This window comes from Panthera tigris, chromosome B3 (genome assembly GCF_018350195.1).
Source record: "Panthera tigris isolate Pti1 chromosome B3, P.tigris_Pti1_mat1.1, whole genome shotgun sequence".
NCBI lineage: Eukaryota > Metazoa > Chordata > Mammalia > Carnivora > Felidae > Panthera > Panthera tigris.
In genome coordinates, this window is record NC_056665.1 from 100,025,054 (window position 1) to 100,169,232 (window position 144,179).

Genomic DNA, 144,179 nt, shown 5'->3' on the forward strand with positions numbered 1-144,179 from the left:
AATGGGACTGTGCCTGCTATTTGGGGAATCAACACAATGAAGTCAGGCTGGGGAAGGTGTGTCTGAGAAGAAATTACAAAAGGGTTCTTGCCCTTGCAGTGAGCTCTTCTGCTTCAGGTTTAAAAAACTTTATCTCCATGAGACCCACTACAAATCCCTAACATAAAACTCAAAGAACAATAACACAGATGATCCTGAAATCTTGTTTTCTTGTTTGTTTGTTTTTTGAATTTGTATTCTTTGTTTCTTTTGAGGACACCTGTCTCTGGGATGTTTTGCTTGGGCTAGTATTTAAATTGGCTCCGTTTTCTACTTCAAAACAGCTAGTGGTAGGGAGAGAAGTCTAAGTTTTTTGGACCTAAAAATAGCAAAATAAATAATCCCCAGCTGGCTAATACAAAAAGCAAGCATATAACCATATTCAATCTCAGGCCTGAGGTACGTAAGATTCCCTCTGAGTTTCTTCCCTTAGCAACTTTCACCTCCATGTTTTCACATTGCTAAAGGCTAATCCTTTTCTGTGTAGCTGGAATTCTCTCCCTCATTCATTAGAGGAATATTTCATAGGCCCTGGGAGGTAAGACTGAGCACTGCCCTTGTAGTTCTAGGGCTGGGAGATAATTGGAAAATAATAAGTAGCTTGTGGGGACCCAGGGACCTCCCCTGGAGGTCATGAGTATGGGCCTTGTCTGATGGGAAGGGCTCCACTGGTCTCTCTTTCTTGCTTTAAATAGTGTTGGTTATAGTGTTTGCTTGTTGGTGTCATTTTTCTTTAGAGGACCTAAATGGAATTTGCCAGAAGGAGCTGGCTTTAAAGACTTAGTTGTGGTGAGAATGTTTCCAAATCCCTTACAGAAGTTTCTCTGAGCACCGCAATATATTTTGTTTCAGAAAAGCAGATTTAGGCACATCTGCTCAGGGTCGAAGTTCTCCGCACACCCCTCACCGTGTTGCCGAGATTCCCACGCTTCAGCAGTCTTGCCGGATGGGGGTGACTTCTCTCCTTCCCTTCAGACCTCCCCTGAGGACGTGCTCACGTGCTCATGTCTGTTTCTGGCCCTCCCCGTTCCTCATCCCCAAATGTAAGGAGCATCTTTTAAAATGGAAATTGGCCTTCCCATGGGTGTTCCATGACATCTTGTTCTTGGAAGCTTCAATATGTTAAACTCCTTTATCTTATACTTTTGTAAAACTTTTTTTGTTGCTTTCTCATCTTTGTTCCTCCACTGCTTTTCAGTAATATAAGAATTGATGCTAATTAAAGTTATAGCCGACCCTTCACACTTCTGTCTTTCCTCTAGATGATTTTCAGTAGCTTGCTTGTCTCCGTCACATTCTGGCTTCCCTGTCTGTACTTTTGAAACGGTTGGCTTAATTTAGCTTCACTTGAATAATTCAAACACATACTAAATTACTTCACAGGATCTGTCTGTTTAAGTATTTTAATCAGTTGCTTTTTCTAAAAAAAAAAAAAAAAAATCACTCTGAGGGACAAAATATTCAGGGATTAAATATTTTAAAAAAGTTTAGCGATTAAGTATTTTCACACGTATTTATTGAGCACCTACTGCTTCCTCAGGATTGGCATTTTCTCACTGCCCTTCCAACCCTCCTGCCTTCTTGCCCTCCCCCTGTACTTCTTTCCACATCCTTCAAGCCCCATCCGCTGTGGTCCCCGTCAGGCAGTTTTCTGGGGCTGCTCTGGCCCCCAGCATTCTGTGACCCGTGAGCACTTATCACCTCCATTGCTCCCTTGGCAGTTAGTCACAAATGGCCATGTGGCACATACCAGACTTCTCATGTAAATGTGCCATCTTGCATGATTATCAGAGTCTTTTCATCTCTGGGCCCTTAATATACGATTCTTCTTCTGAGTGCTCAAGATATTAGATTTATTAAACAGGTAATAGCTCCTTGCCTTCTACTTCTCCATCTTCAGCTTTGGCAACACACTTTGTTTTTCACCTCTCCAGAAACGTGTCTTCCTTTTTCTCAAAAGAATAGCCAACCATGAATCAGCTTTACCTGCCTCACTGAGGAGCACATCTGAATGTGCAGATCTCAGAACAAAATGAACTGACTGGCCTCCCGGGATTTTTGACCTCTTACTTAGAGACAGAACTCAATGAATTATGTGCCAAACAGTTATTATACACATCTCTCCCTCCCACCCCCTTTTAAAAATAGTTGCCTAACAGATTGCAAAAGACTATGCCCTGGGCTTTTATGGAGCACAGCTCTTAGCATAATTTCTTAGAATATAAATCAAGGGCAAGGTTTATAATCAAATCTCGTAGGTTTAGAAGTCATTTTTTGTTTAGAGATCAACATGGTTTGATCTCAAGCAGTTCTTGGGACTAGAGGAAACAATGTTAATTCATGTTGTTTGCCTTAAAAAAAAAAAAAACAAAACTAGAAGATCTTCATTCCACAGATTTGTCTTGACCAGTGACAATTAAAGAAAACATCTGTCCAGTTCCCTCTTTAAAGATCTTCATAGGAGGAATTCTGGGCATGTGTCGAGTCAAGTTGACACTGTAGACCTCCATCTACGGTACAGCAAGGTCTGGACAGGGCATCACACGGAACTCAGTTCCAGCTTCCCGCTAAGAGTAAGTAGAAAGTATTTGCTCTTCGTTATGTGGTTGCTTTCAACAAAATTTATGAGAAAGCAAAAGGAAGTTTCTAAACTCCCACCAGATGCCAAATACTTGGAGCACTGAAATGAGACTAACGCCCAATCAAAAAAGAAAGATAACACATTTAGGACAAGACAGCAGGGCCTCTTTTGAGAATACCTGAAACTGAAGCTTTTGCAAAATTTATGTGAAGACATAGGCTGATTATAGAAAATTATTTCTTGAGTTGGAGATTTAGGAATAAAAGTCAAACCTGAGATGACCTCAAAACAGGCTGTTTGCTGTCTATTCTGTGCTCTTGTTAAGTGGGTTTCTTTCCTGTTGAGGCTATTTTTGAAGAGCTAGCTTCCTTTTCCCCATCTTTGCTACAGATCAACTGGTCCTGTCCACCCCAGAACAAATGGTGGCTTTTCAAAATGTCCCCTTGTAGGAAAACATATATGTAGGTCTCGCTTAGTCCGTGATACTACATGCCTTTCCCTTTCTCACTGAAGCTGCCCTGAAATAGCTTTCCTGATTTTTTCAGAAAAGCCTTCTGACCGTTTTACCTACCTGTAATCACTCCTTATCTGGTACTTTCTGTATGAACGAGGGGCATTTTCAAAACAAACAAATCAAAATAGACTCCAGGCATTTTCGAGATTGTTCTGCTCTGTAGCAATGGTTCTTATCTACATTTCCCATCCCGTTGACTTCATGTTCATACATTTATAAGGCACTCTCAAATCATGAAAGCCTAATTTCTGGAGAATCAACATCTCATTCAGAATTCCTCTCTCATAGAGTCAGCCTCTATAGAAGTGCTTTCTCAAGTACAGGGACTTCTTCTATACTAATCCAGGCAGTGAGAGAAGGTATCCGTAAGTTCCTTGGCTCCTCTGCTATGACCCAGATGGTTTAATACGATTTGGGTTGACATCTTCACAACTGCTTATGAGTAATGACACTGTCATGCCTATACTGACCAGAGCCTTGAGCTTAAAGTTGATTATCTAGTTGAGCTGATATATCTGTTCTTCTCTTCTTACCCAGGCCCTCTTGTGACTAACCCCGCACATTTACAGAATAATGGTGTGGCCTGTGAGCATGAAACAGAGCAAAGCCAGCTGGACCACAAGGGGACTGAACCTCTGACCCTGGGCTCATTAGCTCCATTCTTAAACTAGGGCAGCCAAATAGCCAATTAGCGATTCACTTGGCAGCAGGGGCCAGACTCATGTGCTGATCTAGTCCAGACCCAGGAAAGTACACCAAAAGCAGTGGCAGCTTTTCAGTGGTTAAGAGCAAGACCCCCGTATTCCCATTAGGTCACAGTGATTTTTCGTGTCACGCTGAACTTTAGAACCCACCAACAATCTATCTTTTAAAAATGCAGCTTTTACTCTCCAATACAAGAGGAAAATATTTGCCACTTCCTTTTGTGTGTGTGTGTGTGTGTGTGTGTGTGTGTGTGTGTGTGTGTGTGTGTTTCAGTAATCTTGCACATTTTTTCAACTTAAATCATACTGTGTGTTCTGCAGCGAAACTTTTGGTTCAGCACTGGGTTGAGATTCATCCACGTTGTTTGTGTATTGGAACTTATTCACGGCTATTTTGATTCCATTTTACAGCTGTCTTAGAATTTATTCTACTCTGATGGACATTTGATTGTTTCTAGGGTTTTGTTATCATAAGTAGTTCTGCTATGCACTAATTCCTGTGCGTGTCTCCTGATATGTACACGCAAGACTTTCTCTCCAGGGTATGTACATACCTAGGATGGGATTGCAAGGTCATAGGATATACGTTTAATTTTATCAGGTGATGTCAAAGTATTTCTGAAGTGTTTGGTTCCGATTTATACCCAAATCAACAATAAGTATTCTAGTGGTTCCACGTCCCAGCCAATACCAACCATTGTCAGACTTTGAAAATTTTGCTAATCTGGTACATGTGAAACTACATTTTAAATGTATTTAAAAGTTGTATTTTTCTCCCATTTTCTAGAATACTAGTGAAATTGAGCAGTTTTTGTAGACTTGCCATTCAGTTTTCCTCTTTCAAGAAGTACCCATTCCAGTGTTTTGTCCGTTTTTCTTTTGGCTTCATCACTGAGCAGCCGTGTGTATTTCTGTTTTAGATGGTAACCCTCTGTCCATGATGTGTTACAAATACCTTCTCCCAATTTGATTTGCCTTTTTACATTTTATATCTTTATAGTTCTCATTTTGATACAGTTAGCTTGTACTTCTTGGTGCCTTGTTCATACACAAACTCTTTTCTCAGTGTCACATAAGTATGCTCTCTACTGTCATCTTTTAAAAGTTTTACAGTTTTTCTTTGACATTTAAGTCTGCAATTCATTTGGAATGGATTTGGACACTCTGTACACGCACGAGGTAGTGCTCCAAATTCCTTTGTTTCATAGAGATAATCAGCAGCACCATTCATGGGGAAATCCTATTTCATGCTGATCTGCAAGACTGGCTCTCAGAAAGCCAGTTTCCATACGTGTGCAAGTTTGTTCCTAGAGTCTCTGTTTGGACTCTGGTTATTTCACTCACCCCGGAGCCAACACTACACTGCGAGTCCAGTGTGATGTGACCTCTTGCCATCCAGTGAGGTTTGTCCCCTCTTCGCCTGTTGGTTGTTAGGAGTGTTTTGGCTATTGGCCCTTTGCTCTTCTGGATTAGAAGAAATGTGTTTTCCGAATGTTCCTTCGAAGAGCTAACTGAATTTATAATTAGGCAAGGCAGACAGAAATAAGGTTTAAATGGTCTGCTCAGTAAACCTGAGAGTAAATGTGTTTACCTGAATTTTATTCTGGTCATAAAAATAAAATTCACAAAATTTAGATTTGACATGAGAATTTGTGCTCATAAAAAGTGTTTTCTTTATCATTCAGTATCTACAAACCATATTAATACAGGTATGTTAAACTTGTTTGGTTGGTTGTGCTGTTTTTATCATAAATTTAATTAACATTGGACTTGGACCACTTCCCTGAGCAGTAATACAGATAATGCCTGGCCAATGAAGCCACATGAGACTATAATTAGATATCGTGAGATAATGGTCTCAAATTATTTTAAGTGCTTATATTTTTTAGCAATATGTAGGCCTGTGCCCAAATATCAAAAGGGAAACTCAACTAGGAGTTGAGCGTATGCGTACTGGTAACTGTTTAATAAAGGAATAGAGGATTTTCATGTACACATTCAGCCTGGGAAACTTTGTATTGTTTATTAAATAAAGCAGAGAAAGCCAGAGAAGAATCAGCACAGTGGGAAATAAGGTCACCAGATAAGGCTTTTTTTGCTACTCTGTTTCCTGTTCTGGGTGGCTCTGCAGTCCACTCTGAGAATTTCATTCCTTTTACTCAGATTGAAAATTTCCCATTTCCTGTCACTCTCTACCACCTCCCCCATTCTTGAGCTGCCAAACCGAAGCCGTTCAAAGAGATGAAGACGCAGTTAATTTGTTGAAGAGCCCGGGGCTTTCGGTAAACAACTTCTTCCTGGATATTACTGTGTAGAGATGACTGGACCTTTATCAGCAGATTAAGAATTGACCGAATTATTATCGTACCACGTCTCTTAGGTCTGTGCCCACACGGCACAGCTCGTCCTTGCCACTGCAGTGCCGGAGAGCCGCAAAAAGAGGGAATGGCTGCAATAGCTGCACAAACGTTTGGGGAGGTGGGTGTGACAGGATTTTTTTTTTTTTTGGAACAAAGCAGAGCACGGATGGCAGTTAGCAGCGTTATGCATGCAGGAAAGGCTTCAGTAAGGATTAGTGATGATGCTGTCACAAAGGGCTGAATTCAGAAAGCCCTGTTCTCTTAGGAATTCTCAAAGCAGTGAAGATGTTACCATGTTTTAAGTGATTATCTAAAACCAGCAGCAGACCTTGTCAAAAGTCTATAGGGTAGAAACGGTTATGAAAGGTATGGGATAGGACTGCGTCTTAGAGGATCAGAACCAATTTTGCGTTACAAAACCTAACATTTCACTGGGAAAGTACTATAATCAGTGTAGGTATAGTGTTGAGTACTTTAAACATTTGTCTTTAACTGTGTGTGGGATTTCTTCCAGATAAATTAAAGGTCAGAAACCCAGGTTGGTCTGATCCCATCACATCAGCAACTGGTAATGAATTAAAAGCACCTTAATAAGGCTTTTTTTTTTTTTTTTTTTTTTGAAGCGTGGTTGACACACGATGCTGTCTTAGCTTCAGGTGTACAACACGGTGACTTGGCAAGTCTATACATTATGCTGTGCTCACCACAGTGTAGCTGCTGTCACCATGCAGTGCTGTTTCAGTACCACCGACTGTGGTCCCTATGCCACACCCTTTATCCTTGTGTCTCACTGCATAACCGGAAGCCTGTCTCTCCTACTCTCCTTCACCCATTTTGCCCATCCCTCACCCGCCTCCCCTCTGGCAGCCATCAGTTTGTTCTCTGTATTTATGGGTCTGTTTCTGCTTGTTTATTCATTTCCTTTGTTTTTTAGAGTCCACATGTGAGTGAAATCATATGGTATTTGTCTTTCTCTGACTTCATTTAGCATTATACTCTGTAGGTCCGTCCATGCTGTCACAAAAGCCAAGATGTCATCCCTTTTTATGGCTCAGTGATACTCGTGTGTGTGTGTGTGTGTGTGTGTGTGTGTGTGTGTGTCTACTGCATGTTCTTCATCCATTCATCTATGGATGGACACTTCGGTTGCTTCCACAGCTTGGCTGTTGTAAGTAATGATGCAATAAACATAAAGGTCAAAATTGTTTTAGAATATTGTTTTTATTTTCTTTGGGTAAGTACCCAGTAGTGGGATTACTGGATCATATGGGATTTCTATTTTAAAATTTTGGAGGAACCTCCATATTGTTTTCCACAGCAGCTGCGCTAGTTTGCATTCCCACCAATAGTGTGCGAGAGTTCCTTTTTCTTCATATCCTCACCAACACTTGTTTCTTGTATTTTTGAATCTAGCCATTCTGACAGGTGTGAGGTGGTATCTCATTGTGGTTTTGATTTGTAAAGTCTTTTAACATAAAAAAAAGAACAAAAACTATGTTAAACATAAAAACGTACAATCTGCCACAAGGTTGCTTTTTTGTCTAAGAGCAGAACCGCCAAGAGACTTTCCTTCTACAAAGTTTGTGTCTCTAGTAATGTGTTAATTAATGACCATCCTTTCATAATGTGTGTGTGTGTGTGTGTGTGTGTATATATATATATTCAAATCACCACATGTCCACTTTAAATACCTTACAGCTCTGTCAGCTTTACCTTGGTAAAGCTGAAAAAACTAAGTTCATGTCTCTAGGTCCCTGACCTTTTTAGTTCAAGGTTATGTAAAAAATAATCTGTACCAAGTTAAAATTACTGATTAACTACATCATCGGCAGGTCTCTAACTTGCTGATTTAGGAGAAATGGAGTTGGAAGAGAGCTTGGTAGTTCTCCTGTCCCCAGTGCCTTCATGTTTACATGAAACTAAGCCACACAGCAGAAACCTAAAACTGTGTCTCTGGAAACCCTGGCCATTGTTGTTTTCACGGACTGATGTCATTTCTGTAGTGGGACTACTACCAATGGAGTTCCTCAAGATTTGTGAAGTGTTTAACCCTACTGGGTAGGAAGGAAATCTGGGTCCCACTTCTAGCTCTGCCTTCACACTGATTAATTATAGCTGGGAGACTGTGAACAGGTCCCTTGGCCTCTCATCTAGAAAATGAGGATGGGTTGTGTGATTCTTTAGAAGAGACTGTGTATATGGAAGTATTTAGCATGTCTCCTCACGTGTAACTGGTGTGCAAGAACTATGTTTGTTTCCTTCATACTGAATCATGCTGATGCTGTTAAGAATTCTAAGTTGTATTAATTCCTTGATTTCCAAAATAGCCATCATTATATTCAGTGAACAAATATGTGTTAACTGATCCTAGGTAGAAACGATGAGGCTCAGACCCAGTCCTTAAGGGAGTAGCTTATTATTATGGGCAATAATAATGATGATTGCTCTTAAGTTCCAAAAAGGACCAAATTTAGTGGCTGTTCACGAGTAAGAAAATTTTTGGCTGCAAGGAAACTTAGAAGTGTTTATTGAAGAGAGAACCCTGGAGCTCTTTCTAAAATTTCTAAAACCCCAGAAAGATGGGATCTCAACAGGTGGGAGACTGGAAGAAAGTCTGTGGAACGTCATGGAGATGGGTGAGTGTAAAGTGTGTCCAGAGAACGTGGGCCACCCAATTTGGGATGAAGGCTGTTGGAAGATGAGAAAAATGCGGGCTGGGATACAGACCATAGGAGACCTCTTAGCACCTGCCTGGGGACTTTGGCTGTTATACTGTAATCAACCAAGGTCATCAGGGTGGCATGTAGCCAGTGCTGTGCTGGGACTGAATTAATGTCAAAATTGCCAGTATGGCAAGTGGGGCAAAACCGAGACAGAAAAATCAGCCATCAGGAGAGAGGCTATTCTCACTTGTACAGAGGCCTTAAGACTCTAAGGGACTTGAGTATGCCTTCGTCTAAATCTACTTCAGGGCTTTTACCAAGTGACTATACAAGTTGGTGACCTGTATTTAAGATGAGAAAAGGAGATACATTATTTAAATGTTGTTTTAATGGGAAGAAGCCCTTATATTTGGAACAAGGATTGTTATGACCTGGCCTTAGAGTACAAAGAAAAGCCATGGAGAAGGTGATAGGAGCTTTGCTTCTAGAGGCCATGGCATCCTGGCAGGCCCAGGACAAAGACCTGAATTCAGGTGTCCATGATAACAGTGACAAAAGATTGCCTGAGGGAAAAACCAACCAGACTTGGCCTGATTAAATGCAACAGATAAAGGGAAAAAGTCCAGGACTGAAGTTTTGCACCTGAATGATATAATTAGCATTAACACCAGGGAGCAGATTCATACATGTGAGTTGTGGTCTTTTAGACCAGGAGTTATTTTGCCGTTTAAAACAAATTCTGCCCGAGGCAACAATGTCTGTTCATTTGTCATATTTCTGTTTATACAATCTAATATTTAAATATTATGCGGTTCATTTTTAAGTAGTAGAACAAAAAATGGGGTGGAAGAATCTATCCTAGAGATTAAGTATCAACTATCTGGTGATACTCTGGATACCAGCAAGTTGTTCTCCTAACACAAGATGTAGGCAAAGTTCTTCCCAAAGGCAAGAGTTCATTTCTACGGTTAATGCTATGGAAACAGTAAAAACACAAAGTACAAAAAGAAACATAAATAAAAGATTTTGCTTTTATTTAAAATAAAATGCATTTATACAGTCTTTAAACCATGGATTATTGGACAATACTGGTAATCCACCCCTCCCGGCCCCCTCTTGGGTTATGTGACCTAGGAATTTTGACTATAGCACCAATGCCGACTGTAACAGCGCAAAAGACAAGAACATGGCCAGTCCAGGCATTAGAGTTAAGGACATTGTGGCAAATCATGACTATAATGAAGTCATTCTTAATTTAGCAGATATGAAAACTGCACATTAATTATATTTTTAAAAGCATTTAATTAATGCAAAGATGCTACATCTAAGACATTTGCTAGTTGTGAGTTTTTTAAAAAAACTGTACAATTTATAAAATTTGTGTTTGTACATTAGTTACACAAAATGCATACTTCATAGACCTTTACTTCATATTGTAATGCAAAAGTTGCATTATTTTAGGCAGACAGTGAATATGCTGGTGAATACTAAAAGTGTTGTAATACAACAGGGTGTGAAAGTCAAAACACAAGACAATATACATACATGCTTATTCAAGGACAAAAACAAACCAAGCATAAGGGACCGATAGCATTTTCCTTCAAGGTCAAACAATAACATTATTGAATATCAGGCATCTTCCACAGGCCTGATTTATTTGGGGATGGGAGTGAGGGATGGGGAAATAATAGCTACCAGAAAGTAGGCATTTTTAAAACACATGATCAAATTAAACATACATTAAAACACATGCATTAAACATGATAAATAGACTTCATATAGTTTAAGCCCTGGATAGCTTTAAAGTAGATGGCTTGAGTTTCTTAGTTTGGCTAGCTTAAATCAGTGATGTTTTGTTCCTGACTTGCCCACTACTTTCGTTTTCAATTCCTGGCCCTAAGGAATGTGTGCCATATTCATGTCCATATATTGTATCATGATAGCAGATTAATAGTCGTGCTTGTTAGTGCACATATTAACTGGTCTGGTAAGGCAAAAAAGTTTTCATGATAAAATGATAAATTTCAAGCTTACTTTATTAAGCAGCATATAACAAACAACAGCTTTCAAAGTTAAATATTGTTATGGCCATGGAGTTTCATTACACAACATTTCTATTCACACCCAGCCACTGGTAAGTTTGTAGAACATCTCTTCATCTAAACTCTCATTTTGGTCTTTCGCACGCGTTGAGAGAAATATGTAGCCACCAATGAATTCGTGAACCACTTTGCAATCTACTTCGGTACATATGAAGGACAATCGTACTTCATCTGCAAACTCTACCGTGACCTGGAACAAAGACAAAGAACTGTCAGTCTCGGTAAAACTCCACATGGTTAGGCACAAGTGACGCTACTGTGCTATTTAATGTCTGCCCTATCACAAGACTATTTGTCGACCCTCAATTTTTTTTTAATCCTAAACTAATAATGCCTTCAGTTCCAAAAGAATACAAGTTGACTAGCCCCTCCCCGACTCCTTTTTAGTTTTCATGTTCTGAAAAGGAAGACTGAATGCAAAGGGTTTAGGTCATTATGTTCCCAAATGGTCTCTGGTGATTCAATTAATGAGAATGTCTCTCTTCAAGGCCTGAGAGAAAACCTACTTCCTGCATTTAATTTAATATTTGCTTCAGATACTTAACCTTTAGGTATCATGTTTGAGTACAGTAACAACCCCTCTTATCCATGGGGAATATATTTCAGGACCCTAAGTGGATGCCTGAAACCATGGATAGTACTGAACCCTACATACACTATGCTTTTCTTTCCTTTACAGATATACCTATGATAAAGTTTAATTTGTAAGTTAGATACTGTAAGAGATTAACAATAACAGAATTATAACAATATACTATAACCAAGTTATGGGAACATGGTCTCTCAACATACCTTATTGTACTGTACTCACCCCTGTGATAATGAGAAATGACAAAATGCCTATATGACGCGAGGAAGGTAAATGACATAGGTGCTGTGACATAGTGTTAGGCTCCTACAATATATCAGGAGGAGGATGGGTTATCTGCTTCTGGATCAAGGTTAACCACAGAAAAGTAACCTATTCTTCGATGCAGTAATAGGAAGTGCTACAATAAACCCAATGTCCCTAAAACACACAGCTTATCAGTGAAAGATTGTTTAAATGATACTTATGTACTTCAAGTCTGGGGGCAGCATGATATACAGTAGTAGCTGTGCCAGGTTTTAGAGCCCCTGAGCATCTCTGACTTTGGATCCTGATTCTGTGACTAAGTGTGTGGTCATAGCAATCATGGCCCATGGGCCTCTACATGTGAGTGTCCTCATTTGTAAAGTAGGGACAATCCAACTATCCCACACAAGGCTGTGGTGAGATTTAGAAATAGGGGACAAATACAAAAACATCTAGCATCATGACTGGCACAGAGTAGGCATTCAATAAACAGCAGCTGCTACTAGGAGTGAAAGGGATTTAGCATTACAGGAAAACAATCTTCTAAGCAGATCATTATATTCTTAGAGTTCTAATAACTGGGCTAGTTATGAACTAGGCAAGTTTAAGTGGGAAATGAATAACCAACCATGTTTTATACTTTACTTTAAGAGGTAATGGTACAAACAATCTATAGAATTTGTAAGTCTTTTAATTCTTAAGTTTTAGAAGGGCTATATATATATTTAAAAATTTTCTTTCTTGAAGTTTATTCATTTTTGAGAGCAAGGGGCAGAGAAAGAAGGGGTCACAGAATCTGAAGCAGGCTCTGAGCTGTCAGCACAGAGCCCAACGTGGGGCTTGAACTGGTGAACTGTGAGATCATGACCTAAGCCGAAGTCGGACACTTAACCGACTAAGCCACCCAGGTGCCCCAGAAGGGCTATATATTAATTCAAGTAACATTGTTATAGCTTACTATTTATTTTATTTATTTATTTTATTTATTTATTTATTTATTGAGTGAGTGAGTGTGCGCATGAGCAGGGTAGGGGCAGGAAGGGAGAGAGTGAATCCCAAGCAGACTGTGTGCTAACACTGCACAGCCCAATGCAGGACCTACGTCTCACAAACCTTGAGATCATGACCTGGGCCAAAACCATGAGTCGGATGCTTTAACTGACTGAACCACCCAGGTGCCCACCCCTAGCTTACCATTTTTATTTCCCAGTTCACATTCCACTGTTTCATGTTACTGAAACGCCATGTTTTGATTGCGTCTCCTGTGCTGGCATCCATCCTAATCAGTCTGTTATATGCAATTCCAATAAGTTCTTCTTTTTTTCCTCCTTGGAACCTATAGTATTAAAACATAATAAATGTTTAAAAACATGTTGGGGGTGGGAGGAATGTTGCTCTGTTTTTCTTTTTTTTTTTAATAGAGGGTCCAAGTGAAGCGAGGGGCAGAAAAAGAGAAGTGGGGCTCACCCGATGCAGGACTCAAACTCACAAACTGTGAGATCATGACCCGAGTCAAAGTTGAATGCTTAACCAACTGAGTCCCTGTTTTTAAGATGTGCTCTTTAACTCTCAAAAAAGTGATATTCTTATATAAGTAAAAAATAGAAATGCTATCATTTTGAGTTTTTTGGGGGGAGAGAGAGAATGCACAAGTGGGGGCAAGGGGCAGAGGGAGAGAAAATCTTAAGCAGGCTTCATGCTGAGCGTGGAGCCCGATGCCGGGCTTGATCCCATAATCCTGGGACCATGACCTGAGCCGAAATTAAGAGCTAGACACTCAACTGACTGAGCCACCCAGGCAGCCCAATCATTTTGAATTTTTAAAGTAAAAATTACAAGAATAGAAAATACATTTCAATATTCTTTACTGTAAAATTGCTTAATGGATCTCAGCACGTACTTTAAATGTTTAATTGAAATAGATTAAGTAAAAACGTACACATTAAGATTTATACATAGATGTTTAGTAGCAGAACCACTGACCTTGCAATAAAGTGTGTGATGCCAAATTCTGGTAATGACTGCCATGCTTGAATAAATCTCATCTTGGCTTCAATTAGACTCATCTGAGCTACATTCTGGTGGGCCTCCAAGATTCTTGCTGTTATCTAAACATGATTAAACATCACCTTTACCATCAGACAATATTCTTTCATTGCAGGAGCAAAACAAAAGTAACCAACTGTGCCCCACCCCACAATTACCTCTAAGAGTTGGAATTAGGAAATTTCTGAAGCCACATTTAGGAATTTTAGTTAAATAATGACTCTTCAAAATAAACCTTGATGTATTTCTTTTTGATTTCAGTTTCCATATATCCAGAAACAAAAAGTACTTTCAGGAGTAATAACTGCCACTCCCAAAACATATTCCAAGGAGACACACATATTTTGCTTTTATAAAACGATATGTTCTAATCCTGTACATGACAGGTTTTAAATTTAGCACCAAAACACAATATCAGAATGAGTACCTGCAATATAAATTCGTAGTGGACTATTTATTAGCACCTTTAATACTTGAAACCACCATAAAGATTTTTTTAATTTCTAAAGGTATCATTAGGAAAGTTAACTTTTAAATTATACTCACATTGGGATGACTACTCCCACAAAGAGTGGAAATCCATGAAGGCGATGGGGTGGGGGGGTGGGGTGGGGGAACTGTAGCTAGGGCTTTAAATATTTTATGTATTTATTTTCTTTCCTTTTCTTTTTTAAATATGGAGAACTTACCAAATCTCTTATATAGCCTGGCTGTAGATGGCAATGCGAGGAAAGAAAAAGGAAGCAGAAAGAAAAAAAAAGGCAATCAGAAAAAATGGCAATGAAGCAAAGAAAAAGTTGCGGTAACCTGCAAACCAAAATTCCAGCCAAAAACCATGCAAAAAAAATTACTTCAGGTAGAAACCAAGCAAAGTAAATGCAAGCATGAAAATGAAAACGAGAAAGCAGCGATTACTTTCCACTTTGAATACTGAGAAACACTTCCATATTATTTCAGATTGTTAAGTGTTACTAAAATTATGGGTAGAAATTTGTAGGGAAAAAAATAAAAAAGAGCAAATACCCTTTCCCTGCTCATTTACCAGTTCTTACTGGTTAGGGCAGAGCTAATGATTTTAGTAGGAGATCAAAATTAACATTCAAAAACCTTTAATGTTTTCAGATTGAGTCAGATAATATGACCCATGCACCACTTTTCAGAAATAAGTTGAAGGCATAAAATAAGTGCAGTGACCATACTGTTTCTTTATTTACACAAGAAAAGCAACCCCCCTCAATTACCATCTGTTTTTTGCATCCTTTTTCCTGGAAGGGAAAATGAAGAGATGCTATATACTACACTAGGAATGGTGGCTATACACACAGTAGTCTATTTCCATTTGTATTAACATGGATAAAATACCCAACAACTCTTTTCTTTAAAATGTAAAAATGCAGTTTGGGAGTCACAGTCATATAAAGATAGATATATATATATATATATATATATATATATATATATATATATATATATATATATAGCAAGTTTAAATAATATATAGTTTTGGGGATTTAAAGTAGATTAAATATAACAAATTCTCTGTATTGGTGGGCCCAAAGGAAAATCTTATGCCCTGATAGGAATAAAGGACCCCATGGCCTGGACCTCATCCTACTGGACTCCTGAACACCACTGTACTATATAGTTTAACTATTAAGCCCTATGTCCAATGACAAGTACAGCATGTGACACACAATAAGCAACTAAACTTCTGCCAATCAGCACTTTCTAGGTGTCAGGGCAATACATGGTCTCTACCTTCTGGGAACAACCCATAAATTTAGTCAGGGAAAGAAGGATTACAAAAGAATGTGTGTTTGATAAAATGCCAACGTGGAAGACAAGGCTGGAAGAATCCTTAACCACGGACCACACATACTGCCACCCCACCAGTTGAAGACAAACAGTCACTGTTTCTGTCCCCCAGAGAATTTTCACTTGACAATGTAGTTGAGAAATCAGGGTTGGAAAACTATCTTTTAAAAGTGAAAACAATCATTTGAGAGGCTTCTGAGAAAACAATTCAGTACCCATCTCTGACAGCTAAGCCAACATTTGGCAGTCTTCACAGTTAGACTTGAAGATCTTTTTTTCCTGGTACCTCGCAGTGAAAGAAGCTTGCTAAGATTTGAAACTGTTCCTTGCCTTTGAAGGCAAATGAATCCACTTTCAGAAACAAGGATTTTTTTTTACAAGTAATTTTTAAATGAAATAACGAAGAATAAAAAAATAAAATTAGTACTTGATTCACTTTCCCTTTTTAACTTACAATCTACATTCCACAAATCTCCCCAGGGCAGCATTTCCTCCATTCCTCACTACTCCCACATTGTAGGGACTGTGGGATAAACAATTTCCATGTAGCTTACACAACCTCTGAAACTTAAAGACAAATACTTGGTAATTAACCTTCTGAACATTTCCAGCTAAGTAATTTCAAACACGTATGATAAACATTATATTTAAAGTTAAGAATTAGTAAGTGTTCTGGGTATTTTATTGGGCCCTCCCAGTAATGTTTTAAAATTATTCTTGAACAGTAAAAATCAAACTAGATAGAAATGAAATATTTATTTTAAAGGCCTTCTTCACCCCACCTCACACTGAAGCCTTTGCCTTTTATGGCATGATGTTTGGTGTAGAGAATACTGGGGGCTATCCCAAATGAAATTCCCCTGCAAAGAACCTTTTATGTTGTACTGAAGAACCATTTTCCTAAATAGCAATCCTTTTATGGTATTAATTTCCAGGAAAGGAATTCTAAACAAAGTGAACAAAAGCAGTGAATTTCAATCAAAATTTACCAAACTCTGTCACATCACGCAAATCTTGGTTTAGGTTTTTGACTGTTAAGAAAAGACGATGTTAAAATGTAGACTATTTCTACCATTGTAAAGTTTATCTCCAAAGCTGGAAAAGTCCATTTTGACAGTGCTAAGTTGTTCTAGACTTTGCCGGGAAATGCTGGCTGTGCTTTGTACCACACACATATACGGAATAAAACTGCATGAATTAAGGAATTCAAAGCATACACACCATTTCAATTCCCTGAAAGAACACCCTGTTAACAGAGCGGTTTCCTTAGGTTGTTTAGAATAAATATGCTTCCAACTATTTTACCTTATGATCTGTCCTATTAAAATGATAAACATTTTTTAAAATGACTTAACTGACTGAAGGCCATCCACATCCCATTTTATATTCCAGCCACCTGATACGAAATTCAGACCATCATTAAAGCCACAAAGTTTTAACAGGGGAAACTAAATTTACAGTACATGTACAAAATCATGCGAGAAGAAAAGAGATGAAATGAATCAAATACCTGCTTGTTCTTGTACTTTTTTAGATAGCGAGGGGACACCAAACATTCAGGATTTATATCAGTTGTGATCTGCTCTGGTATTAACTGAGGATCTGGGTTTAAATGCTGCATCTTCAGGAAGGAAAGAATATTTTGGACTTCTAAGTTGTAAGAACTGTCTGCCATGGTCTTGCCTTTGGAGGCTAATCTGCAGGCTGCCATCCAGTGTGCATACTGTTTTTCCTGTTGAAAAGAAATACTGAAATATGAAATGTATCACATGATGGGTCCTTTAAGTATAAAATGTAAGGACGACTGGTCAACTCACTAGGGAACTGAAGAAAACTGAAGTTCACACTTTTAATTGGAAAACTTACATTGTCACAACGAAGCCAGATTTCATTCATGCCCTCTGCAACTGGAATCAGGAGTTTAATGTTAAATTTTTGGCCTGAAATGTTTACATCTGGGGTAACTTCACATCCTGTAATAAAAAAATTATTAAAATGGTCAAATTTACCTTTAAGAAATCACAAGCCACTATAGGTAGCTCTCATTTTATGGTATCTTAACATGCTGAATTTTGCTGTTTTGGAATCTTTAAACTGGGAAGCAAGGTTTTATCGCCCAATAATTGTTTGAGGTGGAGCAAAAGAGATCTAGTGTAGAAAAGGGGTATAATGCAGTTTGTGGTCCTCATAAAACTTCATTGAAGACAAGGAAAGGGTCCTGTTAAAAGGATATTACCAAAAAACACAACCCCACAAGTTTGATATTGTGCTGTTTTAATATCATTCAGTTCCTTAAATCTCAAGGTATTTGGGACTTTTAAGTTGCTAAATGTATAGGGATAACATTTTGGTAAGAATAAGCGACTGTTCAAAAGTAACCTCTCTGCCCACTGTGGGGCTTGAACTCATGGCCCTGAGATCAAGAGCTGCCTGCTCTACTGGCCAGAAGCCCCAAGAATAAAGGACTTTTATGATGCCTTTTCTGTGAAGCATTAGCTAGCAGCTTTACAGAAGCTGTGTGGTGGGCTGAACATACACTCAGTTAGATGGCGGGATAATGGCTGGCATAAACAAGTAGTAACAGTGTAACAGTGGAGAGGCACCCTGCAATCTGACCTTGTTCCACGCTTCTCTGTCACTTAATTACTGCCCATTTGTGGAACATCTCTAAGCCCAAATTTCCCAACCTTAAAACTCTACCTCACAGGAATGCCGTAAGGATAAAGAAGATAACAGACATGTCAGAGCTTTCTAAACGGTATTCCAGTTATCACCCTCAATGTGTCTTAAGACCAGCAAGTAGGCTCCTAGACTGTTAGCAGGGCCTGTGGTCACTTTGCTCTGTGTACCGGAGCAACATCTCTCTGTACAGAGAGTATAAGGAACAAGATAATAAAGCTCTCTACATCTACCACAAAGAAAGGACAAATACAAAGCACTGTATTGAAAACAACAGAATATTGTACTTTTTTTAATGTTTATGCACTCTGATAAGAGGGAGTGGGCACTGCACACGCATGCAGGGGAGGGGCAGAGAGAATCTCAAGCGGGCTCCACACTGTTAGCACAGAGACCAACTGTCGAGCCGGACGGTGGCTCGATCCCGTGAACCGTGAGATCATGACCTGAAATCCAGAGTCAGACGCTAAAACGACTGAGTCACCCAGGCTCCCCAAGAAACAGAACATTTTAGATAAATGGAAGATCCTCTTCTCCTTTCCAGAAACACCTATCATGAATTTAGTGGACTTTCTCCCTGTTTGCTTTCTTTTAAAAAATATTAGCTACAGCATTTACCTCTTTCTGTACAAGGATTACAAACTATCAGGAAGTTTGCATTTAATCTGCAAAGGTAACACAAAGAGGAGACGTTTGAAGATAGTTCTTTTGCAGATTTCATTACTCACTGAAGCAGACTTAAAAGTACACAATCCCATAATCATGTCTCTTTTAAAAGTAAAACACCAAAAAAACCTAAAAAGCTTGGCGAGGCATAGTGAGTGGTAACTCAGGTGCTACTGTAGGCGCAAAGGCACCTGTCAGGCCACACATCTCAGACAATATTCACTCCGTGCCACCTCGGGTACCTACGACCATGGCAATGTGCCACGCTTCACTGTAGCCCAATTGCTGCTCCTCTGACACGTTCTAACCGCAGTCTTCAAACTCTTTGAGTCCTGCAGCCCTGACACCTTCTCCCCATCATGTTTTCACTTCTTCCTTTTCCTGAGTCCAGCCTGGACACCATTCACCAGCTATCACATCCAACTCCCTAGACTCACCGTATTTCCATTAATACACATTAACCAAGACCTTAACCCTGGCTCCATCCAACCACCTCGCTTTTACTTGCCTATAATAGGCTGCTGAGCACTCTAAGGAGGGGAGGGGGAGAAAAACCACAAAACCAAGCAGATAGGTTTCACCAGAAATTCATGGATTCCCAAACTCTACCTGGCCCTCAACACTTGCATCCTGTGTTTTCAGACACTCTCAACAATGTTTATCTCAAATCTTCTCAGGCCTCCGATGCCGCTCACTCTCAGGGGACAACTTCACATCTTTTCTCCAAGAAAGCCATGAGAAGTAGTCACACAGCTTCCTACCACCACAGCCGATAAAGCTTGCTGCCCTCACTCCCACAGTGGGATGGCATCTCTCTGATCCCAAGTGGGCTGTTTTCTGCCATCCCAGGAACCTTGCTCCATCACAGAGATCCTCTTCCTCTCCCAGACACTACTTCTCTATTTCTAGTGTGATGTTTCCATCAGCATTTCACTTCCTTGAGTCTCTCCAATCTTGAAACAAAATGCCTTTCTCCTCCACCTTATACCTCTCTCTGCTGTTACTGCCCTCTTTCCTCCCTCCTTATTACAGGTAAGGTTCATCAAAAAACTATCTTTGTTTCCTATTTACTTCTCAATGACTGTACTTTGGCTCCCATACTCAAAAGGCCACTGAAATCCGCTCCAATCTGTTCTGCATCAAGGCCACCAACCACCTCCAATGTGGCTAAATGCTATGTCGGCTTCACAGTCTTTATCTTACTTTTCTGTAGTATTTGATGCCAGTGATTATGCTGTCCTTTTTGAAACAACTTTTATCTTAGTTCCCACCATGTCTCATTTCCATGGTCTCCGTAAGCATTTTTTGTTTCCCTTCCTCTAATCTGCCCTGTATCTCAAACACAGGTGTTCTGCAGGGTTCTGTTCTTAGCCTTTTCATATTATAGACAACCATTCTAATGGCTGCCATTTATCATTAACGCTAAAACTGATACCATAAGTATTTGCAGTGCGGATCTCCCGTGATCCAGTGGCCTACAAGTTACCTCCAACAGCTATCCCACAGGCACCTCAAATTTAAAATAACCCAAAATTAAACTCACTGTCCTTCTCCCCGAAATAAGCTCCTCTATATTCTCAACTCTATCCATCCAACTTGTACAAGCCAGAAATAAGTCCCTCCCCATGAGCCTCTCCCAAATCAATCACTCAGGATGCTTGCTGACTGGGCTTTCTCAGGATCTTCTGAATTTGAACCCTTTTCTCCATCCATATTGATCACCTTAATCTGGATCACCGTCACTGTTCTAAAATTATTCCTCTATACTGTAGCCAATATAAATAGGATGGATCCTGTTATTTTCATGTTAATACTTTCTCAGTGACACTTCATTGCTGCCAGTTTAAAAAACAATCCCTAACATTTTTATCCTCCAAAACATGCCAATTTCTTCAGCTGTTGTCCCTCATCTATGTAGAAATCAGATTCAATAGCCACTAGGAAGCATTCATCCTCTGACTTGGTTGAACTCTACATTCCAACAGCACAAAACCCCCTGTGGTTGCTGATGCTTTTCTCCAGGAATTTCTGCATACCAATCTCTGCCACAAGGTTTTTACCAATTCTCCTTCCTTCCATGGGCCTTGAGTTAGACACTGGATCTAACTCTGGCATTATTTCTGCCAGGATATTCCCCACCATCGCTGAACACTGAGACAGCACACACCCTTATCTTTGCTCCTCCTTGGACCTGTTACTTTTTAAAGTACTATTCATTGCCCAAATTGTCACTGTTTATCTCCCAAATGCTCTAAACACCCAGAGGGGTGGGTCTGTAACCTGTTCCTGCTCATGTCTCCAGGATCTAGCACAACTGGGGCACAGGAATTCAATCAGTATTGGAACTGAATTTGTTTTCAGAACTTTTCATTTTAGATCTCCAAAGGCCTTAGAGAACATCTAGTCCAAAGTCCAAAGGCATGGAGAACACTCTCATTTCTTAGAGGAAGGTACTGAGGTCCAAATGGGCTATTTTTCTAAAATCACAGGGCTTATTTAGTAGCAGAACAGGAAGTAAGCCACTTGATTTTTAGGCTAGTGATATCTTCATTAGTGTGATGTGTGGGAAAATGGAATGGAAAAGGTAGGATGACAGCACACTGTAAGCCATTTTCCATACTAGGACTTGACTTCTCAGTCATGCAGGGGGGAAGGTTAGGGATGTAACACGGTTAGAGAAAGCAGGGGCCAGAAGACAGATCTAGTCTCTAAATCAAGAGCAGATAATCTGGGCTGGTCCTGGGCAGCTGAGGACAGAAGCAAGAACAAGAGCTGCAACAGATTCTAAAAGTAACAAATAACAAAAGAGACCCAAAAGTTAACTCATGGGTCTTGGAGAGAAAGGCAGTTAGCCTAATTCAAAGTTTTAGGAAAATTACAGTATTCCAACACATGGGCAGAGCAATCTTCTACCTAGGCCAGGGGTTTCCTTTTTTTAAAACAACAGTTCAGATAACTAGTGAGCAGAACACAGAGCAGAGATTTGGACATTTCGTTGAAATATACTAAAAATATCCTAATGTACTACGTAGAAAAGAAAATGAAGACTATAGATCAGGGAAAGCACCTTTATATTTTAAGCAATAAATACAATATTTTGAGAATAATTTCTGTGAATGAGTCAGGGGCCCCCTTCTTGGGTACTTTTGTCCAAATATGGACATTTTTAGTTAGAAAGGCATATTGCTTTACATATAATGATAAATGTACATGCAAAACGTAACCCAGAGGAGAAACGGGTTGGGCCAATAGGAATGAGCTTCTTGGACAACTAGCCTGCCAAAGGAACTGCAACCAACAGGCCGTGAAACCAGAAGGCTACCCCACAGCTCCATAGCCTGGAAACACCATGCTCCTTTCTCAATTCTGCCTCTCCAACCCCATAACTTAGTTGGGAATTGAAGTCTTACATGAATGCATCTGATTGGAATAAAAATCTCACTGCAAACAAGTCCAGAAAATGTATTTTAGTTTTCTAGCCTTTGCTGTAAGAGTGTGGAACAGTGAGATGACAATCCACCAAGCATGCTGGTGCCAAGGGTGCAGGGAGTGTGGTGTGGGCACATAGGAGAGCAGTTCTCGCTGGAAGTGAGCCAAATGGTTTTAGTGAATATCCCCATAAGTGAAGTGGTGATCAACAATCTGCAACACCCTGCAGATAAATCACGGCAGGAGGCAGCAAGATGTCCTCTAGCCGTAGAAGAACCAGACCAACCTGGACAGGAAATTCTCCTTCTGCCTGAACCACTGCATCAGTCAGATAAAAGAAGTGAAGGAGCAGTGTGAAGAACCAAAGAAGTCACCCAAGTGGGGAGTGAAATGGAAAAAAAAAAGACCAAAGCCAGTAGCTCTGAGTCCTCAGCCAGGAGCAACTCAGGCCACAGCAAACAAGGTTGCCACAAGGGAGTAGAAACATGTCCAATAACATGTGCCTCAAATACCAGCCCCTTAGTGACAGCTTTGGATTTGAAGAGATAAGAGGAAACCAAAGAGATTCAGGTTGTTGACGAGGAGGAGCCTCAGAGGTGTATCCTGGGGCTACCCCAGGAGCCAAACTGAGAGCAGAGTGTCGAACGAAAATGTTCAGGAAGGTGTTGTGGGAGGGTTAAGAAGTTGGCCAAACCCCATAGGTGCCTGCTGCCCCATTGCGGAGCCAAAAAGAGACTGGGGGTCGTGAGGGGGACCAGCTTATCATCAGTGAAAGTCAGGAAGAAGAGTAGGATGCTGATGAGGAAGGGAAAAGCCAGCAAAAACGGAGAGGACTACAACACAGATGAGAATGAACAAAACCTGAATGACCTAATGCTGAGGATGAGAAAAGAGGCACCACAGATTTACTTGACGAGAAGAAAAGTGGAATCACTTCAAATGAAGACTGTACAAAGAGATTACAACGAAATATTTGTGGGAAATGGAATGCTTAAAATTGTGACAAAAACTATGTACCAAAAAAAAGAATCTAGACCTAAAAAAGTACCATAAAGGAGTAATGTATCTGCTGAGAAACACACCCCTGCCCCACCCAGCAAAGTGAAGTTTATTGACTGTTAGCCAACAGAAAGTTTCTCCATCAACACTGGTCACTCCAAGGCTTTCCTTACCTCTTAGGTTCATCTGATGAGCTGGTGTGCCACTGGATTCTTCTTTGCTCTTATAGCAAGAAATAGATGTATCTTTAAAGGTGCACCAATATTGCTTGTAACCTTTTAGAGTCAGTTTTTTTGGCCTACATGTCAAACAGAATTAAGAGGAAAACCACTTTTGAAATAACTTTATCAACAGTATGTTTCAGCAGCAAAGTTTCAAAACATTAAAAGTCTGAGGCCAAGTTTTACATATATTCAACTAAGTTCCCCTGGGCCAGCATGTTATATTCAATGTTGCTGTTATTGGATTTGTCCCCTCTCGATCAATCTACTCAGGAAGATCTCAAACAGTGAATGGGTAGAGGAGAAAGGAGGGCCAACAATCTAGTATTTCTGTCAGTGGTAGCCATCTCTAACACTAGCAGGTCACATGGAAAGGACAAGAAACAAAAGGTGAAGTAAATGTCACCAATCGGAAAGCTCCTAGGTCCTATAATCACCAGCAGATTCCTGAGTGTGTGCAAGGCTGCCTTTGGAGCCTCTCTGAACGAGGGTACTGGTCTCTCTCAGGGTGTAACTGAATGGTGCTTCAACTTGCCACCCAAGGCCAACACGAAGATGACAGTAATCATGACAGAGAGTGGGTAAGTAAAGGTGTGAAATGCGAGAAGAAAGGGGGTAGGGAGCGGCATCTGAAATCATGCCCTTATCTTAGAAACTTTCCATACGGTAAGCTGTTATATGTTTAGCTACAGTAAATGGTTTATTCCATAATGGCTTCACACCTTCTATTCCATATCACCTCCTCTCCTTTCTCCCTTTTCTGCTTTGATGCCTAGATTCTGTGGACTGTGCCCAGATTGATGAAAGTCTAGATAAGATACACAAAAACCTTATTATAAAATATGCCTTGAACAAATGAATAAAATTCAATAGAATCTGGGGCTCTGAACAAGGAAATAACTGCTGGCAATAATAGTTCATTATGTCTTGCTTTCACCCGGAGGGGATGTTTTATGCTAAAATGCCACTGTATGTTTCAGTCTACATGATGCAATCTAGGTTACATAATGTTTGCTTTTCCCCTTTAAGAAAAATGTTCATCAGATGAAACAACTCACGAGTACTGCAATTTTAATTTGGTGAAGATGGTTATTTTCTCTCATAATTCATAATGCATATGCTAAAGTAAATTCCAACATGAATGTGACTACAAAATTGATACTTGTCATTCATTAATATTTGGAATTCCTCCCCTTTTGTACTTACTTAAAAACTTTAATATAGTCAGCAAGTTCAGGAATAGAAGTGATGTCACCCTAGGGAAAGAATTAAATCATTTTTTTTCTGATTTTTCTTAAAATTTGAAACTCTAATATTTAGTATCTGTCATCAAGTATCAGTGTATTCAATAAACAAAATTACATAACATACAGATTATTAAGGTTTTAAAAGTACAATCATAATGTATGGTCATATGTACAAAGCCATTTTTTTTAAAGTTTGTTTTGTGAGAGAGAGAGAGAGAGAGAGAGAGAGAGAGAGAGAGAGAGAGAGAGGGAGGGAGGGAGGGAGGGAGGGAGGGAGGGAGGGAGAGGATCCCAAGCAGGCTCCACGCTGTCAGCGCAGACCCCAATGTGAGGCTCGATCCTACGAACCATGAGATCCTGACAGAGCTGAAACCAAAAGTCTAACCAACTGAGCCACCCAGGCACTCCACAAAGTCATTTTTAAGTGGCATACAAAGCTAATAAAAAATGTGATCAAAATGGCAGTTCATATAACCTATAAGAACATATTATTCTAATTCAGCTAAAATTGTTTACATCTGCACATGAAAATTTTATAAAATCCTAACAGCCCTTAGGTCAGTGTTTCTTCTGTAACAACTAATTCCCAAGCTTTAAAACTAAACTTAGCATTTAACATTTTTCCCAAGATCTGCTTTTCTCTTTTTGTAACATTTTAAATGTGAAGCTCACTGAATGGATGTTACCATGACTTCACTCTACCTTTTACTCTGCAGAAACGTTCTTCCACTGCTTGTGAGAGAATGTGCAGATATCTCGAGATCTATCTTCACTGTATCCTAGAGACTAGAATATTAATTTAAAAATTTTCCCTGAAAGTTTCTGATAAGTCAACACCTGTGTTCTCTAAAGCATTAAATCCACAAAAAGGTAAGAATTCAAACTAAACTAGTAGGGAAAAAGATTCACCATACCAAAATTGTTGATGTTTTCCCTCCTTCCAAAGTGATCTCCAGGTCTGAAAGAGCAGCATCAACTTCGTCTACTTCTTTGTCACTGTTGTTCAAATGATTCTCTGATGTCATGATTGACAGCTTATTGATGTGATACTGAAAAAAGAAATGATATTTTATTTAAATGTCTGTTCTAACTAGTAAAACTTTAAAATGAGATCACTATTCGCATCTATATTGAAAGCTTTTCATCACCTAACTTGAAAAGATATAGTGTCCAAGAACTAGAATAGGAAAATAAATGGCAATGCACCTAAAATCAGTGTCCTAAACATCCCAATAAATATTTATCCAGGATATATGAAAATGATTTAGTTTGGGAAGCCCTAGGACTTAGAGTTAACAGGTTGTCCACTAAGCTCCACATGAGCAGAGATTTTTTTACTCTTTTCTCCCCACTGCAGTATTCCGTGTGTCTAGAACAGGTCCTAGAACCAATGAATACTGAATGAATTAACAGAATATGCATCAGGTCTTTTGTAAAAATATATTAACATTGATTACCTTGTGTTACTATTACTACCCTGCAGAAGAAAATTAGTTGAAAGCTAAAGCCCTTCTTCCCCTGGCCCCCCAGCCTCAATTCAGTGCTGCAAACATGATCAGAGGAAGATGATGTTTATATCTCAGTTACGTAACAATGATAAGATGGATTACATTTATATGTGAACACACACACGTGCATATTTGTGTATATATACCAGAGTAGTGGTAAATACTCCTTATGCAGCGAGAAAAATCTTTGCATAAAGAAAAACTAGTAATGATTTTAAATATATTTAGGTCACTTAGAACAAATATTAATAATCTATTAGATTCTGATGCTAAACCTTACAGAGGTTTCACACAAAGGTAAGTAGAACTTTTGAATCACTTAATCTAAAAAAAAAACCTCTCTCTTTTTTTTTAAGTTTATTTATTTTGAGAGAGAGAGAACGTGCATGTGTGAGCACGAGCAGGGGAGGAGCAGAGAGAGGAAGACAGAATCTCCAGCAGGCCGCACGATGTCAACACAGAACCCGATGTGGGGCTCGAACCCACGAACTGGGGCTTGAACCATGAATCATGAGATCAAGACCTGAGCTGAAATCAAGAGGTGACATTTAACCGACTGAGCCACCTAGGTGCCCCTAATCAGTTTCCTTTCAAAGCATTAAGTAGCACTCCAAATTTCTAAAGTATTCATTCATTGAATAGGATCTATTCATGGGAACACTGAATGAACTAATCTGAGACCAACTGTCAGTGTTCCTCTGTATTTTAAGATTAGTGAATTGATAATGAATAGTCTCTGGCTATACCTTCAACTGTGCTGAAATGAGATCCCTCCAGTGATAGAAACTTCCATGTTCACAAATCATGGAGAATGTGGTAGGTTGAGGCCCTCAGGAAGTTGCCTCAAATGTCAGTAACATTAAGAATCGTCAAGAGAGTTGGTTAAAAATACATATTCTTAGGTTCACCCCACAGAGATTTTAATGTAGCAAATCTGGAGTCCAGCCCAGAATCTGCATTTTTATTAAGTGACTTAGGTGATTCTGATGCAGAAAGTCCTTTTAAGTTATACTGTAGAAACCCTGGCTATGAATGGGAATGGTCATAAAACCCCGGCTTTGCTTTCAGAGGTGCATCGGTTATCTTTTAAATGTTACAATACAGACTTGGACCTAAATACTTTAAAAACAGTGTTATTAACCTTTCTGTTTTTGATCCACTCCTCCTTACTTTGTTTCTTTTTACTATTGTAGATTTACGTTACACAGGGAACCAGAAGCCCCAAGTTCAGAGTGCAGACTGTCTAAAATAAAAAGAATAGGCATTTCTTTCCCATCTTCTCAAAGTTTCCCCCTTCTGTACTGGATGGATTCTTAGAGCCTTTGGTTCAGTTTCTGGGAAGGCTTCTAAGAACTCAGGATTTGTAGTCCAAAATTCTCTTATAGAATCTAGATTCTAGGGGCACCTCGGTGGCTTAGTCAGTTAAGTGTCCGACTTTGACTCATGTCATAATCTCACGGTTTGTAGGTTCGAGCCCCAGGCTGGGCTCTGTGCTGACAGCTTGGAGCCTGCTTCAGATTCTGTGTCTCCCTCTTGCTCTCCCCCTCCCTCTCTCAAAAATAAACATAAAAAAAAAATAATAAATCTAGATTCTCAAATGGTTCAGGAGAGCTATGCTTTGGGACATTGTGTCCACAAATTAAAATTCATGTCTTGAAGTGTTTTCTACTGCACTAAAATGGACTGTCTACTGTACACTGGGTGAGGGAAAGCTATGAAATGGTCCTATTTCTGTGAAAATACAACTGTGTGTGTCTATCTGACCCTTGGACAACATGGAGGCTAGGGGCACTGACTCTCCCAAAACCTTACTAATAATAGTCTGCTCTTGACCAGAACTTTATCAATAAGAAACAATTAACATATATTTTGTATGTTATACATGTATAGACTTATTCTTACAATAAAGTTAGAGAAAAAAATGTAAGGAAAATACATTTACTGTAATGTATTTATTTATTGAAGAAAATCTGCACATAAGTGGACCCATGCAGTTCAAGCCTGTGTTGTTCAAGGGTCAACTATATTCTCACTCAGCAAATTTTTTTCAGCACCTACTATGTGCTCATAGGTACATCTGTATCTGTTGGTTTTTTAAAAAGTGCATTATTTTTATAATAAAAAGATAAATACTATATAATAAAAGTCTGTGATTTTCCCCCACATACATTTTATATGTACTACTCTTCTGTCATTGGCAAAACCATCACTAGAAAATTATAAGCCTATATTCTAAGTGAGAAAGATGTAGGTAGAAAACTATAAACCAAGTGAGATACTTTGAACAAAATTACTCCAGAATTTAATTCACGAAATTCTTCAGATAGTCTGAATTATCCAAAAACACAATAGAAGATTCTTAACTAGCTGATTAAACAAGTCTCTACCTAAACTAATTTATCTGCCATCAAAGATTTTCCTTGTTTAAGCTTTGTTTCGACTCCCTTCTTTTATCATATAAACTAAGGAGAAATGAGCTTTTCTTCTACTGTAAATAGGACAATTTTTTAAGTCTTAACCAGAAAACCTTCCTGGATGCATACAAACATTTGGAAGACTGGGAGCATTTTTATTTGTGTTCTAAAGAGAAGAAAATAAAATCCTTTTTACAGTGAAAGCTTTTAATAAGTAAATGTCAACTTTGCTTCCTGTACTTAAAGAACACTAATTTTGTCAGGACTTCTGACAAAACCAGAATTCTACCATAATCTGAGAACATTCACCAAAGCCTCATTCAACTATGTGAACTGTAAGAATGACTAATCTGTAGTCAGCTGGATCCCAGTGTTTCTAAGAAGGCAGATCTGTGGATGCCACCCTAATGTTATTTTACTAAAGGGGGAAAGTTTCGAAAATATAAGCACTACTGTATTCTTAAAAAGTTGGTATGCAAGAACTACAGTTGAGAAAACACTGGTTTAATCTAAGGAAAACATTACCTACTTAAAAAAAAATTTTTTTTAATGTATTTTGAGAGAGAGAGGGAGCGCCGTGTGCCTGTGAGCAAGGGAAGTGCAGAGAGAGAAGGAGAGACAGAATCCCAAGGAGGCTCACACCCTCAGCGCAGAGCCTGAAGTGGAGCTGGATCTCATGAACTGTGAGATCATGACCTGAGCTGAAATCAAGAGTCAGACACTTAACCGACTGAGCCACCCAGGTGCCCCTAACTACACCTTAAGGATTATCATTCTGAAAACTAATTTATGTTTTGTTTCAGTAGTCCATTAAAATTTATCACCTTTAAAATGTATTATTTTTGCTATAGCCACTTAAAAAATATTATCAGCCCCAGCTACTTAGGAAATTATGCAAGTAATAAGCTTCATTTTAGAAATGGGATTTTCAATGTAGATCTTATTTCTAAAGCAAAATGGGGTAGTTTTAAACTAATATATATGTGGGGTGGGAGAATAGTTTTCTTCTATAGGATACAAAAAAAATAGCTGAAGTATATACCACTAAACTCTGAAAAAACAAAAAGTTAAATTCATGTATTTACTTTGCCTTCTAAGTGTATATTCATTTTCAACACAGCAAAAAGCAAACACTATCAAAATGCTACTGGAATTACAATGCAACTTTACTATTTAAAAATAATCCCCTATCCTTTCCATTGAAAAGTCCCATTTACCAATACTCTCCACTACCTGCAGGGCTGCAAACATCATCATTTCTTCTTCTGTGCATTCAATTTCTTCTAGGAGAATAGCCCATTTGGCCTGCTCATAAAGCTGATTGATTCTGATTGCATCATACTGCAGCAAAAGAGACATAATCCTTTTGTAATACATCACCTTTAACATAAAATAACTTGAAAACTGAATATTCACGTTCAACGCTTGGAAAAAAAAAGTTTTAATACACATTTTTTCCCTGGGATTTTTATTTAGTATCAAATACTCAATAATGAGAACGATACTTACAGGGTTAAGTATGTCTATATATACCCACATCTAATTTTCCATTAAAAATAACACTGAGATGTCCAAAACATTATTATCCAATATTAGAAATAGATTCTGTGTTATTTTACAGGGAAACAATCATCAGATATTCCAGAGTTCTTAAGAAAATGAATCTGATTTGAAAGACATTTAAAGGGTAAAAGTGACTGCTTTTCAGTGTTGGTACTGCAACCTGCCACACTAAAATGTTATAATCAGAGAGTAAATTATTTTAGGGAACATCTTATTCACTAGGGAAAAGCATGCTTAGACAAAGTGTCAGGTCCTTGTAAAGAGCAATTATTTTAAGAATCTGAAATAAGACAGTACATATTTGTACTTGTGGAGAAGATTTATTTATATATTGCTGAATTATCCATTTAGTTACATTAAGAAAAATTAATAGTAATGTCTTAACAATACATAGCATCCCCTTCCCCAGCAAATGTAACTATGTTCCTAAAACAACTTTGGTTTTACTAAAATGAGACATGATATGACCCAAAAGGGACTAAAATTATTTTTATAGTTCCAATATATACATTTTACAGTTACAATAAAGAATTACTTAAGCACATAATAAAAAATGAAAACTATATACATGAAAATCTAGACACTAATCTAGACATGAAAAGGATGAGAGGTAGTCAAGAGAGGTTCCTTTCCTCCCAAGGATGATAAATAAGGAAGCAAAAGATCCAAATCTCTGTGCCATATGTATTCTAGGGAAAAATACTTGAGATTTCATAGCAAATTTAACTCTTCTAGGAAAAGCAAAGTGATACAATCATTTGATACTAAAAACATATTACAAAGTTTGGCTATTAAATGAGAAGAAATGTAGGCTTAAAGAATTTTTAAGCAACATCTTTTGATTTATAATTAGAAATCTGAAAGTCATTTAAAAGGTACTATTTCAGAAAAATCTTGTTTTACAAAAAGCACAGCTGGAGAAGTGTTAAAAAAACAAAACAAAACAAAAACAACCCTAAAACTAACTTTACCAATTCTGTAGTACCAAGCTAGTGCTTTTAAAAATACAAATCAACCAAAAGTTCAATTATTTTAACAAAAAAGAAAAAGGTTTAATTATGCTTCCGACTTACTAACACAATAGAATTATTTCAAATATAGATGCCTTTGTCTAAAGCTTAGGCTTTTAATATTATTCAGACTTGCTATATATGAATGATTCTTAACCCCATCAACTGCAAAAACCAAACATCCAAATGAACAAAACAAAAAGAAAAAAAAGACGACATCCCTCTAAAACCCTCGGTACCTTTGGATTCAAATCAAAAAAGCTGTAATACTTGAATCGGAGAAGCAAGGCCTCATTTTCCTTCACATCCTGTTCCATGAGAGATCTTGAGGAATCAAGCCACCTGGACAGATTAACAAGGGCATTAGAACAAAGCAAGACAAGATTAATAAAGTATCTCTACCTCTCACTGGAGAAAGAAATTCTTCAACATATCTGCATTTTAAAACTTACCCTTGGTTGATTTTTGCTTTGTCTAGAAGAGCCTGGGGCTTGAACATTTTTGCCAAGATTTCCGGTGATGTGATTGGCTGACTGACAGCAAGTATACCAGGGTTGCCTTCTGACAAAGCACTGTCACCGAACCAAGCAGAAGTTGGTGACAAGGGGCTTCCATCATGAGAGTCGTAAGTGGGGGTCATTGTTTTACTATAAAGTCCTGGGCTTGAATATATACTTCCTAATAAATAACATGAAAAACAGGTAGTAAGTATGAAGCACAGAATCTTAGTTTTCAGTAATACATACTACGATGATTTAAAGCAAATTGTGAAACAAAAGCTTCGTTCTGGAAGGAAAGCTTAGTGCATTATTTTACCTGTCTTGAAAACATGTAAAATTAACTTTAACTCTACTTGTATAACATTAGAACATGTAATAACAAGGTCAAAAGAATATAATTAAGTTGGCAGAAAATCTGGGGGAAAAAATCAGTTCAAGAGAATTAGAAGGAAGACAAGTTAAGGATATAGCTGAAGCAGACAGACCAAGTTTTTGTTTTTAATTGTGGCAAGGCTCACCTTTCAGAGGGCCAATGTAAAGAACATCAGTGCCTATAGGAAAGGAAAGAAAGGAATTCAGAAGATAAAGGAAAGGCAACAATAGAAGACAGAAACAAAGAATGAAAAGGAAAAGGAAATGGGAAAAAGAAAACAACAGATTTTTTCCTAATATGAATCATAAACTAAAGTTAAGTATTTCAAATGAATTTAAGAGTAAAGAATCTTAGAAACTGTAACCTAACTGTAAAATAAATGTTTTTGTCCAATCAAAAGAATGAAATTGTGCTCAAGTGTCCAGGGACAAACATATCCACATTTATCACCCTTTGAAATCCGTACCTTGTTCTAAGAACTCAATGTAATTGAATAAATGCACATAAATTAAGAGAACAATTTTATGTTAATGTTTTCTTATTGAACAGCTAAACTGGTTCCAACAGATTTACAAATAAAGTATTAAAGCAAAGGGGTAGATAAAATTTTGCTAACAAAGATACATTTTATAATTAAGCCCCTGAAGGCAGGGATATTGTATCTTCTAATTCCTCAGTGTTCAGTAGGCCAGACACAAAGTAGAGGCTACATAAATAAAAACTTGAATTAAATCAACTGACAATATATCCTCTATCATCTAAATTATAAAAATTAGGAGATAAAATTAAGACTTAAAAAACAAAAAGTTCAGAATGGCATTAAGTAAAAGCATCTCCCTTGAAGTCCTAACTCTGTTCATTATATTTTGTCTTCATAATTAAAAAATGTGTAAATGAGTATCACACTGTTAATGGATGATGGAAAGAGAATGGCTGTTTCCCTTACCTAATTTAGGAATATGTTTAGGAATTTCCTTTCCACTCTAACAATCCCTCCTTACCACCTCACCCCAATACAATGATAGAAAAAATTACCTATGAAAAATTGGTGACCATGCTAGAGATTTTTGTAGTTGTCATGACCTAGTCTAGGAAAAGAACACAAAGGGAAAAAAAAAAAATCTTGCTAGCCACAGGGTATCTGATTTGTTGTCCCCAGTAAGTATTCTTCAATGTTAGTGACTAAAGCAACTTGCAGAATCTAAATGTTGTTAAACAAGCAACAAAGAAAGCTGTCAACTCTCCTTTTTAGCTTTAAAGAACAGTGGAATAGTGAGTGATATCCTTAAAAGCTAGAACTTTAAAACTACAACGGCATTTTGCGAAAGGGTTACTACTTGGGCACCCATACTTATTAAAAGGGCTGAAAACAGGGGTGCCTGGGTGGCTCAGTCGGTTGAGCGTCCGACTTCGGCTCAGGTCATGATCTCACGGTTCGTGAGCTCAAGCCCCACATCGGGCTCTGTGCTGACAGCTCAGAGCCTAGAGCCTACTTCAGATTCTGTGTCCCCCTTTCTCTCTGCCCTCCCCTGCTTGCACTCTCCCTCTATCAAAAATAAATAAACATTAAAAAACATTAAAAAAAAAGGCGGGGGGGGGGGGCTGAAAACATTACTCCAGCTCAGCTTGGCAAAGAATAATCCTGCTAGAGCATATATGTATAAGGGATAGAAAAACATTACCTTCTAGGCAAAATCTTCTCATTGTGTATTTCAAAGATCTAGCAAAATAAACCCTTTACTAGGAATGTCAGAATATTGAAAATTCATTCCTAGTATGATGGACTGTAATTACGATTCAGAATTAAAGTTAGAATTGACAATTTTCTTCATGAAGTTTCTAAAACGAAATATATTCCCCTAAGTCACACAACATTTAATGGAATCAGCCACCCAATCGATTCTCTTCCTGCTCAATTTCCTATACTTTGTATATTCTACACTTCATATTTGATCACTTCGTTGTTCCTATTCTTATTCTGTTAGGCACTCCACAGTCATAACTCATTTAGTGTTTCCAACAATCCTATTATTCTCATTTTAGAGGAGCAAATGGAGTCACAGAGAGATTAGGTAACTTGTCCAATGTCAAAAGCTATTAAGTTTCAGAGCCAAGCTATAAATCCGCCAGTCTGATTGAAGCTATACACACTGCCTCCTGGGCACCATAACTTATTTAAGCCATTTCCAATTGGTGTGCATTTATTTATTTAGAATTTTGACTTCACCACTGCTACTGCAAACAAATGCCTTGCAACAGTTGTGTTTGTACCTATTTTCTAATTCTATCAACACTGCTGGGACAGAGGGTATATGTGCATTTTACACTCCTTCTAAGTCTCAGTTCAGTGACAATCCCAACTACCCTGTAATTCCTGATTGCCCGATTTAAACACATTTGAAAAAAATAAATAAATAAAACTTACTTGAAGCAGAAAGCTATTACAGGGCAAGATGAAGCAACATATTTAGTCAGCAATAAAATGGGAGTTTGCTGAATTTTGTGGTATGATAACAAAAACAGTAAGGAGGAGACAGAGTTCAACAAGCACTACATTTTAGGGCCACTTACTATAAACATTAAAAACCTTATGTAACTTTAGAATCTGTCTCATAACTTGGTTACTATAAATTATATTCTTATACATTCTTTTTTAAAAGAGAGTACTAAAGAATTTAATACATTTTAGATAATTTCTCATCAAAATATCAATCTCATACCATACTTAGAAAACAAATTTCAGGTAAATTAAAAATAAAAATGTTGACATTACAGGAGTTAAAATATATAAATATGAAACAATTACATAAAAGCATAAAAAGGAAATGTAGAAGAATTGTTATAATACTTGTGAAGATTTTCTTAACCAAGAGTGAAAAACCCCGAACTATAAACAACAAATTTGACTACGTAAAAATGTAAAACTTTGGCATAGTAAAAAGACCACAAAGAAGATTTAAAAAATGCCAGTATAGGGAAAATATCTAAGATACCAAAAGATTAGTATATCACTAAAACAAAAATATAAATAAAATGGATAAAGTCCGTGATTTGAAACTAATAGAAAAAAATGTAATGTCTAATGTACATTATTCAACTATTATTCATACTAGTGTTTATCAGGGAAATTAAAAATGTAATTCTGAGATACTATTTATTGTCATATTAGCAAAATTCAGTAAAGATTTACAACATTTAATATAAGGCAGAAGGTAGAGAAAGGGGCATTTTCATGTACTGTTGATGGGAATGTAAAACTATTACTTTTACACTCTTTTTTGGAATATATTTGAATTTCTGGGAAACTTTTTGGAGTAGAGAAACAGTTCAGTATACATTTTCTACATGGAAAGTTTTGGCACTATTTATACTAAACTGGGGAGACCTTTTACTCCAACACAGAAAGATCACCAAAACGCTGTTTAATGGAAAAACTCCAACGGAAGAACAATACATAATACATACTAGGCTACCATTCACGTTATAAAAACAAAATGAGACATGCAAGTATATCACATAGAAAAGGTTACTGGCGAGTTGCGCTCCAACTGTCTACAACACAGTCACACAGCAATCAAGAAATGGCTACTTCTTAAGAGGGAGCAGCAAGGGAATAAGCTGAAGCAGAATTTTCACCTTCAGTTCATTTTCTGTACTATTGGAATTTTTTTATAATGAGACTGTATGAATTCTGTAATTAAAGGAAGATAAGATCCATGAGTACATTACTACCACGTGAGAAAACACAAGTTACAAATGTATAACACCCCACCCCCACCCCCTCGGGAGCTGCCCGTGGCTTTATTTATGAATCTGGTTTTTGGGTAGTCAGAGCAGGAGACTCCACTTCAGTGCAAATCCCTCTTTCAGGAGCCCTGACTCACCAGAAAAGGGTGCTCGGATTTTGATATACATGTTTGCTTTGTGTAAATGTTTACAATTTTATATTAAAGGGGAAATAAGCGTTATTTCTGAGTGTGTATTTTTTACTTTAACAGATTTTAAAACTATGATCCTTTATATATGTGTTTTGGGGGAGCTATGATAAGTTTTATGGCAACCAGTTGGTATTGTTAGCTTTCTATTGTCATCAAAGTACATAAAAATCCTATTAATCCCCTTATCCTCCTCCTGCCCTTAACTCTGGTATACACCAAAAAGAAAGCTTTACTCTCCTTCTTTTATCATTATAAAATAATAAATGTATTTTGCTAGTATGAAAAAAAAAATGTATAACACAGTCCCACTTTCATTAAAAACAAAAATGAATACATAATTCTATAATATTTGAATTTTTACACTCAGCATGCATTATTTTTATAATTAAAGAACAGTTTAAAAAAATACCTTGGGGAACTATAAAGTGAACTACATGAAGACTTCAGCCCTGTACACATGGGGCAGAGTCAGCCAAGAGGCAAGCAAAAGCCAGAGCTGTCCTGTGCAGCCCATGCGAGGATGTCTCCCAGCCTTAAAGAAGGTGCTTGGCTTGGGGAAAGCAAACCCTCACACTACTCCTTTTTAATTGGAAACATTTTAGGATTGGACCAGAAGAAAGACTGTGTTCCATCAATGAAACCCCACAGGCTTGGGCAGACACCTGTGGCTCCTCAACAAAAGATGTTCACCTGTGTCTACACATCTCAGCCTTCCTAATGAGAGCTCATTTCCCTTGTACTGTGGATCACCCAGTGCCAGAAGAAAGATTTTTGAAATATGAAAATTACTTTTCAGCCTCAAAAAGACTCTTTGAAAAAAAAGCTGAGTTGGTATAGAGGCTGTTAACTCAAAACCAGATTGAAGTGTTGGAAAATGTCTTCAGAGTAAACTGCTATCCTGGCATTGATACTGGAGAAGACTAAGCTCAAAAACTGAACCTAGAACAAGAGAATCCAGATCTGGTTCCAAAACCGGCATACAAAGCTGAAAAGGTCCCACAGACAATCACTTGTTTTCAATAGTGAAAAAAAATTTCAACACAAATCTCCTGGAATAGGAAGAAAACTAAACATGTGAAATTATCTTACAATTGCAGAACATGAAGAATCAATGGAAATATCAAGTATTAAAAATGTGATGTTTTCTGCATTTAGTCTGTTGTCATTTTTTTCTGAAAATATACTGTAAATATTACTATTATAGCATGGGACCTATTATATTTGGGCACTTTTAGTTACAATAAAGGCCTTTCCTACATATTTTAATAAATATTTTCAGAAAAAGGCAGCTATTGTTTAAGTCAGAAAATTTAATAATTTAGTTTGCTAAAAAAATAAAAATTAAAAAAAGTTAAGTTTCTTAGTGCTTAAAATGGCAAGCTCCAAATAGGAAAAATGGCATCTTGCTTAAGTGATTTTCCTAACAGTGCCAAACAAGTGAAGTATTGATTAATTTCTGTATATTTTAGGACCCAGAATTTTCCTTTCTCTAAGCTGCCTTTAAAATTTTTAAGAAAAGTTTCTAATGAGATAATTTTCTATTTCTATTTACATAGTAAATCTTAAATTAGTAATCTGTTAAGTCAGTACTACACTGTAAAGTTAATTCTTACTTGGAAAAACTCTTCCCCAGACCCGGGATCAGGCTAGCTCAGTGTGTTCCCTCCCTCATAGGAAATTAGAGATCTGCTATTTTCCTTCTTACGGCTAGGAAGTGGTGAAGCACTCAAGAACATGCCATCTGAGCATAGCTGTATGAGCAAGGCATTTAAAAACTCATAAAATTTTATAATTCTGTGTAAGAATCTGACTAAAGTCTGAGAATCAATTCACTCATGATACTTAAATCTTGGAACATTATTTTTTTTTTAAAAACTTAGCCTTGCTGAAGTATAATTTACGTGTTAATATTTTACCAAACATTCCTATTACTATTCACAATATTTATTTCAAATATTGTAAGTGGAGAGATGATATTATGTAATGCTTAGAAACATGAATGTTGGGAGCCAGCAAGTCTGGATTTGAATTCTAGCTCTGCCTCTTATTATAAACTTGGGCAAATCATGTAACTCTTGTCGGGTTCTTTCCTTTTAAGTAAAATGAGGATAATACCACCAAAATCACAGGGATCTTTGAGGATCAAATGAAAGATAAAGCATGTATTAAATAACAGTTATCATTTATCGAGTATATATATAATTATTGACCATGCTCACACTGAGATGCTCATAATTCAAAAAGTATGCAGTATTAAACCGAGCCTGAAGAGTCTATCTAATCCTTACCATACCTGCCGTAGAGAAATTCTTGTGAAGCATAGTGTCTGACATCCTGAAGATGTCATGTATTGAGATACATCGACCTGTTGCTATTTATTATAGACACAGTATGCAAGTGACCATATTTTTCAGTATTTGGTCCAATAATCAACTAAGGTGCTGACAAATCAAAAAAGCATACAAACTAGATGGAGTATACATCTGTAAATATTCATCTGTAATTTAAAATCTCTCCAGTTTACTGTATGTAACACCTCAAACAAGACAAAACAAACAAAAATGAACCCACATTACCTAGTCCCACTTACATTCACTATAAACTGAAAGCAGGGATGATGTCTACTATCAGATGCCTTCAGCAATATAAATCACCATGCATAAATCAAATTTTAGAATTAACCTTACTCTAATGAAAGACACACTACCTCCTCAATTTGTAGGCTTCTTGCCACTAGTCACAACTCTATTCCCTTCATTCCCTCCTCCACATATGACTGGATATAAATTTGATACTCTAGAATTATTTATTTTGTAACATGACTCTATAATACACTGTCTAAATTCCTCAGCCTGACATTAAATACCCTCCAGTGTGATCCTGAAGTTCCTTGGAGGTCTTTCCCCATGAATTGGCTCAGCTGGATTATTCACATCGTGTACTATTCTTTTGCCAAAGTGTTCCTTGTCAATATCATTCTGCTTGGATTGCTGTTTCTCACCATCAAAATCCTAGTCAGTGGAACTTTTTAAAAGCTGAAGTCACAAACTCAGTTTCCCAACCTATAACTAAATATACCCTATTTGGAATTGTTTTGCCTTCCGAATTCCTATAACACTATTTGCTACAACATTTATATATTACCTCCTAAAGTACAGTAACCATGTTTTTCAATTAGCCTATAAACTTATAAGAACGGTCTTATTTTTTGGTATCTCCTAAGTGCCAATCAGTACATGTATAAAGACATAAAAGTTACAAGTTACATAACCTTAGACATTCCTAACCTTATTGTGCCATTTCTTCAACCTTAAAATGAGTAATAATATAATCTGCAATGAGCTGTAGTGAGAATTGAGTTTCCTCAAATAAAATATGCTAAAGTAAATTTCCATGAGCATAATGTATAAAATGGGCATACACTAAGCACTAAATTGTTTGTTTTCATTACTGTTATCACCCCAGAATTTTTAAAAACCAAGAATAAACTGATTTAACTAATTCAGTTCATTATGGTAACTATAATGTCCAGTCTCTGCATATGCCCAGAACTGAAGAACCATGTAATTTAATTGGTCATCTAGCTACCCAAAAGACACTGCCTATGCTCCTGCTAGATGCCACATAACTGAGTTAGGTTCTGGTAACAAAAACGTGAGAGACAGTTCCATCATGCAAGGAACTCACAATTACTAGGTAAAAATATGCAATTTTTTTTTTTTTTTTTTTTGCAATACCATGCAATACCAATGCAATACCAAACACAGAAAAGTCCAGTGACTTAAGATAGAAGGATGCCTAACTGAGGTTGGGGAGGTAATGGAAGGAAATTTGTGAAAACTTCTTAAAGGAGCAAAACCTTAATAAAGGAAAAAGGTGGAAAGGCAAAGGGATCAGCATATGCAAAGCACAGAAGTTTTAAGTAACCTGGCAAAAGTAATATCTTAACTAAGTAATCGTGGTTTTCAAAGAATACAGGAAAAAAAGAGCTAAATACTACAAAACTGCTGGTTTCTGCAGTGCAAAGAACTGAGCCCACTTAAGGCACTGCCCCTTTTTGACTATTCCTGAGCAGAGAACCAGCCTTCCTTTTTATTGATGCAACTACTAACACCTGACATGATCTACACATGATAGACCCTCCCTGGTGGTGATTTCATGATTGAGAGAAAAAAATGCTGAAGGTGAGTTTTTTAAACTTGACTACTCTCCTGACCTTTGTAATCCATTTGTCAGAAAGACATAAGTATACAGACACATCTATGGTTCTCACACTGAGCCTTTGCTTAGTCAAAGTCTCACCTGATCCAGGAGTGATAAGAGGCCCCTCTAATTCAAGTGCCTCATCTTCAGACTGGTCATCTAGCTTTTTCTTTTTTTTCTTTGTTGGATCTCTGGGTTTTTTCAAGAGAGAAAGTTCTTCAGGGTGTCTGATATCTGTTAAAATAAGAAAAAAGATTATTTTACTAGCATAGTGTAAAATTTAAACACTTTATATCTGATAAATTCATCTATTAATCCATTCCAATGTAAGAATTCATAATTTGCTTCTGTGTACATATGTGTTTGTGTTGGGCCAGACATTACTGCCACGCAAAACACTAAAGTGTGGCACTTCTAAAAATAATCTACCAAAGCATTCAATTCATAGCTATGTAATAAAATAGTAACCTTGAATTGGAGAGAAAACAATCTGCTAGAGTACAGAAAGAAAATATTAGAACTCTTACTTACATATTTATTTTTTAAACATTTTAGAACCATAAAAAATTAAAATTTATATCCTAGCCATAGCAATTAGGCAAGAAAAAGAAATAAAAACATACCAATTGGAAAGAAGTAAAATTGTCACTATTTGCAGATGACATGTTAGTATATATAGAAAGCCTTAACTACTCCATCAAAAAGCTGTTGGAACTGGGGTGCCTGGGTGGCTCAGTCAGTTAAGCATCCAACTTCAGCTCAGGTCATGATCTCACGGTTTGAGTTCGAGCCCCGTGTTGGGCTCTGTGCTGACAGCTCAGAGCCTGGAGCCTGCTTTGGATTCTGTGTTTCCCTCTCTCTCTGCCCCTCCCCTGCTCACACTCTCTCTCTTCTTCAAAAATAAACAAACATTAATAATAAAAAAAAAAAAACCTGTTGGAGCTAATAAAACTGAGTGAAGTTTCAGGGTATAAAAGCCTATTGTGTTTTTATACATAAATAACAAACTGAGAAAGAGACATCAAGAAAACCAATCCCATTTAAGTAAAATACTATGGAATAAACTATACCAAGAAAGTGAAAGACCTGTACACTGAAAACGAGGAGTTGATGAAAAAAATAAAGACACAAACAAATGGAAAGATATTGTGTTTGTGGATCGGAAGAATAGGTATTATTAAAATGGCTATATTACTCAAAGCAATCTGCAGGTTTAATGCAATCCCTATAGAAAGTCTAATGATACTTTTCACAGAACTAGAACAAATAATTCCAAAATCTGTATGGAACCAAAGAAGACCTTGAACAGCCAAAACAATCGATAGAAAGAAAAACAAACCTGCAGGTGCATGCTGCTCGATTTTAAACTATACTACAGGAGTACCTGGATGGCTCAATTGGTTAAGCATCCAACGCTTGATTTCAGATCAGGTCATGACTTCATGGTTGTGAGACGGGAGCCTGACGCTGGGCTCCACACTGAGCATGGAGCCTGCTTGGGATTCTCCCTCCCTCCCTTTTTCTTTCTCTCTCTCCCCAGCCCCTCCCCGACTCATGCACATGTGGTCTCAAAAACTGTACCACAAAGCTGTAGTAATCAAAACAGTATAGTGTTAGCACAAAAACAGATATATAAATCAATGGAACAAAATAAAGAGCCCAGAACTACACACACGCGCGCGCGCGCGCACACACACACACACACACACACACATATATACGGTCAATTAATTTATGACAAAGGAACTAATAATATACAATGGGAAAGAATAGTCTCCTCAATAAATGATGCTGGGAAAACTGGTCAGCTATCTTGAAAAGAATGAAACTGGATCATATATGAAAATTAACTTAAAAGTGCTTGAAGACTTGAATGTAAGAACTAAAACCATAAAATTCCTAGAAGAAAATATATGGTAATAAGCTCTTTGGCATCAGTCTTAGAAATATTTTTTTGGACCTGACACCAAAGGCAAGAAAAACAGAAGGACAAATAAACAAATGAGACTGCATCAAACTAAAAAGCTTCTGCACAGCAAAGGAAACCAATAGAACCAGAAGGCAACTACTGAATAGGAGAAGATATTTGTACATCATATGTCCAATAAGGGGTTAATATCCAAAATAAGTAAATAACTCATACAACTCAGTAACAAAAAAAATCCAATTAGAGGATCTGAACAGACAGCTTCCCAAAGATACACAGATGGCCAAAAGGCACATGAAAAGATGCTCAACACCACTAATCATCAGGGAAATGCAACTCTAAACCACAATGAGATATCACCTTACACCTGTCAGAATGGTTATTATCAAAAAGACAAGAAATAATACGTGTTGGAGAGAATAGGGAGAAAAGGGAAACCTTATGCACTGTTTAGGAATGCAAACTGGTGCAGCCACTATGGAAAACAGTACAGAGGTCCCTTAAAAACTTAGAACTATGAAATGATCTGGCAGTTCCACTACTGGGTATCTATCCAAGGATAATGAAAACACTAATTCAAAAAGGTAGCTGTTCACTGCAGCATTATTTACCATAGCCAAGATATGGAAGCAAGCTAAATGTCCACTGATAGATAAATGGATAAAGAAGATGTGGTGTGTGTATAAACACACACACACACACACACACACACACACACACACACACACACCCCACACTCTGGAATATTACTCAACCACAAAAAAAGAATGAAATCTTGCCATTTGCAACAACATGGATGGACCTAGAGGATATTATGCTAAGTGCAATTAAGTCATAGAAAGACAAATACCACAATTTTACTTGTCTGTGGAATGTAAAAAACAAAACAAAACAAAACCAAGATGCAGTGATACAGAAAACAAACTGGTGTTTGCCAGCAGAGAGGGGAGTTAGGGGGGTGCAATGGGTGAAGGAGGATCAAGAAGTAAAAACTTCCAGTTATAAAATAAGTAAGTCATGGGGACATAATATGCAGCATGGGGAATATAGTCCATAATATTATATTAATTTTGTATGGTGACAGATAGTAAGTGCCCTGTGGTGATCATTTTGCAGTGTATACATGTGTTGATTCAGTATGTTGCATACTTGATACAAATACAATATTTTATGTCAACTATACTTCAATAAAAAAAAACCTTTCTATTACATGGTAGCCATCATTCATTCTGTATGTTGTAAGTTACACATGACACATGAAGTAAATTTAAGTACTTTCGTATCATTACCAAATCTGAAAGTTTTAATCGATTCAAACTTTTCTGCCTTGTATCAAATGGCTATAAATTTCTGTGTTTATCTTACTCATTTTCATGTGAAGAATCTGGTAAGAGAAAAAAATGGCTAAATGACAGTAACAAAAGAATTAACAGCCCATATAAATAGATATAGAATATTATGTTACATACCCTGTCCATAAATTGTTGCAAGAATTGTTAAGAAGTCAGTTTTACCTAAATTGAGCTAAAGATTCAATGGAATCTTTGCCAAAATTCCAACTTGATCTTTTATACAAGATGACAAGTTGATTGTAAAATTCGTATGGATATGAAAACAATCCTAGGATAGTCCGAGCAATTTTTAAAAGACTAAAGTTGGAGAACTTACACTACCCAATATCATATAGCTACTGCAGTTAAGACAGTGCAATTATTAGCTACATGATAACATGTATATATGAAGAGGAACCAGAAGCAGACCCACATATAAGTAGTCAATTATGTTGGACAAAGGTGCCATGGCAATTCAAGAGGAAAGGAAAATCTTTTTTCAATAAACAGTGCTGAATGAGAGATTCATACATTAAATGGATCATAAACTTTAAAAAAGTAGACAAAGATTTCTTACATAGAACACACACATTCCACAAGAAATTGTCCTTTATTAAAAAACAAATAGGGGTGCCTGGGTGGCTCAGTCGTTTGAGTGTCCGACTTCGGCTCAGGTCATGATCTTGTAGTCTGTGAATTCGCGCCTCAGGCTCTGCGCTGACAGCTCAGAGCCTGGGGCCTGCTTCAGATTCTGTCTCCCTCTCTCTCTGTTCCTCCCCTGATCACACTCTGTCTCTCTCTCAAAAATAAAATAAAAACATTAAAAAATCTGCTCTTTGAAGAATACTGTTAAAAAAAGGCAAGCTGTATGTTGAGAGAAAATATTCACAAAACATATTACATATATTTGACAAAGGAGTTGTATTTAAAATTTATACAGCTCAATAATAAGCAGACTAATGGGCCAAAGATTCGGATGAGCACTTCACCAAAGAATATATAATGGTCAAGAAGCACAGAAATACTCAACATTATCGGTCAGTGAAATGCAAGTCAAAACTGTGAGACATTATGTACCCACAGAGTAGCCAACATTAATAAGATTGATAATACCCAGTGTTGGTGAAGATGTGGGGAAGGAACTGAAACTCTCATACTCAGATGGAGGGAATGGGAAACATTTCTGAAAACTGTTTGGCAGTTTCTTATAAAGTTAAACACACAACTCAACCATTCCACTTCGAGTTACTAACTGAAGAAATTAAAAGCACATATGTTAACAGCTTTACTCATAAAAGCCAAAACTGGAAATAACCCAAATTGATAAACAAAATGTGGTATTTTCAGATCAGTGGAATACTACTCACACTTTGGAGCACAACTCGTGAGTAAAAAGGGAAAACTGATACCTACAATAACATGAATGTATCTCAAAATCATTACACTAAGTGGAAGAAGCCAACTAGAAAAGCATATATCCTACATAATTCCATACATAAAATTGCAAAAAATGACAACAAATCTGTAGTGACGGAGCAAATAAATGGTTGTTTGACTAAAGTTTGAGAGCTAATGCAAATATTCTCTATCCTGACTATGGTGTCCTCAAATTGTATACTTTAAGCGGGTACAGTTTATTGTACACCAATTATACCAAAATTAGATTAATTAAAAAATAAAGAGTGTAAAGAGGAGAGCCAAGAACAAACGAAAATGAAAAATGGAGCAGAAAGGAGGAGGACCAGTCTATGTATCTGGCAGCACTATGCTCACTGTATGTCAGGGTCTGAGTAGAACAGACGACAAAATACAAAAGGACCGCATAACCTGTGATGTTACAGACTGCTAAGTTACTGGATCAGAGTTTTATACGTGGCAGTTTGTAACTTCAGGAGCTCACAATATCCATTAGATTCAATCCAGTATTACAAAGTCAGGAAACTTTTTGTTCGTAGGGGACCCGAAACTAGGAACGGGGCAGACGGGTGTAGAGCTGGTGAGACACAATCTGAGGCACAAGCGCACAGCCCAGCTAACCGAATCCTGATCTCAGTTCTACTACTTACTAACTGTGACTGTGGACAAGCTACTCAGCCTGCTACTGTCTGAGTTTTCTCACCTGTGAAATAACAGTACCTCAGGAGGTGGTTGTGAAAATTAAATGATTGATACGGGGCCTGGCACATAACAAGTACTTCCTATTAGGTATTAATGTTTTTCTCTAATTTTCTCTATTAAAAAATATACAATTATGGTAGAAATTTGAAAATTATAAAAGTGGTTGAGTCACTTAAAACCTATTCTTGAAAAATGGAGTATGACTATGTATATAAGTGATTATTTTAATAGATGTATAAAATTCCACTGTGTAAATGCAGTATAATTTAATGATTCTTCTAATACTGAACCCATGATAAATAATGACTTTACAAATATCTGTGTACATATTTTTCCACATTTTATTACTTCAAGAATTCACTAGAGTGGAATTACCAGATCAAAGGTTATAATAATTTTAAGGCAAAAGTGGAACAAGATGGGCATATGAGTTATTTTAAACTGGGCATTCCAGGGGCGCCTGGGTGGCTCGGTCGGTTAAGCGTCCGACTTCGGCTCAGGTCATGATCTCGCGGTCTGTGAGTTCTAGCCCCGCGTCGGGCTCTGTGCTGACCGCTCAGAGCCTGGAGCCTGTTTCAGATTCTGTGTCTCCCTCTCTCTCTGCCCCTCCCCTGTTCATGCTCTGTCTCTCTCTGTCTCAAAAATAAATGTTAAAAAAAAAAAATTAAAAATAAATAAATAAATAAATAAATAAATAAATAAATAAATTGGGCATTCCAGTTTATATGCAAACTGGAAAAACAGTGTATTTCCTTGTTTTAATTGACATTTATTTATTTACTAGTCATGTTGAACATCAAGAGTTTTTAGCCATTTATATTTCCTTTGCTCACGTTTCTATTAGGAGTCTTCAAATCAAAGTGAATCTGTATGTAAACTGCATGGTAACAATCACTGCAAACCACACTGGACTTTCTTTTTTTTTGAAAGATGTATTTTATATATACCGTATCCCATGTTTAAAAAATAAGTCCAAAAAAATCTTTTAGTAACTATATGGTTTTTTGGTTACTCTGTTGGTTATTTGAATTTTACTCTTAGGAACACTCTGGTCCAAGTCATGTTTTTGTTTTATTCTGTATTAACAGGCTATTTTCTGGGGAATGTTTTTCTGAAATACAAAAACAGAATTACCAGAAAAACTGTCCTGAACAGACATGTTACCAGAGAATAGGTGAACACAACTGTTCTTTAATTATTACTAAATTTGGGGGAAGTACATTTTAAGTACTAAGCAGCAGAAACCATGTTAAAAATAAATGCTTGTTCCTTAAGTTCTCTTTATCTAGAGAGGGAGAGAGTGAGTACAAGCAGGGGAGAAACAGAGAGAGGGAGAAAATCCCAGGCAGGCTCCATGTTGTCAACTGGGGCCATGGGTGGGGCTCAAACTCAGGAGCCGTGAGAACATGACTTGAGCCAAAATCTAAGAGTCGGATGCTTAACTAACTGAACCACCTAGGTGCCCCAAACTCTTGCCACTTTCTTAGAAGCTTCCAGGCATAGCTGATTTCTTTTTAAAGTTAGAAATATTGCAGCATATTGTTTAGCTAAAGTTACCCAGTTAAAAATCAGATTCTCTTCATTCTTGTATATTCAAGGTATAAAGTTTATCAACTTATCTTCCAATGCTGTTTTTGAAGTTTAATGGATTAGCACTAATTGCTATGATTATGTAGATTCAGAAATTCTTAAGATATTTCAAGTGTATCTTTTGAGCCATAGTTATCTTACTAACAGAACTGAATCACCATTTTCTAGAGTACTTTTAAAAGAAACAAGATTTAACATGCTAAGGGACCAAATCACTTATGAGTTGCATTTTCAGTTCTCAGTATACCCTCAGCTCTAAATGCCATCACTGACATGGTGGGAGAAAACAAAGACATTAGACAATCCCAAGCTTCTAAATAATCAGTTGACTACACTACTTCAGTATCAAGTGGGGGCAGGGTGGTGATGGTAATCTATCTCTCCACCCATTGGTTCCCTCAAAGTAAATCATGTGCTGGTACAGGGTGAAAAATCTAGAAAAGTCTAGAAGAACATACAATGAGTCACACCTGAGAGATAGGACATGCTGCTGTCAAAATTCACCATAGTCAGGTTTAGTGGAAGAGGGGAATGCAAGCATGTTTAATTTGAAAAGGCATCCCAAATGTTTCTGGCATGTCCCTTCTGCTTGAGAATCACTATACTACATGAGTCATCCTTTGAGATTTTTGTTCCTAGGTCATTTCCTGTCCAGTTCACAAACCAGCTATTAATGTTATTAGAAGAATGAATCCTATTAAGTGTAACTAGCTTTCTGCTCAGTCATAAGCATATAAAAAGGTCATAAGCATATAAGAAAATCATAACCATATGTGTCCAGGACAATTGCTTGTGAAGTTAAAAATAATACTCATAATACATGCTTTGGTCATACCCCATACACTCTCAGTGACTCAGGGCTTCCAGCAGCTTGTTTTATAAAAACTCTAGTGATGGATGTTAACTAGACTTACTGAGGTGATCATTTTACAATGTATTCAAATATCATTATTTTATATATCTGAAACTAATGTTATATGTCAATTATATCTCAAAAAACATTAAAACAGGGTAGCCACTGGCTATACGTGAAGGTGGTTTTTTCATTTCGTTATAATGAAAAAGCAAAGTAAACCTACACCCTCCACATAAGATACTAATGATTTCATTTATACAGGAATTTAGGACTGATTTACTTACTGTGTCTTGTATCAAGAAAGACTAAACTGGTGAATTTTGAAATCTGAATCACATGTAAAAGTGGGCCAGGTGAAGAGCATAACTAATTAAAGTTTATACTTAACTAAAATATACCTGGAGGACTAGGAGATATTTTGTCTTGAGACTTTCTTGTTACACATCTGTATTGAGCTGGTGCATTAATTCTCACTCCTCTCCAAAATCATACCAAAAAAAAAAAAAAAAAAAAAAAAAATATATATATATATATATATATACACACACATATACACACACACATATAAAATATGTACTTATAAGGACAAAAGAATGGGAGAAAACAGCACATAAAAAAGTCAGAAAAACTTGGGGAGACATAAGCCAGATTGGGAGAGTAGTCAATGATGTAACAAAGTGAAGAAAAATAAAATTAAGGGGTTTGCAAAAGGAGATACCAATGGGAAATACGCTGACTCACAGTACCAAATATCAAGCACTGAAAACAGACATGAAAAATGAATCCGGTCCCATAATGGATTAAACTTACCTCCTAGATACATGCCCTTTAGGATTTCTTAGAAGAGAATCTAAACAGCCCTAGGGAAAAATCTTCTAGATAGTGACATTTGATAAAGCTTACTCGGTAGCTAAATATCCTACAGAGGGGTGACAAGCTAAACCTATTGGTATTTGTAGTGCCCCATTATTAAGTATATGAATGGACAATCAATGATTGATAGACATTTGATAAAGGAGTCTGTGGAGGGTTACAATTCTAGAGATAACTCCTTAAAATTTCTGTCCCTGCTTATACACAATCATACACTAATCTAGAGACTACTGAGAAGAGACTGCAAAAGGAATTAAGACTACTAATCATCTGATTTAAGGGAGATTATCTTGATTCTTTCTGTGAGTCCAATGTAATCATACGAGGCCAGCCAAACAGAAGAGGAAGGCAGTAGAGTGAAGCACAGGAAAGAGGAGACAGAAGGGAGGGCCAGACAGATGTGAAGAGTAAGGACTAGACTTGCTATTGCTGGCTCTGAAAATGGAGGAAGGAAGCCACCTGTTGTTAAGGAATTTGGGAGGACTCTAGAAGCTGAGAATGACCTCTCACAGACAACTAGGGGAAACCCTGGTCTCTACAGTCACATGGAACCAAATTCCACCATGAAGAATTCTTTCTCAGAGACTTCAGGAAGGAACACAGCCCTGCTAACACCTTACTTTCAGCTTTATAAGACTAACTAGAAGAGCCAGCTGAGCCACACTGTGCCCAGACTCTTAACCTATGGGAACCATGAGCTAATAAATTTGTGTTGTTTTAAGCTGCTAAGGTTATGGTAAAATTTGTTATGGCAGCAATGGAATGAACTCACAGAGCTTCTAACATGAAAAAGACCTAATGAAAAGAAAAACAACTTGTGAAACCAGAGATAATGCAGAAAATAGAAAAAAAAAACAAAACCTTCTTAAATACAGTTCTTAGTAAGACAATGACATCTATGACAGATGAATAGGATGTTATAAAGAACAGCTAAAGATTAAGAAAGATCTTAGGAGATGCAGTGAAAGCAGTTCAAAGAGGGAAATATATACTAATATATACCTCAAGAAATAAAAAAAGTCAAACAATCTAATCTTACAGATAAAGGAACTAGAAAAAGAAGAACAAAGCACAAGGTGAGTAGAAGGAAGGAAATAAAAATGAGAGCAGATATAAATGACATAGAGCCTAAAACAAAAGAAAACAAAACAAAAATCAATGAAACAAAGAGGTGGTTCTCTGAAAAGATAAACAAAATTGATAAACCCTTAGACTCATCAAGAAAGAGAAAGGACCCAAATAAAAGCAGAAATAAAAGAGGAGAGGTAACAACCAATACAGTAGAAATGCAAAGAATTATGAGAGAATACTAAAATTATAGGCCAACAAACAACCTAGAAGAAATAGATAATTCCCAGGAAAATACTATCTTCTAAAACTGAATCAGGAAGAAACAGAAAATCTGAACAGACTACCAGTAACAAAAAATAAAACCTACCAAAAACCTACCAAAAAATAAAAGTCAGGACCAGATGGATTTGTGAATGAATTCTATGAAATATTTAAAAAAGAGTTAATACCTATTCTACTCAGAGTATTCCAAAAATAGAAAGAGAGAAGGGTTCCAAATATGTTCTATGAAGCCACATTACACAGATACCAAAAACAAAGACACCACAAAAAAAAGAAAACTCCAGACCACTATCACTGATGAACAGATGCAAAACTCCTCAACAAAAACTACTTTCAACAATACATTAAAAGGATCATTCCCCATGATCAAGTGGGATTTATTATGGGGATGCAAGGATGGTTCAATATTCACAAATCAATCAACATGATACACCACATCAACAAAGCAAAGGATAAAAATCATATAATCATCTCAACTGATGTGGAAAAAGCATTTGACAAAATTCAACATCCATTCATGATACAACTCTCAACAAAGTGAGTGTAGAGAGAACATACCTCAACATAATAAAGGCCATCTATGAAAAACCTATAACTAATATTATACTCAGTGGCAAAAACTGACAGCTTTTCCTCTAAGATCGGAAACAAGACAAGGATGTCTACTCTCACCACTTTTATTCAACAGAGTACTAGAAGTTCTAGAAACAGCAATCAAAAATAAGAGGCATCCATACTGGGTACAGAAGAGGTTAAACTGTCACTATTTGCAGATGGCATGATACTATACACAGAAAATCATAATGACTTTGACACATAACTACTAGAGGTAATCAGTAAAACTGTAGGATACAAAATTAATACCCAGAAATCAGTAGTGTTTCTATATATATCTCAATAATGAAATAACAGAAAGAGAAATTAAAAAAACAACTCTACCTAATAACTGCACCACAAAAAATAAAATACCTAGGAATAAACTTAACCAAAGAGGTGAAAGACCTATACTCTGAAAACTATACAGTACTGATGAAAGAAACTGGAGATGACACAAACAAATGGGAAGATACTCCATGCTCACAGACTGGAAGAATTAATATTGCTAAAATGTCCATACTACCCAAAACAATCTAAAGAGTCAATGTAACCTCTATCAAAATGCCAACATCATTTTCACAAAAATAGAACAAATAGTACTAAAATTTGTATGTAACAACAGAAGACCCTAAATGGCCAAAACAATCTTGAGAAAGAAAAACAAAGCTGAAGGTATCACAATTCCAGATTTCAAGATACACTACAAAGCTGTAGTAATCAACACACTATGGTACTGGCATAAAAACAGATGCACTGATCAATGGAATAGAGGACCCAGAAATAAACCCATGCTCATATGGTCAATTAATCTGTGAAAAAGGAAGCCAAAGGGGGGGGGGGCAGCCTCTTCAATAAATGGTGCTGGGAAAACTGGATAGCTACATGTAAAAATAATAAAACTGGACTACTTTCTAACACAAAAATAAACTCAAAATGAATTAAAGACCTAAACGTGAGATCTGAAACCATAAAAATCCTAGAAGACAATGCAGGCATTCTCTGACAATTACCACAGCAACGTGAAGCAAGAGAAACAAAAGCAAAAATGAGACTACACCAAAATAAAAAGCTTTCCACAGCAAAAGAAACCATCAACAAAACAAGAAGGCAACCTACCGAAAGGGAGAAGATATTTGCAAATGATTTATCCAATGAGGAGTTAACATCCAAAATATATAAAGAACTCATATAACTCAACACCAAAAAACAATCCAATTAAAAAATGGGCAGAAAACCATTTGAATAGACCTTTTCCAAAGACATACAAATGGCCTACAGATGCATGGAAAGATGCTCAATGTCACTAATCTCCAGGGAAACACAAATCAAAACCAGAATGAGATATCACAGAACACCTGGTCAGAATGGCTAAAATAAAAAAGACAAACAACAAGTGTTAGCAAGGATATGGAGAACAAGGAACCCTCATGCACTGTTGGTGGGAATGTAAATTAGTATACTCACTGTGGAAATCAGTATGGAGTTTCCTCAAAAAATAAAAAATAGAACTACCATATGATCCAATAATTCCACTACAAGGTATTTACCCAAGAAAAATGAAAACACTAACTTTAGAAGATATATACACCCCTATGTTTATCTGCAGCATTACCTACAATAGCCAAGATACGGAAGCAACCTACATCCACTGATAGATAAACAGATAAGGAAGATGTGGTGTATGCATATATATTCCACATTATATATCTATGTACACACACACAAACAGAATATTATGCAGCCATAAAAAGGATGAGATCATCCATTTGCAACTACATTATGCTAAGTGAAATAGGTCTGAGAAAGTACAAATACCATACGATTTCACACATATGTGGAATCTAAAAAAAACAAATCAATAAACAAACAAAAATCAGAATCAGACCTAATAAATACAGAGAACAAACTGATGGTCGCCAGAGGGCAGGGGGTTGGGAGGGATGGGTAAAATATGTGAACAGCAGCAGGGGATACAATAGCATCATGTATAAACGTGATGAATCACTATGTTGTACACCTGAAGTTAACACTGTGTCAACTATACTCAAAAACTTTAAAAAAAAAAAAAAAAAAAAGAAAAGAAAGATCTTGGGTATTAACAGTGGGAGAAGGAGTCCTTTTTGTTTTAATTCTTTTTTTCTTTTTGAGGTTTAACTTACATAAAATCCACAAATCTTAAGTGTATTCATGAATACCTGAGTAACAAACATCCAGATAAAATAGAAAACATTGGAAATTTTAATTTGATAGTCACAATAAAAAATCCAATAGAAGACATGTTAAGTCAGGTAAAAGAATCAATCCAACAACAATGCCTGATCAATTACTAGTAACAGAGAGAACAGAGAAAATAAAAAAGAAGAATTAGGGCATATTACCATGAAATTTCAACATGGCAGAGAAAAGAACAGATCCTGAAATTAGTTTCCAGAAGGGGAAAAACAGTTTACAAAAGGATGAAAATAAAAATTAAGAACACCATCAGGACTATTACTACCAACACTGAAAGCCAACACACAACTTAATAACACTTCCCAATTTTGAGGAAAAATAATTTTCAAACCAACAATTCTATCAAAGGACAAAATAATGTTAACATCTCAAAAATTTACATCCCATTCACTTTTTTCTTACTGTGCAGATGATACAGTCCACCAAAATAAGTGAACAAATCAATACTGGGGAAAATGCAAGGATTAAATATGAGAGAGGAGAAGACATTGTGCCTGGACGATGGTAAAGGGAAGTCCTGGAGCCATGACTACATACTTGAGACTAGAAAACATCCACTTCAGATTGGAGCAGGAGTACTGAGCGGCTTCAGAGTTTGTCTAGGGAAAAAAAGGGGGGGGGGGGGGAGGAAGGAAGGAGTAGATGATATCATAGAGAATGTAGAATACAGAAGAATCAGCAACTGATACAGGTTGAAAACTAAGCAAATGATAAACAAGAAGGCATATGAGAGGATAAAGTACACACTTTGGTTCACCAAGTAAAAATATACACCTTGTTGAAATAATGTAAGTAGTAATTATTTAGTCAAAAATTATAATAGTTATGATAAGGGGGAAAAGAAACATTTCAGCAAAAAGAAGTGAACAGATATCTAAAGCTGATAAAATCAAGAAATAATGGTATATTATTTAGAATTATGGAATCAGGGGCACCTGGGTGGCTAAGTAGGTTAAGCATCCAACTTCAGCTCAGATCATGCTCTTGTGGTCTGTGAGATCGAGTCCCACGCTGGGCTGGCTATGTGCTGACAGCTCAGAGCCTGCAGCTAGATTCAGATTCTGTGTCTCCCTCTCTCTCTGCCCTTCCTCCACTCACATTCTGTCTGTCTCTCAAAAATAAATAAACATTAAAAAAATTAAAAAATTAAAGAATTATGGAACCAAAAGTCAGAAATGAGTAGAAAGTGGCACTAATGTGAATAGGAGCTGGGGAGAAAGAGGGCAGAAAAGTGATTTTATAAGCCATTTTTTCTTTTTCACGTTTTAAAATTAGTGTTTAACATAAAGTGTAGTATTAGTTTCAGGAACAGAATTTAGTGATTCATCAGTTACATATATACCTGGTACTCATCACAAGTGCCCTCCTTAATATCCATCACCTATTTAACCCATTCCCCACCCCCCCAACCCTGTAAGTCCTTTTTGACTTTAACTCAATATAAAAGAAGCAGGAAAATACAACCCCTTACTAGCTATTAAAGGGGAAAAAAGAAACTAACAGAAGCAGGAACAGTCTAATTTATAAAAATACTTTTCATTTGGTATCCTTTTTCTTCTATCTGAAAAACTTCCTATAACCTTTTCATGGTTCAGGTCTGCTGGTGATGTCTTTCACCTTTTGTCTACAGAAGTCTCAATTTTTGTCTTCATTTTAAAAAGATTTTGCAGTTGGGTAAAGAATCCTAGGTTTTTTCCTGCAATAATTTTCAGATGTCTTCCTATTGTCTTCTGGTTCATGTAATTTCAGAGAAGTCCGTTACTATTCTTTTATTTGTTCTTCTGTATGTTTTCTCTGTTAGCCTTTGAGGAATTTATCCTTATTCTGGTTTTCGGCAATTTAATTCTGATGTATCCTGGCATAGTTTTCTTTAGGTTTATTCTGTTCTAGGATCATTGCATTTCTTAGATCTGTGGATTTATGGTGGGTTATGGTTTAAACCATCAGTTCTTCAAATAATTTGTGTCCCTTTCCCCAACTCCCATTCTTTGTGGGACTCTAGTTTCATGTATGCAGACGGATTAATCATTCTATGAGGCCAGCATTACTCTAATACCAAAAACCAAAGGCATTATAAGTAAACTATAATAGGCTAATATCTATGCAAAAATCTTCAACAAAATATTAGCAAGTAGATTCCAACAATGCATAAAAAGAATTATACATTGTGACCCAGTGGGATTTATGCCAACCATACAAGGGTGGTTCAACATCCAAAAATCAACATAATTCATCTCATCAAAAGACTAAATTTAAAAAAAAATCACATGATTATACCAAAAGATGTAAAAAAAAAAAAAAAAAAAAAAAAAAAAAAAAAAAAAGACAAGGTCTAATACCCATTCATGATTAAAATCTCAGTAAATGAGCATAGAGGCACATTTCTCAACCTGATAAAGAATACCTACAAAAACCTTTTAGCTAAGGACACACTTAATGGTGATAAAGTTGGAAGTTTTCCCACTAAGATCAAGAGCAAGGCAATGATATCCTCTCTTACCACCGCCTTTCAATATCTTACTTGAAGTACTAGCTAATGCAGTAAGAACAGCGAATAAAAGGTATACAGACTGGGACAGAGAAGACTGTCTTTATTCACAGGTATGATCATCATTCCTATAGAAAATCTGAATGCATCAACAAAAACTCCTCAAATAATTATAGCAAGGTTGCAGGACACATAGTAAAGGTACAAAAGTAAATTGCCTTCCTATATACCAGCAATGAACAAGTGGAATTTGAAATATAAAACATGATACTATTTTCTTAAGTATTTTTAAAAATTTTTTAAATATTTACTCATTGTTGAGACAGAGACAGAGAGACAGAGAGCATGCAGCAGAGGGGCAGAGAGAGAGAGGGAGACACAGAAACCAAAGCAGGCTCCAGGCTCTGAGCTGTCAGCACAGAACCCAATGTGAGGCCTTGAACTCATGAACCGTGAGATCATGACCTGAGCCAAAGTCGGATGCTCAAGCAACTGAGCCACCCAGGTGCCCCTAAAACATGATACTATTTACATTAACATACACAAAAAGAAGTACTTGTGTATAAATCAAACAAAATATGTATAAGATCTAAATGAGGAAAACTACAAAACTGTGATGAAAGAAATCAAGAAATAAATAAACGGAGAGATGTTCCATTTTCATGGATATGAACACACAATATTGTTAAGATGTCAGCTCTTCTCAACTTGATCTACAGATTCAATGCAATCAAAATCCCAGGAAGTTATTTTATGAATACCAACAAACTAATTCTAAGGTTTATGTGGAAAGGCGAAAGACCCAGAATAGTCAACACCATATCAAGAGAGAAGAACAAAGTTGGAAGACTGATGCTACATGACCTCGAGACATACTATAAAAGTAACATAATCAAGATAGGGTGCTACTGGGGAAAAAAAAAAGCAAATAGATCAGTGGAACAGAAATATAGTGCCCAGAAATAGACCTATATAAATACAATCAACTGTTCTTTGACAAAAGAGCAAAGGCAATACAATGGAGGAAAGATAATTTTTCAATATATGATGCTAGAACAATTGGACATCCACGAGTAAAAAATAATTTAGAACCAGACCTTACACCCTTCACAAAAATTAACTCAAAATGGATCACAGTCCTAAGTGTACAATGAAAAACTGTAAAACCCCTAAGTAACATAGAAAAAAATCTAGATGACCTTTGGTTTACTGATGACTTTTTAGATATGATGACAAAGGCATGATCCATGAAAGAAATAACTGATAAGCTAGACTTCATTAAAATTAAAATTTTCTGTTCTCTGAAAGAAACTGTCAGAGAATAGAAAGACAAACCAGACAGTGGAATATCTAATAAAGTACTGTTATCCAAAATACGCCAACTCTTAAAATTCAACAATAAGAAAACAACCTGATTAAAAAATAGGCCAAAGGGGGCGCCTGGGTGGCTCAGTTGGTTGAGTGTCCGGCTTTGGCTCAGGTCATGATCTCTCAGTTCATGAGTTTGAGCCCCATGTTGTTGGGCTCTGTGCTGACAGCTCAGAGCCTGTAGCCTGCTTCGGATTCTGTGTCTCCTTCTCTCTCTCTCTGTCCCTCCCCTGCTCATGCTCTGTCTCTCCCTCAAAAAAAAAAAAAAAAAAAAAAAGGCCAAAGACCTTAACAGACACGTCACCAAAGAAGATGTACATATGGCAAATGAGCATATGAAAAGATGCTCCACATCTTATGTCATCAGGGAAATAAAAATTAAAACAATAAAATGTCACTGCACATTTATCAAAATGGCCACAATCCAGAACACTGATACCACCAAATGCTGGTAAGGATTCAGAACAATAAGAACTCTTACTCATTGCTGGCACGAATGCAAAATGGTACAGCTACTCTGGAAGACAGTTTGGTGGCTTCTTAAACAACTAAACCTATTTTTACCATGTGATCCAACAATCACACTCCTTAGGATTTACCCAAAGGAGTTGAAAACATAGGTCCATACAAAAGCCTCCACACGAATGTTTATAGCAGCTTTACTTACTAACTACAAAACTTGGAAAATATCTAAGATACTCTTCAGTAGATAAGTGGAGAAATAAAGTGTGGTACATCCAGATAATGGGATATTACTCACTGCTAAAGAGAAATAAGCTATCAAGCCATGAAAAGATACGGAGGAAACTTAAATGCATATTACTATACAAAGGAAGCAATCTGAAGAGACTACATAGTGAATGACTCCAATTGTAGGATATTCTAGAAAAGGCAAAACTATGGAATAACTGTAAAGAGATTAGTGGCTGCTAGGGGTTGGGAGAGAGGGAAGGATGAATAGACAGAGCACAGAGGATTTTTAGGGCAGTGAAACTGCTCTGCATGATACTATGATAGACAAATGGCATTATGCATTTGTCCAAACCCACAGACTGTATAATACCAAGAGTGAATCCTAGTGTAAGCCCTGAACTCTAGATGATAATGATGTGTGCAGTGTAGGCTTATCAACCGTGCCACTCTGGTGTGGGATGTTGACAGCGGGAGGTTGTACATGTGTGGGGACACAGGGTAAATGGGAACCCTCTGTACTTTCTGTTCAATTTTGCTATGAACCTAAAACTGCTCTAAAAACTTCTCTAAAAAATAAAGGTTTTTCCCTTTTTTTAAAATTTTTATTTCAGAGAGAGAGCACGCGAGCGAGGGGCAGAGGAGGAGAGAAAGAATACTAAGCAGGCTCCACACTCAACACAGAGCCCCCTACATGGGGCTTGATCCCACAACCCCAGGATCATGACCTAAGCATGTCAAGAGTCGGACACTCAACTGACTGAGCCACCCAGGTTCCCCTCCTCTAGTTTTTTAAAACACAAGAACTTTAGATGGCTAATACAGATATGAAAACATACTTAGCTTTATAAATTAAAATGAAATACTGTTATTTTTTCACTCAAAGAACCAAACACTAAAACCCAACAATATTCAAGTGTTAGTGACATTTTGGGACAATGGATTTTCATATGTTGATGGTTGGAATGTAAACTGGTACAGCAGTCTGCCCCTTATTCATGATTTTATTTTCCATGGTTTCAGTTAACTGTGGTCTGAAGCAGATGATCCTTCTGACGTATCATCAGAAGGTCAGTAGTAGCCTAACTCTATGTCACAATGCCTACATCATTTGCCGCACTTCATCTCATCATGTAGGCATTTTCTCATCACAAGAAGTGAAAATACAGGACAATAAGATATCTTGAGAGAGAAACCAATTCATAGGACATTTATTGCAGTATATCTTTATAACTGTTCTACCTTCCTATCTATTATTAATCTCTTATTGTGCCTGATTTATAAATTAAACTTTATCAAAGGTATGTATGTACAGGAAAAAGCACAGTATATATAGAGGTACTACTACCTGTGGTTTCATTCTTCTACCGGGGCACAAAATTGGGGGACTACTGTATAACCAACCACTTGAGAAACTCGTGCATACAAATACAAAACTGCAAAAAAACAAAACAAAACAAAAACACCCACAGAGCAATGGCAGTAACGTCTTGTTTATGGATATATGTACACACACAAATATGGATAAATTCATGTGCATGTGTGTGTTAATGTTTTTTTAAAAGTACTAGAGGAATACACAGTAACTTATGATACTGAGCTTTGTGAAGGGAAATTATGAGAATGTGACTCAAGAAGTTTACCTATATTATTATCACTTTTTAAAAGAAAGTTTTGCCAAATGGCAAAAATTTCAGGTATTAATTCTAAGATAACAGGAATTAGGTAATTTTTATATAATTCCTTATACTTTTCTGTATTTTATTTTTTCCAAAAAATTCCATTAAACATAAAAAAAACACTGTAATTTCAGTCATTAGATCAAAATAGTAATGTCCTAAAGCTCCCCTAAATCTATGCTACATCAGAATTATGTACCAGTGATAATGACAATAGTTCACATTTTCTCTGATCGTTGAATACCTTCTGTCATGACATAACTGGGTCAGCCAAAAATAATCCACATTTCATTTCAGAAGGCATAAAGAGAATTACTATAAGACAGTTCAAGTTGTAGACCGCTTAAGGAAGACAATACTCATAGTCATTTCCTTAAGAGCTGTGTCAGGACCTTCAGTGAAAGAAGTGACACAATCTGCCTGAATCACTAAAATCAAAGGGAGACTTACATGAAAGAAAACAATGCAAAAGCTACACTCTGAAAATAATGCCTTTTTTCTTCTCCTTCCCAAGAAATAAATTAAGTCATCAGAATGAAGTATTACATAATAATACATACCTGATACACTTCTAGTAAGTCAAGAGCCTATGTTAGACTCCTCCTGATCCATCTTACCTCAACAATTTATCTTAAAGGAATACAAAACTTTAAAGAATGAAGTGAAAAATGAACACACATATACAAACATAGATAGCTCACCCCAATCCCTATTCCATGAAATAAGCTAAGGGTCAATATCAGTCATATATATGTCACACAACTCATAATTTCAAGAAGAATTTAATACTTACTAAAAGTCTTACAGATGTCAGAAACAGCTTTGAAGACTCTATCAGAGAAATTCACTTTCACCTTCACATACTTCATGTTGGGAAGTTGTAGGCGGAGAAGTTTGTGCTGGGGGGTGAACTGAAGCTTGGCATCTGCCTGAATGCCGTACTTATCCAAGGTCCAATGTGTTTTAAGAAGCCAAGTTTTCTTCTTTTCCCACCAGAGAGCATGGTCAGACCAATCTTTTTTTACGTCTATAAAAAAACAAGCAATAAATAAAACACTTAAAAAAAATCACTAAGATTACCTTAAGAGAAATTACAAGAGGAAAACTAAATTGGGTGTTTAATACAAGCGACTAATTAAATACTAAGTGTCTTTATGTGATAGGTACAAAAGAAATACTAAATAGCTGAGAAAACACCCTCTGCCTGTGAAAGGCCATAAACAAGGTAGCTGAGGCCATATACAGGATAACTAATAATGCTTACATCAGGTGCAATATGGGACACACAGCATGAAGAGTGACACTAGAGTCACTCAGAGAACAAGGAGAACCCTGGGGACTAGACTCGGAAAAATTAATGAGGTTGAGTTGGTAGGTTCTGAGCCCAGCTTTGAGGAATGGACACTATTCTGATAGGGCAGGTGAGAAGGCTGAGGTTTGTTTATGAGGCTGCAGATGTGTGCTGAGGTGCGTAAGGAGTACTGAAGAGTAAGATGCGGAATCAAAGTGAACAAAAACGAATATCCTAGGTGAAGAAGAGCATGCGAAACAAAACCCATGAGTAAGAGAAAACAACAATAAAACCCAAGAAACTATATCCCAACCATAAAGGCTGTCCCAAATACATTCCAAGTAACGTACAAGTTACACTGACCCAACTCCCTGCACCATATTTTGATACAAGCATAACAGAAAACATTAATACCTATTGAACTATTTTACAGCCTTCTGCAATTATAGTAGATGAAATCAAATTAAGGAATAAACACAAGATCTGGCTTCCCTCAATAAAGCAGATCATAACAAAAAACCTGCAAAATAAAATCCAACCTCAGCTAGTTTTTATTTTATTTTTTTATACTTTTTTTTAACGTTTATTTATTTTTGAGACAGAGAGAGACAGAGCATGAACAGGGGAGGGGCAGAGAGAGAGGGAGACACAGAATATGAAGCAGGCTCCAGGCTCTGAGCTGTCAGCACAGAGCCCGACGCGGGGCTCGAACTCACGGACCGTGAGATCATGACCTGAACTGAAGTCGGACGCTTAACCAACTGAGCCACCCAGGCACCCCTTCAGCTAGTTTTTAAATAGCAATGAAAGTAGAGACTTTTTAGATCACTTATGCATTGAAGTAGGAACTAAAAATGGGGACAGGATATTTCAAAAAAAGAGCAGCCAAACAAAGCCTTCCAGGGGAAGAAAAAAACCTAGAAAATAACCTTCTTGCAAGTAAAAACAAAAGCTATTATTATAAAAAGCTCATTTTAATACAGATTTTAAAAAGCATTGGTCAACTTTAAAAACATGAGCTTAAAAGCATATACTAGTATCAAACTTTTTTAAAAAAGGCTTATTTATTTATTTTTAAAGAGAGAACACAAGCGGGAAAGGGGCAGAGAGAGAAAGGGAGACAGAGAATCCCAAGCAGGCTCTGTGCTGACAGCACAGACACGGGGCTCAAACCCACGAACGAATGCACAAACAGTGAGATCATGACCTGAGTCAAAATCAAGGGTCAGACACTTAACTGGGCCACCCAGGCACCCCAAATATGGAACTTTTTAAAAACACAACTTGTATACCTGAAAGCCTCATGTAGTAAAAAATAAAATTTCCACATTGAATATGTGCCTAGAAACACCTTCTCTAATGGTAAAACTGACATTACATGATTGAACTACTCATTGTGAAAGAAAACACGTCACAAGTGGAAAAAGACTTTCAATTCTCTAGGTGTTAAAAAAAAATCCATTAGTAAGTACCTTAATGGGAGAACTATAGTTATTTGCAAGATTATATTGCCATTTTGAAATTTTGGGAAATTTGGGAAAACCCAATCATGTTATTTGAAGTTTGGCTGTGGAAATATATGTAACTCCTGTCTTATAAGCACTCACTTGTATCTTAAATTATTTTCCAGCACAGGATTTGTCAATTAACTTTCAGAAACCGCAAATCTGATCCAGCTCACAGAAAATCACCAAGGTTGGGACCTTTTCATTTACTGTGAGATAAATTGTCACACGTTATAGACAGTTTACTTTTCTCTTCCTGAATAGAGAACCTAAGGCAGAAAAAGATAACCTGCAAAGAATGAACCGAGTTGAGTAAGGCTGAACTGAACTGAATTAATGATAGGTAGGCATACAATACTTTCTTCCCCATATCTCAGTCCATTCGCTATATTGTACTCTGGTGCCAATGTCAACCATTAAGGAAGCCTTATCTCCCACTGGGGAGAGAAGGGAAGAAAAAGCCGTACCCTACTAATTACAGCAATAGTCTGCAAACACAGACTTCTATCATTTGGGTTCCCCCAAAAGGCAAACCTGAGATGAGTACTTTGGGAGGAAGCACACTTGAGGGGATTAAGAACAGTAGACGGATGGAGAAAAGTCTATTAAGGGTTCATTGACTGCTGTGGATAACTGGAGTTCAGTCGTGCTAGAGACCCTCCGAGGAATTATGTAGAACATGCCTAAGAATTGTCCCCACTAAGAAAAGAGAAGCTGGGGTATCTAACCACTTTCTTGGTTAAAGACTACTCCCAGAGCCATTAAATTCCTAGTACTTTCCGGCTGTCATGCTGGCCACCATTCACTCAGGCAGAGCAAACTCACAAAGCCCCAAATATTTGTATCAGGACTTCTACAGAAAAACTTTGTAGGCCCCTGATGAGATGAAAATCTCAACTTTGCATTAAGTAGTCTTCAAACTCTAACCCCAGAAACAGGTACATCCCCTGATCTTCCTCTTTTAAGAATCTGACCCTCCCCATCTATTCCACCTCCCTTTCTCACAACAAAGGAGCAGCCCACCTGCATCCATCAAGAATAAACGTAGATAAGATCCAAAGATTATGTACTAGACATCCTATGAGTAGACTGTTCACCTATAGAAGAAAATCTTATTGACTGGTAAGAGCACTCTTTTTTTTATCCACAGAAAATGTGTTTAACAATAAAGAAAAATTACACAAAATAAAAGCAGAAACAGGACACCAAAAAACATCAGAAGTGTCAACAGTGCACATGCCAAGAGACAAAAACCGAGAAAAGCAGGCATTCTGACAGCAAAAGTAGACATGTTGGAAGATGGGATGGCTGGACCCTGGGAGACTGTGACATAATGTTCAAACAGGATTTTTGGTAGCATTCTTAAACACCAGGAACCTAATTGGCTTTAATTATAGGGTAATTGCTACTACAGAATAAGAACAAACAGCATCCATAAAATATTACTTGAACAAATATCCACTAAACAAATACAGTGTGCCAGAGGTACTTTCTAGTACTACAGACACAGTGATGCTAAGAACAAAGTCCTGGCATCTTTGAAGAAGGCCAATATAGTAGAGGGAGGCAGTGAAGAAAATAGGTAGGAGATGACATCAGAGAACTAGTCAGGAGCCTTGTAGGTTATAAAGTGGTGTAACTTTTATTATGAGGATGAGAGAAGCCACTAGGGCAGGGGCTTTCAGCCTGATATTAGAATTATCTGAGCAACTATTCAAATATACTAATGCCTGGACCCAGCCCAAAGCATTCTTGGTGTGTGTCTAGAAACTGGTTTTAAGCAGGGGAGTGTTAAGTTTCAAAATCTTTACTAATAATTTTGAAGAAATGCAGAGGTACAGGTGTGCAAATTGAGAGTGACACTGAGAGACTGGGTAAGAAATTAATGTGGGAGTGGAAATGATGAAAGTCTGAGTGCAATGGCTGGGCAGTGAGGAAACAGTATTAAGGAATACAGAGAGCTTTTCCTGAGTATTTTGTTACAGTAAGGAGCACAATAATGGATGGCAGATGGACAGAAAGGGATGGCAAGTCCAAGGAGTATTTTTAGTTTTGTTTTTAAGAAGGGAAAGCTGTTACATATCATTTAAACAGAGACTGGAATAATCCTGTGAAGCTCAAAATACATTAATAATGACCATCATTCCTTAATTTGTTCTTCAACAGTCACTGTGTCACAGTTTGACTTCAAAACTTTATTTAGAGACTTGACTGAGCTCTCTTAAATACGCAAAACAATGTTTCCTCACCTTCTAGAAAATCTTCCTTTGGTGTTGGCTTCGTATTATACTATGTATCCTACTTTGAAACTAAGATCTACACGTCAAGTCCCACAACTGGCTTGTGATATCCCCTAGGATATCACAAGAATATAGCTATTCTATTCAGAAGCAGCAAAGACAAATTTTATACACTGATCAGAATCCTGAGAAAAATGATATTATACCAATTGAGAAACATTCACCAAGGCAAGCATAAGAGCCAACTGTAAAACTGAACAAATTTCGTGTGTTTGTGTGTAAAGCAGTGTATCTTGGTGCAACAGCTCTTGAAAGTACTTAAGTTATCTAGTACATTACAGTACAGCTTGTCTCTACAGTGACAAGTTAAACCATAACATATGCAACTGTAACTGCCATAAACACTATGTGCGCAAGGGTAGATTTCACACAACACATATGTTTATATATTCCTCCAACTAAAGACTGAGTAGAAGCATAAAAACTTTATGTTGATTTTATTTATTTATTTATTTATTTATTTATTTATTTGAGAGAGAGAGAGAGAGAGAATGAACGAAAACTCAGGGGAGGGGTAGAGGGAGACAGAGAAAATCTTAAGCAGACTCTATGCCCAGCATGGACTGACTCGGGGGTTAATCCCAAGACTGTGAGATCATGACATGAGCTGAAATTAAGAGTCAGACACTTAAACTGACTGAGCCACCCAGGTGCTCCCATGCTGATGTAAAAGTAAAATGGACATCTATAAATAATTCTGAATAAATAATGAAAAGCAAATGAAAATGCTATTGATTAGTAAAATAATGGTTTATTGTTTTGTGTGGTATTAGATTTATAAAGAAACGTTTGCATAATCTAAAACTTTAGAACAACTTTCCATGTATGTAACTCCCTTCTACATCAAAATCTATGCCCTGCACCAAGTTCAAAACAAACATTTCTGATTCTTCAGAATGGCAGCCTTGGTGTTTCAAACACAGCATCAGACAACTGAATGTAACACACACACACACACACACACACACACACACACACACACACACACACACAGGAATAATCAGCCTAGTACTTGCCACGCATGGGAGGAGTTAGCAAGCATCACCATAAAGGGACTTGTTTTATCAGCATTATAAAACCATTCAAGGGGTAGATCACGCTCAACCACGTTCTAATGGTCAATTTTTCCAATGTTACAATTTTCAGTTATATTCTAGGTATAGTGTAACCACCTCCTTTTATTTGGTATATTGTGATTTTATTTATTTTTGTATGACTTAAAAAATTAAATATTTTTTAAATTGAGAAAAATTATAAGAAAACTTTTTACAACTCATAAAATTTTTACATAATTCAAACTTTCATATCAGTTACAAATATGGTACAAAGACCTTCCCCCCCCCGAACCATTCATTCATTCATTCATTCATTCATTCATCTTACCCTTTTAGAAAAGTTTATTTATTTAATGTCTACACTCAATGTATAGATGTACAGGGGCTCAAACTCATGATCCCAAGGTCAAGAGTCACATGCTCTTCAAACTGACCTGCCAGGCACCCCTATTTAACATATTCTTTTTTTTTTAATTAATTTTTAAAATTTTATTTTTAAATTTACATCCAAGTTAGTTAGCACATATGGTATACTGTGATTTAAAATTTTTTATCTAGATAGTCAGAAGCAACATACCACAAATACAAACCTTCTCAGAAAGAAAACCTAAGGGAAAATATACAAGAAAGTCACTGTTTGTTTTCCTTTTTTAGGGGACAAAACATTATTCATCAATTTTGCCTTTTTAGTAATTTTTTAGAATTCAAGAACTATTTTTAATTTCGTATACCCAATAAAGGTCTTCTATAATAAATTTTATTAGTATGTGCTGATTTTTCAAAATATTTTGCCAACACTGAATAATGTATAGAATTGTTGAATCACTATGTTGTACACCTGAAACTAATATAACAGTGCACATTAATTATACTGGAATTTAAAAATAAGTTTTTTATTTAAATTAATTAATTAATTTAAAAAAACCACACTTTGCCAGGATTCTGGAAAGAATTACTCCTGTATTCCTTATTTAATTTTTTAAAATGTTTTATTTATTTTTAAGACAGAGAGAGAGACAGAGCATGAGTGGGGATGGGGCAGAGAGAGAGAGGGAGACACAGAATCTGAAGCAGGCTTCAGGCTCTGAGCTGTCAGCACAGAACCCGATAAGGGGCTAAAACTCCTGACCTGTGAGATCATGACCTGAGTGGAAGTCGGACGCTCAACCGACTGAGCCCCCGGGCGCCCCTATTCCTTCCTTATTTAAAAGATCCAATCATGTTGTGCTCTGTTCCACATAAAAATAACACTATTTGCTAGGCATGCAAATTCATATCATTAAAATAGCAAATGGCTAAAACACTAACTGAATCAATATAAATCTTCCTCCTTGACCGTAACAGAATGCTCAAATTCATGTAGTTGAGTATCCTACAAAGACACCACATGTATATTCTAAGGAACAGAAGGCTTAGGGTTTCATTATTGGGGTGCTAAGTATACAAATATTGCTTATTCTACACCAAATGGCTTTGAGGCATTCACCAGCTCCATGAGTCACAAAAGAAAAGCAAATATTTCAAATGCTTTCTGCTACAGAAAGTATGTCCCTCTTTATGCAATGACAGCTATCTTACACTCTAGAAAATATGAACAGAGAAAGGGGATACACTATTAACACACTATTTAATCTTGTCCTAATAGGGCCACAATTCCTTCTTGACCATTTTGATATGCAATTCTAAAACGCAACTATTTACTTTCATTTTAAAAAAATTTTAGGGGCACCTAGGTGGCTCAGTCAGTTAAGTGTCTGACTCTTGATTTTGGCTCAGGTCATGCTCTCATGGTTCGTGGGTTTGAGCCCTGCATCAGGTTCCACGCTGACAGCAGGGAGCCTCCTTGGGATTTTCTTTCACTCCCTGCGCCTCTCCTGCCTCTCCTGCTCTCGTGCACTCTCTCTCTCTCTCTCAAAATAAACTATGTATAAAAAAATAATAAATGAAATAAAAAATTAAAAATTTTAATTGTTTAAAAGTAAAAAAAGCCAAATAGAAAGTTAACTGAATTAACTTATTCAAGTACTCACATTTTAAAAATAAGTAACTAATTAGTAACAGTTTGAAATAAACAGGAAACAAGATGTTACTTTTAAGTAGCTTAGATTTCTAGTTGCATATTTAAGAAATAATATTCATTCAGGAAGGAAATACAAAATTTGTTTAGCATTCTCATAACTTCCATAAACCAGAAGCAAAGTTTACATTAGATTATCTTTGCTAAGTCAACATTTTATTTTAAATTATAAGTACACAGACACTTGCTGGGCACATGCCTTATTTTTTGTAAACAGATATTTTTCTACTGCGCAAATATTATATACACTTTCTGCTATTTCCTTTTGTTTTGGGATCCTCTTAAAACCCCAAATTAGGTGGTAATAACTACTGCATGTCAAGAATTTACCGTCTTTACTGATGGCAAAAAACTCTTCGATCCTAGTAAGCTATTAACAAAGCTACTAATAAACAACTGGTTCTGACACCACTGCAAGCAAGCCATGCAAACCGACCAGGCCAGTCCACATCACAGGCCAGGGTCCTCTTGACCTCCAAAATAAGACTTTCAAACCCTTCCATTGCACCATTTACTTATAGTGCCTAATCACTCCTCTACCAAACTTAGAGGATCTTCCCTCCTTTACTTCACAACCAGACTGACTGAAACAATTACAGGCACAACTTGTTTTATTGTACTTGCTTTGCGGCAACCCAGCTTTGAGCGAATCTACTGGCACCATTTTTCCAAAAGCATTTGCTCACTCTGTGCTTCTGTTACAGTTTGGTAATTCTTGCAATATTTCAAACTTTTAATTTTTGTTATAGTGATCTGTGATCAGTGATTATGACTTGCTGAAGGCTCAGATGATAGCATTTTTTAGTAGTAAACTATTTTTAAATTAAGGTATGTATACTGTTTTTTAGACATAACGCTACTGCACACTTAACAGACTATAGTGTAAACATAACTTTATATGCACTGGGAAACCAAAAATTTCATTAGACTATATTATTGGGATATTCATTTTATTGTGGTGGTTGAGAACCGAATCCAAAGTATCTCCAAAGTATGCCTCTATTATAAATTTTATTATCATCAGGGTCTAAGACACCACTGGGCAATCCTAGGTTTCTTTCATCCACTGCTATATTTCAACCTTCACAACCTTCCTCAAATTCATGACTATCCTCCCTCCTTCTAGGTAGATAATCATGGATTCTACTTCAGAAAATACAGAAACTATCAGACTGGAACTATTTCACTTACATGCCAACCAAATCTAAAACCCTCTTGCATTTGAATCCGTACAGATCTTCTGCCTTTGTGTTATGATAAAAGAAGTGTCTAAATGTCTATTTATCTCAAACCCATCCTATTAACTATGCTCTGCTGCTCTTCCCACCTTCTAGGAACCACACTTCTTATACTGGCCCCCTAAGGTATCTCATCCATTCCCATGGCATTAAATGGCATCTATACACTTAACATTTCTAATTTTTTATCTCCAGCCCAACCTTCTGCATAGAGCACTAGCTTATACAACCTACTGCCTATCCCATATCTGCATCTGGATGTCTCGCAAGCATCTCAAACTTAGTATATCCAAAACAACCCAATTTTCTCCAATTCCTACTATCACTAAATAGCACTAACTGCCAACCCAGTTGCTCAAGCCAGAATCTAGAGGTAATGGATTCTTCTTTCCCCACCATCCCCCACATTTATCAGCAGTCCTTTCAGTTCAACTTCCCAAACTCTCCAGTTTCCACTGGCATGAACTTATTTTGTTCAGGTCACTATCACCTCTTCCACTGACCACTGGAACAGCCTCCTAACCAGTCTCCTCATTCCTTTCAGCACTTCCCACATAATATCCAAGGTGATCTACTCAACACTCATGTCATTCCCCTGCTGAAAAGACTTTAACAGCTTCCAAATGCACTCAAAATAAAATCCAAATGCCTTATCACAGTCTACAAAGCCCCACACACTATGGGTTATTTACTTCTCTGAGTTTACCTTGTGCTATTACCCTTCCTCTGCTTCAACCACACTTTCCTCCTTCTATTCCAAGAACTAATAACCTCTTTCCTGCCTCAATTGCTGTGCACATGCTATTCCACTCTGAATGTCTAAATACCTCTCATCTTTCAAATTTTAGTTTAAATTTCATGTTCCCAGAGAAGGCTTTTTCACCACCCTAAGATAAACCTTCCAATATCCTATGTCCCTCCATTATCCTCTATTTCAGTACACTGTGATACTGATGATCAAAATTTGCATTCGTTTTGTTTGTTGTTCATGGGAGGGATAAGTGTTTTCTTCCCTACTAGATTATAATCACTAAAATGAAAACAATGTCTATTTCAACCGCCATTATATTGCTAGCACCTAGAACACTGCCTGGCACACAATCCCTGATAAATGAATAAATCTTCATATTGAAAATTTTAAAGACCCTTCATTACTACCCCAAGAAAACATTAACCCCGAGGACACCACCAAGAAAAAACCCATTTTGTCTTCAACTTTAGAACGGAAACATGCTTCTATACCAACCAGAAACACAAGGGAGATTTCCTTAGACATGGGGAAACCAAACTGAACTGACTTCCTCTTCTTTCTCACATCTTCTAAAAAGAATGAATTACTTTGTCCAAGACAAACCCTACTGTATGAAATGATTATGTTCCAAAAGTTCATTTACCACAAAGAAACATTACAAACAATAGCTACATTCCAAATCAGACTGTTACACAAATAACATGTATCACAAGTTTTTTGGGGGAAATATGTAGACAATGGTTCAACTTGAGATGTTGTAAGGAAAACTGTCACCAGTGGCATCTACAGAAACTGGGTTAGAGAGGGAAGACAAGACTGCTGGTAAGCTGTGGGGGAGATAAGGGCTTCCTGCTAACCTAGGGTCCTTGGCTTCTCCCTGTCCTCTTTGCACAACTCCAGGAATTAACCTGCCTCCTTCCTCTTTTCCAGCTGTAATTTGTTGTCTTAAGCCAAGGTTTCTTACATTTACTAAGCTACTGACAGAAGAGTTTTAGTTTCTGCTTTCCTCTCTAACTGCTGAAATAAATATACAAACTCTTCTAATGTTTCTAATGAAATGCCAATAATGTATAAAGACAGGGTCTAAAAGTAAAATTAATGCTTCAGTAAGTTTTAAAATTCTCTCTATGATGTTATCCCTAATATCTACTGAAATGTAAGGACATCAGATATTAATTTCACTATTCAAACACGTATTCTTTTGTCCTCAGCTCTCCTTCCTCCTCACCTTTCAGAGGTGAGGATGCTGAGGATCCCCTCCCTTGATTTTAGGATGTTCCTTCTTGTTCTTGTCTCTTTAAGTATTCAGACCTTTAAAAGGCAAAGAGGAAGCAAAATGGATGAAAAATATTATTCTTCAGGTGCATAATCAATAAATGAATTAATAAACATTTTCCAAGTATTTACCATTTGCCACACTAAGCTAGGCCACAGGAATATAAAATTAGTAAGACCTCCCATCCTAAGGCACTTACCATCCCAAGTAAGGGACACAGACCAGTAAAATGAGCTAAAAAGGTAAAAGAACAAAATGCCACAGAAGCAACCAACTATAAGGAAACAGATGAATTGGGCTCTGAAGAAGAGGTGACATATTACCTGGAACTTAAGAGACATGGGAGTTCCAACACGTGCTAAGAGGAACTATACTACAGACCATGGAGGCTCTAAATCAGATTATTTTATGAAAGTAACTATGATGGGATTATGGAGAATGAATCAGAAAAAGGAAGAGCCTGGCAGCAAGAAATTTACTGCAATGTTCTGGAAGCAGGATCTGATTTAAGGCAGAAGCTGAAGAGAAGGAGCCAAATATGATGAACATATATAAGTTAGAATCACAGGTCTTAATGATAATGACTATAGATCAGAGAGGACAGTTGGAAAGTGGAGAGGAAATCTAGAAAGCTCCTAGCTTGAGAATTAAGTGGACAGTAACAAAAGCACTAAGATTTGTTCATTGAACATTTAATATATATGGGTAAAACTTAACACATTCTCATTTAATTCTCACACAATGCTAAGCATTAAATACTACTAAAATCCCTGTTTTAGAAATGAGAAAACCAAAGGATAGGAGTTACATAACTTGGCCAAAGATCATAAAGCTAATATATACAGAAGCAAGACTCTGAATCCAGATCAATGTGACTTCAGAAGTGGCATTCTTTCTTTTTAAGTTTTCATTTTAATCACCTGGTGCCCATCACAAGTGCCTCCTTAATCCCCATCATCCATTTTACCCATCCCTCCACCCTCTGGTAACCATCAGTTTGTTCTCTATAGTTAAGAGTCTGTTTCTTGGTTTGTTTTTCTTTTTCCCCCCTGCTCATTTGTTTTGTTTCTTAAACTTTGTTTCACTTGAGTGAAATCATATAATATTTGTCTTTCTCTAACTCACTTATTTCACTCAGCATTATACTCTTTAGCTCCATCCATGTCATTGCAAGTGACAAGATTTCACTCTTCTTTAGAGTTGAATAATATTTCACTGTATATATATATATATGCATCTTCTTTATCGAATCATCAATTGGTAGATACCTGGGCTGCTTCCATATCCTGGCTATTGTAAATAATGTTGCCATAAACTCAAGGGTGCATGTATCCCTATGAGTTAGTGTTTTTGTATTCTTCGGGTAAAGAGTGGCAATCTTAAACAACACTCCATTAACCAAGATAAGATTATTCAGAAGAGAAACAGATTTGGACCTGTTAAACTGAGGTCAAAGGACTAATGTTAAGATTGATTTACATTTCACAGTGAAATCCTGATGATTATCCTGCACATTTTGTATAGGAAATATGTATTCAGGAGTGAGAAAGAAGGTAGACTGGACATCTGCAGGAAGGTAAAAATTATTAAATACAGTGGAAACACCAGGTCTTCCCAGAGGGAGCAATGAGAAGTGAGATAGGCTTCATACGGGGAATGTATTTCCTCCCTTCCCTTCCTTAGCACCCGCTTTTCCTCTCCCAGAGCTAAGTGACCTGCACTGGTAAGAATACTATTTTGGGATAGATTTAAAAAAATCTTGAAGGCAAATGGCTACAGCAGACAGTAAAATTCTGGTGAGAGGTTCAACAAACTTTCCACGAAGTCTAACCTCACCAGACCTTACCGCAACTTGTTTAGCTTGTGCCTTTCCCCCACCAGTTATCACAGAGCTGCTATGAGGCTCATGTAAACTGGGAACTGAAAATGTCCTCAGAAATCAATCCAATCCAGGGCCCCTGGGTGGCTCAGTCGGTTAAGTGTCCAACTGTTGATTTCAGCTGAGGTCATGATCTCAGTCATGAGATCGAGTCCCATGTCAAGGCCCAGCATGAAGCATACCTAAGATTCTCTCCTTCTGCCCCATCCCCCTGGAGAGAGAGAGAGAGAGAGAGAGAGAGAGAGAGAGAGAGAGAGAGAAAAGAAAGAAAAACTCAACCTAATCTAAATTCTTCCTGTAGATAAGGAAACCAGCTCCAGTGGAATTAGTGACTTGCTTGAGCTCCCACAGTTCCTTAGTAGCAGAGATGAGATCAGAATTCAGTTATCACAGATATCTAACTGATATGTCAACCGAATAGTCAGCATGAAAAAATGGGTTCAGGGACGAAATTTATGTTGATCCAGTTCTGCCCAAAGTAAACACTGCCTCCCTGGCACAGAGAAACCTTATCACCAGAGAGACTGCCACTCTATTAGGGTCTCCAAGAGGTATGTGGAAATAGTCATTCAAACCATTCCGTTTCCTTGTTCTAATACTATCCATATGTATTGGAATACCAATTTATTGATATATAATGGACCCCATCACCCACCACACAATTACCAAGAAGCTAATCAATTCAAGATATATACTAAGAAAAATAAGAAATTACACCAGAAAATTATGAACTAGACCATGAAAATTGTAATTCAAGAGAGGGAGGGGCTGGTCATAGAGGAGGTCCTGCCTAGAATCAGCCAAAACTACACAAGTCTCTCATCAGGTCAGTCTCTAAACACCAAATGTGAATGTATATTTAAATTATGAATGTTTCAAACTGATTTAATAACAGCAAATATAAGCATACCTCATTTTATTGTGCTTCACTTTACTGCACTTCACAGATAACTGTGGTTCTTAGAGATTGTACATTTGTGGCAACCGGGTGTCAAGCAAGTCTATCTGCAATCATTTTTCCAACAGCATTTGCTCACTTCATGTCTGTCACATTTTGGTAAATTTCACAATATTTCAAACTTTCTCATTTTTACTGTATTTGTTATGGTGATCTGTGACCTCTGATGCTACCATTGTGTAATTATTTTGGGGTACCACAAACCATGCTCATATGATGGCAAACTTAATCGATAAATGTTACATGTGTTCGGACTGCTCCACGGGCCAGCTTTCCACCATCTCTTTCCCCCTCCTCAGGCCTCCCTATTCCCTGACAATAACAATACTGAAATTAGGCCAATTAACAGCCCGGTTATGGCCTCTAAACGTTCAAGTAAAAGGAAGTGTTGCACATCTCCCACTTTAAATCAAAAGCTATAACTGATTAAACTTGGAGGCTGAAAGCTAGGTCTCTTGTGCAACACAGTTAGCCAATTTGCAAATGCAAAGGAAAAAATCTTCAAAGAAAAGTGCTATTCCAGAGAAAGCAAAACAGCCTTATTGCCAGTATGAAGAAGATTTTAGTGGTCTGGATATAAGATCAAACCACCCACAACATTCCCTTAAGCCAAAGCCTAATCCAGAGCAAGGCCCTAATTCTTCTATTCTATGAAGACTGAGAGAGGTGAGAAAGCTGACAAAAGTTTGAAACTGGCAGAGGTGACTCGTGAGGTTTAAGAAGCCAACTTCAGAATATAAAAATGCAAGGTGAAACACCTAGAAGATGCAAGTTATCCAGAAGAAGATTTAGTAGCTAAGATTAATGAAGATGGCTACGCTAAACAAATTTTCAATATAAACAAAAGAGACTTATATTGGAAGATGTCTTCTGCAACTTTCATAGCTATAGCTAGAGAGAAGTCAATGCCTGGCTTCAAAGCTTCAAAGGACAAGCTTACTCTCTTGTTAGGGGCTTATGTAGCTGATGACTTTAAGTTGAAGTCAATGCTCATTGACTATTCCAAAAATCCCTAGGGCCCTTAAGATTTACGCTGAATCTACTCTGCCTATGCTCTATAAATGGAACAAAGCCTGGATGACAGCACACCTTTTTACAATATGATTTACTGAATATTTTAAGCCCAACGTTGAGACCTACTGCTCAGAAAGATTCCTTTCAACATACTACTGCTAATTGAAAATGCACCTGGTCCCCCAAGAGCTCTGATGAAGATGTACAATGAGATTAATGTTGTTTTCAAGCCTCCTAACACACCATCCATTCTGCAGCCCATAGATCAAAGTGTCATTTCATTTATCAAGTCTAATTATTTAACAAATATATTTCATAAGGCTAATGCTGCCATGGATAGTGAGTCCTTTGATGGACCTGGGCTAAGTAAGTTGAAAATCTTCCAGAGAGGATTCACCATTCTGGATGCCATTAAGAACACTCCTGATTCATGGGAAGAGATCAAAATATTAACATGAACAGGAGTTTGGAAGAAGTGGATTCCAACCCACATGGAGGACTTTGAGGAGTTCAAGACTTCAGTGGAGGAAGTAACTGTAAGTGTCGTGGAAACAGCAAGAGAGCTAGAATTAGAAGAGGAGCCTGAAGGACTAAATTGCTGCAATCTTGTAATAAAACTTGAATGGATAAAGTTGTTTCTTATGCATGAGCAAATAAAGTGGTTTCTTGAGGTGCAATCTACTCCTAAAGATGAACACAAAAGGACAACAAAGTATTTAGAATAGGACATAAGCTTAGTTGATAAAGCAGCAGGAGGGTTTGAGACCATGGACTCCCAATTTTGAAAGAAGTTCTACTGTGAATAAAATGCTATCAAACAGCATCACATGCTGCAGAGAAATCGTTCATGAAAGGAAGAGTCAATCAATGAGGCAAACTTCATTGTTGTCTTAAATTATTTCTTTAAGAAATTAACTGGGGCCACAACCACCCCACCATTTCAGCAACTATCACCCTGATCAGTCAGCAGCCATCAACATCAAGGCAAGAGCCTCTACCAGCAAAAAGACCATGACTTACCGAAAGCTCAGACAGTGGTTAGCATTTTTAGTAATAAAAGTATTTTTTTTAATTAAGGTATGCACATTGTTTTAGACATAATGTTGTTATTGCATACTTAATAGACAACAGCATAATGCAAACATAACTTGTATATGCACTGAGAAACAAAACAATTCTTCTGACTTGCTTTATTGCAATATTCACTTTATTGCAGTGGTCTGGAACCAAACCAGCAATTATCTCTGAGGTATGCCTGTAAAACTCAAAACGGTTACTGTTAGCAACTATTTAAATATTTTAAGAATGCATATACTAATATGCAAAATTAAGCTGAACTTTAAAACAAGTGAAAACCGCAAACAGGTGTCAATAGCAAATAAGCAATCTAGAAAAACTATGTAATCACTTTTGGTTTTATATTTGAGATTTATGTTATTATAAAATTAATACTCTACCATCTAAAAATAATTGGAATATCTTCCAAGTCATTTCCTCTCTTCCTGGTTTGACTCTTCAAAAGTCTAAATTAATCTTATTTTAGAGGATGACCCTCCCCTCTTTCAGAACTACTCTTTAACAACATAATTCTCAGTAGTGCATTCTACACTCCAACACAACACCATCATCTAAGACTTAAGCTTCTATAATATGATCATTAATATTCTACAAAGAAGTATATTGCTGATTTTCCATAGCTATTAAAAACAGAAACAGACTGCATAAAGTCCCAACACTAACTTAGCTGACATATTTTGTTAATCAATAAGGTACAAAAAAACCCACAAAAACCTGGCAATGAAGCATGCAAATATTTCATAACTCCATAATTGTCCCCCATTCCACTCCACTCCATCCAACAAATTAAGGGAAGACTACACCAAGATCATGCAAATAGTAATTATATTAACCTAACCTTTAAATCTTTGAAATTGGATATATCTCCTTGAATCCTATTCTGTTTCTTCCTCTCAGTTTTTCTTGGAACTTACCTCTTAAACAGCTGTTGAATTTGTCCCTTTCTCTCCTTTTACATTGCCTTAGTTGAAGTCCTCAACATTTCTTGCCTGACTACTATAATCCCATTTTTTTGCAAAACTAAGTTATCTTATAAAATGTAAATTTGGGGGGCGCCTGGGTGGCTCACTCGGTTAAATGTCCGATTTCAGCTCAGGTCATGATCTCGTGGTTCGTGAGTTCAAGCCCCGCGTCGGGCTCTGTGCTGACAGCTCAGAGCCTGAAGCCTGCTTCAGATTCTGTCTCCTACTCTCTCTGCCCCTCCCCTGCTCATGCTCCGTCTCTCTCTCTCTCAAAAATAAAATAAACATTACAAAATTTTAAAAAATTAAAAATGCAAATTTGGTAATTTTACTTCTCTACTTAACTTTCCAAGTTCCTCTCTTGCTAGTGTTTTATAGGATCTTAATAGGTTATACAAATCTTAACCATCTGTGCCCCACATCCCTCTAGCTATCCCCAGCTACAACTCCTGCTTTGGCCAAGTCTGTGGCATAACTAGGTGTTTCAGAGCTCCTTGCCTGGATACTTTTTTCTTTGCCCACTCAGAAGGTGATAAAGTCCCACAGTAGAATCAGCTCAAATATTACCATCTGAGTCTTCACTGACCCTCCTGTCAAAACAGTTAAGGTACATATTAGCACTCTGAATAAGACATTACACTTCATTATATTTTAAACAAACAACTTCAATTGAGGGTCTTTGAGCTTATTCATCTTGTATCTCAAAGACAGAACCCAGGGTATGGCACACAGAATTAAACCAATAAACATGTGTAACAGGGGTGCCTAAGTAGTTCAGTTGGCATCTGACTGTTGGTTGCAGCTTGGGTCATGGTCTCATGGTTTGTGAATTCAAGCCTACATCGGACTCCGTGCTAGCAGCATGGAGCCTGCTTGGGGTTCTCATTCTCTCCCTCTCTCTCTGCCCCTTCCCAGCTCGCTCTCTCTGTCTCTCTCTCAAGATACACTTTAAACAAACAAATAAATAAATAAATGTAATATAGAGGCAACATGTTAAAAAAACCTTAATATGGAAAATTGTTATTACTCCATGACAAAAGTTTTTGTCAAAGATTAAAAACTCTGTCAGTTTTAGGTGAAATAGGAAAATGAAAAAATAGAAAAACTGGTATTAAGTGCAGTGTAATTTAAAATATTAGAAACATTGAGAACTGCTACATTTCTTTGTAAAAATTTATCAAGAGTTGTTTAAACAGTGCCCACCTATGCCTTGGCAAATCGTTGTACTCCTTCTAAGTTTGGGTCAACTTCCAACATTCTATCCTTTGCACTTTCAATGTCATGAAATATCTCTGAGAGTTCCTTTCATAACAATTTTTTTTGCTTGTGTCACTTTGAGACATTTTCATCCTTCTTGTCATACCACATTCCTCATTTATGTCAACTTATCTGCCTTCACTAAATCCCTTTGGCTGCGTGTCTAGTCTCTCAATGGTGACAGCATCCACAGTCCATGGTGAGCTATTTCTTCTACAATTCCCCATCCATGTGTGATTCCAATTTCACTCCCAGTATTATCACTCTTTGTTTCTTTGCTGTACAATTCCCACTGTCAGTGATCCATTTTTGTAAAATATGTCGTGAGTTTATTAGTGGAAGACAAAAAGGCAACATCGCTACACACTGTGCCTATGCATGAACTGTGTAACAAATATACAGTGACCAACCATGGGCAGACTCTGCAATAAGTGACATGAGCAGTCACTGGGTCACAATGCACACCTGTTATTTACATAATGAAGAACAAGGAGTTCTTACTTCAAGCAATTATTCATTCTTAAAGTATGGTGGTAACTAAAATGGGAACCCTGTTGTTGGATGGCTGGTGCTACTGACCTAAACCCTGATAACTGAAATGTGTATACTGAAAGTATACAAAGCACTGATGGTTTCCAAAAATCTATCTGATATGTCATTTTCTTTTTAAAATGGTTTTAATCTGTTAGCAGATGCTGTAAACTGCTTCAAAGTTTACACATCATTCAAACTGCCAACATACTCCTTTTTTTTTTAAGTAGGTTTCATGCCCAACACAGGGCTTGAGCACACACCCCTGAGATCAAGACCTGAGCTGAAATCAACAGATGCTTCACCGACTGGGTCACTCAGCACCCCCAACTGCCAACATATTTCAGTTAAAGTACCCCATTCAAGGGGCATGTGAGTAGCTAAGTTGGTGAAAAGTCTGACTCTTGACTTCAGCTCAGGTCACGATCTCACAGTCTGTAAGATAGAGCCCCACATAGGGCTCTGTGCTGGCAGCGTGGAGCCTGTGTAGGATTCTTTCCTCTCTGTGCCCCTCCCCTGCTCGTACGCACTCAAATAGACTTTTTTAAAATATGAATTAAAAAATAAAGTACCCTATCCAACTTTAAATTTAAAAAATGATTATTTTTACATTAAAGCTTCAATGACTGACTAAAGCTGATGGATTGATCAATTACAGAACACACTTAGAAACTAAAAAGTCACAAATTGGTATTTCTCTGATATAGCTCAGTGACTGAAAATTTAGGAATTGGGTCATTAAAAGAAAACAGAATCAACTAAGCTTACAAATTGCCTTCTGAAGTTATTCACCAACTCAAAATAATGTCTATCAATTTCAATTTGTTACTTAATACTACAAAATATACTAACCCAAAGTAGTTGAGAAGCTTTATCAGATCACATAAACCGTGCATGCAACTACACAGTGCCCACAAATAGAGGAAAGTATGCCAATTATTCATTTCCAGTGGGTGGATAACTTTCTATCCAATCCTAAAGGCTTACTACTAATTTGGTTCAACTTGGCTTAATTCCTAGAAGACTGGACTGGGGAGTTCATGAATTATCAACATCTGACAAATTCTAAGACAGTAACATCAGGGTTGAATTTACCAGTTAGTATTTGACTCACAAATGTGCTAACTGTATGTCTTTTAAAGGTGATCAAAGGTGCTAACCATTCTACAGTTCAAAAAAGAAGTAATTTAGTGAGAATATTTTATTGGCTTTGACATTTTAAATTTATCTCAGAAAATACTAACAAATCCTCATACAGGAGTCTAGACTACTGAAATAAATATTTCTTGGAATCCAAGAGGTCTTTACTGCTTACATCTTATGTTACTGACATTCATACTTGAATGAGCTTCAAATTGGAAAAAATCTGAGGTCTCTCCCTGTTTAAAGTCTTGACTGGTATCTCACAGCTCTTAGTATATCTAACACTAAATCTTTTAAGCCTGGTTTATGAAGCACTTTAAGCACTTATTTCTTATGCCTGTCAAACCACTAGTTCCCCAGGACTGCTCTTCCCTCATCAATAGACTTCTTTCAGTTCCTCAAATGGCCACCCTCTCTCACTCCACCTCTCATGCTGGTACTTCTCATCTTCTCCCAACCTGTTCTTCCTCCAATCCATGCCCTTATGCTAACATCCTCTGCCATTCTTCTGGCTAATTCCCACTCCACCTTCAACTCTCAGCTTAAAAGTAATTGCCTCCAAAAATCCTTCCCTATATACCAGAGGTCAGGTAACCAAGTAGATACTCCCATAACTATTTCAATTATCAACACTCATCAAATTATAGCAATCACTTATTTAAAGATTGTCTTTCCCCTACGACTACAAAATGAGTGAAAATAAAGAATGAGTTAATTTTGGTCACTTCCTGTCTCTCCCATTTGTAGTACAATGTCTAGCATTCAGTAGGTTCTCATTTAAAATATTTAAGTGGGTGAGTGAAGGAATAATAGGAAAGAGTATCATCTTCTTACCGAACTTTCAGGTGTCCTCTCTATAATCTTATCTCCTACTTCTCCAAGCTATTATTCAATACACCATAAATAGTGCAGTCACAATCTGGAATGCCTTTCTTCCTTCCTAACTAACTTTTCACTCTGGCCCCCTTCAAATAAGACCAGTCATTGCTCATCGTTCTAAATCTCCATCATCTTCCTGTACTACTTTTTTGGCATTTCACAACCAGACTGTCAAAGCAATCTTCTGTTTTCATTTTGGTACTAGAAAGCTGCTCACATTTTAAGCAGAGACTATGCCCCATTACCGAATATAATGCTTGGCCCTCCATAAATGTTTGCTGCTGCTACTACTGATGAGGTCAAGTTTATGTACCTCTTCTATCCCCACAAAGTCTCCTGCTATATACTGTTATAACCTATCAAAAATAGAGTGTGAGTGTACAGAAGTATATTCATGCAGGAACGTTTATACACAAATGTCCCATCTCACTCTAAAGTCTTTCGTTCCCTGTCTGAGATCTTTAAAGCATTTATTTATTCCTTAAACCCATAAGGTAAGGTACTTAATAGTGAGATATTCCAAAGGTCCATCAGGGTCCTCAATAAAATAACAATTATTACAAACTAGTACTTACCAGGTTCCCAAGAACCGTTCTATGAACTTTTCACATATATATTCATTTAATCCTCACAAGAAACCTATAAGGAAGTATATAATTACCCCCATTTTACTTGTAAGGAAATCAAGACACAGCACTGTTAAATAACTTGGCCCAAGGTCATAAAGCTGATAGACAATGAAACCAGTATTCAAACCTAGGCAATCTGGCTTCAGGTAACGTATTCAGAAAGTTCGGAATCATTCAACAAAATTCACAAGAGCAAGAAAATAAGGTGTTTCTGGTCAAATACCACATAAATACAGTGAAAACAAAGCAGACAGACTAATTCAATCTACAATTCAAGTTTACGTTTTAGGTTTACATAGCATTTAAAATATAACTGGTGATAACATTTTATTGAGCTCTTACTAACTACCAGGGATTCTGTGAATCCTTTTAATACCATCCTTAGTTCTTATACTAACTCCAAGAAACAGGTAAGTAAACTAAGGTTAAGTAAGATTAAATAATCAGAAGTTAAATAACATGCCAAGGTCACATATAAGTAGCCATGTCTTAGACTAAGTTCTTAAACTAACAAAGTTTACCTTTAATGACAGCATTTGCCTAAACCAGAATTTAAATTTACTGTAAATACCTTCTAATTCAGCATAATTAATCTATAATTTTACATACACTGGTACATAAAATCTACTGCTTCTAAAACATTCTTGTCATATTTTCTTTATAATACTACCAACAGTGATGCAAGGTAGCAAAATAAAGTTAAAATACATTCCTGGGGCGCCTGGGTGGGCTCAGTCAGTGAGTGACCAACCTCAGCTCAGGTCATAATCTTGCGGTATGTGGGTTTAAGCCCCTCGTTAGGCACTGTGCTGACAGCTCAGAGCCTGGAGCCTGCTTCAGATTCTGTGTCTCCCTCTCTCTCTGGCCCTCCCCTGCTTGTGCTCTGTCTGTGTCTCTCTCAAAAATAAACATTAAATAAATAAATAAATAAATTCTTAATATGGTAGAGAACAAGTACTGTTTGGCTTACCTTTATAAAAGACACATTCTCATTTATAAAATATCACTATTTATCTAGTTCAGTAAAAGGGAAAAATTTACATACCACTAAAAGAGCCTGGACTACAATCATCATTATTATCATCACTGCATTTACAAAGTCTATTCTGAAACACTTCATATTCATTAACTAACTTAATCCTTTAATAATCCTATGATAAAGTTACTATTCACTCCATTTTACAGCTGAGCAGCCAGAGGCACAGACAGGTCACACAGCACAAGGTTGTACAGCTAGAATATAGTAAAGTCAGGACCACCACAGCAGCAGGCTGTCCCCACACCCCAATCTATGCTCCACAACAAAAGCATTCTATCACAGCAACAGAACTCAACACCTTGCATAAAACTGTAAATTGATAACAGCAATCATTTGCTCTTTTTCCAAGTTATTTCTAAATTCAAAGATTAGGAAATTTCACAATACATTAAAGAATATTAAGCTGGGAAGCACTTATCCAATAGACATCTTCATCTATCATCAATAAAGCTGGCACTTTGTTGGTGTTTTATTCATAAACCTGAGTGTTCCATTAAGAAAAAGATATCTAGGGGCGCCTGGGTGGCTCACTCGGTTGAGCGTCTGACTTCAGCTCAGATCCGATCTCACTGTTCGTGGGCCTTGAGCCCCACGGTTGGGCTCTGGGCTGACAACTCAGAGCCTGGAGCCTGCTTCAGGTTCTGTGTCTCCCTCTCTCTGACCCTCCCTGCTCGCACTCTGTGTTTCTCTCTCCCAAAAATAAACATTAAAAAAAAAAATTAAAAAGAAAAAGATATCTAAATCATCATTACACTTGCTTTGAAATTACCATCTTTGAAATACTTGATATAGATTTTAGTTACAGCATAATATAAAACTAAGATAGTTAAATACTTGAGAAAAGATTCACTACAGATTATAAAACAGATTTCATCTCCTCTGAGCTAGAGATGATCAGCTTCCTAATTTTGGAATTATTTAAAGTTGCCCAAGGAAACACTGAAGGTGGCTGGTCCTCATACAATTAGATAGTAGATAATCAAGTCCAAAAACATGAATCATGAAAGAAAATCCAAATGTAACGTCACATTTTAATCATTTACTACTTATCTTCTTCTCTTATACAGAATAATTCACTTAAGAGCAGAAATATTGAAACTGAGAAAAAATACAAGATAAAATTTTCAAAACATTTTTCCAGGTAACTCTAGGTAAGTCACTATGAATAAATAGTATAATATTCTCAGTGAAGGAGAGTGGACCAGGATTTGAATGAGGATCCTTTTTTTTTTTTTTAATATTTTATTTTTAATGTTTATTTATTTCTGAGACACAGACGTGAGCTGGGGAGGAGCAGAGAGAGAGGGAGACACAGAATCCAAAGCAGGCTGTATCTAGGCTCTGAGCTTCAGCAGAGAGCCTGATGTGGGGCTCGAACTCACAAACCTTGAGATCATGACCTGAGCCAAAATCAGATGCCTGAGCCACCCAGGCGCCCCTGAATAAGGATCCTTTTATCCACAACAGGATTATTTTATTTATTTATTTATTTTAAATATTTTTTTTAACGTTTTATTTATTTTTGAGACAGGGAGAGACAGAGCATGAACAGGGGAGGGTCAGAGAGAGGGAGACACAGAATCTGAAACAGGCTCCAGGCTCTGAGCTGTCAGCACAGAGCCCAACGCGGGGCTCGAACTCACGGACCGCAAGATCGTGACCTGAGCCGAAGTCGGCCACCCAACTGGCTGAGCCACCCAGGCGCCCCTCAACAGGATTATTTTAGAATGGTGTATCATCTAGTTGAAGGAGTTACCACATTTGAAAAACAATGATCAAAGAACTCTAATAAAATTACAAAGAGAAGGAAACAAATTTAAATGAAGGCTTGTTCTGTGTTTACCTATACTGTATAGATAAGGAAATTGAGACTCTGAAATCTCTGATTTAAAAAAAAAAAAAAAATCACACAGCTATTAAGTGGTGGGATTAAAGATTAGAACCCAGACTGAATTCCTCTGTAACATTCCTAGAACATTAAATTCTGAAACTTTTCTTTGATTATTCAAAGATGCTTCATGATAGTATTTGTGACTAAAACTAAGTTTTCTAGTAGATTAGTAACAAATTGGTTTCCATTGGATACCACAGGTTAGGCAGATTTCTTACATATGACAACTTTAAAAGGCTCAACCCAGGGGCGCCTGGGTGGCTCAGTCGGTTAAGCGTCCGACTTCAGCTCAGGTCACGATCTCGCAGTCGGCGACTTCGAGCCCCGCATCAGGCTCTGGGCTGATGGCTCAGAGCCTGGAGCCTGCTTCCGATTCTGTGTCTCTCTCTCTGCCCCTCCCCCGTTCATGCTGTGTCTCTCTCTGTCTCAAAAATAAATAAACGTTAAAAAAAAAAATTTAAAAAAAATAAAATAAAAGGCTCAACCCGGAGAAGAAAAAAATTGATAAAATGGACTTCATCAAAATTAAGAACTTCTGCTCCTTGAAAGATACTGTTAAGAAAAGGAAATGACTACTGGTAGACTGGGAGGAAATACTGCAAAACACAGATCTGAAAAAGGACTTGTATCTAAAATACATAAAGAACTCATAAAACTCAATAACATTTGAATTATTCAAAACTCAAAATAATATTTTGTTTTAAAACAGGCAAAGGTATGAAGACATTTCACTACAAAGATATACAGATGGCATAAACGCATGTGAAAAGCTCCCCATCATTAAGGAAATGTGATTTAAAATCATAAAGAGATACCCCTACATACTTATTAGACTGACTAAAATTAAGAAAAATATAAACAAAAGACCTGACAACACCAATGCTGGGGAAAGACTCAGAGCAATTGAACTCTCAAACTGTTTTCTTCCAGTTCTCATACAATACTGACAGGCATGCAAAATAATGTGGTCACTTTCGAAAAGATGGCAGTTTCTTATAAATTTAAGTATATGCTTAGCATACTACCCAGCAATCCCACTCCTCAGTAGTTACCCAAGAGAAATGAAAATTTATGTTCATGCTAATGTTTACAGCAGCCCTATTCATAATCTCTCCAAACTGGAAATAACACAAATGCCCTTCAGCTGGTGAATGGATAAACTTGGTAAACATCCCTACAATAAACTACACAGAAATAGAAAAAACTGCTTTTACACTCATGACACATAGATGAATCTAAATGTACTATGCTAAAAAAAATTTTTACTTAGAAAAATTTTATATTATGCTAAGTGACAGAAACCAGACTCAAAGCTACATGCTCTGTGGCTCCATTTATAGGACATTCTAGTAAAGGCAAACTATCAGGGGTTTTCAGGAGTTGGGGTTAAGGGGATGGACTGATTGTAAAGGAATACAAGGAAACTTCTTGGAGTGCCAGATAAATCCTGTATCTTGACTACAGTAGTTTTACATGACTACATAGATTTGTTAAAGCTCAGCACATTGTACTAAGAAGGATGAATGTTAAGGTAATGTAAATTGTACCTCAGTAAGATAAACATCAACAAAAAACTAATATAAATGCAATTATGCAAATAATTCATTACAAATGAATTATAATGGATATGAATTTGTAACCACAAATCCAGTGTAGAACATCATATCTCCATTTTAAAAAATCATTTAAAAATATTCCTTTAGAATATTCACTTACACAGGGCATATATACCATTTTGTAACATACCATAGCATTAGCATTATTGGTTTTTATTTCAGTAAAATAATTATTTAAATAAAAATACTGCATACATTAACTTTTTTCCAAAACCAATTTCATTAGTTTCTAAACGGGCTGAATGCTTTCATGTGCCAAGAAACAATTTTATATCATTCCTTTGTTATAACTGAATAAAAAAACATTGCTCTTATAAAAAGAATTAATTTACTACTGAAGACCTCATGGTCATAGATTTTTCAAATCTCTGTAATACCATCATCCACTTATTGGTCCATTTGACTTCAGAAATCTTAAGAAAACAGCAGTTAAATAGCTTTTATTACATTTGAAAGAGGTAGGTGTGTGTCTGGAATGATAGCTATTTTTCTCGTTTAGGGGGTGAGAACACAAAGCAGCCCCAAACTAAACTCTGAGGAGTACAATTCTCTGTTTTCAAAGCTGTAACCTATTAAATAGTCCAGATTACATTTAACTCCTTTTAAAAGCAGTTCCCTTCCTCCCCCCACTTCCCCCCCCCCCCCCGCCCCATTCTGTATATTCAGGGGCTCTCAATGCCAGAGAAAACAGCCCCTCTCATTTGTATAACACTAATAGTTTATAAACGCATTTTCGCACATATTATCTCTTTTAATTCTCACCAAGGCCTATGAGAAAGTGTTTTGTTTTTTTGTTTTTTGTTTTTTTAATTTCCATTTTGTAGACATCAAAACCCCCTTGGAAGGTCAGATTAGTTGTTCAAAAATCACACACACCAGGTTAAGTGGCAGGGGCAGAATGCTGTTTTGGTTTTTTTTTTAATTTTTTTTTTTTTAACGTTTATTTATTTTTGAGACAGAGAGAGACAGAGCATGAACGGGGGAGGGTCAGAGAGAGGGAGACACAGAACCTGAAACAGGCTCCAGGCTCTGAGCTGTCAGCACAGAGCCCGATGCGGGGCTCGAACTCACAGACCGCGAGATCATGACCTGAGCCGAAGTCGGCCGCCTAACCGACTGAGCCCCCAGAATGCTGTTTTTTATTACTCTGGTATCCATTAGCATCTGCTACAGTCTGAAGACAGCCAACATTATGGGAAAGCTATACCTAACAATGTGTAATAATATTAGCAACACTTGATAGCCACAATGTATATTAAAGGAGAGTGAGTAAAGAACAGTTTAGTGACTACTAAACGTGGAATGAAATCCTGGATGGAAAAAACCAAAGGCCATTACTGGAACAAGAGGCAAATTTGAATAGAGATGCATATTAGACAATATGACTGAATCAATGTTTAATTCCCTGAATTCGATAACTGTAACATAATACGTAGAGAAAGTCCTTGTTCTTAGGTGATACATATTTTAAATATTCAGGAATGAAGGGTTCTGACATCTGCAACTTACTGAAAGTGATTCAAAAAAATGTATGTGTGTATAGAGAAATCAAATGGCAAGATGCTAACCGGTGACCTAGGTGAAGATTATACCGTACTCAGTTATTACTACTGAATTTATAAGATTGAAATTTCAAAAGGTGTTGAAGATAAAAAGTAAAACATTAATATTCTCTAAGTTTTCTTAAATAGCTATTAGTCATCTCCAATGAGATCTTTTGTTAAGAAACTGAATTTAAAATACACATTATTTTTAGTGCCTCTGTAAGTTAACTCTAGTTGAATCAAACAGTATTGGTTCATTTAAAAAACAACAGGGTACAAAACATGGCAGCAAACAACACATAATATTTCTGAGGAACAGCTCATCCTTTTTTAATGCTATGGCAATTTTTAGTAAAATTTACATACTGTCCTTAATTTTAAGAAGCCTAACATCTGCTAAAAACAGATAAAACCCAATGTCCAATTCTTATGGATCATTAACAGTATTCCAAAAAGAGCAGACATGCTGTCAGATAGTACATACTTAGCCAAAATTCAATCCATTTCAATATGTATGATTTTACCATTGAGTGTTTCTCCCATCCCATTCCAAAAGATTTTTTTAACAATTTTTTGTAATCTTAATATATTTCACAATAAATGCAGTGAAGTTGCACCATGTACATTATTTTATTTCCATGAATTCAACCGTAAGCCCTCAGGGAAAAACACTGTGGATTTCAATAGCATAGACACCATTTCACTAATAAACATGCCTTCCCCAAGGAGCACTAAGCACAAGTATGAGAATGGAGCTGTCCAGTTAACACATGCCTTTCTCCCTGTGTGCATCTTGCCAAGCTTCACTCCTAGTATTTAAAGGATTCTTGTGCAACAGATCCCACAATGTAAGCCAACTCTTCGCCTGGTGCTCAACTAAAGAAATTTATTTTTAAAGTTTCTGAAGGAAAAACTAGCTACTTTGTACTTCTAGGAGACAATAAACGTATGACATAATTCACAACCACTTTAAGAGATTTTCAAAGGTTATTTTAAATAAAATCTATTTTTTTGTCACATGCACTAACTTCACAACTTAACTCCATCTGAACATGCAACTCCAACATAAATGTACACTATTATTCACACCAAGAACATAACACACTTCAGTGCAAGGAGGACTTCTTTCTAAAGGCTACATTCAGAAACATTCCTTAAACTTTCTAGGTCAACTCCATATATTTCTTTTTAGTTATTCCTGAGTCCACCAATTTGTACTTTCTTTCTCTAGATTTTTAACCTGATCTAACCGCACTTCTACATTCTTCCTACTCATAGACTCACAGCAAAAAGAAACTCAGAAATCACAATCTAGGGGTGTCTGGGTGGCTCAGTCGGTTAAGCATCGGACTCTTGATCTTGACCTCAGCTCAGGTCATGCTCTTTCAGTTCGTGAGTTCGAGCCCCGTGAACTCACAAACTTGTAGACAGAAATTCAGAAAAGAAAAAAAAAAAAGTTCAGAAAAGACATTTATAAAGTGATGCTGAAACACAGTGAAACAAAGCAGCTCTTTGGCATTTAGAATCCTCAATACTAAGTTCTGAGTACTACTGAGTAGAACAGTTTTAGTATTTCTTGATCTGCAGAGGAACATAAGGGAATCCCATAAAATTGGGCCTCTTCCTTACAAAACTTAGTTTTGAATACAATTAGCTTATCATTTTATTCTGATGTCTTATTTTTATAATTCTTATCCCTGATGTTCTTTATATTAACTCTACTTTTTTGTTTTGTAAGTTGTATTTACTTAAGTAATGTCTACACCCAACATGGGGCTCAAATTCACAACCTTGAGATCAACAATCACATGCTCTTCTGACTGAGCCAGTCAGGGACCCCTTATTAACTCTTGACTTTAAAATAAAAAACACTCTACAGGTTTGAAAACTATTTTTAACAAAAAGTACAATAAATTTTTAAAATTCTATTTGAAGCTTTCAACCTGGATTTTTAAAAAATAATAAGGTAAAAATAACAATTTTTCATTTTCAGAATAAGGTATAAACATTGAGGGGACCACTGTGGAGATTATGTCTCTAAATCAGCCTAAACTAAGTCATAGATAGAAAAAGTTTTCTGTGACATCAGGATATAATTCTCTAAAGCCCGCTTCTTCATAGCATACACTCTTTATTTTCTTTTAAAAGGTCAGTGCAGAATAAGTTTTACACTAAGATTTAAAGAAGCTTTTCAGATCTTTGAATCAAAGTCAGACATCAAAAAATCATAGTTTAATGACCTTAAGTGCGAAAGTTCTTTATAAAATTCCAACCATGTCGGGGCACCTGGGTGGCTCCGTCGGTTAAGCAGCGACTCTTGGTTTTAGTTCAGGTCATGATCTCGGGGTTCATGTGTTCAAGCCCCATGTCAGGCTCTACAGTGACAATGTGGGGCCTGTTTGGGATTCTCTCTGCCTCTCCCCCAGTCTCTCTCAAAATAAATAAACTTAAATAAATAAGTAAATAAAATAATGTTGCCGATACTACTAAGGAATCATTATTTAGTTTTTTTAGCTTGCTTAATTGAAGTACCTAAGTTTGGGCTGAACACTATACCTTCACAATAAGGCTGACCTTGTTGTGTCATGATCTGTTTCTGATCACAGACCTCTTTGAGAATCTAATGAAAGTTAAAAAGCCTCTTCTAGGGGTGCCTGAGTGGCTCAGTTCGTTAAGCATCTGACTTCCGCTCAGGTCATGATCTTGCGGTCCGTGAGTTCAAGCCCCGCATCGGGCTCTGTGCTGACAGCTCAGAGCCTGGAGCCTGCTTCAAATTCTGTGTCTCCCTCTCTGTCTGCCCCTCACCTGCTCGTGCTTTGTCTCTCTCTCTCTTCCAAAAATAAATAAACATTAAAAAAATATAAAAAAAATAAAAAGCCTCTTCTCAAAATACTCCATGTGCACATACATACAAATTTTTATTATTTTTTTAAAAAATATTTATTTATTTAAATAATCTCTACACCCAGCATGGGGCTTGAACCCACGACCCCAAGATCAAGAGTCACACGCTCTTCAGACTGAACCAGACAGGAGCCCCACATACAGAATTTTAATACAATTTTGAAGGGAGGAGTCATCATACAATGTATCAATCCATAGAAATAATTGTTATCACTGGTTACACAGGAAGAAATCCTTAAAACTTAATCCTTCTGGTATTCATACAGATTCTGATGAGAGTAAGAAGAACACCAGACAGGCATCTGGGATCTGAAGACGTTGGTGAAAGCTGCAATACGTTCTGTTCTATGGTACCATAACTTCCAAAGCCATAGAAGTCGGATTCTGGTAAATGTCCATCTCTGCTCAGCAATGCCAAGACTCATGACCCTGTGCCATATCCACCTCTTATCATCTAGATTCTGCAAGCTGCTTTCATCTACTGTAGCTGCTGACAAGTCCACCCAGTCCACCCTTTAAAACCTTCAGGGACACAATGTTTCAAAAGGCAAGCCACAGCAGTTTTAAGCAACTCTGAAGAAAGTTCCTTTTTAATTTGACTAACCTGGTTTGCAAATTTTAGATCCTGCCCTACTGAATTTCTCCTCTTCTCAGTACCAGTAGGTAACAAAATAGTTTACCATTCAAAGAATCTAATCCTAAAACCAGGAGCAAAAAATCATTTAGCTCTACTTTTACCAAACAGGTAAGTCAGAATAATGATGAAAAGCACTTTCTATTTGGAAGTCAAAATGTAACAGATCAGTACTGGTTCAGTTCAAGAAAAATGAAAGGTTTCCACGGACACAGCATTTCCTACTTTGCTGGGCTTCTTTCACTGCGTAAAAAATTAAAAAGTATCAACATGAAAAGATTCAGATTATAGTCAATATTAACATCAGTTCTGTCTGCAAATAGTTTATTCTGTATATTTCTATTTACGTCTGTGATTCTGCAATAAACAGTTCTAATCAATGCAATATAAATATAGAAGTCATTATTTATTCATCAGAAAAAGACTGGCTTTCAAGAACTGTAAGCTGTCTCAGTCACCTTCAACAGCTCCTTTTTCATAATAAGAAACATCTCTTATTGAAACCAGTGTATTAATAAGGTCCACTGATCATATATAAGCAATCTGATACAAATGCTTGTTTCCTTTGAAAACAAAGGAAACACTAATAATTATATTTGTTATTTTCTTCCTTAAATTATCCCACACTAGTGCTGGACAAAAAAGATTCACAAGTATTTTACAAACAGTGATTGGTGCAGTCAATCAGATAGGAAAATGTTAACCAACAGTTAATTGGATTAACACTAGGGCAAAAATCTCACTTTCAAAGGACTACCCAGGGGGGCTCGCTTTCCTGGGCTCTGTCTCAGCCCAACAATGCACAGTCCTAAGGAAGAGTCTACCTGGTAAGGAGCTTCTTTTGGGTCCTTCAGTAATTAAACTTCCTGCAGATATACAAAGAACGTCCACTTAAATGAATTTTGGCCTTATTTTGCAAATTCCATTGGGGCACTATTTCCCTAAATTTACAGGGTAGGTATACAACAATCCCTGAGTTAAGAAATATGTTTCCTGATAAATAACCACTTCTCTAATTTTCCAGAGTGGCTTGAAGAATAAATGCTGTGTTTAAATAAAGACCCCCCCCCCCCCCCAGAAAGGCAGTGCCACAGCTCACCTTATCAGAACTGCAAGACATACAAAAGGCATGTTAAACTCAGGAAGTCGGACCTCTGAGCATTTCTCTTGTGATAAAATCATCTATACAAACATTTCAGTTGATTTTTAAAACTGAAAATTCCATCAGAAGCAAAATATGCACAGCAGAATTTTCTTACAGTCCATATTGTTGGATACCCTATTATTTCAACCTTGTCAGTTGTAAATCAATGTGGTATATACATTTGTACCCAAGCAAATACTGAGTCCCGAATTAGTTTAATTATGCCTGTTTTTTAAGCACAAAATTCTTTTATGAGCTTGTTAATATACAACTGGACACTCGAAATAGCTTATTTAAAGCAGGACTACAGATAGTCAAACACTGCCCCACCCCTCGTAAGAGTGGATGACTGGAACATTTTAATACACTCCATCACGTAGCAGCACAGCTATAAGAATACTGGCACCAGAAGTTACACATTTTCCAGTACAGTTCATACTTCAAAGAATTTCTGCATCATCCTCAATACCAGATGTCGCCAACATTCAGGTACACTGAAGGCAAGTTATTGATAACCATAACTTGATAACCCTGTTAACGTCCCCCTTTCAACATAAACTTGCGCACTTCTCTCATTTCTTTCAACGTGAAGTCGCTGAATGCAAAGAAATAGAGTGTTTTCGCAATTTTAACTGTTTACGCAATTAAGTTTATTAATTGGAAGGCTGGAATCACTACATTATGAAATTTTCAAACAGTAACGACGTAAAACAAGATACAAAGGTGAAAAAGTCTGTTTCCTTAAACACCGAAAGACCTTTGAGGTTTGCAAAGTATTTGCGGGATTCCAAGCAGGATTTCCAAAATCCACCCCTCCCCCAGCCTCCTCCCCCTCCCCGCAGCCTCAGTCTGGAGGTCGTTATCCTGACGCGGCTGGGATGCTACTCACCGAGTTTTTCCACCAACTTGAGCATCACCCCTCCAATGTGCACTTCCCCGGTCACTCTTAGGGTGACATCGCGGTTCAGGTCCGTCACATGGACGCTCAGTTCCCACGTCCCATCGGCGTAGCAGCCATCTGGCATCCTTATCCCGTCCAGAGCCATGGCTCCTTCCTGCGAGCACGGAGGAAATGGCTCTCGTAAGCGTCACTCCCCCAAAGGAAGGCAAGTCCCACCGAATTCGCAGGGTCCGCCGCGGAGCGGGAGAAGGCGGAGGCCCCGAGGGTTTCCGCACGGCCTCGGGAGCGCGGCGGCGGGGCGGGAGCGCGGGCGGGATAGTGCGCCCCGCGCCCTTCCCGGCGGCCGCCCGCGCTCCCGCTCGGCGGCGGCCCTCGGCCGGACTCGGCGCCGCCCGCCCGCCCCGCGCGGCCCCAGCCTAGCGGCCCTCGCCTAGCGGACCGCGGCGGGCTTCACCTGCCGTACTGCCGGCCGCGCCGCGGCGCGGGGCGACGCCGCCCGCCGGCCCCACGTCCCTCCTCCCCGCCCGCTCTCCCCCTCGGGTCCCCGCCGGGGTCCCGGCCCCTCTCACCGCGCGCTCCTCGCGCTCCCGGCCCGGGGCTCGCGCGGCAACAGGCGCGGGGGGCGGCGGCTCGAGGGGGCGGCGGCGCCCGGACCCCCTCCTCAGCCGGCGAAGCGCTGCCTCCCGGCTGGAGCGACTAATGGAGTCCTGTCGTCGCGGCCCCTAGCCTCCCTCCCAGCGCTCCACCCCTCTCTCCCCGCCCCCTCAGTCGGACGGCTCGGGCTGGGCGCGCCTGCTCCCTCCTCCTCCGCCCGGACGAGCAGTCGCGAGCGGGCCGGACCGCCTCGCCCCCTCCCCCACTGTCCCCCGCGGCCGCGCCGCGGGCTAGGGGCCGCGCGGACTCCCGGGCTGGGGCGGGGTGAGGGCGGGGCGGCGCGCGCGGTGGTGGGGGGAGCCGAGCGGGGGAGGCGGGGGGCGCCCGCGGCGCAGCAATCTCAGCCCCGCCGTGCCGCTGCCCTTTTATGGAAATGAAGGACCGGGAGTAGGGATTGAATCCAACATCCGGGCTCTCGGCGGCGGGACCTGAGGAGGGGGAGCGAGGGGAGCGCGGGCGGCCTCCCGCGGGGGCGCGGTGGGCGGCAGGGCGCTGCGTTCCGCGCTCGGGCCTCGGGCTTGGCCGGGGCCCGTGGCGGTGGGTGTCTGCGCGTCCAGCGGGAGAAGTGGGCTTGTCCGTGAGAAACGGCCACAGGAAATTCCCAGGGCAAGGTCGTGTGGAGGGAACAAAGTCCCCCGCCCCCTCCCCACGCCTGGAGCCGGTCCCGAAGTCTCGGGGCGGGAAGAGGTGCCACCCTCCGGGAGCTGGAGAGGGGTTTGGGAAGTGAAAACTTTAGGAAGTAAATGGCCCAGCTAGCTGCATGAACATCCCACAAAAGAATGAGAAAACCCGGAGGGAGGCGAACCACAAAAACTGCTTTGCAAGCAATGTCCGGCACAATCAGCAACTCCTACTGGACTCCCGAGAGTTTGCGCTGTTAACCCGTTCGCAAGCTCCAGCCAGAAGCGAGTCAAATACCCTTACGATGGTCATTGGGGGGCGGGGGGGATGCAGTACTTTCAGAAACTTTCCCCAGCTGCTCCAGCTTTTTGTATTTCTGTATCTTTATACGCAGCTTAGAAGTAACAGTCTAAGTCTTTTAGATGGCTAAACATCTTCTACCCCACCCTCGGCCACACCTTGAAAGAATTTTAATGGCTCAGGAACGGTGCCAGCAGGTTCAGGGAAGAACTAGAGAACTTTACCTGTTGAGACTGACTAGTGATAGAAAAAGGTCCCCTCCTGCGTCCTACTCTACTTCCAGTTCCCCAATTTACTATTGCATTCAATTCAGAAACATCCATTCAGGAACCTGCCTTGTTGGCAAACGCGTGCCTTGAAAAATTCAGGTCAGGAAGACACAGCTGAGGTATCTCAGGGCCCATAAAAGACCCCAGTTTTTAATTACTTTGAAGAAGAACCTACTAGGCAAATAACCCTTTTGTTCATCAACGCAATTGGGAAACGAGGTTAGAGGCTTCAAGAAGAGGGTGGGACCCGTGAAAGCGAGAAAGGAAAGCAACGAAATTCAGATGCCAGAGGTTTGGCATAAAAAATAGGGAAAACCACTACAGTATTTTCAGCTAGTCATCATGGAGAAATTGATGCCTCAAGTCGGTAGTCTCTCCACTCTCCCAATTATTTCTACTCATGGAGGGAGGTTCCAGACAATTCTCTTGGAAAGCAATATGAATGTCCAGAGAGGAGGGAATATTTGGGTAAATTATGGTGTTGAAAATATACAGGAAAACGTTAATAAAATAGGGAATTACTTGTTAGGGTGAAAGAAACCTGTACATGTGGCTGTAACATCACACGCTTATCTATTCTCAAATATTCAGAGAAAAAAGACTGGAAGGAAATACAGCAGGATGTTAAGAAGCTGTCTGGGTGTTGAGATCAGGGGAGATTTTTTTCTTCGTCATTTTCTAAGACCCCAAAGCTTTGCATTCAGAACTTTTCTATCACTACCTTAAATTTCATCCAGCATCTCAATTTCTCTGTGCATGCCATTACATTCACAATGATGGAATAAGTACTGGACTCACAGCAGGATTGTCAGGGGTTTCCTTTTGTGTTTTTTAATGTCCCCAAATAAAACATGAGTTCTTTGAGAGCAGGGACTTCAAATTCTTTGCATTGCCCACAAATTTAGCTTGAAAACGAAGGAAATGGAAAACATGCTGGCATCAAATCAATACAAACATCAAAGGAAGTGTAGGCGGTGGAGAAATCTCATTATCAGAGAAATCCTGGCTTTTACATTTTAGGTGTTTGTTTATTTCCACACCTTATCTTAAAAATATTTGGGGAAAGGTATAAGGATGCAAGAACTATGAGATAGCATGCATTATGAATGGCACAAAATGAGGGAGAGGGAGGGAGCAGGTGGAAAATGGAAGGATAGAGATTTATAATGGAGCCAGGAATGAGACTAAGAATTGTACCTTAAGGACTTTTGTAAGTGTTCCAGAAAGTTCCAAATAACTACTGCTTCTCAAATACGCCTGTACAGAACCAAAAATATCCATGTCCTTTCTGAATGTTCCCTTTCCTTCAGACAGATTGGTCGAAGCTGTCATGTCTCAGAAACCCGTTTAACACTCAGTTTCCACATTCTCGTTCTTTTCTCACTCTCCAGTGAGTTACTTTCTGAACAACCTCCCACCACAGTGTCTATTGCTCTGACTACTGCACGCTTCTGTGAACGTTCCCTACATTTAGTGACAGAGGAGGATGGTTAATGCTGTAAATAACAACTCCATTTCTTAACATGTGAAATTAATTATAGCGTGACAAGAGACTTTTCTTTTAGACGTTTTCTTCAGAAAACCAGTAGTGTATATTTGAGCAGTATAGAGCACAGGAAGGCAGTGACCCCGTGTTAAGTACCATTGGAGGAATAATTAGATTAGGATGGGTGCAGCTGGTCTCTTCCGGCCTTCTTTTTGAGTATTTCAAGCTGGCGCATGTTTTGAAGATGAAAGAGTCAGACTCCAATTGCTGAAACTGGGAATTTTTTTTCCAGTGTATCAAGTGAGACTTTCAAGTGCATTTCTTCAATGTTTACTTCTACCTAATGTTTTCCACTGTATTCATGTGTGGAATCTTATCTGAAATCCCCCACTAGAAGCCCTAAGACAATGCAATACTTGTGGTACTTACATCATGCTGAAAAGTAGCCGAGAACTCCAGTGTTTGGAAGAACAGCCCAAGCACTGAAAGCAGCAATATCCAAATAAGGTACCAAGCACTGGTCTTAGATTTAGACCAAATGATACCTCACAGATCTGCCGTCAAATGCAGCCCTCAGACTTGGTAATCCACAGGCTGACTTCAGCTTTTTCTCTGAACCTACTTAAACTGTGCTTTATATTTCTAAAAGGTTAACACAAAATATATCTACTGGGCTTGAAAGAATGAGAGGTTGGGTGATAGGAAAAACTAAGAGAAGGTTTGTGTGAGTATGAATGTGTAAGGGTGGCTAAAAATGCACTTTAAAATGCCATATGAGGCCAGCAAGATGAAATGTAATGAATTATTCTTGTCAAATACCAGGTGAGCAGAATTCTTTGTCCCAGGGATTGCCAAAAATGGAACATACTGGTAAAGCTACTAAGAAAGTAGAAATCAAGGGGCATGGAGTGTGAGCTAAGAATGGGAAGGAAGGTTGCAAAGGCCATTTTTTTTTTCAATATGTAGAAGTGGCGGTCATGGCAAACAACAAGAAAAGGACTGGCAAATCTAGAATGGAGGAAGATTTTCTAGGGGTGAGGATGTTTCCACACAGACCTAAAGGAGGGCTCTGAGATAGGCAATGAAATCTCTACTTCAAGGGGAAACAAATGTGCTTACTTGTATTTACTGCTCTGGAGTACAGACAGTTTTTTGTAGGAAACCATGCTGGGTGATACTAGAAAAATTTTTTTGAACATCATGACATCTTGGGAAATATTCTGTCCTTGACAAAAATATGAAGAGTTCATACATAGGCTCACACAAAGTAGCTAATTGTGTACTTAGTACAGTGAATGGCACTGAGACAGACATGTAGACATGTAACACCTGTCACAAGGTCTTAAAGGAACATCTATCTAATGTAGGAGGCTTCTATTTAAAACATCATAAAAGATATCCACATGCCAAAAGAATAAATTAGGTCCCTACCTTACACTGTATACAAAAATTAACTCAAAATTGATCATAGACCTAAAGTTAAGATCTAAACTATAAAATTCTTAGAAGAAGACATAGGAATAAACTGTTGTAACCTTGGATTAGGCAATGGCTTCTTAGATAAGACATCAAAGCAAATGCAACAAAAGAAAAAACTAAACTGGATCTTATCAAAATAAAAATATACCTAAGTTTCAAAAGATAGCATCAAAAATGTGAGAAAAGAACCCACAAAATGGGAAAAAATTTTGTAAATCATAGATCTTTTAAGGGACTTATATCTAGAATATATAAAGAGCTGTTATAAATCAACAACAAGACAAATAACTTGATTAAAATGAGCAAATCTGAATAGACAGTTCTCCAAAGAGGATATACAAATGGTCAATGAGCACATAAATTGATGCTCAACATTAGGCACCAAGGGAGTCCAAATCAAAACCACAATGAGGCAACACCTCATACCCACTAGAATGATATAATAAAAAAGAGACAATAACAAGTGTTGGCTAGGATTTGGAGAAATTGCAGCCCTCTACTGGTGGGAATTCAAAATAGCTAGCTGTTTGGAAAAACAGTGTGGCAGTTCCTCAGAACATTAAATACAGAGTATCATATACCCCAGCAATTGTACTCTTAGGTATATACCAAGAGAGTTGAAAACAAATGTCCACACAAATATTTGTATACAAATAAAAATAGCCAAAAGATGGAAACAACCTAAATATCTTTCCTTTGTCATTTAAAAGACATTGGGATGTTTCCATCTTTTGGCTATTATCAATATTTGTATACAAGTATTTAAAGAAATGATTCATGAAAAAAAATCAGAAGGGAGAAAAACTATCACTCTAACATCTAAATTGTGAAGTACAAATCCACTACGAGGACTATGATAACCTCCAAAAGAAGGTCATCACTGACGTCATGGAACATTTTATGAAGAAAAGAAATCTAACTGGATCTGGAGGAGTAGATGGAGTCAGGCCTACTGAGAGGAGTAGTGTGTGAAATCATGAAATCACGAGGCAGACATGAGCTTGATATGCTCACCAGTCACAGAGAAGAAAGGAGGAAATGCTAAGGAGATGCTTTGGGGAAGAGTGGGCATAGAGTGAGGCCAGATGAGGTAGGACAGAAGTTTAGACTCTGAGACAGAAAACAGCAAGCCATTAAAAAGTCAGTGCATGGTGGGGGCACCTGGGTGGCTCACTCAGTTGAGCATCTAACTTTGGCTTAGGTCATGATCTCATGGGTTGTGGGTTAGAGCTCCACGTGGGGCTCGGTGCTGACAGCTCAGAGCCTGAAGCCTGCTTTGGATTCTGTGCCTCCCACTCTCTCTGCCCCTCCCCCACTCAGGCTCCGTCTCTCAAAAATAAATAACCATTAAAGAAAAAATTTTTTAAGTCCGTGCATGGTAGTAATATCATGAAAACAATGTTGAAATAAGATTAATCCAGTAAAAATATGCATGCTGGATTGGAAGAGCGAGGGACTAGAATCCGGAAAGTTGGTTTGGAATCTGTTCATAACTTAGATGTAAGAAAAAGTCTTTGGCTGGTAAGGTAAGTAATAGGGGTTGAGGGGTGGAGGGAATCCCAAAAGAGATATTATCAAAAAGCTTTTGAACATTTTTGATATTCTAAGTAGTATGCACTTTATATGTTCGTTACAACAACCCTGAGTTTTTATTATTATCCTTATTTAGTGTGTGTTACCTGACGGCCAGAGAACCAGGACTAAAACCTAGGTCTGAAAAAAAAAAAAAGTCATAAGTGCTTCAAAGTTTTTATGTTTGGGTGATCAGGCAGGAAGAACAGTTGGGTGACTGAGCGGAGAAACAGAAATAGGAAGGAGATGATTTCAGGGAGCAAGGGGAAGATGAGATGTTTTAAAAATGAAATATTGAACTTGGGGTGAGAGCCATATATCCCAGTGGAAACATTTAGAGGGCAATTAGGTACATAAGCCGGTCTATCTTGTAAGAGGCTCAGATCACAGAGAAAAATCAGCAGCACAGGGGCAAGCCTGAAGAGATGGTTCAACCCCCAAAGGAGACTGACTCGTGGGTAACTTGCTCTCTAAAGGCAGAAGCTGGAAGAGGGGTCATCTAAAGCAATTGAGGAAGGGATCAGAGGTGAAAAAAATCAGGTTAGTTCAGTGTCAGGCAAGCCAAAATAAGGAAGGGGGGCGGGGGGGAAGAAAAGGAAAGGAAGGGAAAGGGGGAAATAAGGAATCATTTCAAGAAGGAAAAGGTGGTCAGTAGTATCAAAGATGCAGAGAAGTCCAGGAGAATAAAGAGTAATTGAAGAAAACAAAGACTGGCAAAAATCATTTTACAGCTGACTGAAGACAGGTTTCAAGGAGCTGAAGAAGAGAAAGGGAAGTTTATCAGTGAAAGGAAAACAAGAACTGGTATGGTAATTTGGAGGTGTCCCAGGAGCAAAGACAGTTTTTCAAAACAAGGGAGACCGGAGCATGCATAAAGACCATGGAAATTATAACGGGGAAGTAGTTTCTTTAAACCAAGATGCCACTGGGATTTTTGGGATAATTCCAAAGATTCAGAGAAATAGGAACAGCCCTAACCACAACAGAAGAAATACACGCCAGTTTCCAAGGTTTGGGTTGGGTTATTGGAAGGCTCTGACCATCTTATAGAAGTGGATACACCCAGCAAATCGTGCATAAACTTATTTATTATTTCTTAAATGTTTATTTATTTTTGAGAGAGAGAGGGAGGGAGGGGCAGAGAGAGAGGAAGACGGAAGATCTGAAGTGGGCTCTGTGCTGACAGCAGCGAGCCTGATGTGGGGCTTGAACTCACAAACCATGAGATCATGGCCTGAGCCCAAGTCAGACGCTTAACCGACTGAGCCACTCGGATGTCCCTAAACATATTTAAAGAAATATTTAGTATTAGCCAACAAGGGGGTGTGGCTGGCTGGGTTATTGTGCTGTTCAATGGATGCCCTCCCAGGAGGTCAGATTGGGGCCAGGATGTAAGAAAGGAAGGATATGATTAAGAGATTATTTCAGTACAACTAGGGCAGAGATTCCAAGGCGCATAAGGGAGAACCAATGGTGACAGCACAGATGCCAATTTGCCCAGGCACAGAGGTGCTCCTGGGGACCCGCTGGCCTGGGACAGTGTAGTCACCACTTGCAGATCACTGCAAGGCCACAGGCCAAGCTGTCTTCATGCCGTCAATTCCTACAACACACCAGAAACTGACTTGCTCCAGAGTTTCCCTGTTAATGAACACCCTAGTCTCCTCCCTGATTTCAGTGTTATTTACTGTTTAGCTGGTTCCTCCCAAGTTTCAGTGCTAGGTAAACCACTGTCTCCCAACCCCCTTTCTGTGAAATGATCCCTACTCTTTTTGTGCTTTGTGTTAGTGTCCTCTTCACAGGTATAAACCTTCAATTCTTTCCAATCCAGGAGTTGCACTTCCACTAAAAGAGCCAAGCCAGAAAGTCACCTACAATTCCAATTGCCTTGGGGTCAACCCAGTCTAACTTAGAAGGACAAAAGTGCTTTTTATCTACTTGCTCCTAAGAAGGTGCTCAGGTGACAGAGAATTGGCTGCAGCTTAACATCACCATCTGGTGCCTGGGAGGTGTCACTGCAAATCTGTTCTGTCCTTTACAACTTAGTAAACAAATGGAAAAATCATCCCTGCACCCATTAAAAGATAAACTCTTTATTTTTGGATCTCATCCTCTCTTTCACACTGTGCTTTTGGAGGTATCCACCCTATTCCCACATCAGAAGTTTTTCCTGCTGCATCTAATTCTCCCTTTCCTTCCAGATCATTGTCATTGCCCTATAAACTGACTCCAGCATCTCCATTTAAAGGAAGAAAGGAAAAGGTCTCTTTTGATCACAAGGATCCCTCCACTACCCATTCACTGCTCTGGTCCCCTTGAACACAAAACCACTTAGAGAAGATACTTACATGCAACATGTCTACTTCTTCAATCCTAAATCTCTTTTTAACTCACCCCTACACTGGTCTGTTTCCACCACTGCCCTGCAACCTTTCTTTCGGTCACTAATGACCTCTGTGTTGCAAAACACATGGTGCTCTCTTTCAAAACGCGCGCTCCTCTTGGAATTTGGAAATTGCCATGTCCTTGTTTGCCTTCTACCTCTCTGTCTTCTTTTTTTCAGTCTTCTCTGCTGGCTTCTTCTCCTCTAGCCCATGTCTAAATTCAGCACAGCAGGTGTGGGACCCTGTCTGGGCCCTCTTTTCTTCTCTACATACGTTTTCTCTCTGGCTGATCTCCTCCTACCTTGACACTTACAAAACTGCCTCTGTGCTGATGATTCCCAAATGTTCAGCCCAGACCTGTCCTTGGGGCTCCGGACTTGGAGATCAATGTGTGACAGGCATTTCAAACCAACACATGCAATGTGAAAATTGGCTCTCCCCCAACATCTACCCCTGTTCCAGAATTTTTCATCTCAGGAAACAACGCTGCTATCTATCTATTTGCTCAGCCTAAAAATAAGGTATCAGCCTTGATTTCCCACCTTGCTTTACCACCCCTCCTCCAGTGACTAATTTAATGCTAAGTCTGTCTCTGAAATAGATCCCAAGTGGATCCATTTCTTTGCATCTCCACCATCACCACCCTAGTCCCAGCCACTATCTTCTCACTTGGATTATTTATTCAGTAGCCTCCTAAGTGGCCTCTCTGCTCTTTCCCTCTTCAGTCCATTTCCTACACAGTAGCTAGAGTGATCCTTTACATGTGCAAATCACAACCTTAACTCTTCTCTTAGAAACATCAAGGGTTTTCCATCAAACTTAGGATAAAACCTGAACTCCTTACAATGGCTTAAAAGACATCACAGGATCTGGGTCAACCTACCTGGCTGACTTCCTGCTCACTGTGTCCAGTTAGCCTCCTCACTCTTCTGTCTTAGTACTTGCCATTCCCCCATGACTCCAGCCTTTTCTCTGGCTCTTCCCATGACTCCATCTTTCTCAGCCCCAGCATCATCTCTTCAGAGAGGCCACGCACTTTATAGTAACCTTTGTCCCCACTCCCAAGTTACTTTCTATTTCCTCATCTGCTTTTTTTCTTCCACAAAATTTACCAAAACTTGAAATTATCTCATCTGTTAGCTTGTCTCCATCCCACCCAGCCTTCCCCTCTGCCATCACAATGTCAGCACTTTGAAGGGAACTTCCAATTGCATTGTGAGGACTAGCTCCCTGGGCACCATCAGTGTTGCAGGTCCACGTGAATGGAGGTCCTTGTGGCAAGCTGCCCTCGTCTGCCTTGTTTATAGCCCCCAGCACCTAGCACAGTGCCTACCACACGGAAAGTGCTCCGTAGTTGTGATATGAATGAAAGAATGAAATGTAGATGATTCCAAACATACACCTCAGATCCATGCCTCCAAGAAATGTAAATTCTAGGAGATCATTAGAACCAAGAGTATAAACATCACATAGAAATATTGATGTGGGGGTGCCTGGGTGTCTCAGTCGGTTCGGGGTCCGACTTCGGCTCAGGTCATGATCTCATGGTTCATGAGTTCCAGCCCTGCATCGGGCTATCTGCTGTCAGCACAGAGCCTGCTTCAGATCTTCTGTCTCCCTCTCGCTCTGACCCTCCTCCACTCACGCTCTCTCTCAAAAATAAACAAACATTAAAAAAAAAGAAATGATGTGTTTCTCAGGGCCATGTGCATATTTAGTAGCATGGTGCCTCTGATCTTTGAGCTGTAAACAAGTGTATCAATGGACATAGGTACTGTCCTCATCTTCACAAGAGAATAGCCCACTTGAGAAAATCAGTTTGAATTCAAGCCATGAGGTTTTTTCCTCTGAGTATTAAAAAAAAAAAAAAAGTATTCTCCACTCTTCTCCACTGTCTTTGAATAGTCAACCTTAGCCCCTTCCAAACTAGACTCACTCCTCCCTCTCCCATGACTTCATCTCCTATTTCCCATTGAACATTGAAGCCATCTGGGTAGACACTTCTTGACCTATGCTACCAAACCTTTAACCCTGCTTGCTTCTGCACAGGGTGCCCTTTCCTCCTTTGCTGCCATTAGGCAGAGGAGACATCGTGTTCTTATTAAAGGTTAATCCACCTGCGCCCTGCATTCTATTTCCTCCTATTCTGGATTCATAAATTCTCAATTTATCCATCTCTGGGGGCTTCAGACCCCCTCCTTAATGCTGAGACTTTGTATCAGCATTTAAATATGCTCAACATTTTAATGTCTTCCCCAACATTTGAAAGGCTGGATGGAGGACAGGTCACGAAGTCTACCCTGGACTTCACTGTCTCCTTAGTTGCTGTCCTCCCCATCATAGTTATCAAAACTTCTCAAAAGCATTTTAAGCATGTATTTATACTCACTGTCTCCGTTTCCTTACCAACAAACCAATTTAATCCCTGTTTCTGCCTTCCATTCCACTGAAGTAGCTCATGTTGGGGTCATGAATTACCTCTCACTGTTGAATCAATTCATCATTGTTTCTGCCTCTCATCCCACTAAAGTGGCTCACGTTGGGGTCATTAATTACCTCCATGTCACTAACTTTGAAAGGCATTTTAAACCCTTACCTTATTTGATTTCTTAGCAGTTCTTAATCACTTCATCCTTGTGATACTTCCCTTGTCTCCTGTCACACCTTATTTTCCTGGTCCTCCCTTGCTTCTTCTCAGACCCATTTGTTGGTTTATGTTCATCATAACCATGATTTGTTGGATGGAGTCCTTGGGGTTCTGTCTGAATCTCCTTCTGTTCTCATTCAAAGATCTCTTTTTAGGGGTGTCACCCTAAATATTAAATATTAAAAATTAAATCAGATAAAACATTAGGCAGACCTAATGTAGGAAATGGTCCTGATCTGGTTTTGAGGAGATAGGCTGGAAGGCTTACCAGGGCTTTTCTATTATTTACTTTAAAGATTCTGCCAAAGAGCAAAACCCATATGCTCAGCTTCAGGCATACGCTGTGAAATTGTTATTCAGAGTTCTGAAGAAACGAGTGTGTTTAATTAGAGGTTGGAGGTAAGGTGGTAAGGTTTGGGTCCTATTTTGAGTGTATTAACTAGAGACCGGACTGCCCAGATGCCATACCGCAGGGCTTGAACTCACAAACTGCGAGATCATGATCCGAGCCGAATTTGGATGCTTAACTGACTGAACCACCCAGGCGCCCCATGTAACAGATACTATTAAAGCTCTGTCCCACAGTGGGTACAGAGCAATGGTCTCCTAAGTATAGTCTCTGAACCAGCAGTATCTGCATCACCTAGGAATCTGTTAGACATGCATTCTGCAACCCCATCCCAGACCTACTGAATCAGCAACCCCGGGGCGGGCATCTACAGTCTGGGTCTTATCAAGTCCTCCAGGTGATTATAAATATTTGGGAACCACTAGCTTGTAGTGTATGAGCTTCCTTTGTCTCTCTGAGGGGAGGCTGCAGTGCTGGGAATTTCACACCCCTGGAGTGCCCTTCAACTATGGAGGGTTGGGAGTTGGTGGATAAACGTTCCAGCCTCGTACCCTTTAGTAAGAGATTCTTAGGGATGCTCCACAAAGTCTCTCAAGAGTGCCCAGTAGGATTGAGCCCAATTACCCACAGTGGTTACTTGCTCATTAATGATTTTTCTTCCTTCTTTTCCTTGTCTCACTTCCTCACTCATTCACAGAGCTTTCTGGAGCCAACTCTTAAATAAGTCACTTGTGCCCAAATCCTTACCTTAAGGTCTGCTTTTGGGGAGACCCAGACTAAGACATATAATACAAATACCCCATGTGAAGGAAGCTTTCCCTTTACCCCAGGCTAGATCAGTTCACCTTGTTACCTGCTTTTTTTTTTAGCCTTTTTCTTTTGCATCACGGCTTTCCCCACAGTTTATAATTATATATTTGTGTGATTCCTTGGCTAATGATTTCTGTCCCACCTTGAAGGAATGCTATCTATTGCACCTGTTATATCCTCAACACCTCCCAGGGCCTGGCACAAGCATAGACACGTAGTAAATGTTTGTTGAATGAACAATGAATGGGTAGTACCATTTCATGCATAACTTGCGGAAGGCACATCTGAAAAATTCTCAGGTTTTCTGTCACCTACATTTCAACAAATTTTTCTTTTACATTTCTTCCAGGCTTCTCTTCTTTCCTAAGGTTCAATTTTTTTTTTCACTCCATGTTTAGGGCAATGGCATTCTCCACATAATACTACTTTCTGTTAATTATGTCTGGATTTACCTTTTAAAGTATTTCTTCTCCAACCAATACATTTGTCCTTCTAACAATGGGATGGGCTCATTTTGTAATAGTATTTTTAATTTTCAAATCACAATATGTCTTGACATCCATCTTCAAAGCCTATAAAGGCTTTTCAACTGAAGGCTTCATTGGCCTTCTCACTTCTAACGGAGGTGAACATATAAATACATACCGAATACTTTCGCATTTCTGAGATAATTTAGTTTTGTCTGTGAAAAAATGGGGATGAGGACACTTCCTCCTTCCCCCCACACCTGAAAGTCTTTGCCCATCTCTGTTGCCTACATGCCCAAAGAGAGAGTTCTGTAGTTTTAAGTCAGATTATTCATTTGGACTGTTTTATTAATGGATGAGTTTATGTTAAAGTTTGTACCTATATACATTTTGTGTGTGTGTGTGTGTGTGTGTGTGTGTTAGGTTACCACACCTGGGGCAGCCTTAACACCTTTGTCTCATTCATGTGACTTCCAGAGACTCAGACCTCTCCTATTTGGGATGAAGAAATGATACCTCACCTAAACTTCAGTGCAAGCTACATTCTTCAATCCAGCCGAGACCCCCTCCCTCCTTGTGGGAATATAAAGTGCTTGCTCAGCTATTAAAGAAGTAGAAGAACTTTGTTTTGCCTTTGGCTCTTTCTTTTCATGTGGTCAAGCCAACTGAGTATGCAGGATGCTTGGTGGCGTGGGATCTGGGAAGTCCGGGTCTCTAGTTAATACACTCAAAATAGGACCCAAACCTTACCTCCAACCTCTAATTAAACACACTCGTTTCTTCAGGAACTCTGAATAACAATTTCACAGCGTATGCCTGAAACTGAGCATATGGGTTTTGCTCTTTGGCAGAATCTTTTAAATAAATAATAGAAAAGCCCCAGTAAGCCTTCTAGTCTGTCTCCCCAAAACCAGACCAGGATCATTTCCTACATTAGGCCTGCCTAATGTTTTATCTGATTTAATTTTTAATATTTTGGAGGATGACTTTCACAATTTCCCTGAGGAGACCATTTCATAATTTAATATTTATCTCTCAGACAGGCACTGTTTCCAGTAATCAACCCAAATTTTATATTTTCATCTTGTTCTCTTGGATATTATTTCCTCTCTGTGAAAAGTTAAAATTTTCAAATATGGTATTAGTGTACCAATAATTTGCCAGGTCCTTCAAAAAAATTAATACCTTGAACCATTTATCTTTATTGTTTTTATGAACACCTATGTTTTTTCTATCCTTTTATTATCTCCTTGAACTTATTTTCTACCTGTGGTCTCATTCTGTTTTTAAGTTGAAAATTCTTTATAGTGACTTTTTTTGTGGTAGAATACATATAACATAAAATTTACCATTTTAGCTAATTTAAGTACAATCTATTTATTTATTTATTTATTTATTTAAAAAAAATTTTTTTTAACGTTTTATTTATTTTGAGACAGAGAGAGACAGAGCATGAATGGGGGAGGGGCAGAGAGAGAGGGAGACACAGAATCGGAAGCAGGCTCCAGGCTCTGAGCCATCAGCCCAGAGCCTGACGCAGGGCTCGAACTCACGGACCGCGAGATCGTGACCTGAGCTGAAGTCGGACGTTTAACCAACTGAGCCACCCAGGCACCCCTAATTTAAGTACAATTTAGTAGCATTAAGTACATTCACACTGTTGTGCCTCCACCATTACCATCTGTCTCCAGAACTTTCTCATCTTCCCAGACTGAAACTTTGTATCCATTAAATACTAACTCCTCCTTCTCCCCAACAACAGTCCCTGGTAAATACTACTTTACTTTCTGTGTCTATGAATTTGACTATTTTAGGCACTTCTTGTAAGTTCATTCTTATTTTTTAAAGAAGGTAACACATCTGGACTCTAACATGCTGTGATTTTAAATGATTACAAAAATAATAATAACCGGGGCACCTGGATGGCTCAGTTAGTTAAGCGTCTGACTCTTGGTTTCAGCTCAGGTCATGATCTCATGGTTTATGAATTCGAGCCCCACATCAGGCTTTGTGCTGACAGCACAGAGCCTGCTTGGGATTCTCTCTTTCTCCTTCTCTCTCTGACCCTCCCCTGCTCACATTCTCTCTCTCTTTCAAAATAAATAAATAAAGTTAAAAAAAAATATTACCCTTATTATAGCTGTATTAACTCAAGGGTAATATTCAAAATATTTTTTTTAGATTTTTTTTTTAACATTTATTTATTTTTGAGAGACAGAGAGAGATAGAGCACAAGCAGGGGAGGAGCAGAGAGAGAGGGAGACACAGAATCCAAAACAGGCTCCAGGCTCCGAGCTGCCAGCACAGAGCCCGACATGGGGCTCGAACTCATGGACCACGAGATCATGACCTGAGCCGAAGTCAGCCACTCAACCAACTGAGCCACCCAGGCGCCCCTAATATTCAAAATATTTAATGGCTGGCATGGCAGGGGCACAGGGCAATCAGAACAAAGCTCAGCCCAGTCAGGGTGGATGATGGACGAACATAACAATACAACCTGACTTCTGCTTACAGCTACATGGCAACTCTTTTTCTCCTATATAACTCACTCTGATGTTGCTTCCTTGCCTTGTAGTTTTAGATATTTTGTTTTCATGTAATAATGTGCAGGTGATTCTACTGGCTCTGTGGATTTTTCTGCAGGCCTAATGGAGTCCTAAGCCCCCTAAAAAGTACATGAGGGAGAAGAATAAGCTCTATGTTTCAAGGAGAATGCTGTCGGTAGCAAGCCACAGAAAACTCCATCAAAGAGTCCTATGGAAGACAGGGTTGGAGGCTTGGCATAGAAGAGCATTCTGATCTGTCAATTTTTTTTTTTAATTTTTTCTTCAACGTTTTTTATTTATTTTTGGGACAGAGAGAGACAGAGCATGAACGGGGGAGGGGCAGAGAGAGAGGGAGACACAGAATCGGAAACAGGCTCCAGGCTCCGAGCCATCAGCCCAGAGCCTGACGCGGGGCTCGAACTCACGGACCGCGAGATCGTGACCTGGCTGAAGTCGGACGCTTAACCGACTGCGCCACCCAGGCGCCCCTGATCTGTCAATTTTAATACAAGTTAGAATTTATGGTGATAAACAAAAGGAACACATTTTAGGGGCACCTGGGTGGCTGAGTCAGTTTAGCGTCCGACTCTTGATTTCAGCTCAGGTCATGATCTCACGGTTTGTGAGATTGAGCCCCATGTTGGGCTCTGCGCTGACAATGAGGAGCCTGCTTGGGATTCTCTGTCTCCCTCTCTCTCTGCCCCTCCCCTCAAAATAAATAAATAAACATTTTAAAAAAGGAACGCATTTTTTACAGAGGATACTAGAAGCTAGCACTCTGGTGGGAGGTAACAGTATAATTTTCTTTTTACTTTTAAAATAATTTTCAAAAATAACTTTCATATAGGGGCACCTGGGTGGCTCAGTCAGTTAAGTGTCTGGCTCTTGGTTTCGGCTCAGTCATGATCTCACAGTTTGTGAGTTTGAGCCCCGCATCAGGTTCTGTGTTGGCAGTGTGGAGACTGCTTGGGATTCTCTCTCTCCCTCTCTCTGTCCCTCCCCCCACCCAGAATAAATAAACATTTTAAAAAATGACTTTCATATAAACATACAGTGAGTACATGCCAGAAATTTATTTAACTTGTTAATGAAGGAAACAGCAGGATGGTAAAGTGATCTAAAGAGGATCTAGGAAGGTGATATATTGGATTGGTGAAAAGCAGAATGTTGGAGTAAGATGGCAAAATTTGATACAAAACTGGTAAATGTCCTACAGGGTAGTAAAAGCATGACCTTTGAAATTATCTTACTCACTATCGATTTTCTATAAGGCAATATTTAACTTTACCGAGTTTAGGTCCTAATTAACAGTAAACGGTAACTCAAACATTGCATTTCCTAGAGAATCAGACTTGTTAGGTGGTCTTGTTAGATAATACTTGGATACTTTTACTTTACAGTGATGTGCAGAGAGCATGGCTTCTCAAATCTCCCCACTATCCTTTTGGGTTGATGGAAGGATTCCTCCTGCCCAGAAGGAAGTCCTGTAAGTTGGGAGAAGACTTTAGTAGGGGCTCACAAAGTTTTTTGTACCCCTAATCATGTCACGCTAAACCTTGGCTTATGCTTAGATAGTTACAAAGTATGCCTTTAACAAGTCACAACACCTAACATTTGGGTTCCAGTTCCAATTTCTTACTGTGTCACCAGTGCTATAGGTAAACTACAAGAACAATACTGTGAGCACCATGTATCCTTTACTTAGGCTCACTGATTGTTAGCACTTGTAAATTTGCTTCGTCTCTTTCCCTTTCTTACACTTCCACAAACACACTTCCCTGAACCATTTGAAAGTTAACTGTATACATCATGAAATTTCAGTCCTAAATATTATAGCATATAGTCCGAAAAACAAGGATTTTTTTTTTTTTTTTTTTTTTTTTTTTTTGGTAGTGGATACTGCAATGCTTTGTCTAGATCCCCCTTCAGGGATAAAGAACTTATTCCTTCATAGTTTTGGAGTGCCACTGGCATATAGCCCTTAGCTGTTCGTCTTCTCTGGAAATTATCTTGGCTGAAGAAACTGTGTAGCCCAAGGTCACACCCCCTCAGGGCCATCTGTATCCTATGACTGACTGAAGCAGAGGCATGAAGGCCCGGATGCCTTCGTGATGCAGCATAACTTGGAAGGGTCGCTCCAGTGTCACGTCCTCCAGGGTTCATGAGGCCTCTGTTGAGACTGCATTGCAGCCCAAACTTTCTCTCTGCCCAGAAATGGGCAGAAATGCTTTTTATTTTCCCCCTTCCCTTCCTTTCCAAAGGTATTGATCCCAAGAGCACTTCTTAATAAAATTCCTGCATACCAATCTCCATTTCAAGCCTCAGGTTTGAACAGGTTCAAACCTCAACCTGTTTGGTGACAGAAGTGGCTTGAGAGAGCTAAAACTAATATCAATTGTAGTGACCCACTCCAGAATTTTACCATCATGACAGCTAAAAAGTATTTTCTCATGTTAGACTTAAACTCTCCTGTCTCAACGGTCTCCAAGATACAATAATGGAGAAAAGCAAAGCACCATGAGCTTCCATTTGTGGGGAAAAAAAGAGAATACATTTATACATATGTTTATACGTGCGTAGAATATCTTTTTAAGGAAATACAAGAAATCTGTAGTAGGGTTGCCTCTGGGAGAGAAGATCAGGGGTCTGGGGGTAGAGGACCTACTTTTTTTTTTTTTTTTTCTGTAAGCCCTTTGATATTATTCTCATTTCTATCATGCACTCAGACTTTTTTTTTAAAGAATGCAAACAAAATGAGACAAAATGGTAATTGTTGCTAATTTGGGGTGGTAGGAATATGGTTTTTGTATTGGTTGCAATTTTCTGTAGTTTTATAATTTTTTTTTTTTACGTTTTTTATTTTATTTTTGAGAGTGGGGAGAGAGACTCAGCGTGAGTGGGGAAGGGGCAGAGAGAGAGGGAGACCCAGAATCCGAAGCAGGCTCCAGGCTCTGAGCTGTCAGCACAGGGGCTCTGATGCGGGGCTCAAACTCACAGACTGTGAGATCATGACCTGAGCTGAATTTGGACGCTTAACTGACTGAGCCACCCAGGCGCCCCTCTGTAGTTTTAAAAATGAAAATTTCTAAAACCAAACTCATCTGTTTATTTTTTCTTGTGGACATAGGGACCATCCTACTTATTGAAACACTTCACTTACTTGTAAGGGGCAAAGAATTTCTCAACCTTTTCTTCTATGAGGTAACAACCTGAATTTAAACTTTCATCGCAGTAATTTATTATCTATTGATTTGATGATCATTTTTGTCACTTTTCTTAGAACCTTAAGCACATTGGCTACATTTTTTTTCAGAGTATAATTATCAAAACTAGATATAATGCTGTTTACCAAAGATCTAAATAATGCAGAGGAAAGAGCTGATTTTTTATTTATGGCCTAACCTTACAGAATCATGTTCAACTAATGCTCTGTGAGATTTTTACTCAATGTGAGCACACTCTGAAATTTTGATTAAATCTGTTGGGATTTTTTTTTGACTAAGAAAACAAATGAGGTCCACAAAGCTGTAGGCCTGCACTGCTGAGCTTACTGTGCAAGGCGGAGTGAAGGAGAATACATCCTCTCTGCAGGCAGGCAGAGGCAGAAGAAGAGAGAAGTGGCCGAGGCAGGAATGCACAATGCCTTCAAAACTCACCATCACACCAGTCATGCCTCCTCCTGTGGTGCAGAAAGAGGAAGGTAGGGGGGAAAAACAGTTCTTACCTCAGAGAGTAGCTATGGGGACTAAATCTATCAATACATTGCAACTATTAATAAATGTTAAATTATTTTTATATTTACTATATATCCTATAATTATGAAACATAATATATAAGTACATGAAGTTATATTAAATTACATTAAATTAAATAGGTTAAAGAAATTCAATTATACTATAAATATATAAATATTAATTCATATAATATTAATTAAATAAACAAATACAGACAAAGCACTTAAAAGAGTTAGGCATATGGTATATGTTCCACAAATGTTAGATATCTTTATTTATTTTTGTATCTCCAGTACGTAGCACTGTGCCTACCACTTCTTAGATGTGTAGTCAATGTTTGTTTACTCGTTCATTCAGTCATGTCCAACCTCCTATTGACTTGTTAGGGAAAATTGCTTCTTATCCACTCCTCTGGTTTCTTTTTTTTCTCTTTTCTTTTCTTTCTTTCTTTCTTTCTTTCTTTCTTTCTTTCTTTCTTTCTTCTTTTATTTTAGACAGAGAGAGGAGAGAGAGAGAGAGAGAGAGAGAATCTTAGGCAAGCTCCAAGCTCAGCATGGAGCCGATGTAGGGCTTGATCCCATGACCCTGGGGTCATGACCTGAGCCAAAATCAAGAGTTGGATGCTCAACTGACTGAGCCACCCAGGCGCCCCATCCACTCCTCTGGTTTCTATGAGGAAGGATGTTCCCAGCACACTTGGCCTCTTCCCACACCCCTCATTGTGACCACAGAGGTGGAGTGGGTTACCTGGATGGTAAGTCTGGGAGAGGATCTTGAGGGTGGTGGTGGTGCATATCCAGGCCTCGTTCTCCTCTCCTCTCTTGGATCCATATTCCATTCTTCCTCTTGGGGGTGAGTTCTGTGAGAGACTTGTTCCATGAGCATGTGTGTTGAGCAAAGACTAGGGGAAGTGAGGCTGCCTGATTTGGGGTTTTGTGTTCGGGTTACCAATGTTGCTCACATGCAAACCTCAGTTTCAACAACTCTAGTGATCATAAAACTGATATTTTTATCTCCATCTCATTTTTTTTTTTTTTCATCCCTATCTTCTCTCTCTGCTGGCTATAAACCCAGGAAGGGAAAACAGAAGACTCACTTATGAGTACCCCTCTTCAAGCCTCAATATCACTTAACAAATACTTTTGTGGTAAGTGCTGGGGAAGACAGAGTCAAGATCTGAGGCCTGAATCAGAGTAAACTCCAAGAAGATATGGTCAAGATTCCTAGGTTGAAGGACATGCAGAGAAGAGAACTGGAAGGAAGGCTGGGGAGCTGGACAGAGAGAATGAGGAGGAATATAGATCAGATGAGGCTGATATAGGTAGACGGGGACACATGTATCCTCCGAGCAGCGGAAATGCCATTCAAGAACTTTGCCTTCTGAATGACCTCTTTGGCTGCTCTGTGGAAAATGGATTGTAGGAGACAAAAATGGATGTGGGTAGATTAGCAGGAATCAAATCCAGAGGTTTTATGCTCTCTGCATGGATTAAAATGATGGGAGGAGAAAAGAAGTGGGCAGACTTGAAGGATATTTAGGAGGCAAACTTGTCAAAACTTGGTGCTGGATTGGATGTGGGCAAGAAGAGAGACTGAAGTGTCAACATAACTCCTGGATTTTCAGCTTGCATAACCAAGCAAATGAATGGGAGGCACCTTTCAAAGATAGCAGGAACAACGAAAGACCAAGTTTTGAGAGAGACTATGAATTCAGTTTGACATGCGGAGTCTGTAATGCTTTTGAAATATCCAAGGAGAGATGTTAAAGCATTGAATATATGGATCTGGATTTCAGAGGAGAGAGCTGGGCTGAAACTGCAGTCATGAGTCACTGTGCTATATTTATATACCTTCTCTCTTCTTTCTCCCTCTCTACTCTCCCCATCTCTCACTTTCTCTATATAGTAATTAAAGTAATATATACACAGTAATTAAATAGACTCTCCCTGTCTCCCTCTTTCTGTCCCTCCTGCCTTCCTTCCCATATATGTAGTAATTAAATTAATAAATATATAAAGTAACTAAATTAAAATTATATGTAGTAATTAAAGACAAGGTGTGGTGAGATCACCTAGGGAGAAAATGTGGCTAGATGGAGGAGAGATGCTTGCTCAACACTGAGCCATGAGCTCCAACAAAGAGGTCTGATGGAGGAGAGCTCACAAGACAGACTGAGAAGAAGCCAGAGAGTGAGAAGAAAAGCTGGAGAGTGTGGAGTCAAGGAAACAGTGCCCAAAGAGGGGGCGCCTGAGTGGCTCAGTCGGTTAAGTGTCCAACTCTTGACTATGGCTCAGGTCATGGTCTCACAGTTCGGTGAGTTTGAACCCTGTGTCAAACTCTGTACTGATAGTGTGTAGCCTGCTTGGGATTCTTTCTCTCCCTCTCTCTCTCTGCCCCTCTTCTGCTAGCTCTCTCTTTCACTCAAAATAAATAAACTTGAAGCAGGTGTCCAAAGTGAATGTTTGTTGCACTGAATTGAAGATCTACAACAAATGGCCGTGCACCATAGATCCTGATTTTTATCCCTCATATCCAGGTTCTCAGAAGTTGCTTTAATGTTTGCTCACTACCTGTGCTGGAAAATACCTTGCCTCTCACATTCTTTGTGCTTGATATTTACTGAATGCAAACTCTATCAAAATATCTGGGGTGAACGCCTGAGGCTTGTAGGCAGAGCTTCTCAGGGGCAAATGATAGATGGAAAAGAAGTAGCTCCAAAGCCGGAGACCCAAAGGGACACACCAAATGAACAAGATGAGAATGGTAAGAGGAAATGGTTTACAAATATTTTCTGCTTTACACGTAAAAGATTGAATTTCTGGGGTAATGGTGCCCCAGATGTTACAATAGTTACAGTGCTTGAGCACCTGCCCACGGCATATATCCCAGGACAGCAGGGTGACACCATTAGGGGAAGACACAGAACAAGGAGGCAGTGCTATGGTGTGACAGAGGCTTGGAGTGAGTGGGCAGGTGGAATGTCATCATTCACTTCTTCTCAATATGTCGGGATGCCACTGGCTAGGAATATGAATAAGAATTGGGCCTGAATCCCCCTTTCTCCCTTTTGCTCATTTTTGGCCTAAGGATTTTTGCTTTTTTTAGGGAATAGTAAAAGTGTCAGCCATCGACATTCTCTTCTGTATATATTTATAGTTATGAAAGCAAGAATTACAAAAACTAGGTGGTACAATTAGTCACAAGCTTCCTGAGAGCTGGAACTTTGTTTTCTTCACTGTTATAACCCCAATGCCTGATGCGGAGTAGGGGCTTAGTATGCTGTCCATGAATGAATGGATGGGTGGGGGAATGAAGGAGTGAGTGAGAGGTCATCTTTACCAGTACTTACACACACAGGGAGATACATTATCATCTGAAACAGGCCATAGACACTGGCTCCCTGCTAGGGACACAAACGTGAAGCATCATGAAGCACCTGTTAAAGCCTGCTGGATCCTCTCCCTTTTTGCCTCCTGTTTTCCCAAGCTGTGCAAATGGGAGAGCTTGATTAACTCCTCCATTGACGTCACACTGGCTAACAAGAGAAAGTAGATCATCAGACCACAGAAAGGGAAGATCCAGCACAAACTTTGCATTCAGTAGATTCCCAGTAATCTTTTTTGACTCACTCATGATTATCTGAATGCTATCGATGCATTCAAATCTACAAGGCCTCATGTTTTGCCTTCTGGGATACACCATGAATCAGTTAAGGTCACTGACAGGCTGCCTTGTTAGTGGCAGCTCCCAAGGACTAATACATTCCTGAAAACTGGAAAAAGGCCAACTTCATGTCTTTCTGAATGAAGAATGAAAGGGATGACCTCGAAAATTATTAACCCAGCAGCAATACCCTGAAAAGTAGTACAATAAATCAGCAAAATATCAATTTAGAAATGCTGAGAGGAGAATAAAGCATAAGGTATGGTTTTATAATAAATGATCCTGTCTGACTCACCTAATTTCCTTCTAGGCAGAGGGATAAACCTGGTGGAAGGAAAGGGAACAATAAATTAAACAATTTTTTAACCTATCCCAAACTTTCATTTGTCTTACATAACAATTTAAAATGAGGAAACCATATTCCAGGCAGGTATATTGGTAGGAGGATTAAATTCTAAGAGGAACCATTGTCAACCACATAACAAATGTGTTTGAAAGGGATTCCAAGGGGGTCATGTATTCACTTATTGAAGACGTATTTATCGAACATTTACTATTTTCTAGGCACTGTTCTAGATGTTGGAGCTACAACACTGAACACAACAGCCTAAAATCCTTGCCCCATAGAATAGAAAGCGTGGGGTGAGGACTTACACTTTTAGATAAAATGGCTATTGGCAGACTTGAATAAGGTGTGAGAGAGTCATGCAGGTATTTGGGGATGAGCATTTCCCATGTGAAAACTGCACGTACAAATGCCCCGAGACAGGGTGTACCTGGTTGGTGTTTCACATTGAGGCTACTGTGGAGTGAATAGGAGTTGAGGTCAGAGAGGTAGCAGGGGCCAGATCAGGACACTTTACTACTTCCAGCAATGACCACGGGATGTTCAGTACTGGGTAGCTCTTTGTATTTGTGGGGAACTCTCCATCATCTAAGTCTAGGTAGGGGGCAGAGTACCCTGAGCCCCAACCTTTACAGAGGAAGGGACCCTCTCCCCACTTCCTGGTCAAACATGGGGCGAGTAGACTTGGACAATTGGCTGTTCCTGTTTAGGACTTAGAACCACAAAGGAAAGAATTAAAGCTTCAGGCCCAGGCCCAGTGGTTCTGAGAGCACCGCAGCCTTGTGTCTGCAGTGCCAGCGGCTATGCCCCGAGCAGAGTGTCCTCGTGGTGCCACTGGGGATATGCTTTCCCGCCAGACTCTCACAGGTCTTGCCCCTGTTCTGTGTCTAGTTCTCCAACCTTCCTGTTTTCGGTAAACAACTCGACAAAGGCAATGAAAATTCCTTTCTCTTTGAGTCAGAATTGCTTCTTGTGCCTTGGAACTGAAAGTACTGACTGATGCACATGGAACTCAGGATTATAATTCAAAACATCCTTTACAGCTAAAGTGCTGATTAATAAGAAGCAGGCAGACATACAGGAAGAAAACCAACTAATGCTGGATTCATTATGACTGCCCAGAACTGGGACTTATAATGAATTGTCAGCTAACACAAAACAGGTCTATAAGTGTGGTAGCTCATGTTTCCAAAGATGCTGCAGTGGTATCTCCCATCCTACATGCTCTTCTGCACTGTGACCTTGGCACTCCCCAGTAATTGGGAGAGGTGGAGCGTGTTTCCTCTCCTCTTTAATCTGCACTGGTTCTGGGACCTGTTTTGACCAATAAAATGTGACACAAGTGATGCTATATAATTTCCAAGGCTGTGTCTCTATCTTGGAAGCCAGCTGCCATGTAAGAAGCTCCATCATTGCTGGACAGAGACCAGCAGAGAGATGCCTGAAGACACCTTCAATACTCCAGCCCCGGTCAAACTCCCAGCTGAATGCAGCCACATAAGGGCATCCAGGCAATGTCATATGAAATGCAAGGACCACTCAGCTAAGTCCAGCCCAAATTCCTGATCCACAGAATCATGGGTAAATAAAATGGCTATTGTTTTAAGCCACTAAATTTGGGGTTGTTTGTTATACAGCAATAGGTAACTGACTGAAACATACAAATATTGTCATAACACAAATTTTTTTTGAGAGAGAGAGAGAGAGCAGGTGCATGCGTGTACCTGCAAGAGGGGGGAATGGCAGAGGGAGAGGGGGAGAGAGCATCTTAAGATTCTCCACACTGGGCGTAGAGCCTGATGAGGCTCGATCACATGGCTGTGAGATCATGACCTGAGCCGAAATCACAAGTCAGCTGGTTAGCTGAACCACCCAGGAGCCCCCATAATACAAATTTTTAATTAAGCACTAAATTTCATGTGTTTTCAACTAGGAGGTTCACAAAGATAGGTGTGGGGGGGGGGTAGAGGGGGAGACGGGGAGGGAGAGAGAGAGAGAAAGAGAGAGAGAGAGAGAGAGAGATGAGGGAAGGTCATGGAAATGTCTGAGAAAATTGAAGAAGAAAGAGGAAAAATGAAAACAGTCAACAGGAGGGCTCATCTTTCTCTCAGGACCATATTTGAATCTGAGAAGGACTGGAAGTAAATGTATTAAAATGACCCACGTTCAACTGTTAATCACACGGAATCTGCATCTACCATTCCATTGTCCAGTGTGGAGACATGACTGTACTAATTTTGCTCGTTGGTGTATCCCCAAGTGACTGGAACTGGGCCTGCCTGGTAAATGCTTGTTGGAAACTTGTGGCAGGAAATAAACAAACACACATGGAAACAGCAATATAATAACTTTAAAACTTTACCTAATAAGTATCAGAAATGTAACAGAGTAGTTCATCCGCATTAGGGTTTCCAAACTGCTGACTGGTGAGATGGGAAGAGGTGGGGTGCATTGGAGAGAGTTCCAGAAATCTGCAAAGTACATATGATACCATTGCCAGAAACTCAGAAAGGGTTCTGAGGGCTAAAGTTCAAAATAAAGTCAAGGTTTGTGAAAACTATCCATAACCTATATTCTTCAGCAATAGTTCCCTCTAATTTAGACCTCTAATTTTATCTCTGTCTTTTTCTTTTGGTTTATTTTCTTAAATCGGAAAAAGGTCTGCAAACTGGAAACTATAAACTATACATGTGAAGAGATAAAGGGGATAGAGCAACTTGCTCCTCTAAATGAGTTTAGGTCTCTAGGCCCCGCAAACAAGGTCTGGCAGAGGGGGCCGTGGCCTCGTGGAGTGCCCTTGGTTGGGTCTACCTCAGGAGGGCCTGGAGGTCCACCCTTCCCGAGGGGAAATGTGTCTGGTCTTACAGGTTTGGTCTTAAGCCCAGACATTATTTAGGCTGAGCAGCTTCATAAGACCCTACCCACGCTGCTCCCCTCCACCTCCACCTTTGAGGAAATCAGCTCTTACAAGCCTTTTGAGTAGGTTTTAGTAATTCCGTTGGTTCTTTCCAACTCGTCACTGCCCTCCAGCAGATGTAGCGCATGCCATGCCTAAGGGCTCTTCTCACTAGGCAACCCTGATAACCAGGCACATGTGAAGGGGCAGCTGGATACAGTCTCCTTCTGGCCCAATGGAACACCAGCTTCCATAGCACCAAGTACGTACAGGATCACCATATGGCATCCCACACAGAATTCTGTTCTGTACCGGGGAGCAGTCAGAAAACCCCCATCTGACCTCTCAGCCTCCGGAATGAGCAGGGCTTCGACACTGATGCATTACGCCCTTCTCCAGAGGACTTTGGTGCTCTGGATGCAGATACCCATGCTGATCCTTCCCTGTTTTGTAAACCTCTGCTGAATACAATGCATTAGCATACCGAATAATATTAAAGTATTACTGGTCATCAAAAGTACCAACATGATTGAGCTTTTTCCCAAGGGGAACCCTGAATGCTGCTTTGTCCAAATGACCTTGGCAAAACCTGCAAAGCTTACACATACACTGCCTGCTCTGTTAAAATGAACTCATACTCTGCTATATCGTCCAACATTCTTATGGATAAATGCCCAGAAGTGAACTCATAAAATTAAATAACTTTTTCAGGTCATTGATCTATGGTCTAACCTTAATTTATCCTTTAGCAAATGTCCTATATTAGTTGGCCCACAGATTAAATGGTTTTTGAGGTACAGAGTCAAATGGTAAAAGAATTATACATTGAATCATACAGAATCATATCAAGATTACATGTACATCATTATAAGCATTGTTTGAAAAAAAGATTAGAAGCAACTCAAATGTCTATCAGTGAAGGTTTGGTTAAAGATACTGTGATACGTCCACATGCTAGAATACTATGCAGCTGTTCAAAAGAATGAGGGGGTAAGTAAAAAAAAAAGTTCAAAAAAGTGACAAGCTTTGGTAAAGAAGGGCAAAATATAAGACTGTATATTTGCAATTAGCTTGTAGGTGCATTAAACAACTCTGGAACTAAGAATATGTTAAGAAGAGTGACATGTGGAGGACAAACACTGGGTTAATGGAGACATGGGTTGGGGTAGAGGGAGACGTTTTTACTGTATAACTTTAAAAATTTTTTTCTAATGTTTATTTTTGAGAGAGAAGGAGAGAGAGAGGGAGAGAGAGAGAGAGACAGAGTGCAGGCGGGGGAGGACAGAGAGAGGGAGACACAGAATCCAAAGCAGGTTCCAGGCTCTAAGCTGTCAGCACAGCGCCTGATGTGGGGCTCAAACCCACAAACTGTGAGATCATGACCTGAGCTGAAGTTAGGTGGCTCAACCGACTGAGCCACCCAGGCGCCCCTACTGTATAACTTTTTATGTATTTTGGTTTTGACCCATGACAACATAGTATCTATTCAGAAAATGAAATTTTGAAAGATGATTAAATATGTTTAACAGCAAAACTTCAGTAACTCAGGTCCTATATATTGGGCATTTCTGGTGAATTGTATATGTTAAAGGAAGGGGTGATGAAATTATATCTTCATTCTATGGGGAAGAGAGAATATGCAGAGACAGAGACAGTGTTGTTTTTCCAAGTCTGCAGCTCCTGTGGGAGAGTGAAGGGAACAAAAGAGGGACATGCCCCTATCCTCATTTTAGCTTTATTCAGGTCCCCCACAGGAATTTCAGTGCACATGCAAGTTTTTAACAAAAGCCGAAAACGATTGGAGGTTTATGCATTCAACAAACGTATATTAAGGACCTACTATGGAGACACAGACATTATTAACAGTCAATTCCAATCCAGTGGTCAGAGGGCAGGCAGTAAGATGGTGTGATAGTGGTCAGAAAGACGGTGTGGTAGTAGGTAGGCACAACACGACATGAGCATAGAGGAAAGCCAGGTCCAGGCTGGGAAAGTACGTATGTGCATGGGCGGGTGGGGTTGGGGTTGGGTGTAGATGTCAAGGAAGGATGTCCCAGCAGGACAGAGGTAACCTGAGTTTTGAAAGACTACCAGGAGTTAAGTGAAGAGGAAGATGGGAGGGGATCCAGAGAAGGTGCTTGAGCTGTGTAGGGTCAGAGTCATGTTTCCCCCAACTTATAGGCTGGGCATTGGGGAGGAGATGGCAATGATAACACTGGAGAGGAGACAGAGACCAGATTATAAAAGTCCTTGAGTGCAGGGTTCAAATTCTGCTCCAAATGTGAAGGATACTTATGTATTAGGTTTGGTTTGTAGACAGAGGTGAATCTGGAGATGCCACGAAGTTCCAGGTACCACTAGGGAGAGAGCTGTAATAATTTGCACGGGAATTATTGCTTGTGATTGTTACTGACTGCCCTAAAATGTACAGCTGCTTACTCTTTTCTAGTAATACGTACAATTATTGTTACTATTATTTTTGAGAATGAAGACAAAGTAGTATTGTCTCAATCTGAGTGCTAACAGGAAACAGATGGCATGCTCACAGTGGGATGATTCTAGGAGGGCTGATTTACAGAGGGTTGATGTACACCTTACAAGGTGTGGGCCTGGAGTCATGGCATAGAACGCTGTGGTAACTGGGGTCTTGTAGGCTGTTACAGACTGAATGTTTGCATTCCCCCCGACAAATTCATGTGTTGAAGCTCTAACCCCTAGTGTGATGGGATTAGGAGGTGGAGCCTTTGGGAGGTAAGTAGGTTTAGATGAACTGATGCAGGGGTCATCATGATGAGATCAGTGCCCTTATGAGAAGGGACCAGAGAATGTTCTCTGTCTCATTCTCTCTCTCTCTCTCTCTCTCTCTCTCTCTTGCTCTGGGGCCATAGCAGGAAGCTGGCATCTTGATCTCAAACTCCCCAGCCTCTCGCACCGTGAGAAATAAACTTCTGCTGTTAAGCACCCACTCTGTGGTATTTTGTGATGGTGGCCAAACTAAGACAAGGTCACACAGGCAAGGGCAGGGAACCGCTATTTGAATCTGGAAGGAGTGAGACAGTCGTGTAGATGGGCCAGATTGAGAGGAGCAGTGAACTCCTATTAGGATCTCCCAGGGAGTGAACCAGCACAAGAAATATCCTGACTTCTGTCTCATGTCCAGACATTCAGAGGGCTGAGAGGTCCAGAATGTAGGTCAGTCGTCAGGGGCTAAACGCAGGGTACAGAAGGATAGAGCATGAGTCTAAAGGGGCAAATGATAGATACCCAGCACAAACATTATAATTAAATTTCCCTCAACTTCTCCTTTCTTGTGTGTCTCCTCCCTCCCCAAAAAAAGTAAGAGAGAAGAGTTTTGCTAGGAGTTAAGCAAGGCTAACTACTGTAGCCATGTATAATGGCTCAAATACTTGCCGGCTTATTTCTTGTTCACAGAACAGTGCTAGGGAACCCCCACCGGTCAGTGGGGGTGCTTCCTCTTGCAGTCATTTGAGCGCTGGAGCTGGTGGAGGCTCTGCTGTCTTTAACTGGTGGCTTCTGGGGCTGCCCTGGTGGTCTTCTGCATTGCTGCCAGCTGCAAGGGGGGGCAGAGGGCAAGACGGCCCAAGCATGAGAGGTGTTAATGGCCTGGGCCGGGCAGTGGCACCCAAGACTTCAGCTGTGACTCAGTCACATGGAGGCTCCCAATGGCGAGGAGGGCCGGGGCACGTGGTACTGCCACGTGCCCAAGAAGACGAGAGCACAGTAAGAAGCAGCTGGCATCTCTGCCGTGGTGTAGAAATAATGTCCTTTAGCAAAAGTTGGCTCGAACCACACTCTAAATAGATGTATGAATTTTACTTCCAGCTCTTAACTGACATCTCGCAAAGTGTAGTGCAGAGCACGAACTAAATCACTAGCGATCTGCATTAGCCGAGGATGTCAAATTTTAATTTCAAAACTTATAGCTCCTTTATTTTACTTTCCTTACAGGGCAACCGCTCTCTGCTTCCAATTTATAGCCCTTTTTTTGGGTGGTGTCATCCTCCTACAGCATAGGTGAAGGAGTCCAATCAGGTGTTTGAAAGTTGTAAGAGCACATCAGGAACATACACTGCCAAGAATCACAGAGGTCGATCACATAAGAGAGAGGAAGGATTCTGTTGAGATGGCCTGGCATTATAGTCACAGTATTGTAACATAGCCCATCATGGATCCATTAACAAAATTGATCATCCAAAGGACTTTTATTGTCTAACCTGTCCTCTTGAAGGAACTTGATGTTCCCCTGCATGGCAATTCACTCCTTCCTCGTGGGCTACTGTGTGCGTGCTATTTTTTGTGTCCATCAAAGTGAATTATACATCCTCAGTTAAAGCTCTCACCATCTTGAGAACAGATTCCCTGCCTTATTGCTTTTATCCTCAGCCTCTAATGCACCACGAGGCACGTGCAGGCAATACATTTGAATGAAAGGAGTACAGTTTCATCTTGGGTCTCTGAAAATACTCTCTTATTGATGGATATAATAATCATCGTCCTTAAACTTAACATTACACATCTGCCTGTCTCACCCTTCTATTTGGAAAAAAGAAAAAAAAAAGTGGCCAGTGTTCTGGGGTGATGGCCTTTTTTGTTTTTTGTTTTTTTAATCTAGCTGTAACAATCATTTTAGCATGCCTTCACCTTTATTCAACCATATTAAGATGCAAACATACCCTAACAATCAAAAGTTATTAAAAAAATTAAACAGGTAGAGGAAGTCAAATCTGATTTGCAAGCCCCAAAATCTCACAACTGTTTGCCAAACTGTTATTAGTAATACTGCTGTTCTTTCCTTAAAACATTTTTAATTAAAGTATGATCAACATACACAAAAAGCTATAAATAGTTAATGTATACATCTTGATGAATTTTTTTAAGTTTATTTATTTTGAGGGAGAGAGCAAGTGGGCAGGAGCAGAGAGAGAGAGGAGGAGAGAGCAAGAAAATCCCCAACAGGCTCCGCACCACCAACACAGAGCCCAACGTGGGGCTTGAACTCACAAACTGCGAGATCATGACCTGGGCTGAAGTTGGACGCTTAACTGACTGAGCCACTCAGGTGTCCCACATCTTGATCAATTTGAAGGTAAGCGTACACCCATGAAAATGTCACTGTAATAAACAATGCCATAAACTTAACCATGGCCTCTAAAAGTTTCCTTCCTCCCTCTTTTTCTTGTTCTTTTGTGATAAGAACATTTACTATAAGATCTACATCTTAACAATTTTCAAAATACACAGTATAGTATTATCAACTGTCTGCTTTATCCTGTGTACTTGAGGATTTATTCATCTTGCAAAACTAAAGCTATATATCCTTTGGCCAGTAATTGCCGGATTCCCTCTCCACCAGCCCATGGTAACCATCACGCTACTCTGCTTCCATCACTGCTCTTTATGTAAACAAATTAATTATTTCATAGATATTTGATCTTGATTAAGTAATTGTTGGATAAAAGATACTTTTAACTCTGTGTAAACTACATCACAGTTTATAGAAGCAATAGGAATTCCATGCTATTTTTTCCCCTTAATTGTGTGTTTGTGTATGTTTAAGAAAACATACTCACAGTTAGTTGAGTGTCTGACTCTTGATTTTGGCTCAGGTCATGATCCCAGGGTCGTGGGATGGAGCTCTGCGTTGGGCTCCACACTAAATGTGGAACCTGCTTAAGATTCTCTCTCTTTCTCCCTCTGCCCCTCTCCTCTGCTCTCGCACACACTCTCTCTCTCTCTGAAATAAAAAATAAAAACCCCCAAAACAAAAAATAACACACACTTCAAATAACACAAAAGGGGTATATACTTCAAAATATCTCCCTGGTACCGTTGTCCCCCCTCCTAGTGCCCTTCATCAGAGGCAGCAGGTGATACTTAGACAGACTTCTAAGCATATGCAAGAAAGTAGTTTTTAAAGAATTACCTATGTGTTAGAAACATGATTTTAAAGGACTTTTATTTGGGACGTAGGATAATGAAACATTATTTGAGTCATTAATTTTTATGTAAGTCATTGGAGATGATCCTCTTTAATAGCATCTGTAAAGAACCTAATTGCATCTGTATGGATCTTATTTTCAAACAAGGTCACATTCATAGGTACTAGAGATTAAGACTTGAACATATCCTTTTTGGGGACACAGTTCAATCCACTACAAATCCCCATGTGTAGTCACAGGTTCTTCCCTGGCCTATCATCAGGCGCCTGGGATTCCTCCAGATATCCATGGGGCGGGGCCAGATGGAATATACTCTAGACATGAACAAGATCTCCATCTGGAAGACATTAAAGGTGTGGACCTTATTCTGGGATTCTCTTCCCTCCTGTTTCTTCTCTTTCCCTATAAGTGTTTATTGAGGGCTTTCTATAGGCCGGTGATAATTCTAGGTTCCTGGGGATTTAATGGTAAGTAAAACAAAGTTCTTACCTTTATTAAGCTAATATTCTAGTGGGAAGACAAATGATGAAATCTTTCAGATGATTAGGAAAAAACCCACAAAGGACTGGAAGAGAGAACAACACTACTTTAGACAGGAAGATCACAAGAAGTGTCTCTGATGAGCAGAGACCTGAATGAGAGAAGGACCCAGCCATGCAGTGATCCTTGGCAGAGGGAACAGGTGCAAAGGTCTTGTGATTGTTATAAAAAATATGTCCATTAAGGCATGAAACCCTTCAAGAATCAGAACTTAATCCCCCTGCCCTTGGGTGTGGGCTGAATTTGAAGTAAATAGAATATGACAGAACTGATGGTATGTTACTTTTGTAGTTTGGTTTTATTTATTTTTTAATTTTTAAATTAAAAAAAAAATTTAATGCTTATGTATTTTTGAGAGAGAGAGAGAGAGAGAGAGAGAGAGCAAGCGGGGGAGGAACAGAGAGGGGAGGAGACACAGAATCTGAAGCAGGCTCCATGCTCTGAGCTGTCAGCACAGAGCCTTGACGTGGGGCTTGAACCCATGAACCATGAGATCATGACCTGAGCCAAATTCAGACGCTTAACTGACTGAGCCACCCAGGCACCTCCTGCAGTTAGGTTTTTTTGTTTGTTTGTTTGTTTTATAATTTATTTATTTATATCCAACTTAGTTAGCATATAGTGCAACAATGATTTCAGGAGTAGATTCCTTAATTCCCCTTACCCATTTAGCCCACCCCCCCCCACAACCCCTCCAGCAACCCTGTTTGTTCTCTATGTTTCAGAGTCCCTTATGTTTTGTCCCCTCCCTGTTTTTATATTATTTTTGCTTCCTTTCCCTTTTGTTCAACTGTTTTGTCTCTTAAAGTCCTCATATGAGTGAAGTCATATAATATTTGTCTTTCTCTGACTAATTTCACTTAGCATAATACCCTTCAGTTCCATCCACATAGTTGCAAATGGCAAGATTTCTTTTTTTTTTTTTGATTGCCAAGTAATACTCCATTGTGTGTATATATATATATATATATATACCACATCTTCTTTATCCATTCATCCATCGATGGACATTTGGGCTTTTTCCATACTTTGGCTATTGTCAATAGCACTGTTATAAACATTGGGATGCACGTGTGCCTTTGAAACAGCATACCTATAGCCCTTGGATAAATACCTAGTAGGACAATTGCTGGGTCGTAGGGTAGTTCTATTTTTCATTTTTTTAAGGAACCTCCATACTCTTTTCCAGAGTGACTCCACCAGCTTGCATTGCCACCAACAATGCAAAAGAGATCCTCTTTCTCCACATCCTCACCAACATCTGTTGTTGCCTGAGTTGTTAATGTCAGCCATTCTGACAGGTGTGAGGTGGTATATCATTGTGGTTTTGATTTGTATTTCCCTGATGATGAGTGATGTTGAGCATTTTTTCATGTGTTGGTTGGCCATCTGGATGTCTTCCTGGGAGAAGTGTCTATTTGCCCTTTTTGCCCATTACTTCACTGGATTATTTTTTGGAAGTTGAGTTTGGTAAGTTCTTTATAGATTTTGGATACTAACCCTTTATCTGATATGTCGTTTACAAATATCTTCTCCCATTCTGTCAGTTGCCTTTTAGTTTTGCTGATTGTTTCCTTCGCTGTGCAGAAGCTTTTTGTTTTGATGAGGTCCCAAGAATTCATTTTTGCTTTTGTTTCCCTTGCCTCCAGAGACATGCTGAGTAAGAAGTTGATGCAGCCAAGATCAAAGAGGTTTTTGCCTGCTTTCTCCTCTAGGGTTTTGATGGCTTCTGTCTTACAGTTAGGTCTTTCATCCATTTTGAGTTTATTATGTGTATGGTGTAAGAAAGTGATCCAGGTTTATTCTTCTGCATGTCGCTGTCCAGTTTTCCCAGCACCACTTGCTGAAGAGACTGTCTTTATTCCATTGGGTATTCTTTCCTGCTTTGTCAAAGATGAGTGGCCATATGTTTGTGGGTCCATCTCTGGGTTATCTATTCTGTTCCATTGATTTGAGTGTCTGTTTTTGTGCCAGTACCATACTGTCTTGATGATTACAGCTTTATAGTACAACTTGAAGTCCAGGATTGTGATACCTCCAGCTTTGATTTTCTTTTTCAAGATTGCTTTGGCTATTTGGGGTCTTTTCTGGCCCCATACAAATTTTAGGATTGTTTTGTTCTAGCTCTGTGAAGAATGCTGGTGTTATTTTGATAGAGATTGCTACAGTTAGATTTTAAAGAGATTGCAGCTTCCATTCTGGATTGCTCATTTTCTCCCATACCACTCTCCCTAGGGACAGCCAACTGCCAGGAGGACTGCTCTGTTCTCTACAGAGAGGCCTGTGTGGCAAGGAGCTGAGGGCAGTGTCTGGGCAGCATCCAGGAAGGAAGTGAGGCCCTTAGTCCAAAAATCCATGAGGATCTGTGGCCTGCCAACAACCTTGTGGGTGATCCTAGAAGGGGATCCTCCCCTAGTTTAGCCTTCAGATGAGACTGCAGCCATAGCCCAAAGCTTCACTACACTCTCATCCAAGACCTCCAGTCAGAACCAGCCAGCTAAGCCACTCCCAGCTTTCTGACCCTTAAAAACTGTGAGAAATTATAAACCTTTGTTATTTTAAGCTGCTCAGTGCATTTTATGAAGCAACGTGTAATTATTTAGGCCCCGAGGCTGCAGCTCGCTTGCCAAGTTGGAGAAATAGCAAGGAGCCTCACATAGTAAGACAAAGTGGGCAGGAGTGGGCACAGGAGGTGATGATGTCAGAGGGCAAATGGGAGACCGGCTCGTGGAGAGTCTTGTGAGCAGCAGTAATGACTCTGGCTTCTAGTCTGAAGGAGGTGAGGATCCCGGTTGCAGAGTTTTGAGTAGAGGAGTGGCACGATAAACGGATCGACGTGATGGCACAGATGTTTGGGGAGTCTGAATGTGGGAGGCCAGTGGGGAAGCTGCCAAACCAGGAGACTGCCTGCATTGGCGAGGGCGTGGCGATGGTGCTGAGGGCTGACAGGGCTCCAACAGGCCCTGAAGTTGGAGTCAGTCACAGAGGAAAAGATGGCACATTTCTGAAGAGTCTGGCCTGCATGCTAGAATTAGAAGAATTCTATGAAGCTTCAGGGGGAAAAGATGAAGTAATAAAATTGGTTTCCAAAGTACCTGGCAGCTCTCTTCTCTGACCTTTGGGCTTCTTAGGGAGACTCTTGTCCTCACAGATGTGTCTTCATGTTCCTTTTCCTCTTCCACTTCCTACCTATGAAAATCTCCTCACAGGGAAGAATCTATCAACTTGTTCCCAGTGAGGTATAAATAATTGATGAGATAAAAATCAATAGCATTTCTTTACACTAGCAATAAGCAACTGGAAAGTATGTAATAGAAAAATAAGATATCTTTCACATAAGCAACAAAAGCTGCAAGTGACTCTAGGAATTAAAGAAGACACTTGAACTCTAGGAGGAAAAATTTTAAACCCTATTAAGGGACATAAAAGGGAGCACCCGGCTGGCTCAGTTGGTGGAGCATGTGACTCTTGATCTCAGGGTTGTGAGTTTGAGCCCCAGGTTGGGCGTATAGATGACTTAAGAATAAAATCTTTTTTTAAAAAAAGGACATAAAAGACCTGAATAAATGGAGGGGTATTCCACGCTCATGAACAGAAGAGCTTAATCTTACGAAAATGAAGATTCTCTCCAAATTAATGTATGAATTCAATCTTATCAAAATAGCAGGTTTTGTTTTGTTGGTTTGTTTTTGAGAAACACTGAAAAGTTATTCGGAAATTTATTTGGAAAAACAAGTTCATGATTTAGCTAAGTCTACTTTGAAAAAGAAAGACATAGCAGTGATATTTAAGACATACTACTAAGCCACAGTCATTTCAGACATTATGATACTGATTCAAGAACAGACAAATGGATATTTGGAACGGAGTAACAGGTGGCTTAGAGACAGAGCTGTGCTTAGATTAAAACTTGGTTCCCACATACAAATGTGGGAAAGGACAGACTGTTTACCAGGTGAGAAAACTGGCTCACTATATTGAGAAAGATAAAAACGAATCCCTACCTACTGTATAGACAAATGTTAGCTCCCAAAGGGTTAAAGACCTATTTTCAAAACGATCATGAAGTTAGTAGAAAAAGTAGAAATCGTTGTGACCTATATCACACGTGGGGAAGGACGTCTTAAAATGCAAAAAGCACAAACCAAGAGATGAAACAAAATTTGCTGGACATTGTTGAGGTTGCACTTTCTGTTCTTGCTGCAGCCGTAGAGTGCTGGGCCTCCAGGGTCCCCTGTGCAGACAATGTGATCTGGGCCAACCCAGTAGCTCTTCAGAGTGGTCCATTCCACTGATGGGGAAGTTTGCCCCCAGAGACTGAGGCATCCTTTACTCACCCAATCTGACACACTGTGCAAATGGGACCCCATCTTTGTCACTTCCAGAAAAGCTGTAAACCCTGTCCCTTCCTAGCTAAGCTACCCAGGCTTGGGGAGATGCTTAGTTCCAAGCCTAGCCTCTATCCAGTCCTCCTTTGGACTTACTTAAATCAATCCTCCATGCTGGGCCTCAAGTACGAAAACTCTTTACTTTTCATTGGGAGAAAATGGTAAGGACCACCCAGATTTTTAGAATCAACACACAACACATTAAGCACATATAACACAATGAATAATTGAGGGGGAAAAAAGCCTGATGTAACATTTATTTCCTCCTGCTCTCCATCATCACAATGGGTTTTGAAAATTTAGAGAAGTCTTTACTTCATTCAGGCCCCCATTTATTTATTCAGGGTGCCATTCTGATTTCGGCTTTTATACTTGGGGCATCTAAGGGCCTTTGGAATTACTCTGAGATTTGGAAATGAATATCGGAGTGTTTCTTGTCTGGCACCCACTCAAGTTACAGGGGTACATATATTAAGTTGTTGGACAAGGAGAACCCAACCCATGCCTCAAACATCCCACAGCCCCCAGTGGTGGATGACTGACAGAGACTAATGTGGCGGGAAGTGCTAAGTCTAAGGAGGCATGTGCAAATGTGGTGTGGGATGTCACCTTGAGCATTACAATTACTATGAGGCAGAGCTTTCCCTGGACAATGCTATTGTTCTGTGTTTTGAAGCTAATTGCACTTTTAGATAAAATCCTATTTTAACTATTAGAACTCTAGAGTTCATGAAAGTAATTAGTAATACTAGTCGGTTTTGAACATACTCAAAAAGAAGTGATTGTAATCAACCCAATGTAGAAATTACCAAAAAAAAAAAAAAAGCCAAAATAATGAAAAGACAAGATATAACTTTGACCAAACTAGGCACCATCTTTAATTCTGTACTAATTTGGAAGATTTTCATTGAAAGCAATAGCCAGTCTGACTCAGACTGGTTTTAAAAATAAGGAAATGTGTTGGGGTGCCTGGGTGGCTCAGTTGGTCAAGCGTCTGACTACAGCTCAGGTCATGATTTCATGATTTGTGAGTTCAAGCCCTGTGTTGGGCTCTATGCTGACAACTCAGAGCCTGGATCCTGCTTCGGAGGCTGTGTCTCCCTCTTTCTCTGCTTCTCCATTCCACCACCCCCCTTGTCTCTCAAAAATAAGTAAACATTAAAAAAAACAAGGAAATGTGCTAATTCATATAATAGGAGCTCCAAATATATGGCAGGCTCAACGATATCATCAGCCACCTAGGTTTTTTCTGCCTCTCATTACTGTTGTCCATAGGATTCATCTGAAGCCTGGTTCCCCTTGTGTTTCTAATATGGCTGCTCATAGCAATTTTGGCTACATGATTCTTTGTTTGTATGCACTAGATGAGAAAGCAAGTAAAATCCTGATGGACCAACTCAGTTCATATGCCCACCTCTGGTTCAGTAGCTGTCACCAAAGGGATTGCCATATGTTGTTTGGCTTAAACCTTGGTTACTGAACCAAACTCAGCCAAAAGGGGAACAGGAATTACTGAAATTGGTTTAGGTTAATCAGAGCACTTTCCTAGAGCAGAATTAGAGGAGATGGAACCATCTCTTGAATCTCTCGGGCTGCATATAAGGGTATTGGATACCTCAAGAAAGTTGGGATTCTGTTGGGAAAGAGGGAGAGGGGAATGGATATGGAACGGGCAACCCAAAGTGACAACTTCAAGGCCTGATCTACAATAAAGGGAAGGGCTGCCGGATGCGGTGCAAAGAGGGCTGGTGAAGACACCAGCAGGGATGCCTGCAGTGTGGGTCTCAGACAAATTCCCCCACATAGTATGCCACGAGGGAGAATTCAACACTCCCTCATTAGAAACGTTGGGAACAGGATGCTTAGGCTGACTGTGGGAGTTTCCAGATGGCACTGAGAAGCAGCAGGAGAGGTGGGGTTAAATGAAGAAACACACACTCTTGCCATATTTGTAGGAAGCAGTCTGTCAGTGAAGTAGGTAGGGTAGGGAAAAAATACCTATGAATTGTGAACAGCCCCATAGTTGTTGACCACTGCAGACTCTGGAGTAGAAAGGGCTAAAGCATTACACACACACACACACACACACACAATTTTGTGTTATAAGGAACCGGGAAGAATTTTTGCCAGCTAACACCAGTTCAGTTCCTCCTTCACCCACACCTCCCACAGATTGCTCTTTCAGGCATACTCCCCTCCTGTCTGGGTCTGCCACTTGTTAGCTGTATGACCTTGCAAACTTGTTGAACCTCTCTGTATTTCATTTTTCTCTTCTGTACATTGGTTTAGGTTATCAGGATATCCTTCTGTATCAGGATAATAGTAATAGTGACCCTCCTAGGGCTGTTGTGAGGACTAAATAAGTTAATACATACAAAGCACTTAGAAAAGTCCTTGGAACTTAGTAAGCACAATGTAACTCTCTCTCTATACCAGTATATGCAGGGTATAGACATTTTGAACAGATCTAAACCTGTGAATTGCTGTGGACAGTGACTCTTTTGTACTTCCCATGTTCTTCCTTTTTGAATGGGAGTGTTTCTAACTGTTATCCTTTGCCTGCCCCCCCCCCATCACGCCCCCCTGCCACCCTGCATGTTAGGTACATGGGCAAATGACAGCTCACATTTGTCTCACAGGTCCACAGATGAGCAGGAATTGTGGTCCAGGAGCTGGACTTCATGAACTGCACCTGCGGAACCTCAGCCACACCTGGCTTGGTCCAGACTTCAGAGTGATGCTCTAAGGGGATGAGACTTTTGCAGAACTTGAGAGCAGGTGGGTGCTTTTTCCTTGTGGGAGGGACATGAATCACTGGGCCCCCAGTGAATACCCACATCCTAGTAGTCACTCCCTTGTATAATTCCCTCCCCTTGACTTTAAGTAGGACCTGTGACTTAATCCTAACCAACAGAATGTGGCATAGAGGGTGGAATGTCACTTCTGTACATTACGTAGGACTGGATAAGATGGTAAACATCTTGTCAGCAGACTCTCTCTATTGACTCTCTCCCCTGCTGGCTTTGATAAAGTGAGCTGTTGTAGGGAGAGGCAAGGAACTTAGAGTGGCTTCCAGCAGCCAGCCAGCCGGAAGCCAGGCCCTCAATCTGACAACCTACAACAAACTGAATCCTGTCAACAGCCATGTGAGCTTGGCAGCATATCCTTCTCCAGTCAAGCCTTAGATGAGACCCCGGCCCCAGCTGACACTTTGATGGAGCTTTGTGAAAAGCCCTAAAGCAGAGGACCCAGCTAACCCATGCCTGGATTCCTGACCCATGGAAAATGCAAGGTAATAAAGGTGTGTTATTTTTGTCACTAAATTGATGTTGATTTATTATGCAGCAATAAATCACTATACAAATATATTTGAAAACTTAAGTTTCTGATAAAGGTAGCATTTCAGCTTCATGGGGTGAGGATTGGATTTTTCAGTTAAGATAGTGTGGGAATAACTGGATAACCATCTGGAGAAAGGTGGAGCCTAGATCCTACCACTACAGAAAATTCTGCTGGGTCACAGATATAAATGCTAAATGCAAAATAATACATATTATATAGAAAATATGGGGGAATATTGGGGAAATTTATCATAATTTCAGGGGAAATACTATAAAACCTAAACTTTCTAGATGCCAGGAGTGAAAAGTTAACTTCAATAGCAGAAAACTAAGAAGAATTCTGTATGAAATAAACATTGTATGCATGGGGAGAAGAAAAACAAACTGACAAAAATTTTCTATATATACATTGACAAAGGGCTGTTTTCCTTAATTCATAGAGTTCAACAAATCAGAACCAATAGTACAATAGAGAATGGGCAGAGAACAGAGCTCACAGAACAGAAAATACCATTGCCTCTCAAACACAGGTAAAGATGCTTAGCCTTACCAATAAGAAACCAAATTAGGTGGCACCTTGCTGGCTAAGGTGGTAGAACATGTGACTTTTTAAAAAATTTATTTTTAATTTAATTTTTTAAAATTCATATCCAAATTAGTTAGCATACAGTGCAACAATGATTTCAGGAGTAGATTCCTTAATGCCCCTTACCCATTTAGCCCATCCCCCCTCCCACAACCCCTCCAACAACCCTCTGTTTGTTCTCCATATTTATGAGTCTCTTATGTTTTGTCCCCTCCCTGTTTTTATATTATTTTTGTTTCCCTTTCCTTATGTTCATCTGTTTTGTCTCTTAAAGTCCTGAGTGAAGTCATATGATATTTGTGTTTCTCTGACTAATTTTGCTTAGTATAATACCCTCCAGTTCCATCCACGTAGTTGCAAATGGCAAGATTTCATTCTTTTTGATTGCCAAGTAATACTCCATTGTGTGTATACACACACACACACACACACACACACACACACACACCTTATTTATCCATTCATCCATTGATGGACATTTGGGCTCTTTCTATACTTTGGCTGTTGTTGAGAGTTCTGCTATAAACATTGGGATGCATGTGTCCCTTCGAAACAGCATACCTATAGCCCTTGGATAAATACCTAGTAGGACAATTGCTGGGTCACAGAGTAGTTCTATTTTTAATATTTTGAGGAACTTCCATACTGTTTTCCAGAGTGGCTGCACCAGCTTGCATTCCCACCAGCAATGCAAAAGAGATCCTCTTTCTCCGCATCCTCGCCAACATCTGTTGTTGCCTGAGTTGTTACTGTTAGCCATTCTGACAGGTGTGAGGTGGTATCTCATTGTGGTTTTCATTTGTATTTCCCTGATGATGAGTGATGTTGAGCATTTTTTCATGTGTTGGTTGGCCATCTGGATGTCTTCCTGTGAGAAGTGTCTATTCATGTCTTTTGCCCGTTTCTTCACTGGATTATTTGTTTTTAGGGAGTTGAGTTTAATAAGTTCTTTATAGATTTTGGATACTAACCCTTTATCTGATATGTCATTTGCAAATATCTTCTCCCATTCTTTCGGTTGCCTTTTAGTTTTGCTGATTGTTTCCTTCGCTGTGCAGAAGCTTTTTATTTTGATGAGGTCCCAGTAGTTCATTTTTTGCTTTTGTTTCCCTTGCCTCTGGAGACGTGTTGAGTAAGAAGTTGCTGTGGCCAAGATCAAAGAGGCTTATGCCTGCTTTCTCCTCAAGGATTTTGATGGATTCCTGTCTTACATTTAGGTCTTTCATCCATTTTGAGTTTACTTTTGTGTATGGTGTAAGAAAGTGATCCAGATTCATTCTTCTGCATGTCGCTGTCCAGTTTTCCCAGAACCACCTGCTGAAGAGACTGTCTTTATTCCATTGGGTATTTTTTCCTGCTTTGTCAAAGATTAGTTGGCCATACGTTTGTAGGTCCACTTCTGGGTTCTCTATTCTGTTCCATTGATCTGAGTGTCTGTTTTTGTACCAGTACCATACTGTCTTGATGATTACAGCTTTGTAGTATAGCTTAAAGTCTGGGATTGTGATGCCTCCTGCTTTGATTTTCTTTTTCAAGATTGCTTTGGCTATTCAGGGTCTTTTCTGGTTTCATATAAATTTTAGGATTATTTGTTCTGGCTCTGTGAAGAATGCTGGTGTTATTTTGATAAGGATTGCATTGAATATGTAGATTGCTTTGGGTAGTATTGACATTTTAACAATATTTGTTCTTCCTATCCAGGAGCGTGAAATCTTTTTCCTTTTTTTTTTTTTTTTGTGTCTTCTTCAATTTCTTTCATAAGCTTTCTATAGTTTTCAGTGTATAGATTTTTCACCTGTTTGGTTAGATTTATTCCTAGGTATTTTGTGGTTTTTGGTGCGAACATGTGACTCTTGATCTCAGTATTGTGAGTTCAAGTCCCATATTGGTTGTTGAGACTAAATAAATAAAACAGAAAGAAAGAAAGAAAGAAAGAAAGAAAGAAGAAAGAAATGAAAGAAATCAAATTAGAATTATGAGAGACCATATTTTAACCTATTAATTGGTTAAAAAAGTTGGATAATCCTGTGCTGAGGAATAAGGGAAAGAGACACACTCTTGCATGGAATATAAATTGGAATAATCTCTATGAAGGACAATTTGACAAAATATCAAAATGTCAAAATACCGGGAGCCTGGCTGTGTCAGTAGAGCATGCAACTCTTGATCTTGGGGTTATAAGTTCACCCACAAGTTGGGTATACAGATCACTTAAAAATAAAATCTTGAAAAAAACCACAAAAAAATAGCAAAATGTCAAAATACAGCAATCCCACCTCTACAAATTCTACCTATATATAGACTCAAGGATATCCACCTGAAGCACAGTTTGTAATGGGTAAAGAACGAAAACAAACAACATGTGTATTAACAGGGCACTGTTAAATATCCAGTTAAAATGAACACATAAACAAGGGAATTCTATTTGTTCTGATATGAAACCTTTCCAAGGCTGTGAAAAACAAAGAATGAAACATTGTGTAATGTACGCTATTTGTATAAAAATTTACATACATCACACATGTTTGTACATGCAAAGAACACTTCTGGAAAAATACACAAGAAACGAATAATAAATAGTGCTTGCTTCTACAATGGAGAAGAAGGTGCCGGGTGGACAGAAGGGAGAGGGATAGTACTTCTTATTCATAGTTTTAAAGAAATATTTTGGATGAATATTAAGAATGGATCCTCTATTCACAGTTATTAATAAAAAAGCTTCAAAAGGGCAAAGTTTTGACACCCAAATGCTCTGTCTGGGACTTGCAAGGGAGTAATATTTTCCGGCAGTGAGAGCCAGTGAATGCCCCCTGTGTTGGAGTAAAGAACAGAGTGCCCACTGCATTTTTACAGTGCATCTTAAAATAGTGTGTTGCAAAGCCCAGGGAGCTCAGCCCTTCTTGATTGTTGGTTAGCGGACTGCCAGGGATCATTTTCCAAAAACCAACTTGCAATCCTCTATATTCCAGAAGGTTGTTTTTTCTGTGAAAATGTTCAGGACTTAGAGAACTGGAAAGCAGGTGGGGAAGGTTCAGAGGAGCCGCCCCCACGCACCCTTTCTCCCATTGCTGTCTTTCCTCATTCCAGCCAGTGCCACCGCTCCTCTGTCCTGGGTCCAGCCTTTGACACAGGCCCTGCAGCTGCTTCGACTGACCCCTCCCCGCTCCCTCTAGGGGTCTGGAACAGCCCTTGCTGGCACCTCTGCAGCTGTGACTCATTGCAAATGCTTTGCATTCCGGGATGTTCTGCAGGGTCTGGGTCTCCCCTGTGGCTCGAAACATTAGGCGAGTTGAAAGGGAGGAGAAAAGGAGGCCCCACAGCTGCCAAAACATTGCGAGGAAGAGGGGAAAACTGTGAGGAAAACTGGAGAGGTTTTGTGCCGGCAGGACCCCAGCCAGCCGCTCCCTGGCTGGGGCCTGCTGGTAACTTGAGCAGGGCCCGGGGACGCGGTGGAGGCAGATTCAGGGGCTTGTCCAAGCCCCTGCGAGGCCCGTTCACACATCCAGAAGCACCACACGCCATCTGGAGACCATCTCCATCTGTCTGGGAAGGACTGGGTTGAAGCCACTCTAGGAAGCAGACATGTGTCTCATCCAGAAAGTTTTTGTTTCGAATGTTAGTTTACCTTTATTTCACTGGGATTGTTTTGTTAGCTTATTTTCTCCCTGCCACCTATAGTTGTACACAACTTATACTCAGGTCAGTTGACATCTACTTTTAAAACGGTAGTGTTCTTTCTTTTTCTCTTCTGGAAGCTTTGGAACTCCATGTTGAGGTCTATGTTAAAAAAAAAACAAAAAAGCTCAACTGTCCAGGTAAGGGCTGGGGGAGGGGAGAGCCCTGCCCACTCACCTTCATCTTCATTTCTTCCCTGCTGCTCTATGCAGACTCTAACGGGACATATTATTAAAAATCTTTATAATCAGTCAACTTTATTGAAGTACATTTACTTATAATAAAATATACCCATTTTAAGTACACAGTTTGATGAATTTTGGCAAATATATATATCCATGTAAGGCATAATTTGAAGCTATTGGCTGAGTAAATATGAACATAATGAAATAAAGGTACATTACATTTATTTTTGAATGTTTATTTATTTTTGAGAGAGACAGAGCATGAGCAGGGGAGGGGCAGAGAGAGAGGGAGACACAGAATCTGAAGCAGGCTCCAGGCTCTGAGCTGCCAGCACAGAGCCTGATGTGGAGCTCGAACTCAGAACTGTGAGATGGTGATTTAAGCTGAAGTCAGATGCCTAACTGACTGAGCCACCAGGTGTAGCAAAATAAATGTTCATTTTTAAAGATGGAAATCAATAGTATTTAATATTCACTATATTGTCCCAACCGCATGGGTATGACATCATCACATGCTAAGTAAGGTTCCTTTATTCTCAAACAAATCATGATAGTTAATTTACTTTTACTTGGGTAGAAGGAAACAACTTGGATTTAACACAAAACAGAATCAAAGGGAGAGAAAGAATTGCTAAATCTCCATAAAGTTGTCTTCTGTATGAGAAATGTTAGCTTTTATAAGCTCTTTAAAATTCAGAAGCAGGGCATCAGGCTCTTGATTTCAGCTCAGGTCATGATGTATAGTTCATGAGATTGAGCCCCAAGTCAGTTTGGGTGTGGAACCTGCTTGGGATTCTCTCTCTCCCTCTGCCCCTCTCCCCTCCCCCTTCTCTTCCCCCTCCCCCCTCCCCACCGTGCATGAATTCTCTCTCTCAAAAAAATAAATAAAATTCAGAAGCAATTGTGAAAGTCATGTTTTTCTTTTTCTTTTCTTTCTTTTTTTTTTTTTTTTTTAGCATTGATTGACCTTTTCTATAAAAGATGAAGATAATGTTTTCACAAGACTCCCATCTAAACCTCCCTTCTAACTTTTACATTATTTTTATGCTGACATGTTTGTGACCTCAACATTCTCATAAGTGACTGTCCAATAGTTTGTACTGGCCTATATGTAAGTGGATTTGGTGTTCACCTAGAGCCTTTTATATGGCTTCTCTGTTCCTTTTTTTCTTATTTTAATTCTTGTCTTAACTGCCAGCCTATTATTGTTAAGCAGTTTTTTGAGAGAGGCTCATGGGTGCTGGGTTTCCTCTCCTTTTCATGTTTTGGAAAGCCTATCTACTAGAACGACAACTTATTTTGTTAAGATATTCTTGGGTTACACGCTAGTCATTGCTTCTGTCTTTTGCCACTGGGTTCTGAGGTCAGTACGTCCCCTGCAGATAATTTGATCTTGTTGGTCTGAATGCTTGAAGAATCCTTTCTTTGCTTTGGAACTTCAGTCAGGAGGCGAAGATAGGTCTTAGGGTTGAGTGGTCCATGTGGAAGTTTCCTGAAACACAGCGTGTTCTTTAATTCAGCAGAGTCACTTTGGTCTCAGGGACATTCTCTTCAGTATTTTTAATTGGATGGGTTTACTACTTCAGGAACACCATTTGTCATTACATGAGATCACTTTCATCCAGTCCCCACTACCTACCCCCTTTCTACTTACTTTAATCTCTTAGTTTCTTTTTGTTTTAAAACTGCATTTACTGTGGTTACATCCAATCTTTGCTTTATGTTGTAATTCAAGTTTTAGCTGTTTCTTACTCTGTTCCTTGCTGTTTTTACTTTAATCATTTGTTTTGTAATTATGTGGGTTTTTTGTCCTCATTTTTTTCCCAGCTCATTCTGCTTTTTTCTTTTTTTATCACAGGCTATTTGAGCTCATGTTTTATTTAATTCATGTTCTTAAAATGTTGTTTTGTGGTATAAAGCATTTGTAGGCAATTCCCTTGTTACTAGGGTTTTTCTTTTTCCTTTTCTCCCCCTAGGGTTTTTCTAAGTTGGACCCTTTATCTATCTCTCATGTTTATGCTTTTTTCCTTTGAACTGGTAAAAAGCAAGTATGTTTGTAAAATAGCTTTGTAATTTTTCCCCCCATCTGCTCACATTCTATCTAGATTTTCTACTCTCTATTTGTTTTGAATCAGGATTATTTTTCCTCTATAAATATCCGAAAGCACTTTGTTCCAGGGTGTTCTCCTCTCTACCACAGTCTGAGGGCTGGAAATTGTGGGTCCTCACACTTTGCTGTGACCTGAGATGATAGCAGGGGATGAAGGAGATCTACATCAACTAGGCAATACGCAGTCTTAGAAGATGTGTGCTCCGTTTCTCTGAAATTTTCTTAAATATCCTGGACAAGTTTTCTTTCACCCTGTTGGAGACTTCATCCTCCTCCTAGGGCTGAGGGGAGGAAGACTTCAAGGATTATTTAACAATCAGGATTAATCATTTAAACTGGGATTAAATAATTAGTAATGTGGATGATCCGAGAGCCTTACTTGCCAATTAGTTATTCAAATTCGTGGCATTTGGTGAAGTCCTGTTCTTGTTTGATTACTGTAGGTAAATATTTGCTTTACTCCTTTAAAAAATTATGTGTTCAGGAGCGCCTGGGTGGCTCAGTCGGTTAAGCGTCTGATTTCAGCTCAGGTCATGATCTTGTGGTTTGTGGGTTCAAGCCCTGCATCAGGCTCTGTGCTGACAGCTTAGAGCCTGGATCCTGTTTTAGATTCTATCTCTGTCTCTCTCTCTGCCCCTCCCCTGCTCTCTCTCTCTCTCTCTCAAAAATAAATAAACATTAAAAAAAATTTTTAAAACTATGTTCATTTCATTCGTCATGGGTTATAATTTTTTACCTGGAATTCTCTAATGGCCTATTTTTTTTTTTTTTTTTAAATTAAGAATAGCGCTCTGAGCCATGTGGGAGAGAACTGTCCTGGAGTTGACTTACCTGCTGTGATCATGAAGATTCCCCTTAAACACAATCATGTCCAATGAGACAGGAAAACTGATTTCTTCTTCAATCATATTTCGTCTCTTGAGATTACTAAAAAGAAAAAAAAGAAAAAACATAATTAGAACATAATTATGAGCAAAGAGAAAAAAACATAATTACTCTTTAATGCCTATTACCTTTGAGATATGAAGAATGGAAACTTTATGTTTTAAATCCTTGTTGGCTACCTTATTATCCCCATATCTCTGGTGGTCGCTGGACAGAACATGTTAACTAACAAAACTGATAGGTTTAATAGATTGGTAGATAAGGGTACTGGTAGACATCTAGTGTATCAAGATTTGTTCAAGGCATCTGAGAAAACCTTTCTTGATATCTGTCATTTACGTGACAGGATAGAGCTGTGTGTACTGGGTGATTAATCAAGTAGGAGGGTTATAGCTGGTTGTCTAGACAACCATTTCCTGAAGATTAATGTGTGGCCCTCAAACCCCAGGGAAGCCTGGTCACAATGCGTACTTTGACACTATCCTCTGTAATCCTTGGAGTCTGGAGAAACATGAAAATCTAGCTTACCAAGTCTGTAGCAGCAGAAATCTAGAAATGAAAACTAACTGGATGACAGAATCAGTCCCTGAAAGATATTATTTGCAAGTAATGAACCCATATCCACAAAACGAAAATTTAGGTATAATAGGTATTTATAATTTGGGCTGCCCGGCATCTAAAATCTTTTCCTATTTAGGAAGAATCCTAAGATAATGATAGTGAAGCAGCCCTCTCTTCTACTCTAGAGACAAAAAGGGCCGCTATCCCCCTGGGACCACAAGCAAGGACAAGATCTAAGCACAACTAATCAAACGCTGCCACCTGGGACTATATCCTGAAGGGGTAATGACAAGGCTCAGGTCAATTAGGTATGCTTCATGGTGGCTCTGCAAGGGGGAAGGTGTGGGGAGTCTGGAAGGATGAGGTGCATATCTAATGACAGTAGAACCAGCACAGAGGTGGTAGGTGTCCTGATGCCAGCTTTGGGACAGTGAATGTCCTCCTGGAAAGTGCTATGTCCTGAGCAGTCTGCTCCTGTGCTGACAGCTCATCTGGTCCTTGCCTCCCTGGGCTCCTATGTGATTCATTTCTACTGTTCTTTGTTTTTGTTTTTTGTTTTTTTATTTTTATTTATTTATTTTTTTTATTGTTGAGAGAGACAGAGCATGAGCAGGGGAGGGGCAGAGAGAGAGGGAGACACAGAATCTGAAGCAGGCTCCAGGCTCTGAGCTGTCAGCACAGAGTTCTAGGCAGGGCTCAAACTCCCAGGCTATGAGATCATGACCTGAGCCAAAGTCAGACGCCTAACCGACTGAGCCACCCAGGCACCCCATTTCTACCATTCTTTGATTCCAAGAGCCATGAGAATCAAAATACAGTCCATTTCTGCTATGGAACCATAGTTGTTTTCTGTTATTTACCATCAAGAACCTTGATAAGTACAACATCTCTGAGTTCAGGATCCAAAAATCAACTGAGAAGACCTGGATGCTTGGCAATTCATGTGAAATAGACCTCGCGAACTGTGATGTAATGGTTGTCAATAAAAGGGCATGGCTGCCAGAGGGCTGCAATGGGCAGGACAAAGATGGTCAGAGGCCATCTTATTTACTCTTCTGCTCTTGTGAACGACAACTTGAGTATATTTTCCTGTTCAGAGTGTTTTATTTTAAGGCAGACAGGGACAGATTAAAATATGTACAGTGGGAGAATGGCCAGAAAGTTAATGAGTCTTTATACGAGGAGCTGGAGAAATCTAACTTAGAAAAGCCATAGGGAGGGGCGTCTGCGTGCCTCAGTTGGTTAAGTGTCTGACTTCGGCTCAGGTCATGATCTCATGGTTTGTGAGTTTGAGCCCCACGTCCAGCTCTGTGCTGACAGCTCAGGGCCTGGAGCCTGCTTCGGATTCTGTGTCTCCCTCTCTCTCTGCCCCTTCCCTGCTCATGTTCTGTCTGTCTGTCTCTCTCTCTCTCAAAAATAAAATAAACATTAAAAAAAGAAAAGAAAAGCCATAGGGAAGACATTCTATGATTCTTTCAAATTACATTACTGCTATGGGCATTGAGGAGGGCACTTGTTGGGATGAGCACTGGATGTTGTATGTAAGCGAGGCACCACCGGAATCTACCCCCAAAAACCAAGAGCACACTTTACACAATGTACATTAGCCAATTTGATAATAAATTACATTTAAGAAACAAAATAAAATAAGGGCACCTGGGTGGCTCAGTCGGTTAAGCGTCCGGCTTCAGCTCAGGTCATGATCTCATAGTTTGTGAGTTCGAGCCCCCTCCCGTCGGGCTCTGGGCTGACAGCTCAGAGCCTGGAGCCTGCTTCGGATTCTGTGTCTCCCTCTCTCTCCGCCCCTTCCCCGTTCGTGCTCTGTCTCTCTCTCTCTCTCTCTCAAAAATAAATAAACATTAAAAAAATTAAAATAAAATAAAAGCTAACCTGATTGTTTTGCAAAAAAAAAAAACAACCCACAAGTTACATTACTACTGAAATAATTTTATAAAAATATGATACAAAAACATGCAAAATAGCCTTAAAAATAAAACAACATCCCCCACACCAGTATTGAGTTCTATGTGTATATCACAAAAGGAACGAGAAAGTGAGGGCTGAGAGTTTTCAGATGGAACCAGGATAAGAAGGGAGGGTTGTTTGGACACTCCTGTCACAGGAGAGTGAGCCTTGGAGGGACCATTTCCTGGGCTCCAATCTGACTAACACTTTCCTCCTCAGGGCCCTTATTCCTGGGGTGCAGATATCCTTTACTCCAGTGGTGTTCCTAAACTAACTATTGTTCCAGAGACTCCATTGTAGTAGAAATACAAGATGTAAATTTACTGAAATATTCCAAAGGTATCCTAGCGTATACTATCGTATTCTTGCTCTGCCTTCTGCCTTCTAGTTTCTAAGGTGTTCACGTGAGTAATAAACCTTAAACCCTGTCCTTCCCCAAGGCTTCATAATACATCTAAGGCTGTTTCCATTATCAGAGTGTCCCTGAGGATAATATTGATTATTTTGAATTAACTATTTCAAGTATGAAATAATGTTATACATTCATTTCTTACTTGATTATTTCTTCCAACTTTTATGTGGAATGGAATTGAAATAATTGAGGATATTTTGCATTTTTGAGAAATCAAAACCTCTGAAGGTAATTCAACTCTTTTGCAAGCTTGTATGCAAACTGGTTCTACCACTCCCCGGATGCCCTGGCGTCAAGCATGGAGAGAGGGTAGGAGGAAACGGAGGCCTCCCCACCTTC

General features: G+C 39.0%; 1 protein-coding gene, 1 long non-coding RNA gene and 1 pseudogene across 3 annotated transcripts; 2 read left to right on the forward strand and 1 right to left on the reverse strand.

Moving 5' to 3' along the window:
• Positions 1-9,874: 9,874 nt before the first annotated feature.
• FERMT2 (FERM domain containing kindlin 2) lies at positions 9,875-93,856 on the reverse strand. Of its 2 annotated transcripts, XM_042989706.1 has the most exons (16): positions 93,576-93,856; positions 92,995-93,160; positions 60,305-60,538; positions 40,509-40,643; positions 31,848-32,073; positions 31,635-31,737; positions 30,056-30,163; positions 25,815-25,949; positions 24,860-24,909; positions 23,606-23,730; positions 17,526-17,632; positions 17,170-17,391; positions 14,534-14,554; positions 13,782-13,906; positions 12,993-13,134; positions 9,875-11,153 (listed from the first exon to the last, which is right to left on the reverse strand). In XM_042989706.1, exons 2-16 carry the CDS (start codon positions 93,149-93,151, stop codon positions 10,980-10,982), a joined length of 2,064 nt encoding a protein of 687 aa, XP_042845640.1. In that variant the 5' UTR covers positions 93,152-93,160; positions 93,576-93,856; the 3' UTR covers positions 9,875-10,979. The 2 variants fall into 2 exon arrangements, with proteins under 2 accessions (XP_042845640.1, XP_042845641.1); XM_042989707.1 differs by lacking the exon at positions 14,534-14,554 and having other exon boundaries at positions 93,576-93,854.
• On the forward strand, positions 36,727-37,264 carry LOC102965578 (annotated as a pseudogene).
• LOC122239606 lies at positions 53,868-91,419 on the forward strand. The gene is made up of 4 exons (XR_006218855.1): positions 53,868-54,074; positions 62,433-62,497; positions 83,440-83,523; positions 90,594-91,419. It is a non-coding gene; the product is annotated as an uncharacterized LOC122239606 (long non-coding RNA).
• Positions 93,857-144,179: the final 50,323 nt, after the last annotated feature.

What these genes read in the sequence shown, in the direction of transcription:
- FERMT2 (XM_042989706.1), bottom strand. Translation starts at nt 93,151, where the DNA reads ATGGCTCTGGACGGGATAAGGATGCCAGATGGCTGCTACGCCGATGGG. An exon ending in TCTGGCTTCGTTGTGACAAT is followed by an intron (nt 17,392 to 17,525) that starts GTAAGTTTTCCA and finishes TCTTTTCAACAG; the next exon opens with GAAAAACAGTATGCACACTG. An exon ending in AAAAGTACAAGAACAAGCAG is followed by an intron (nt 14,555 to 17,169) that starts GTATTTGATTCA and finishes TGCCATCTACAG; the next exon opens with CCAGGCTATATAAGAGATTT.